Source organism: Anolis sagrei, chromosome 5 (genome assembly GCF_037176765.1).
Source record: "Anolis sagrei isolate rAnoSag1 chromosome 5, rAnoSag1.mat, whole genome shotgun sequence".
Taxonomy (NCBI): Eukaryota; Metazoa; Chordata; class Lepidosauria; order Squamata; family Dactyloidae; genus Anolis; species Anolis sagrei.
Window position 1 is genome coordinate 104,810,139 of NC_090025.1, and position 137,500 is coordinate 104,947,638.

Here is a 137,500-nt window from a genome sequence, read left to right on the forward strand (position 1 = left end):
TAGATGGGAGAGAATGCAATTCTAACAGAACAGCTCAAGTGTAGACGACAGGCATGTAGCGGGGGGGGGGGGGGGCTCGGGGGGCTTCACCCCCCCCCCCCGAAATTCTCATGGTTGTTCGCGAAAAGGCCTTACTGGTGCATTATTTAAACTGTTATGTTTATTCATATCATGATCTGATCACCATACTCAATATATCCCATATGCATGGGGGTATTCGGGTAATGATACAAAAGGTTTGCTAGGCTAGACCCTCTTTCACTCAGACTCAGCCCCCCCCCGAAACTCAGCCCCCCCGAAACCCCTCCTGAAAATTTTTTAGCCCCCCCCCCCCCCCCGAAACGAAATCCTGGCTACGGGCCTGGTAGACGATTCTCCCTGCCCCTTTATTGGGTGATGTCCTTAGGCAAGAAAGCTTCAAGGTCAAGGTTTGTTCTGGAGGCCTTTCCTTCCTCCCTCCCTCAGGGAAAGTGGTGATTCCTCTCCTTGCGCGGAATGTCCCTCAGGGCTCTCCGTAGCTCGGGACTTCCCGCACTGGGGGCTCCGCGCGGGCTGTGATTGGAGCATTTCCGCCTGGGAAACAAGGGGCGCGAGACGGAGCCGAGGGAGGGAGTGAGGGCAGGAAGACGCCGCTCCGGACAGCTCCTCCCCAAGGGCTGGGCCGCCCCTTCGTTTGCTCAGTCTTCAGGGACCGGCTCTCCTCAGCCCACTCGCGGCGGCGGACGGCGGAGCAGCCAGGTGAAGGGCTCGTCCGGGGCGGGGGGCGGGGCGGAGAGGAGCGGCCCCCTTTCAAGGCTTCCCTCACTACCTTAGGCCTCGCCCACAGGCCCCTCCCTCCTCTGGGCTTCCCCAGGAGCGCGAAGGAGGCGTGGCCAGGGCGGAGGAGCTGTTTTGACACCTCTCGCCCCCTCTCCTCGATGCTGTGGAGTCCGAGGAGCTGCGGTTCTGCGCCACACAGGGCCGGGGCCTCGCCCAACAACGCCCGGAATCCATGGCACTGAGCCACGTCCGAGTTGCCACCGCTTTGCAGCATTTCAACAGGGAGGAGCATCAGATCCTGCACTGAGGCAAGGGCAGAAGTGAGATAGAATCATAGAATCAAGGAGTTAGAAGAGACCTCATGGGCCATGCAGTCCAACCCCCTGCCAAGAAGCAGGAATATTGCATTCTAATCACCCCTGACAGATAGCCATCCAGCCTCTGTTTCAAAGCTTCCACCACACTCCGGGGCAGAGAGTTCCACTGCTGAACAGCTCTCACAGTCAGGAAGTTCTTCCTCATTTTTCCTCATTTTCCGATGGAATCTCCTTTCTTGTAGTTTGAAGCCATTGTTCCATTGCGTCCTAGTCTCCAGGGAAGCAGAAAACAAGCTCCCTCCCTCCCTGTGACTTCCTCTCACATATTTATATATGGCTATAATATCTCCTCTCAGATTGGAATGCCAACCTTTTGGTCAGCAAGTTTAGCAACTCAGTGGTTTAACCCACTGCACCATCAGGGGGCTTCTCGACAGGCCCTATATCCCAGTATCTGATCCAAGGTTTTCTGCATTCAACTGTATTATGAGTCCCCACTGCCAGATAATCTGGGATAAACAGCAAATCTGGGATCATATCCTAGGATATAGGGCCTGTCTGGAAGGGCCCTGGGACTCAAAGCCATGGCTTCAAATTACAGGAAAGGAGATTCCACCTGAATATTAGGAAAAACTTCCTAACTGTAATAGCTGTTCAGCAATGGAACTCTCTGCCTCGGAGTGTTTGGTGGAAACTTCTTCCTTGGAGCCTTTCAAAGCTGGATGGCCATCTGGCAGGGGTACTTTGATTCTGCTTTTCCTGCATGGCAGGGGGTTGTAATATTCTTATAGTGTATGCTTTATGTAATTGATTATGTTGTTGTTTATGTTTTGATTTTATTTTGTTGCTGTGTTTTTGGGCTTGGCCTCATGTAAGCTGCCCTGAGTCCCCATTGGGAAATGTGGCAGGGTACAAATAAAGATTATTATTATTAGTAGTAGTAGTAGTAGTAGTAGTAGATGACCCATGTAGTCTTATCCAACTCTATTATTCTAAGAGGAGTATAGCATCTAGCTTGAGAGAAGTCATAGTCTCACTCTATTCTGTTTTGATCAGACCTCACCTAGAATAACACTGTGTCTAGAGCATCACAATTCAAGAAGGGTATTGACTACTGGAACATGTCTTAGAGGAGGGTGACATAAATGATCCCTATGTGGATCAGCTTAAAGGACTGGGTATGTTTAACCCGCAGACGAGAAGGTTGAGAGGTGACATGAGAGCTATGCTGAAATATTTCGAAGAATGTCATACTGAGGAGGGGGGTAAACTTGTTTTCTTCTGCTCTGGAGACTAGGTATAATGGAACAATGGATTCAAATGACAGCCGAAGAGATTCCACTTCAACATTTGGAAGAACTTCTTCACAGTATGAGCTATTTAACAGTGGAGTATGCTGCCTTAGATTGTGGTGGAGTCTCCTTTATAGGTTTCTCAATAAAGACTAGTTGGCTGTTGGGAGTGCTTTGATTATGTGTTTCCTGCATGGCAGGGGGTTGGACTAAATGGCCCTTGTGGTCTCATCTAGCTCTATGATTCTATGATATACAGTGCAGATGCATCCTTGTGGAGCAGCTCTAGGCTAATTCAGCAAAGCAAGATTACCAGGACTGAAGATTAGGAAGAACTTCCTAACTGTTGTTCAGTTAAAAGGGGTCCTGTTGGATTCCAGAAATTGTACACTGGCTTTCAGAAGAATTCTGTGCTTGGTTTGTGCAAAAATAAGGCCCAATAAGTGTACAGGCATTCCCTCAAAATTTCTACACAGAGACCAGATGCCTCAGCAAACTATAGTATCTTTGCTTTTGGATGCCTGGAGTTCACAGTAACCTGTGCTTTCTAGCCTTTTCTCACCTGCACCACCATTTGTGTGATAAAGGCTTCTCAGGCCCCTTCTACACTGTTTTTAGTCCCAGGATGTGATTCCAGGGTATCTACTTTGAACTGAATTATATGAGTCTACTGCTAAATAATTTGGGATAAACAGATAATCTGGGATCAGATCCTGGGATATATGGCAGTATAGAAGGGGGCTCAGTTGTAGTTTGAATCTTCCCTTCTGTTAACTTTCTTGCTTTCAAACTTTTCTGCGCTCCAGCCTTGGACATGTAGTGTTACCTTGTGTTGATATCTGGCTGCACTTGAGTTTGGGATACTGTTACAGCAGCTGCACTTGCCCTCCAAGCAGGAGTCAAAAAGTTTCCAGCTAGAGTTAGTACAGGTCGTTGTGTAACTTTTCTGCCCTTAATACAGTGGCTACTTTATGTCCACTGGAGTTTGGTTTTGTTACCCTTCGATGCTCAGGACCCAAACTATACAGTGGTATCATAAAATGGTGTCCCTCATAAAAAAAAAAGCAAAAGCAAGGTTGTCCTTTTGGATTAACATAAATAAATAAATCTGTGGATAATTCCTTCTAATGTCAAATACAATGCAGCTCAGTGTTGTCAGGGATGGATGCTACAGAAAAATAATGAAGATCATATGATGCTTTCCCCTCCTGACAGTTGAGTGTACTCAGAGATATCCAGAATGCACAAAATACTGAATATCAGTTAAATAAACAAAGAAGCAAAAAAGGCTGGGGGGGGGGATTGGTATACATGTGCTTTTTACAGCCAGAAATATCCCCAGGAAGAACATGCCTGTCAGTGCTAACAGAGGTTGGGGATACACTGCACCATTTTCTTGCAAGTCCCACATGTTTTTCATGAAGATCTTCACAACATGGATAAAGTGTTTGACTAATCAGAAAAATATATTTGTCAAGTATTTTTTAAAACTTAGAGAATATATATATATGAACAGTACTTACTTGTATGTTCATTACTATTGATCAGCTATTACAAAACCAAATAACATTATTGCAGCTGTAGTAAAGTATTCTAATGGTTAACAGTGTTAGCTAAGGTCACAAATGAACCATCGATAGAAACCTTAGCTAACATTGGTATCTTTCTGGAATCACCCGAGGAGGTTGGGAATTGGAGGCACTATCCTATGCACTATGATTCTCATCCTGTCTCTCAGGTAGATTCCAGGTGGTGTTGCTGGACAATAGCTGCTTTTTAAAGTCCTATTCTGTCTCCAGTGCTGTTGAATATCCATATGCAACTACTGTGAGACATCATCAGGAGGCATGGAACATCAGGCTATCTGTTGACACCCAAATGTATTTCTCTTGCTGGGTTGCTGTTAAATTTTTGGGCTGTATGGCCATGTTCCAGTAGCATTCTCTCCTGATGTTTTGCTTGCATCTGGGGCAAGCATCCTCAGAAGTTTGTTCAGGAATTGCCTTCAAAGCTAAGGACAGTGTGTCTTATCAAAATGAATACCTGGAGGCAGGGCCGTAGCCAGAAAAAAATTTCGGGGAGGGTTGAACATTGGGGGGGGGGAGTTTTGAAAATTTCGGGGGGAGGGTTAAAAATTTGGGGGGGGGAGAGTTGAAACCTGCCTCTTAGGTCACGCTGAAACAAAGAGCACAGCGGGGGGGGGGGGGGGCAGAACAGCCTTCAATAGTCTGCAGCTCCGCCCCTGTCAACCACCTCCACCAAGTCTGGCCTCCTTAGTGAGAGCATTCAACACCACCCCCCCCCCCAACATGGTTGCTTTGCTACATCGGCTATTGCTGCAAGTAATGACAGTGTGAATAAATTGTCAATATTTGCTTGAGATAGTGCTTGCAGGGAGGGACTCTTAATTTTTTGCGTCTCATAGACTTAGCATGGGGATAAGCCAATGCCAGAAGGGACAGAAAGTTTCATCTATGCTGATGATCGTGCCATTACTGCTCAAGCAGGGAGCTTTGAGATGGTTGAACACAAGCTCTCCGAAGCTCTAGGTGCTCTAACTGCCTATTACAGGGAAAACCAACTGATCCCCAACCCATGTAAAACACAGACATGTGCCTTCCATGTCAAAAAACAGACAAGCATCCTGAGCTCTGAGGATCACCAGCCTGGGAAGGAATCCCACTGGAGCATTGCAGCACACCCAAGTACATGGGAGTCACTCTGGACCGTGCTCTTACCTACAAGAAGCACTGCCTGAACATCAAGCAAAAAGTGGGTGCTAGAAACAACATCATACGAAAGCTGACTGGCACAACCTGGGGATCACAACCAGATATAGTGAAGACATCTGCCCTTGCACTGTGCTACTCTGCTGCTGAGTACGCATGCCCAGTGTGGAACACATCTCACCACACTAAAACAGTGGATGTGGCTCTTAATGAGACATGCCGCATTATCACAGGGTGTCTGCACCCTAAACCACTGGAGAAATTACACTGCTTAGCCGGTATTGCACCACCTGACATCCGCCGGGAAGTAGCAGCCAATAGTGAAAGGACCAAAGCAGAGACATCTCCAGCTCATCCCTTGTTTGGGTGTCAGCCAGCACGTCAACGACTTAAATCTAGAAATAGTTTTCTAAGATCTACAGAGACACTCGCTGGAACATCTCAGCAAGTGAGAGTCCAAACCTGGCAAGCTCAAACCCAGAGCCTCAATCGATGGCTGATACCAAATGAGAGACTCTCCCCTGGGCACACAGAGGACTGGGTGACTTGGAAGGTGCTGAATAGACTGCGCTCTGGCACCACGAGATGCAGAGCCAACCTTCAGAAATGGAGCTACAAAGTGGAATCCACAACATGCGAGTGCGGAGAAGAGCAAACTACAAACCACCTGTTGCAATGCAACCTGAGCCCTGCCACATACACAATGGAGGACCTCCTTGTGGCAACACCAGAGGCACTCCAAGTGGCCAGCTACTGGTCAAAGGACATTTAATCAACTACCAAGCTTGCAAACTCTGTCTTTTGTATGTATGTTGTTTGTTCTGTAAAAAATGTAACACAACTGTTCGGTTCCCTGGCACGATAAATAAATAACGCTATGGAATTCTGGTAAGTTGTAGTGTGGTGCATGCTGAAGACCTTGCAAAACTACAACTCCCATAATGCTCAGTTTAAAGGGATGTCAAGCTGCAGCAATTCTACAAGTCTAGGGGCACCCTTAGAAAGGCATATATAAAGGGAATGCTCGTGATTCAATATATATATGCCCCTAGGCAATAAATATATTGAATCACGAGCGTTCCCTTTAAGAGACAGGCTCTCCTTGGCCGGCTCTGCCTTCTTCGCCTGCTCCTGTCAATCAGGCTGGGAAGGGGCGCAAGGCCGAAGGCGATTGGCTAGCTGGAGGAACGCCCCTCCCCGCGCTGCTTCAGAGAAGAGAGAGAGGGGAAAGGAGAGGCAGAGATGGCAGCAGCAGAGGCGCACCGGGTGCTGGTCTATGGAGGGCGAGGAAGTTAACCAGTTAACGAAATTCATTAGTAAACCTGTTAAAATTAATGAGTAAACCAGGTTTATTTTTTTTAACCTGAAAAATTTCGGGGGGGGGGGTTGAACCCCTAACCCCCCCCCCTCGCTACGGGCCTGCCTGGAGGAAGTAATGGGGGAAAAACAGCTGAGGTCGAATCAGACAAGACTCATGTACTTACTGTCAAGGGTTCTAACCTGGATTTAGAGGTGTGCCAGCCATTCCTGGATGGGGTTATACTGCCTCTGAAAGATTTTGTTTGTAGCCTGTGAGGTGCTTCTGTATCCACCAATGCAAATGTCAGCTTAGATAGATGGATGGCCAGGAGTGTCTTTTATCAGCTTTGGCTGTTATGTCAGCTGTGCCTCTTTCTAGAACTAGAGCATCTAAAACACATGCATTAGTAATAGAAAGGCTGGACTTTTGCATTGTGAGTTACATTAGGTTGTCACTGTACTAAGTCTGGAGACATCAAATAGTTGAAAACCTGGCAGCCAGACTGATTACTGTCATATTTGGGAATGATCATATCACACTAATATTAAAGCCACTTTACTGGCTTCCAGTTGGTTTATGGGCAAAGTTCAAAGTTTTAAAATGGTTTGGGTCCAGTTTACCTATTGGATCGCTTTCTCCCATATAATACACTTCGTACATTCAGGACCTTTGAGCAGTGTTTGCTTCAGTAAGCCTAATTTGGTCATGGTGACTCGGAGGACTTTTTCTTCAGTCCCCACTTCCTCACTCTCCCCCCCCCCCCCCCCCCCCACAATTGTGGAATGGCCTGGATATGCTTTCTGAATCTAAAACAACATTCAGAAACTATCTTTTTGAGCAGGCCTTCCCAAATTATTTTAAATTACTAATCTTAAAATATGAATTTTAAATTAAGGCCTGGTTAGGGTCTTGATTATATATATTATTTTGTATTTTAATATGTTGTATTTTAATATGTTGTTTTTCACTGCCTTGATCTGTAAAAAGTGGATAATAATTATCATCATTTATCTGGATGCACCAGAAACAGTTAAAAAGCAAAAGTATCCTGTGCAAACAAAAAAGGAGGAGGCAGTAATTTTTCAAAACACAGTTGTGCTAAGAGAGCAGCAAGCCAGTATTTGAGGCACAATTCGCATCCTGAGTTCATGACTGCAAAGAGAGTGACACCTGGACCTACCAGTTTTCTGGTATTCCTTCCCTATTCATAATATGAATTGGTGTGTGGGTGGAAGATACTGGCTCTTTTTTCATGTATGTAAAGATGTGATGGGAAAGAATCTGCATGTACTAGGAATGGGATTACTCTTCTTGCACTTCTTGATAGGACTGACAGTCATAGTTATACAAAAGAGCCTATTAATATGGGGTCCTGCATGAGGATGAACAGTCGTGGTGTAAATCTGGTTAAATTTTTGACTGATTTTTATATCCTCTTGCTGTGTGCCCATTGATAACATTATAACTTACCACTGTTGACATAATCTGGCTCATCTTTATTGAAGGAGAGCTCAAAGTACAGAGACTTTGTTTGGAGAAGCTGGGAGAAGCACCTTATCCTTTGTATATTTATTGCAGGTAAATCCCAATGTAAACTTAAAGGATTGCAGCATTGGATTCTTGAAATGCATTTTACACATTAAAATGCAAAGCTAAGAAGCAAAGAAATGGTTGAAATGACTGAACCACACATGACTTAAATGCAGTCAACTCGCTGGCAAGACAGGAAATATTAAACTGAGTGGAGTTTAACTATTCCAAAATACTACACCATTAATAGAATAAATAGTGATGAAACCAAGTACATAAAAATCACAGTATGTGGTTATGATGCTTTATCTTGAATCTGGAAAATAGATCCATAATTTTATCAGAGAAATCCTCACTTAAATAACAGGAATGAAAAAAGCATTCAAAAAGTTATGTGGGCATACTATTCATGTCCTTCTAAGAACTAAGAAAGTGACCTCTAAATGTTTGGGTTTGTTTTGAAATTTAGCCATTCCTTTTTCTGAGTCAGTATTCTTTAAAAGGCCTGGTTTCGAACTGAAAATAAACATGTCCTCCAAATATAGATTAACTGGGGAAGGTGGAAGAGAGAATGTAAAATCAAATAAATAATATCTTCATCTTCTTGGTAGTCTAGAAACACTGTGCTTCACTGCCTCTTTATTCTTACCATATTTTTACAAAATTTCTATTTTAGAGTAGAGCTAGAGATACTGTTACACATTATCACAATCCCAGTTTCATAAAGCTACATCAAATATACAGTATATAAAGACTCAAACATTTAATACAAATCAGCACACTTTACTTGCAATCCTGAAGGATATCAATAATTCTGATCAGCTATTATTGAGGACATGAGCCACTTGGTTGTACAACTGCCCAATTATCTGAAGGAGCAATCTTCACAAATGATTTAGCCCCTCGGGCCAGCAATCAAGGCAGGGGACTCAAATTACAGTTCATTTAAATCTGTTCAATCTCACCTCTCCTTAGTTTTAATTTTTCCTGCCATATCAGCCAGTTGACTATTTCCTTTTCCTCTCACATAAACTTCTTATATAAATTTACGTTTGTAAAAATGGTTGTAAAATTACTGAAGGAGGAGAGAAAAATGCAGGAGTATGAAGGTGACAGTGTCTCGGGTAGGAAGGAAAAATGAAAGGAAGCAGAAATAAATTTAAAAGTTTTCCCCCATGATCATAGGCACACTGTTCAAAGAAGGCAAGAGGAATGTTGACAATTCAGGAAAATTTGAGCTGGCCACCAGAAAGCGAACCACGGAATGAAAGAGAGAAAAGGCACTTTAGCTTTTTATATGGACAAGTGATAACAATTTGGAAATACGTGCTCTAAGTCAGTTCCAGGGACAGGTGAGACCCAAGAAAACAGATAAAATAAACAATTCCTTGGAAAAGAATAAAGAGAAAACAAAGTCAAAAGACTTTCCAGAGAAGTTGGGAAAGCAGTGAAGGGATGCAAGGAGCAAATTAGCCCAACCCAAGTGCCATCTTCTGAAAAACATTGGAAAGTGGGGCACAACACAATAAAATGCATAAATCCTTGAATGAGAGGATATAGTTTTTAGTTTTTAATATTGTTATTATGCACTGTCTTATGTCTAATTGCACTATAATAGTTATTTTTGCTTATCAGTGTATGTATTTTTATGGCATCGAATTGTGTACGCCACTCTGAGTCACCTTCGGGCTGATATGAGCAGGGTAGAAAGAATGCAAATAAATAAATAATTATAAGACATTACAAAATAGACAAGTTTAGGTGTAATCAGGCAGCTTTTTGTAGATATGTTCTACAAGCAGAAGTGCAAGAAGGTAGGAGCCATTCTCACTTTTGAGATAGAGCCATGGCATATTCTATTAGAATGATCATCACAGTAAGTGTCAACTTCCCATTTTATTTTTTCTGATTTTTTTAGAGGCCGTGATGGAGGGACAAGAGGTACCTTTTGAAGAACTGCTGGAAAAAGCAAAAGCTGGGGAAATTCAGGCACAGACAGAGGTAATTTTCATGTTTTAGTCATACTCTCTTATGATGGAGGCCCCAGCCCAGTTTACCTGTCCGAATGCACCTCCCTTTATGAACCACCGCGAAGACTAAGATCTTCTGGGGAGGCCCTTTTCTGAGTCCTGCCACCGTCATAGGTGCGTTTGGCAGGGACAAGAGACAGGGCTTTCTAAGTGATTGCCCCCTGGCTATGGAACTCCCTTCCTGGCAAGATTAGATCAGTCCCCTCCCTTCTGTCCTTCAGAAAGATGGTAAAGACCTGGCTGTGAGACCAGGCCTTTGGGGAATGAGGCAGTAATAAGGAACCCACTCCGTTAACCGGAGCCATCACGGTGTCTTAAGATGGTTTTAAACAGCTGATTTTAAAGTAGATATGACTGATTTAAATGTTTGTGTATATTCATAGTTATTTTATGTCCCGTCATGGAATGTTTGCTGTTTGTATGTTGCACTCCGCCCTGAGTCCCCTTTGGGTGAGAAGGGCAAAGTATAAATGTCTCAAATTAATTAATTAAATAATTAAATAAGGCATCCTTATCAGATATGTAGACAGTACAAAATTGGGAGTGGTAACTAACACATTGGAAAATGGGAACAGAATTCAAAAGGAACTTGATAAGCTAATAAAATAAAACTCAACAAAGAAAAATGCAAAATTCTACCTTGAGAATTGTACCAAATGTACACTTATAAGATGGTGAATGACTTCGCAGCAGTACACAGCATATGTAAAGGACCTTGGTATTATTGTTGATTGTAAATTAAAACATGATTCAGTAGTGTGATGCTGCTGCAAAGTTTCCAGATTGAGGGAGACTGTAGTTTCATTATATTCTGCACTAGTCAGGCCTCATTTGCAATACTACACTGAGTTCTGGAACTTCATTTTAAGAAGGATGTAGACATGTTGGAGCAGGTTCAGAAAAGGGCAACAAGGATGATAAGATGTACAGTTTGGGCAAAGACTGAAAGAGCTGGGCATGTTTTTCTTAGTAAAGAAAACATTCAAAGGCGACATGGCTGCATTCTTTAAATATCGCAAAAAAGAGGGTTTGTTCTTAGCTGATTCAGAGAGTAGGAGGGTTTGAAGTTACAGGAAAGTAGACTTTGATTGAACATGAGAAAAACTACTTGACAGTGAAAGAAATTTGGCAATGGAACCAATTGCCCAGAGAGGTGCTCCTTTTCTGGACGTCTTCACAAAAAGAAGATGGAAGGTTAGTACAATATAGTAGGAGCCCCCGGTGGTACAGTGGGTTAAACCCCTGTGCTGGCAGGACTGAACACTGACAGGTCGCAGGTTCAGATCCAGGAAGAGGCGGATGAGCTCCCTCTATCAGCTCCAGCTCCTCATGTGGGGACATGAGAGAAGCCTCCCACAAGGATGATAAAACATCAAATCATCTGGGCATCCCCTGGGCAACGTCCTTGCAGACGGCCAATTATCTCACACCAGAAGTGACTTGCAGTTTCTCAGGTTGCTCCTGACACGGCAAAAAAAGTACAATATAGTGATGTATAGCGTTGATATTGTACTGTTCTAATGGTATAATGTATCGTGTGTGTGTGTGTGTGTGTATGTGTGTGTGTGTGTGTGTGTGTGTGTGTGTATATATATATATATATATATATATATATATATATCTTGTAAGCCACTCCGAGTCCCCTTCGGGGTGAGAAGGGCGGCATATAAATTTTGCAAATAAATAAATAAATACTTCCTCGGTAGGCTCTAACTGAAGATTCTGCATTGAAGAAAAAGTTGAGTCTGGGATAATTTGAACTTCTTTAAGTTAAAAAAATCTGACTAGCTGTTAGTTTATGTTACATAGACATTATCATATAGAATAAGTCTAACCTGTCTATTTATAAGTAAAACACTTTTTTGTACAAAGGGACAAAATTACAAACTATCTAAAATATTTTTTTTGCATTTTTGTAGGTGGGCAAATGCTACTTGAGATTAGCAGAAGACCAAGATGAGGAGCTTAACAGTTGTACTGGAGTTGAATGGTTGATGCTTGCTGCCAAGCAAGGGGAAACAGAAGCTGTTAATCAGTTGCAGAAATGTTTAACAGAAAGAAAAGGTATAGGTCCTACCTGATCCAATATTGTTTTTGGCTGTTTATTTTGAGAGACTTAGACTTCATTCCACTCAGTCTTCGCTCCCTTTCTCTGCACTGCCAAGTGAGGCTCCCATAAGAAGGCATTCTATGGCCAAGACACCACCAACTATCATCGCCACCTCAACCTAACATGCCTTAGCTAGTGGTGTTCTCAGTATTGCCCAGACAAAATAGAGACACATGACTGATAACAGCAGGAGAAGGAAAATAAGCAGCACCCACACTCCATTGCCACCTCAGCTGCCCCACTGGTCCAAAGCCTGCAGGGTCCTTCTCCTATATACTGCATGTGTATGGTTTGCCAAGCAATGCTATCAATGCCACTATGCAAGACTGAGGTGGCAGTGGCAGTTTTGGGGAGCATGCTCTGTTCCCCATTACAGGAGCAGTTTCAGCTATCTGTCACCACCTTCATGGAGATGTCTCTACTCATGTACATGGAGGAGGGAAAGACAAGGTGGAAGTGATGGTAGAGGAGAACATAGGGGCCCAACTTTGGTTCAGGGTCCAGTGGTTTGGTCACCTTCCTGCAAAGTGGAGGCCCTGATGGGTCAGCTGTTTTGCTGCCCTCTATGCCTCTGTTTCCCTTCCTGCCCTCACTAACTGGAGTGACTTACAGGGAGCGGTCAACCCCTCTGTTTAAGGAGCTCCACTGACTGCCGTTCATTTTCCGGTCCCAATTCAACATGCAGGTTCTTACCTACAAAGCCCTGAACGGTTTGGGACCCGCCTACCTACATGACCACATTTTTGTGTACGAACCCACGCGATCTCTTCGATCATCTGGAGAGGCCCTGCTCTTGCTCCCGCCCCTTTTGCAGGCGCGATTGGTGGGGACGAGGGAGAGGGCCTTCTCTATGGTGGCCCCCCGGCTCTGAAACTCACTTCCTAAGGATATCAGGCAAGCCCCCACATTGGCAGTCTTTAGGAGGAGCCTGAAAACGTGGCTGTTCCAGTGTGCCTTCCCTGAATAAGAAAATAATCCCCCGCAAAATGTCCTCAGAAGCACTTTAACTACTCGTTGGGTTGCTCTCCCTTCATTTCTTTTAAAACCCTCCTATCAGATACATCCTTCCTCTGTTCACGCCCAGCGTTTATTTTTAAATTTTTAAATTATTACATTTGGCCCGGCCATAGGTTTTTAAATCCTTGTGTATTACTGTTTACATGTGAGTTATATTAGTTGTATTGTTTTTGCTTATTGTTTTTTGGTTTATTGATGTGTTGTTGGACTTGGCCTCATGTAAGCCGCTACGAGTCCCCTCGGGGAGATGATGGCGGGGTATAAATAAAGTTTTATTATTACTTGCCTTCCCATTCTGATGCCACTCCGTATTGCTTTATGGCATGTTTAATAGAGACTTTTAAGCCTTGCCACACATTTATAACCTCTCAATCTCACAAGGTTTATAGTTCCTATTAAAAAGCATAGGAAAGCAGCAGAAGTGACAACAAATCTGCCAATGTGAAGGACCGACTGTATTTTTATCCATATATTATGTCAAGCTGGAGGGAATGGTGCAATGCCCACAACGGGATGTAAAGAGGGTAACAGGGTAAAAAGTTTGAGAACCACTGTGCTGCCCAAAAGGTTGGACAATAATAGTTTATGCTTTCCCCCCGTTTTCTTGAGGCATCACTTTGGAGAATGAGGAGGAAGTGAAGAGAATATCATCAGAGACTGATTTGGAAAGAGCTGTAAGGAAAGCTGCCTTAGTCATGTATTGGAAATTAAATCCAAAAAAGAAAAAACAACTTGCTGTTTCGGAGCTATTAGAAAATGTTGGCCATGTTGATGACGAAGGTTTGTATCTCATATAAATATAAAAATCTGCTGTATGCAAAGAATTCTGTAAAAATTATAATACCACAATTAACAAGTAAAGAAAAACCATGTGTTGCTAACTTGCGGAAGAAGAAAAAACTGTTGCAGTAATAGTCATAAGCAATATTTTATTAACATATAGAAATATGAAATAACATCTGTGTATCCCCATGCATGCTTTTGGATGAAATGTCTGGGAATGGTAATATTTATTAGTCTGGTCATAAAGGACAAAATTATGTAAAGTAACATAAGTGGTCTATCTAGCCATAGCAGATTTTATTCCCATTGATATCTTTTGCCAAGTTAGAAATTTTTTAAAAAAAGATCAATTCTCAATAAAGATCTATGATTGTCTGAAAAAGTGTACTTTTTAGGATTGTCATATTTATTTATCCACAAATTTACCAACCACTAATTGTCAAATAATTTTTTCCCTCACTCTTCTTCTCTTCACTTACTAGTCCAACTCTTTCTTATACTTTCATATAAATTCCACTGTAGGGAAAAAGATTTTGGTAGTTTACCATGTTTAATCTAAATTATTTCTCAGAAACCCTACCCATCTGAAAATTTCAGAGCCTGGCCAGACATATAATTGCCAGCTTTTATTTATTTCCATGTCAAAAGCATTGCATAAATAAGTATAAAACTGATAAAATAGAGGGAGCACAAGTAGTTAATATTTATTTATTTATTTATATCATTTTTACCCCGCCTATATCAGCCCAAAGTCGACTCAGGGCGGTGAATAATTGCCAACTAATTGACACACATTAATATTTCTCATCTCAGCCCTAAGGAAGCCATCATGGTATGCCGTATTGATGAGTTTTTTGTCCTTCCATCAGAATATTTTCACTTGAACTAACAAGCACATGTTTATACAGACATCGAGAAGCCGCCTGGCCCAATTCCAAAATGTGTTCAGAAGCAACGAAGAATGCTGGAGCGACTGGTGAGCAGTGAATGTAAGGAAACCATTTTTTGTCATATATTGATGCTTCCATATGTCACTGTCTATTATTAGTTGTTACATGAAACTGTTAACTCTTTTTAGGATAAAAGATTTTCCCAGAAGATTAATCTGCGGAACAATGTGGATTTGCTGCTACTGTGCCATGAATTTCAATATACCTGCCTCCCAACTACAGCAGTTTTGTGTAGTTTGGAGGATGGGGGTGGGTCTACCCCTGGCTTGAAGTCCATTTTATGCCACTCTCACCATCAATCAGTTTCACTGCTGGTATTTGAAGAGAAGAAAGGAGTAGCACATGGCTAAAAAGATGTGTCATCTGTAATACTGTGAACTCCATTCAATTTATGGTCTTGCTCCATCCATTTCTGAACATACATCTGCCTACAATTAATTGCAACTTTCAACTGACTTTTCTTGAAAGCTAGCATATGACAGATAGATGAGATGTCATGTAATCCTTCCCACAATGATTGCTACTCATCTCAATTTTTCCAGGGTGCAATTACTTTTATTTTTTGGAAGTGTGTTTGTGCATATACAGTCAGCATTATTTTTTAAAGTTGCATTTCTGTAGATAATTTCACGTTGATATTAGTCTATCCCATCTGTCAGCATTTGCTTAGTAGGACGTCCAATGCCTTATCAAGGCATACATATAAAGTATGAGCATGAATGTATTTGCAAAATGGAGGTGTCGGAACCCAGATGCCTTAAAGAGCCAGACACAGGAGTATGTCCAAAACAATAGTTTATTAAAGCAAAGTAAACAGGACTCAGAGACACTTGCTTCAGTGCCTCTGGTCAAAACTCAAAGATTATAGCAATTTCTAGCTTGTAAAACAAACTCAGAAAATAATCCGGATTAAACTGGCAAAAAACCCGGATTAAACAAGAGTTCTTCTAAAGCGCACCAAAATCACACAGTTCAAGGAAAACAAACAAACAAAGAACTGTGAAGAGAAGCTGTCATCCAGTTGCAGTCAAAAGTCGAAGAAATCGCAGTTGAAGGTTCCAAAGTCCACAAGGCAGCGTAGTCGTCAAAAGCAGTCCGAAGTCAAGGAGAGGGGAAATCCACACTTACGAGAATCCAAGCTGGTTGGTACACGAAGCAAACAGCAACCTGCAGATCCAGGACCCAAGCCCAACAGGAAAGCGGCAGCGACAAGACCCAAGGCACGAAACCAACATTTTGCCTACTGCAAAGTTCTATCATTCCAGTGCCTACATTTATCTTACAGCTCATCATCCGATGATGAGCTGCCCTCCACCCCATCCTCATCACTCTCAGCTGGCTTAGCTTCTACAGCTGAACGCCAACGGCCATTCCTCCAACTCTTCCACCTCTTGTCAAGACTTAGGTCTCCCCATGATTCTGCCACCAGAAAACCCCGCAAAAGTGTCACTGGACATTGGTTGAGTACACACATTCGGAACCTCCTGTACCTTGGTCCAATCCATGGCTCCTCTTCATCCCCATCACTCCCAGACCCATCATTCCCAGAAAAACCCATGAAATCCTCTTCCTCTGTGGGAGCAATAAGTATGTCCCGGATCTTCTTTCTCTGACGCTCCTCGTCTGATTCCTGCTCTCGAGGAAGCCTCTTAGTTCCTCTATTCCCATCTGTACCTCCTTCCTCCTCCTCACTCATTTCACTCTTGGAGAAACCCTCAAAGAACTCTTCATCAGTGGGTGCCATAAGTATCTCCTGGATCCTCTTCCTTTGCTGTTCCTCGTCTAACACCTGGGCGCCTCGTTTCCCTCCTCTACCACTCCTACTACCAGTTGCAGCGTTGCCAACAGATTCTACTACAACAGGAAGGGAAAATGGAGTGGCTGGAAATAATGTGAAATATAGCACCCATAGCACTATGTAACATGATTTTTGTTCCTGGGTTATAAACGTCATTTCCTAATTGTTTCTACCATAAAAAATGAAAAAAGTTTATTAAGCTGCAAAATGTTTGTTTTTGCGAGACATCCTGCAGCATATTTTGCTATAGTTTTTCAGTGAATATCTCAATGGGTCTCAATCAATTCAACAGTTTGTTGTAGCCACAAAAACGAAGTTTCTGGAGTATAACAACTACTTTCAAAGTAAGTACCGCACAATTCAACAGGAAATAACACTTTCTAACCAGGAACTGATATGTTTTCAAAATTATGTGACATAGTGTATGTTATGTTACATGTACCACAGGAATATCCTTTAGCACACATGGTGGAAATTTGTGGCTGCCAATGTTGCTTTCACTATGTTATAACAGGTGTTGCTACCGCAGTCACTATGAACCAGAAAAATGCAAAATGAAGCAGAATTTTTCACTGTGTAGTAGATGCAAACTTAGTTAATATGTATAATTGAAATAATAATAATAATAATAATAATTATTATTATTATATTTCTTAGCCACCTCTCCTCATTGCTTGAGGTGGGTTACAAAACAATTAAACTATATAAACACAGCAAATACACTACAAATACACACACTAAAATGTACCTCCATAAAAGTTACATACCAAAATATAACTCTATGAAATACATATTGAAACACAGATTAAACAAAGGATATGCATTAAAATTCATGTTTATGATTAAAGTCTGTCAGGGTAGGTCTGCTGGAAGGGACAGGTCTTCATTTGTGTCTTAAATTCTGACAACTGATTTAGCTGCTGGAGCTCTATTGGTAGATCATTCCACAGCCTTGCGGCGGCCGATGTAAACTGTTAAAGGGGGGTTTCACTCTCTCACTCTTGCCTAACACATTGGTAGAGTGCTAAAAAAGTCTCTCTCATAACAATTATATTCTGTATTTAATATGTTAATCTGTACTGCATTTATAACTTCCAGCTAAGAAATTCATTGCCTTGGATGATTTTGTTGAAATTACCAAAAAGTATGCAAAGGGCATCATCCCAAGTAACTTCTTTGTACAAGATGACGACGATGATGAATTGGCAGGAAAGACTCCAGAGGAGCTCCCACTTCGACACCGGGTAAAAACGGGACATTTTCAAAATACCTACTGAATTGTTATCCGCCCAAATTATGTCTGAAAATCCATTTTGCAGCATTGTTGCCTAAGCAGTTGCAAGCGGTTTCTCAGCTCCAGGAACTTGTTACAATCAGAGATTTTTGAAACAACAACAGCACAAAAAAAAACCCTGAAAAGTCCAGCAAATCTTTTGCTTTTTGCCACTGCAATACGTTTTGCCCCTACTAAAATAGCACCTTAGAATAAAATGTGTGTGAGAGAAAGAAAGAAAGAAAGAAAGAAAGAAAGAAAGAAAGGGAGATAACGAGAGAGAAAGAATCCTGATGTAGTGAAGCAAAATTAATGGAACTTGGGAATTGAGAATTTGGATTGTGGTTAAGGTTTATTTTTGTAAACTTTTAAAAAAAATCCTGACCTCAATAAAATCTTAATGATAACCCAAATCCTCAATACTGGATTTCCCCCCCAAATTGAGTCAAAAATACTCATTCTGTGCAAGATAGTTTTCTAAAAGTCTGATATGACAGGGTTGTTTTTATATCCATTGGACTTTTGGGATGGGGAAAACCGGAATGACGAGAGGTAGAAAGAAAATTACACTTAAAAAATTAAGTAAAATTCCAATCTGTGTGTGCATTGTTAATGATATGATCCTTTAAAATAAGGGGGAAAAGCATCTGCAACCAAACTAGCATGTAGCATTTTGTATAATTGATGTAAACTGCAAAAAGATACAAGCTATTTCACAATTTTTTTAAGCAGTAACAGATTATGTGGACAATCTAAAGTGAGATCTACAATGCCATATAATCCAGTTTAATGCAGTTAATCTGCATTCTGAAACTGGATTATATGGCAATGTCAGTCCAGCCTAGGACAAGGTGAGATATGTTTTCTGATCTCAGGCAGCCCATCTTCCCCCTGTGAAGAGGGCAAATAGAACAATTTGTGACTTGGTGCAATGATTATTACTGATTTTGAGCATCCATCCTCCTCCAGCTTTAAACTCCTTTTCCACAACGGTGTAGATAGTTTGAACACTTTCCTGGTCCTCCATTTTCTTTCTCACAAGGTGGTTTATGTGTCTTCTACTGATAAGCATAGCAGCAAGTGGCTTAAGAACCCTTGTATTTAGAAAATCTTTAAAGTATATAGTATTGCTATTTGGTTGTTTTCTCTTCTTTTTAAGGCATTTTGTCAAATGAGTTTTCTATTAGAATAAATGATGGGATATAATGGCAGCCAACACCTCCACTTCACCAACATTATTGGCCTGCGAATTATTTAAAAACCAAGCAAATAGATCAAGATTTGTTTGGTTTGATTAGCTTGTTCAGCATATCTAGGGGCCTTTAGACACAGCCATATAACCCAGAATATCAAGGCAGAAAATCCGACAATATCTGCTTTGAACTCGGTTACCTGAGTGCACACTGCCATATATTCCAGTTCAAAGCAGAAAATGTGGCATTTTCTTCAGCTGTGTGGAAAGGGCCTAAGGGCAGATCTAGGCAGCCCCTTTAATGAGGAAATTTCCGCAATAAAAAGGGGGTTGTCCAGACGATGTTCCAGACAAATCAGAATTAATTTGCCACAAACCAGGAAAACCCTGGTTTGTGGTGAATTAATTTGATAACTGGTTTATTCCATGCTTTCTTTGAAGACGTGGAATAAACCCATTGCTTCCGGTGTCTGGATTGCAGTCCAGACAGTATTCCCACAGTTTTACAGGCTAAATTAGCTCGGACAACTGTGGGAATACCAACACCCTCCCCAGAAGCCCCCAAAACACGTAAAAAAAGAGAAAATAACTTACCTGGGCTAGTGGGCTTCATCAGACGGCTTGCCAGGAGATCTCTGGCAGCCGTCTGGTGGAGCCCAAGTGAGTTCTTTTCTTTTTTTACAGTGTCCTGGTGTTCTACTGGACACCCATCCCAGAAAGTGTGTGCTTTCTGGGGTGAGTGTAGATGGGCCCCCAGTAAGATCGGTGTTTTTTAAATATGGATTCTCCTGGGATAAAGGCCTGTCTGGAACCGCCCTCAGAGACATATGGTGATGTGTGGTGCTGCAAAAAGCATTGAATTAACTACATTTTTTATTTTTAGGTTATAAAATATCCACTCCATGCTATTATGGAGGTCAAAGAGCACCTAATAGATGCTGCATCTAAAGCAGGAATGCACTGGCTATCCACCATTGTTCCAACACATCACATCAACGCACTCATATTCTTCTTCATCATCAGCAACCTGACAATCGACTTCTTTGCCTTTTTTATCCCATTAGTGATCTTCTATCTCTCCTTCATTTCCATGGTGATTTGCACCCTCAAAATATTCCAAGATAGTAAAGCGTGGGAAAACTTCCGTACCCTCACCGACCTACTCCTCCGCTTCGAACCTGATCTGGACATCAAAGAAGCAGAAGTGAATTTTGGTTGGAACCATTTAGAGCCATACCTTCACTTCCTGATCTCTGTATTCTTTGTCATTTTTTCCTTCCCTATAACTTGCAAGCACTGGATACCATGCTCAGAATTGGCTACGGTCTCTGTTTTCTTTATGGTGACTAGTTATTTGAGTTTGGGTACAACTGCTGAACCATACACGCGAAGAGCTTTGTTGACAGAGGCTGCTGCAGGTTTCTTCTCCCTGTTGAAGGTTGTTCCTTTTAATCTAGGACAGCTGGATCTGTTATGGAAAACATTTTATAGTCTCCCGATTGGCCACTTCTTTGTGCTGAACCTGAGCGTCCCTTGCCTTTTGTTTTTGTATTTGTTCTATCTTTTCTTTAGGATGGCACAACTGCAGAATTTTAAAGGTACATACTGCTACCTGGTGCCTTACTTAGTATGTTTCATGTGGTGCGAACTCTCTGTGGTTATTTTACAAGAATCATCTGGCATTGGCCTAATTCGTGCCTCAGTTGGTTACTTCTTGTTCCTGTTTGCCCTTCCCGTTCTAATAGTAGGCATTACAGTCATCTGTCTCATTCACTTCGTAAAATGGTTCATAATGCAAGACCTCCTGAAGATTGTGGTCACTCTTATGCTAGTTGCTATTCCTTTGCTTTTCCATTGGTGGACAAGGGCCAGGGTTTCTGTCGTTGAACTTGTGAAATCCCTAACCAAGAGTTCAATAGTTAAACTTATTCTGGTATGGTTGACGGCCATAATGCTGTTCTGTTGGTTTTATGTGTACCGCTCAGAGGGGATGAAAGTGTACAACTCCACCTTGACATGGAATCAGTATGGGTTTGTGTGTGGGCCCCGAGCTTGGAAATCTACTAATATGGCACGCACCCAGATTTTATGTAGTCATCTGGAGGGCCATAGAGTGACATGGACTGGAAGGTTTAAATATGTGAGAGTAACTGACATTGATAATAGTGCCGAATCAGCGATAAACATGCTTCCGTTGTTTATTGGTGATTGGCTGAGGTGCTTGTATGGCGAAACCTATCCACCATGTGACCCCAAAAACATTACCTTAGAAGAGGAAGAACTCTGCCAGCTAAAGTATCTGACGAAATATGACTGCCACATGAAAAGGTTCGACCGCTATAAATTTGAAATAACAGTCGGTATGCCTTTTAATGGTGTGAATGGAAGTAAGCCTGTAGAGGAGGAGGATGTAAAGAAAGACATAGTGTTGAAAGCCAGCAATGAGTTTAAGAAAGTCTTGCTGAACCTGAGACAAGGAAGCCTGATTGAATTTAGTACAATTCTGGAAGGCCGCCTTGGCAGCAAATGGCCTGTATTTGAACTGAAAGCCATCTCATGCTTAAATTGCATGTCTAAACTTTCCCCTGCAGGGAGACATGTGAAAGTAGAGCATGACTGGCGAAGCACGGTTCAAACTGCTCTCAGGTTTGTGTTTAATTTTTTCTTTTCCCCTTTTTTGTCAGTTGCCTCCTGAGCTTGACTTGAACTTGCACTATCATAACCAAAGATATGGCTGAAACACAATCGCACAGCAGTGTTTCAAAAGAACATCTCTTGTTCTGAATATTGCACCTGGAGCACATGCACTCTTAGTAATTCTGCTGCAAAAATATGTTTTAAAAGTAGACCTCGTATGCATATTATAGGCACAGAGTTAAACGAAAGTTAATGAAACACTACTCCAGATAATTCACCCTTGTGCTCTTATAATCCTACACTAATTTGCATAATGTAAAGCTGACCTTGTGTGTGACAATTTGTTAATACCAGTTTCCCATCGTGATCAACTGTGAATCGCACATATGGTAATTCCTGCACAGGAATTACCATATGTGCGAATTCACAGGTGACTACTTGGGAAACTACAGTTACAAGTAAGCAACCTATATTTAGCAGTGATACACAGAATATGAGGCTGGAACTTCTGGCAAGCTGGACAGCACTTCTAAGGAAGACAGGCTTTAATTTAGCCACTCTTGTAATTATGATTGGAAATATTCAGTTTGATTCAATTATGATAATTTTTGTTAGAACAGAAACTGGTTCTACTCAAAAATATGAATGACTGGTCTGTAGGAGTTCACTTTGGAAGTCAATGTCTGCTGCATGATCTGTATGAATACAAACATACAAATTAAACAAGGATTCAAAACCTGTGGCATAAACCTTAGTAGTCTTTTTTGAATACCTCTCATCACATATGCATATACTCTTCAAGCTTCCTTGCGTGTTTATACTATTTGACAGTAAGGCCATATTGACATGTATCCATTTTAGTGGTAATTATTACAACTCAGTCAACAAATTGTGCAAAGCACGAAAGTTATAACAGTACCTATACTTAGAAAGCATCAGCACTTCACTTCAGTAGTGATTAATTCTCTCTTAAGTTTGAAATGGAGGCTGGTGCTTTGATAATGTGTTCCTTCTTGGTTTAAGGAGGTTGAACTAGATGCGCTTTGGGGGACTCTATAAACCTCCACTCTCCACCTCAGGGAGCAGGCCAGTGCAGAGAGCTGAGGAGGACGATGACAATGACGGGACCTTGGTCCTGCCTCAGTGACTGCTATCGGCACTGTTGTTCCTGTTGGGACTTCTCTTCTTCCTCCTTCTCCTTCGGGGTTGGCAAACACAGGGACAAGATGACTACTGTTGTTCTCAGTGACACCTCTTCTTTTTTTTCTTCCTTCAAGAGCAGCGAACATGGGGTTGCTGTTGCTTCTGCTGGTGGGCAGGAATGTGTGTCTGTGGAAGGGGCATTTTTAGCAACACACTGGTTGGCTACAGGCAACTTGCCAGTGTGTCGTGACACACACTTTGGAAAACTCTGCTTTAATTGATTATTTATCGTGTCAGGGGCAACCAGACAATTGTATTACATTTCTAACAGAACAAAACAAACAAACAGACACAAAACAAAATTTGCAAGCTTGGTAGTTGATTAAATGTCCTTTGACCAGTATTTGGCCACTTGGAGTGCCTCTGGTGTTGCCGCAAAAAGGTCCTCCATTGTGCATGTGGCAGGGCTCAGGTTGCATTGAAGCAGGTAGTCTGTAGTTTGCTCTTCTCCACACTCACATGTCGTGGATTCCACTTTGTAGCCTTTGGGCTACAAAGTGGCTTTAATGGATGAAACCTTAACTTTGAACCAAAACTTTACCCAACCAATAAAATTCTCCTTTGTCACCAATCCTTTTTATGTCAATTTGATAGCAATATTTGATATATGGTACATTTATAAAACCTGGGAGACATGGTAGCACATTGTAGCTGTCTTTGTAGCATTTGTTACCTTGTACTTGCAGCATTTTTAAAGATTAATCTGAAATTTGGTAAAATGGATCATCTCAAGTAGACTATCACTGCTGCGTGTCAGTTTTAGAGCTCATAACACTGCTCCTTTACTTCCCTAATTTTGTTTTCGTTGTTGTTGTTTATTCGTTCAGTCACCTCTGACCCTTTGTGACCTCATGGACCAGCCCATGCCAGAGCTCCCTGTCAGCCGTCACCACCACCAGCTCCTTCAAAGTCAAGCCAGTCATTTCAAGGATAACATCCATCCATCTTACCCATGGTCGGTCCCTCTTCCTTTTTCCTTTTTATTTTCCCCAGCATCATTGTCTTCTCTAAGCTTTCCTGTCTTCTCATTATATGGCCAAAGTACTTCATTTTTGCCTCTAATATCCTTCCCGCCAATGAGCAGTTGAGCTTTATTTCCTGAAGTATGGACTGGGAACTTTCCTCCAACACCATAGTTCAAAACTGTCTTATCTTCCTTCGCTCAGCCTTCCTTATGGTCCAGTTCTCACATCCATAGGTTACTATGGGGAATACCATTGCTCTAACTATGTGGATCTTCTTTGCCAGTGTGATGTCCCTACTCTTCAGTATTTTATTGAGATTGGTAATTGTTCCCTAATTTTAGAAGCATTATAAAACATTACTTACTGTATATACTTGAATATAAGCCGACCCAAATATAAGCCGAGGCACCTAATTTTACCACAAAAAAACTGGGAGAACGTATTGACTCGAGTATAAGCCGAGGGTGAGAAATGCAGTAGCTACTGGTAAGTTTCAAAATAGAAATAGATACCAATAAAATTACATTAATATTGAGGCATCAGTAGAGTAAATATTCAAAAATATTTACATAAAATTGTAATTTAAGATAAAGCTGTCCAACTCTGATTAAACCATTATTCTAACCTTCTTCAATGTAAATGTGCTTACACATCCTTCCAATAACAATAAAGGGAGTAAAATAATAAATGTAAAAAATAATAATAGAGTAAAACAATGGAAATGTAATAACAGTAATAAGAAAGTAAAATAATAAATGTTGTAATAACAATAAAGAGTAAAATAATAAATGTAATAATAATAATAAATAGAGTAAAATAATAAATGCAACAAAAATAATACTAATAACAGAGTAAAATAGTAAATAACATTGACTCGAGTATAAGCCGAGGGGAGATTTTTCAGCCTAAAAAAGGGGCTGAAAAACTAGGCTTATACTCGAGTATATACAGTATATTATGGCAGAAACTTTGGAAGTTGGAATAATATGTCTTAAATGAAGGGGCAGCGCTACGCTTTTTTTATTCCTGCAGTGGATGTGTGGAATAGAGGTCAGCTATAGTTGTCCATTTTTATTTCTGCAATTATTTTCTGCATAATGTTGGAATTTTTACCCTTATATTTTGCAATAGGAATTTTTAAAAAATAAAGTTTTAAGAACTGAATTCGAGCTTTAAATCTCCAATTTGAAGGAATGGTTATACAATCTGAGAACTATACTGGCCAGGGCTTAATACAGCAGGCTAAACCGCTGTGCTGCAGAAAAATCCTGCCAATTGAAAGGTCAGCAGTTTGATCCTGGGTCAGGGTTGAGCACCCGCCGTTAGCCCCAGCTCACCTGCCTATCTAGCAGGTTGAAAGCAGACACGCGAACAGATAAATATATACCGCTTTTAACAGGGAGGTAATAAAGGCGCCCTTAAGGACGTTGATCAATTGGAGGAAAGCGCCTAAGCATGGAAGATGGAGCGATAGCATCCCGTGGCCAGAGTCGAGCACAGCCTCCAAGATGCCGAAAATAAGATGGGAACAACTGCGTTTACCCCGTTTGTGTTTGTCCTTGTTAAGTGTATAATTCTGTATAATCAACATCGAATGTTTGTCATATGTGTGTATTCTGTAAGCTGCCTGGAGACCCCTTCGAGGTAAGAAGGGTTATAATTACTGCAAATAAATAAATAAACACAGTTAATTTTTTAAAAAGAAAGTTTTATTTAAAAAGCCGGTATCAACATATTTATAAATATGTTCAAGCAATAGTCAGCATAATTTTTAGCACAAAAATACAGCCACGAAGCCTTCTAAATAAACATATTTATCAAGTTTACCATTCTCTACCACTGAAAGCCCAGAACCAAAAGGGGGAAATAAATTGCTTTCTTGGATTCATGATGAGAAATAAATTTCTTTTTTACATTCACAGAACCAGGAAATGGGATTGTAATGGTGGTACCAGAGGCCTAAATATATCACTCTCCCATTTTAGTTCTTCCTTTTTTTTTAACTGAAGCTTTATCTGAATGAGGCCCATTCTGTATTTATGCAAGAATTTATTTCCTAAATGTCTGGGGCTTACACACTTTGCAGAGGAACTCTCTGTCTCTCTGTAAAAAAATTTCAAAGTCTCCATATAAACCAGTTCCATACTCAGGAGTTAAATATAACGGATGAGAGATGGAAGTCATTTTCAAAATAAAATCATTGTTACTGTCTGAAGTTACTACTAATCCCTCAGCACAGATACGTCTTTGCAGCTGCAAATGCTTGAATTCCCTCAGCATTTTTGAACTGCTTTGATTAATGAATTAAGACTTAAAATGTAATTTGGCTACACGGTATTTTGCATTCATAAGATTTTTGTACAAGAAGAACAGATTGCATTAGAATACAATATACATAAATACTACCCACCTTGAAGGGCATACCATAACTGGAAACATTCTTTCTTTCCACTTAAAATTATTATATGCATTTTCTACTTTGATGTAGATTATTGGAAGTGATGCACATGCGTTATGCTTCTACGCAAAAATATCCATTGTCAGTTAAGAAAAGGGTGGGGCAGGTGTCGTTAATTTCATATGGTGACACAGCTTCCGATGTCACCTTGCCTTGGAATCTCTTTAGACTTTCCTTCCCATTTCTCAACTCCAAATCAAGCCTATGCATTTCTTTATGAAGAATGCCAAACTCACAAAAAGTCAACATGGGTTTCTCAAAACCAAGTCCATGGCAAATGAATCTTATCTCTCTCTCTTTTTTAATAAAGTTACAAGCTTGGTAGATGAAGGGAATGCTGTGGATGTAGAATATCTTGATTTCAGTAACGCCTTTGACAACATCCCCCTCGAGATTCCCACAAAGAGGTTAGTGAAATGTGGACCAGATATTGCTATTGTCCGGTGGATTGGGAATTGTTTCACTGGCTGAACACGAAAGGTGCTTACCAATGGAGAAGTGACCAATGGGATGCCACAGGTTTCTGGACCCTGTGCTATTCAACATATTTGACTTGGATGATAGAATACGAGGCATCCTTATTGAATTTGCAGATGGCACCAAATTGGGAGGGATAGCTTTACTCCAGAGGACAGGATCAGAATCCAAAATGACCGTAACAGATTAGAGAACTGGGTCAAAATTTGTTTCAATAGGGAGAAATGTATGGTACTTCGTTTAGACAATACAAATGAAATGCACAGATATAGAATGGGTGACTACATGTGAAAGGACACTAGGAGTCTGAGTAGACATGCTGAATGTGTGTCAATAGTGTGATGCAGCAGCTTAAAAATCCAATGTGATTCTAGGTGTCATCAATAAGAGAATAATGCCTAGATTGAGGGAAGTAATACTCACTCTAGTTCTGCTTGGAACACTCTTTCCAGTTCAAAACAATTCAAGGATATTGGCAAGCTGGAGGGTGTCCAAAGAAGGGTGGCCAAAGGTCTGGAAGCCAAGCTCCACAAGAGAAGAGTGGCCAAAGGTCTGGAAGGAATTACTTCGGGACCTGCGTATGTTTAGCTTGGAGAAAAGAAGGCTGAGAAGGGATATGATACCCATCTTAAAATATTTGAAAGTATGTCAAATTGAGGAGAAGGCAAGCTTGTTTTCAGCTCTAGAGACTAGGATGTGGAGCAATGAATTCAAATGGCAAGGAAAGAGATTATCCCTAAACCATAAGAACTTCCTGGTGGTAAGAGCCGTTTATCAGTGGAACATGCTGCCACAGAGTGTGGTGGAGGCTCCTACTTGAGAGATTTTAAAGAAGCAGCTGGAGGCCATCTGTTGGGAATGCTTTGATTGTGCTTTTCCTGCATGGCAGGGATTGGACTGGATGGCCCTTGTGATCTCTTCAAATTCTATAATTCTAGGATTCTACAACTTTTCCCTGGAAAATCAGTTGAAAGTAATCCAAAATTAATGGCTGAGAAGCCAATGAAGAAGCTTGTGGTGGCAACTCAAGAGTGGTGGTAACTCAGCAGCAGGCTTTAGTCCAAATTTTAAAGCTGCTTTCCAAGTTGCTGAACCTTACCCCTGAAACAAATCCAATTCCTCAGCCACTCCTCTAAAGTCTGGACTAAAAGGGAGTGGATAGGAGCTACATGCAAACAGAGTCCATGAAAATCCAATTCAACCAACCATGGTCTTATGGCAAAGGCAAGAAATATATTTGGAGATCATTGACATACACGTTACTCCCGCCTCCCATGTTTCACTTCCTATGCTCATTTCAAGGGTAACATAGCCCATTTTAGTGTTTGGGTCCCTGTTAAATAAATAAATAAATAAATAAGCAAACTGTTTTGAGAAATGCGCAATCTTCCCACATGCTGTTGTTTTCAAATTGCATGATGCAGTAACCATACTATACAGAGGAGTGGTTTAATATCCCAAAATACTTGTACTGTGGCGATTTTGATGGCTAGGTGATGCAGTCTGCTACATTCAGTCAATTATGCAGATTCCAAGGTCTGTCCCCTTATATTTTCCTTTTATGGAACAAAATTAAGCAGTTTAGATCAAGGCTGTGTGTTAATTAATGTCTATATTATGAACTCATAAAATGAGTAATAGTCGTTCATCATCATCGCAAACAATCCCTAATGGCCGAGTATTGTTGTCTTCTAAGGGAAGAGTCTTGGTGGTGGGTTGATGACTGTGGAGACTATTCTGGATATGCCTGGTCTTCGACAATGAGGACATACATTTCCAGGTGGAAGGTGGTCATGACAAGAGTTAATTTGACGCAACTTCCTCTTGGTATGTTTCTCCTTTTCGCCCTCTCTAAGATGACACTGGCAGGAAAATGGCCACTGCTTCTCAAAACATGTACTGGTGTAGGAAGGACTGCAGGATATAGCTCCAGAAAGGCTGAATAAATGATGGGTTGCCACTAGTTTTTCATACTCTCTGACTCTCTTTATGGTGCTTCCCTTTGGCCTGGTTTATTTAAGCTAGGGTAGGAACCTTTGAATTGGACTGCTATAACTATTGCTGGGCCTCCACCGAGTCTGGAGTTCTTTCCATTCATCTTTGATAACTCCCTTTTCTTCTTGCATATGTACAGTTAGCTGTTCCGGCCTACAGCAAGAGCATTCTCCTTGTGCCCTAGGTTGATAATTGTGATATAAGGCATTTGTGGCATTCTGTGCTTCAAGAATTGCTTGCTCTTCCAAGGGAAATCAAACACACCATTATTTGTAGACTTGATGGACTTACTACCTTATGGAGCCATATCCATCTTTCTCCAAAACATCTTATTCCTTCTATTATCTCAGAATATTTACTGAACCAATCTCACCCATGCTCGGCGAGTTATGGTGAAGACCACACTTGCCACTAATTATACAAGCAGTGAAAATGGACTCGATGAGAGGTATCATCTGGCTATTCTTGCTAGTCTTTTCTTTAGGCCACCACCCATGATGATTCTTCTTGAAGCAACACTAAGGAGCAAAGAAATTACAGTAGCAACATGAATTCCTGACCCTTTTCCCCATAAGACAGCAAAGTGCAGCCTGTCAATCTGATATCCGAACTTGACTTTTGACTCCTCCACATTTCCACTGTGAGCATGATCACTCTTTACAAAACAAGCTAACATAAAATTACTGATGCATAGGTCAGAGGTAAACTCTTCTTAACAGAGAATTTATTTTTGAAACATTTGCGACTGTTGCAGTGATTTGAAATATCTGGGTGGTTCCCCAAAGGCATGAGTAGTGCATTACTTAAAAGGGCATCTCCATCTCTGTCATACCTTGATTTTACAGACCTCCGTTGAGAAGTAAGCGCCACTGAATCCAGCGGTGTTTACTTCTAAGAAAGGTTAAATTCTTAGCACCTCAGCTCAAGCACTGGTCGCACCTATCCCACCTTTCCAAATGTTTGTGGAGAAGAACAGTAGGAATCAATCCTAGTGCATTCCAGAGTTCATTTTGTCTTGAAATATATACAGATTGTTTGTGGCAGCTATCGCAATAATGTTCTCTGTTGGGTGCCATGCTGTATGCAGGATCTTCTTAGTAAAGTCCAGACTGTCAACGCTGATGTCGTCTTTTCTCCTCTTGCCTCCGACACACACTCGGCGAGGTTTCAGGATTGCCCGGGGTTTGCTACTCTCTCGGGAGGCCTCTAAAGTCACGTCGCGCTTGGTATTCCGATCAAACATTCTAAAGAAGTTGTTATAGGCCCCTGTCATAATGACACTGCAGAGGAGATAAACACCGTGAGTTGTTGATTTCATGCACTGCAAATTTTCCCTGCGTAAATCCCGCAAAAAAAGGTGTGTTCCTGAACAAATCTCATTCATTCCTACCAGGTTTGAAATAGAAACAAATTTAGGAAGACATATACCGTATATTCCGGCATATAAGATGACTGGGCGTATAAGACGACCCCAACTTTTCCAGCTAAAACATAGTTTGGGATATACTCGCCGTATAAGACTACGCTTCTTCCAAAACACACCAAATAAAAAATTTAAAAGCATCAGATTTGATTTCTATATGATATTTTTCCTATTACTGTACCTCCTTCTCTGCCTCTCGCACATGCGCACCTGCACCGCTCCACTGCAGTCTTCAGGAGCGAGATCTGAGAGGCAGAGGAGGAGGTATTTTATTTATTATTTATTTATTTAAAACTTTTATATCCCAATCTTCTCTACCTCTGTAGAGGGACTCAGACTGGCTACGGTAATAGGATAATAGGATACAAGGGTGGGCCAGACAGGTAAAAGAGTTGTGTTTTTCTGGGCCCAGAGCCACTCTATCTCTTTTTTCCATACCCCGGTCGCCCTGGATGCCTGCAGCTTGCTCTGCCCTTCACTTACACCTTCCCGGTGAGGTGCCCCTTCACCTCACCAACGGGACAGCATTAAGTCCACGAATCCTGATGAATGGATTTTCTTCTACCGTACTTGTACAGCATCGCCCTTAATGCTTTCATGCAGTCGCTGCATACGGCAGGGACATGGCCACTGCCATTTTTAGCCCCCCCCCCCTCCACAATATGCAGCAACCACAGATTCTCCAATCCGGATTGGAAGTTTCAGCACCCGGCCTATAAGACGACTCCCGGCGTATAAGACGACTCCCATGCATAAGGCTACTCCAGCGTATAAAACGGCTCCCGCGTATAAGGTGACCCCCCACATATAAGACGACCCCTGACTTTTGAGAAGATTTTCTTGGGTTAAAAAGTAGTCTTATACACCAGAATATACAGTATATACCTTTATCTGCAAATAGAAATTACTGTTCAACAGAAGTGGAACTGCAAGGCAACATTGCCATAGCAGGTTATACCCTGTCAAGTTGACCAATTTGCCTCCTTAAGAAAGTCATTGGACTTACTGAGGAAATTTTTTTCCCCTGATCCTGGAGCCAAGCAGAACTGGCTAAAGGAGGATTATAAAAACTCACCTTGCTCACAAAACCTTGCTCAAGGTTTGCTTTCCCTTTTTCATTAATGTTTTAATTTAAGATCATGCATTCTTCCTTGCATATTATTGGTGGTTGTTGCTTTTACATTTTGGTATCGCTGACAATATATATTTCAAAAGTGTGTGCGTAAAAAGGTAAAGGTTTCCCCTTGACATTAAGTCTAGTTGTGTCTGACTTGGGGGGGGGGGTGCTCATCTCCATTTCTAAGCCGGAGAGCCAGCGTTATCTGTAGACGCCTCCAAGGTCATGTGACTGGTTTAACTGCAAGGAGCACTGTTACATTCCCGCTGGAGTGGTACCAATGACAGTGGTACTCACATTTGCATGTTTTAGAACTGCTAGGTTGGCAGAAGCTGGGGCTAACAGCAGGAACTCATACAACTCCCTGGATTCGAACCACTGACCTTTTGGTCAGCAAGTTCAGCTGCTCAGCAGTTTACCCGCTGTGCCACCAGAGGCTCCCTTAGTGCAGGGGTCCTAAAGCTACAGCCCGGGAACTGGATATGGCCCTCCAAGGTTATTTATCTGGCCCTTGCTCAGGGTCAACCTAAGTCTGAAATGACTTGAAGGCACACAACAACAACAACAACAATCCTATATCATCAGCCAAAAGCGGGCCCACACTTCCCACTGAAATACGAATAAGCTTATATTTATTTAAATCATATTTCATTTTAATTATTGTATTATTTTAAAGTGTTTTTTGCACTACAAATAAGATATGTGCAGTGTGCATAGGAATTCATTCATGTTTTTTTCAAATTATAATCCGGCCCAACAGTTTGAGGGACTGTGACCTGTTCCTCTGTTTAAAAAGTTTGAGGACCCCTGCCTTTGTGTGTGTGTAACAATAGTTGATTTGGGACATGATTAGCTATTTGTGATTATTTCTGCACCCTAGGGCCTCTTCTCCACTGCCATATAAAATCCAGATTATCTGCTTTGAACTGGCTTATATGGCAGTGTAGACTCACATAATCTAACTCAAAGTTGGATTATCTGCTTTGATAATATGGAGTATATAGCGGTGTAGAAGGGGCCTGAGCCCCAACCCCCAATCTAAATTAAGTATAACATGATTTGGACTGAAAACATTACCTGTCCGAGCCATTCCACGCACATTCAAACTTGTCAAAGATGCAGTCATTTTCATAAAGGGAACACAACTTGCTTCTCAAATAGTCGTGGATCTGTTTGGTGAACAAAAGACACCGTTGGTCCTCCAAGGCTAGACCTTGCTTAGTGTTTCATCTTACAGGCTATCAGTACCAACTTTTAAAAGTCAAGAGACATTGAAAAGACAGGTTTCTTTCCATATGTAATCACCACCTAATCTCTTCATTCATCGTCTCCACCCCAGCAAAATGCACAATTGGGAACACATCAAATCTCAATTTTCTCTAACATTGCTTTAAGCCAAACACCCTCCCAATCTAACCCTCTTACATTTTTCTCCTTAGGATAAAATGTGGGTTAGGGGAAAGATACAACACATTTTTGTTCCAGGAGATTAAGAGAATGAAATTATTTTTTTTTTTAAAAAAAACATGGTTGAAAAAGATGATTGTTGTAATACATTGCAATAGCTTTGTAGAATATCCCACTGAGTTTACAATCCCTTGAAGACGGCTCGGAAATTTCAATTGGTACAGCGGGTGGCAGCCAGGCAGCCAGGAGACTTACAGGGAGCGGTCAATCCCTCTGTTTAAGGAACTCCATTGGCTGTCGTTCATTTTCCGGTCCCAATTCAAGGTGCAGGTTCTTACCTACAAAGCCCTGAATGGTTTGGGACCTGCCTACCTGTGTGACCCCATTCTGTGTATGAACCCACGCAGTCTCATCAATCATCTGGAGAGGCCCTGCTCTCACTCCCACCCCCTTCGCAGGCACAATTGATAGGGACGAGGGAGAGGGCCTTCTCTATGGTGGCCCCCCCAACTTTGGAACCCACTTCCCAAGGATATCAGGCAAGCCCCCACATTGGTAGTCTTTATGAGGAGCCTGAAAACGTGGCTATTCCAGTGTGCCTTCCCTGAATAAAGGAAACAATTCCCTGCAAAATGTCCTCAGAAGCACTTTAACTACCCGTTGGGTTGCTCTCCCTACATTTCTTTTAAACCCTCCTACTAGATACATCCTACCTCTGTTCATGCCCAGCGTTTATTTTTAAATTTTTAACTATTACATCTGGCCCAGCCATAGGTTTTAAAATTGTTGCGTGTTATTGTCTATATGTAAGTTATATTAATTGTATTGTTTTATTTGCTTATTGCTTTGTTGTTTTTACTGATGTATTGTTGGGCTTGGCCTCATGCAAATTGCTCCAAGTCCCTCTGGGGAAATGATGATGGGGTATGAATAAAGATTATTATTATTATTATTATTATTATTATTATTATTATTATTATTATTTCCTTTTGCTGGGAAGGACAAGACTCTGTCCTCTGCCAGAGCAGGAATTACCTTCTTGCTAGGATAATAATATGCAACGAAATCACAAAATGTGCCTTTATGGGGAAATCCCAGATTTCTGTAAAAAAAATTGGAACCCAGGAATGCTAAAAAGGGCTGTCCTAGCTGATTCTCCGCTACTGGAAAAATATCTCATAAGACATTATAGGTCAAAAATAGCATTCTGAATATATACAATTATACCAGTTTCATTGAGCAATTTGTAGAATTATATTTAAATTTTTGTAAAGGAATTTAAAAAAATCCTTTACAGTGCTATAAAATACCTGATATATTTCTATAGGCTTTGTTTCCATGTTCAGATCCCAAACCTTGACAGTGAGATAATCCCTTGCTAACATATATCTTCCGCTGTGGCTGAATTTGACATCCGACACAGAAGAAATGATTTCAGAGAAAAAGGAGCGGCTACCGGGGTCTTCTGGTTCTTCAAAAACTGGTAGAGTCAACAAGATAGAGAGAGAGAGAGAGAGAGAGAGAGAGAGACCGATTCGTCAACTGTAGGATTAATGAATTAGTAGAGTGCTATCAAAAGTAGAAGTGTGACACAATATCATTTAAACGGAGTAGACTAATCTTCTATATAAATAAAAATGTAATGTTAGTTTGTGGGATTAACAGAACTCAAAAACCACTGGATGAATTGACGCAAACTTGGCCACAAGACACCTACTAACCCAAGGAGTGACCATCACTCAAAAAATTGAGTTTGTCATTTGGAGTTATAGTTTCTGGGATTTATAGTTAACCTACAATCAAAGAGCATTCTGAACTCCACCAATGATGGAACTGAACCAAACGTGGCACACAGGACTCCCAAGACCAACATAAAATACTAGAAGTGTTTGGTGGGCATTGACGTTGAGTTTGGGAGTTGTAGTACACCTACATCCAGAGAGAACCATGGACTCAAACAATGATGGATCTGGACCGAACTTGGCATGACTATTCCATATGCCCAAATATGAACACAGATGGAGCTTGGGGGAAATAGACATTGACATTTGGGAGTTGTAGTTACTGGGATTTATAGTTCACCTACAATCAAAGAGCATGCTGAACCCCACAAATGAGAGAATTGGGGCAAACTTCCCACACAGAACCCCTATGACCAATGGAAAATACTTAAGGCCATCCTGTCCAACTCCCTTCACCACGGCAAGAAAACGTAATCAAATACTGTTTACGCACAAGCATAAAGAAATTACATATATCAGAAACCAACACTTTCTCATTACTTTATTTTCCAGATCATCAGACTGGGCCACAGCAACGCGTGGCAGGGAACAGCTAGAAAGGGATAAATGTTGAAGCTGTTTGCAATTTATAATGTAGATTTCAAAGTATCTATGTATGTTTAAAACGCAGTAGCTATGTGCCGAGTGTAATGTATTCCTGTGTGGAAAGAGTTAACTGAACCATGGAGGGAACGGCATTCCTAGAGAACAGCATTCCTAAATCAAGTGTATAGAACAAATGGATGCAGCATCATACGTCACTCTGGAATGCAAGAGGTGTGGACTAGTACTGATAACAGTTTGTTTTTTCTGCAATGTTACGATCCGACGGTAAAGAAGCAAGTTTACGATGTGCTGAGTGTTAAGTAGCTTCTAATGTATATAGCTGTAAAATAAAGTAGTTTATAGCCTAAGGTGGCTGTGATTGATCTGTTCCTGCCTTGCTGTGCTGCCGTTGCCACTGACAATAAAAATAGGCAATGAGAGTAAGGTTCATAGAAATTTTTGTTTGTTAGTAAAGTATTTGTGTATGTGTGCGTTTTGTTTTTTAGTTAATAAAAAACTATATAGATTTGCAGTATTTGGGAGCTAAACTGTTAAATGAAAATGTCACTCTTGAACTTACGTTTGAAATGTTTGTCACAGAGCGCAGATGCCCTCATGTCACAAAGTCTCAAAGAGCCTTTGCTGCTGCTGTAGACAAAAAGATTGCAGTGGTGTGGATGGAATTCAGATGCCGTTATAACTTCCGTCAAGTCTTCCATGTTAGCTGGCTTTATATCTACAATGTCTGAATAGCAATAGTGATTAAGGAACAAACAGTATTTTGGAGACAAAACTGTATTTACTGAAATCTAATGTGCCATCGCATCGAATGCGCCTCTCATTTTTCAAAACCCTGAAATCAAGAAAAGCATTTGCCAGTGAATGTAATACACAGAAGCAAAAAGTGCTTATTAATTTAGCTTAAAAAGTGAGCATTTTTTTTAAACCAATTTAGTTATTTACCTTAGTTGCTCTATACATTTCAAACATTTTGTGTGTGTGTCAGAAGCAGCTTGAGAAACTGCAAGTCACTTCTGGTGTGAGAGAATTGGATGCCTGCAGGGACATTGCCCAGGGGATGCCTGGATGTTTTACCATCCTGTGGGAGGCTTCTCTCATCTCCCTGCATGGGAAGCTGGAGCTGACAGATGGGAGCTCACCCCGCTCCCCAGATTCAAACTGCCAACCTTCAGGTCAGCAGTTCAGCCAGCACATCTTTCTGTTCTGTACAACAAGGACTCGGCCCACTTCATTGAAAAAATCAGCAATCTCAAGCTAAATACCAACGACAAATGGATCAGCTTCGATGTGGTGTCTCTATTTACCATGGTCCCGGTAGCAGACACCATGGCACTCATCAACCAGAGGTTCCCAGAAGACATCACAGCTCTGTTTCACCATTACCTCACCATCAGCTACTTTCAGTGGGATAATGAATTCTACAAACAGAAAGATGGAGTAGCTATGGGGAGCCCTCTCAGCCCGGTCATAGTTAATTTCATAGCAGAGCACCTGATGAACCAACCTGGACACAGCATATTATTTGAGAGCACAGAAATGCTGGACCACTCTAACAACCACCATGTCAGACTACACAGAGAAGCCATTGAAATCCACAAGCATGTGGACAATTTCAACAGAAAGGAACCATGAAAATGAACAAAATCTGGCTACCAGTATTAAAAAACTCTAAAATTACAACAGCAAAACAACAGAGAGTAAACAATCAGGCACATCAAATCACTCTCAACAAAAGATTCCCCCCAGGCACTTCCAAGCCATTCAATGTAATCAAGGTGGTCAGTTGAAACATTCACACCTAGCTGTAGCAGACAAAAGTCCTTTGTCCCACCCTGGTCATTCAACAGATATATAAATCCATTTCCTACTTCCAACAGACCTCACTACCTCTGAGGATGCTTGCCATAGATGCAGGCGAAATGTCAGGAGAAAATGCCTCTAGAACATGGCCATATAGCCCGGAAAAACCTACAACAACCCAGTGATTCCGGCCATGAAAGCCTTCGACAATACATGTGGACAATTTTCACAGAAAGGAGGAAACAATGAAAGTGAACAAAATCTGGCTAACAGTATTTTTAAAAAACTCTAAAATCGGGACAGTAAATAAAGAACAACACTCTGAAAACAGGGGAATTTCTGAAAGGAAACAACCAGGGCCAGCTAACACCTCCCAACAAAAGATTCCCCAGACAGGAAGCAGCCAGGCTTTGAAGCTGCAAGGCCATTCAAAGCTAATCAAGGTGACCAATTGCAACATTCACACTTGCCTCAAGCAGACAAGAGTTCTTTCTCCCACCTTGGACATTCGAAAGATAGATTAAACCCCCACTAGCCTAGTTTTCAATAGACCTCACAACTACTGAGTATGCCTGTCATAGATGTGGGAAAAACATCAGGAGAGAATGCTTCTGGAATATGGCCATACAGCCCAGAAAACTCACAGCAACCCATTCAGAAGTTTGTTTAAACATCCACCAACCCAGAAATAAAGAGTGGCAAAACAATGCTGGAGATCTAAGTATAGTAGACTAATTAAAATACTTTTAATATATGTGTGTTATGGCGACAATTTTTATGCTTATATTTTGTTTTTTTTAATCTTATGGTTATGTTGGTTTTTTTTACTTTGTATGTTTTGTGATGTTACCTGGTAACAACTCTGAGTTTCCTCGGGGAGATGGAACGGTATATATATATAAATTATTATTATTATTATTATTATTATTATTATTATTATTGTGTAAGAGCGGTCCATGCAAGCAGCCATGTCAAAGGATACTAAAACTTCGATCTGTAATTGCTAAATGCCAGAGGTTAATCCTCAAATCATCTGCTGACATATATGTTTCACAATCACTGTTGACGGAAATGGAGTTGACATGATAGGTGTGGCCATTGGCGAAAATGCGTCTAGGGCTGACTTCTACCATCAAGTCCGTAGGCTTCAGTACAGGTACCTATAGAAACAAATAATATCATGTAAATTTCTTTCCATTGTTTCCAAGTGAATTTTTCAAAAATATAGATTTGTATATATAAGGAACCTCTTATATTATACAATGACATTTTTTTTCTCCTTAGTAAAGATCCAGTGAGTTTGATGGTAGCTGATTCCCCATCTGATTTGGGATGGGAGGCAAAAGGCACACTTACAAAGGAGCAAAACTACCAAACTTCTGAAGCTCTTTACTTAAATAAAGAGGTTTGCTACCGTGTGTCTTAGGGAGGGAACACTGTAATCCACTTTAAAGCAGATACTCTGGGATGGGATCCTGGGATATAGGGCAGTGGAGAAAGTGCCTAAGAGAGCCGGAATAGTAAGATGTGATCAGAAGGAGAGTTGCCTTTGCCCTCTCCTGCGGCTGAGAAAGTGTGACTTGTCCAAAGTCACCCAGTGGATTTCCAGAGCCCAGAAGAGATTTGAATTCTGATTCAAACCACTATACCAGCTAACACCCTTCTAAAATGTTACTTTTGTTAACTAGAGAATATTATGCCTTTATGCAATAAAACTAAATAATATTTAATTATTTAATTTTATTCATCTTAGAAACAAATTTATAAGATGAACTTATAAAACTCTAAATTATTTAAGAATTTAGAGAGTACACATAAAAGGCAAATCAATATGGTATAAGGTAAAGGGTCTTGGACTTTGACCAGAGATCTGGGTTCAAACCTCATTCACATATGAACGGCTCCTGATGACTTAGGGTGCATCCACACTAGAATTAATACTGTTCGACAACACTTATGTCACAACTCAATGCTACGGAATCCTTGGATTTGTGGTTTGGTGAGGCACCAGCACTCTTTGCCGGGGAAGTCTAAAGACCTTGTAAAACTACAACTCCCATGATTCCATAGCACTGGGTCATGGTGGCTAAAGTGGTGTCAATCTGAATTAATTCAGATGCACCCTGTCAGGCAGAAAAATGTTGTATTAGATAGGAATGAATTTCTTGTACCTCCAGTGTGTGGAAAAATACAATTCTAATGCACATGTGTTCACAGCAAATTCCACTGAAGGGTTAAGAAAAATAGAGATGTGATCCTAGACAGATAGCTGAGTTATTTCCTCCCTGGAGGGAGAAACTGGAGTAGCATGTATGTGGACTTCCTCTTTGCTATGTACTTGCTCTCAGCTATCTCATATAGCTTGCCATGATCTCTCTGCATCTGTAATCTATCGCCATTCGTGTCATTCGAGTGTCTTGCTATGGCTGTGAGTATCTCTTTATACTGATAGCAGATCTGTAAATAGTTGTATGTAGCAATGACTGAAGAATAAACCTCCAAAGGAGTTTAGATGAAAGCCAGAGCTCAAGTGTGCTTATTTAAACGGCGTGCTATAAAAATCTCTGCTGTAACCAGGACTCTGCAGTGTTTTGGATTGGAACTAACTGCTTGCCTTTGAGACACTCCATCCTATTGCACAGCTGGAGGAGGCCAAGAGAGGAGGAATTCACATGCCTACAAATCACAGTTGTTGTGTGTGTTTTACTTTTCTCTTCTACCCCCGCAACACACCCCAGGATCATTCATTCACTCTCAGTGTAATTCAGTAACATAGAGTTATTGTGAGGAAATAATGGAATTAAATTCATATTTAAGACTATAATAAATATGTATAGAGAAATCATGTTCATATGCAATCATGCCTCTTTTTAAAACCATGTAATAATAGTAATGAAAATACCTGAACATGATAGTTAATAGAACTGATAATACATATTGCACGTTAATAGAACTGTAATTTGAATGGAGAAAACTCACCTGAAGTGAGGTCACAGTAGAAAGATCTTTTAGCTTTCCCTCTTCATCTTTTAAATTGTATCCCTCGGGTTTCTTATCTCGTTCAGTAACCTTCCAGAGTTTAATAGTTTTATCTTGAAACAAAAGAAACTAGCACGGTTACCAAAAAGGACACTGAAACCCATTTATTGTTTTTAATATAATTATTGTCTGAGAGGCAGAGACTGGAATCAGCCTGTCAATGAACTAGTTATTAACATTCTTTTTTTTCTAGTGCTTTCGCCTACTGGATCCCCAATTAATGCTGCAGTTTGAAGATGTTTTAGTTCATTAGCTTGGTTGAATATGCTTGAATTCATTATACTGAGTCCTCTCCCTTTCTCCCATTCAAGAAAACAAGAAGGCCATGGCAGCAGGAGAAGCAATTTGAGGATTGTGGGTCATATCTACTATCGTTAGTCAGGATAGAAAGAGAAATCTTTTAAAGTCAAAGCAACTGAAGGAAAAGCAACAAACAACACTGGAAAAAAATCCGAAAACTGTCCACATGGGTGCTTTCTGATGGTCTATTGCAGGGGTCCTCAAACTAAGGCTCGGGGGCCGGATGCGGCCCTCCAAGGTCATTTACCCAGCCCTTACTCAGGGTCAACCTAACTCTGAAACGACTTGAAAGCACACAATAACAACAACAATCCTATCTCATTTGCCAAAAGTAGACCCACACTTCTCATTGAAATACTAATAAGTTTATATTTGTTAAAATTGTTCTTCATTTTAATTATTGTATTGTTTTAAGTGTGTTTGCACTACAAATAAGATATATGCAGTGTGCATAGGAATTCATTCTTTTTTTTTTTTCCAAATTATAATCCGGCCTCCAGCAGTTTGAGGGACTGTGACCTAGCCCTCTATTTAAAAAGTTTGAGGACCCCTGGTCTATTGTATACAATCCTTGGTTCATGTACAACATTATTACAATATTGTATAAAATTACCTACACTGTCTGTGTATAAGGTGTATATGAAGCATCAGTTAATTTCATGTTCAGACTTGGGTCCCATCCACAAAATATCTAACTATGTATGTACAGGCAGTCCCCAAGTTACAGACAAGATAGGTTCTGTAGGTTTGGTGAATTTGTTTGTAAGTCGGAACAGGAACATTTTAAAGTGTAACTCCGGCAAAAATAAATATGTATATTGAGCTTTGGATACCATAGGGAAGGTTAAAACTCCAGTGGGGTTTGTTTTGTGTCTGTGCCCCTGTTCAGAAGAGTTCACCTCACTTTCTGTCCCTGTGAAATTGCATTTTAGGAAATTTGCCTGTTGTGGAAACAAAGATTGGTGGAGATGCCTCCTCCCCCTCCCTTGATAACTCTTTTAGGAGTGAATTTCCCTTCCAAGTGGTAGATTTTGTTACAGTAAGTTGTAGCAAGATCAAGTGTGGGTTAAAGAAAAACTTTATGATGTTAATTATTATGTGCAGCTGGTAATGTAGGTCAGCCAGCATGTTTGGGCCTCACCCAATGGGGTATACCTGTATGGATTTTAGAATACAGTTTGGAGAAGCAATACGTTACTCTGAGGAGGAGAAGCAATATGCTGCTCTGTAGGAGATGCTGTTATATTCTATCAGCAATGCTCTTTGCTATGGTGGAATAGCTATTTACTCAAGGTTTATGTTTTGCTCTCTCTCTCTCTCATTTGAATGAAGATGAAGAATCCTTATTCTGTGTTACTTACAAAGACTATCTAAGTTTATTGCACTGTTTGATTTTGTATGCAACACTGCAAGTTTATGTCTTTGCTAATAAGAGTAAAGTTTTTCTGCTCCTTTTTCCTTTTGCCTGTGTGTCTTTTGCATGGGACTTGGCTAAAACACGCTCTTGTAACAGATTTCTCTTACTTCCTGTTGTCTCACCCCTGTTCTTAACTATGAGACATTTGTAAGTCAGATATTTATAACTCGGGGACTGGCTGTATATGCAAATACAGGTATTCCAAAATCTGAAAATATTCAAAACATTTCTAGTCTCAAGCAATATTAGTGAACTCTGTATTAGTCTTACCATTTGTTGACAGGAGAGAATGGCCTGCATTCTGCTGAGGCAGCCACTTTATCTTGTTTATTTTTTCCTCTATTTCCAAACTCTTCAGATAGTCAAACTCCGGTTCGTGGCTCTGGAAGGTGCTGTAAACATTGTACTCACCCTGGCCATATGGATCATTTTTACTCTGCAAAGACCAGTAGGACAAGTAAAGGATGAATGCCCAGTGTCAATGTTTATCCCAACATGGAAAAAGCAGTATTGTCAGTATATTCAAGAGGAACCATATGCACTGCTGGGGAACTCTCCATGCAGTCCACAAAACTAAGCCGCTTGAGTTGACATGTATAATGAATCCCTTACCTTAGCAGGCTAGCTTAGGCCTAAAGAAGTGGGCCTGACGAAGCCACTGCATCCATTTTAGGAAAGGGAGACAGGGAGACGCCATCTTAGGTTAGGTTTGCCTTGAGGGGGCGTGGTCTAGTCTTGGAGGGAAAGTTAGAAGGCTAGGATTGGTTAGGAAGATGGGGGCGGAGCCTAAAGGTTCTAAAGGAAAAAAGTGGCTTTTAAACTGAGGTTTGAGTTCCCAGTTTGCCAGTTGGACTTTCGATCGGGTAGAGAGAAGAAGTGTGGGTGTTAGCAAGAGCAGTTTGGGTTTTTAAAGAAGAAGTTTGGTTCAGTCTTTTGTCTAGTATTCAGAATAGCTATTGTATATAGCTAGAATACAGTGTGGAGCAGAACCCCTTTAGTGGTCTGTTCATTTTCTAAGGAAGACTAGTTCAGGGTTTTTGGCTAGTTTCCTAAGGGGAATTTTTGGGGAGTTACTTTCAGAGATTCATTTCCTGAGGTAATTTTCTGTGTTGTAACTTTTAAGTCTTGTAACCCAGAAATTTTTAAGATCTTTACTCAAACGCAACCACAAGCTTTTTATGCCAGTATTTTACTGAAACCATTAAGCTTTTGTACCTGAATCATTCAAGCCTGTTCAATAAACGTTCTTGTTATTTTTACCAACTTATACCAGCCTCAGTGTGAATACCTTTGGGGTCAAAGCAAATTATTCAAGTCAGCTTTCAGCAGCCTTTAAGAAAACTATAGTGACACAGGGTGTGTTACTGAACAACCTTTCAATAATACCTTAGCCTATTTATTAATATGGTGGCAGCAGAAATCTTTTAAAGAATCATTTTAAGCCTCTCAGTTCCAGTGGTTCCCAGTTCCTAGCTTTTACATATACAGTTGGGTCAACAACCATACTCCCTCTATATTTTGGTGAGCTAGTCTGTAGTGGAGGTGTCATCGTTTCAATTTGGTTGAGCAGGGGAGGCATTATTTCTCTATATTTCCCAGTCTGATAAATCCAATTTTAAAATCTCACTTCTACCCTCGCTGCTATCTTTTATAACAGCAACCAGCACGGGACAGATATGATCGTTGGCTGCTATCACCAGATTTCTTCATGGTGATAGTTGCAGTGAAGCCAGGCTTAGAAGGGAAGATGCTAATATAGTAAATAGTATGTATCGTACCCTTAAGGGAGATATTAGTTTCTAATGCTTTTCCCAGCACTAGTCTATGCAATCAGGCCATCCAAAAAACCTTTCCTCTCCCACTCTTCCACTTCCACTCGCTTTCTGAATGCCCACTACATACTCCCACAGCGAAAGCATTGCTTTCAATTATATGTTTTTAATTTCAACACAATTGGATATTTAAAATAATATTTATAAAAATAAGTAGAACAATGGGGAAAGGCACAGAATACTATAGGAAACACAATGTTTGTACTGCAAGTAGTATTCTCAAGTTCAGCTGCTGGGGAAAAGGAACAAGATTCCTATCTACAGAAATACTTAAACATTGGCTGTAATGTCCTACATTAAGTATAGACTGGAAATAAATTACAAAATGACAAACAAAATAATGCAACACAATAAACTCTTATTGATGCCATTGTTTTTTCAAGGTACAAATAAACAAACAGTGATATAAACAAACAGTGAGCTCTGGTGTTTATATTCTTCAGTACAGCAAAAATTGAAATTGCAAAAGCTTTGGAGGATATTGGATCTTCTGGCAAACTACAGCCTTTTCCAGAAATGTTGTTTGCATCTACCTGAATAAAATGTATATGAGACAAAAAGTGAACTGCAATGGCCAATGGTTTTGTGGCCAAAGCAGATAATAATAGTGGTGAAAGATATTTTTCCCCACCTCCAAATTTGAGCAAAATGATCAGCTCCTAATAAGGAAATATTACAACATTTGGTACTGTTTATCTTAAATTAAAAATCACACTCCATGTAGTAAGTTAAAATAAGACACGTATAACAATACAGTAAATAAATATGATAAGACAGGATAAAACTGATAAACGGATCAAGCTTATCAGTGGCTTGTTCTCAGTCTTGCAGCTATTCTGATGTCTGAGGTGGAGTATCCATTGGCCTGTAGAGCACAGTTTAGGTGGTATAAAATGATGTATATCACGCGGAGAATGGTTGGGAAGAACAGTTTCTCCCTTGGCCACAATGCTAAAACCCAGGCAAAGTTCAGCGAAAACGAGGAACTTCACAGAATACAAACCATGGAATTTGTTCTCACAAGAAATAGTGATGACTTTTAAGAAGGAAATTTGATATATTCACAAATTTATTTAGTTATTTATTTTGTGTCAAAAGCATTGCATAAATAAATAAGCATAAAAGTGATAAAATAAAATGAGCACAAGCAGCTAAATAATTTGAGACCAAAAATGGGCAACAGCAAATGCATTGTCTGTAGCTTTAAAAAATTCTTGTGCATGAGGCAGGGCATTGTGGACAAGCATACAGATGCTGAGTTGTTTGTTCCGATTCAGAGTCACACAAGGTGGAGGGTTCTTCTAGGTAGTGCCATTTTGCCAGGTTGTCTTTTGATCTGCCCACTCCACTTCTGGGTATGTTAAGGGACTTCCAGTTGCCCATTCTTGGCTTGCCCCAGAGGAAGAAACCCTTGTGTGGGGGGGGGGGGGGCATCCAGTTGGAATTGCCTGGCTTTTCTGCCCACAGGGATATTCTAGCTGTTGCTCGAGGAACATTTAGAGGAGCGGTGGTTCTCATGAAGCTTTTCCTTAATTTGAGCCTACTGGGAGGAGGCTGATAGCCATACAGTGGATGGCTTTCACAAAGTTCAACCTTATTTCTCTCCCAGTTAGCAGCAACTTCCCTTCGCACATTTGGGGGGGGGGGGGGGCAATGCCAGATAGCTATAGAGCTTATCAACAGGTGTAGGTTTAAGACATCCTGTGATTATTCTACACGTCTCATTTAGTGCTATATTCACCTGCTTCACATGGGCAGATTTATGCCAGATGGGGCAGAAATACTCAGCAGTTGAATAAGTCAAGGCCAGGGCTGATGTTCTTATTAATTTTGAGTCTGTACCTCATGCTCTAGTAGTACGTTTCTGCGGGATGTTATTGTGTCCAGCTGCTTTTGTTTGGTGTTAGAACAGTGTTTCCTAAATGTTAGTGTTCAATCTAAGGTGACAGCGAGATATTTAGAGTGGGAACAGTGTTCAAGCTCTTGGCTTTCCCAGGTAACCTTCAGTTTCCTGTGGGCTTCACGATTACGTAGGTGGAAAGTGCACACTTCTGTCTTGGTAGAGTTAGGCTTCAGGTGGTTATCTTTGTAGTAGCTGAAGATATATCTTTTGCTTGTGTTGTTAGGCCACGGTCATCAGAGTATATCCATTTTTTGATCAGGGACCACTCTGACCAGGGACCACTCTCCAGTATTAGTACCAAAAGGATTACACATCATAAAGCATATCTAAAGCTCTTTGTGAGTTGTGGTTGTGGCTGATCATTAGTAAACAAGATTGGTGCAAGAACGCTACCTTGAGGTAGTCCATTCTTTTGCCTCCTCCATCTATTTTCTTGCCCTGAAACTCCACAGAGAAGCAGTGGTTTTCTAGGAGGGTCTGGATAGTTTTTGTATTTACAGATTACGTGCCATCAATAGCTATTTATAATGATGAAAATGTGCTCAAAATCAAGTCATGCTATACTAATCCTTTATCTTTTTTGATAGAGATAGACGCCCGGAATGCTGTAATTTCAGGAAGGTCTTTGCCAAGATAACCTATGATATTCTTGCAAATAAGCTACTAAAATGTGGTCTAGATAATGCTTGTCAAATTTGCAGATAACACCAAACTGGGAAGGATAAGATCAGAATCCAAAACGATCTGAACTGATTAGAGATCTGGGTGCAAACCAACAAAATGAATTTCAACGGGGAGAAATACATGCTACTAGCATATATACCTGGTGTTGCCTGGGTTAAGCATTTTGTAATGCTACTCTTTAGAAACACTCATTGTTTCCTCTGAAATGCTTAATAGAATGCTTAAGAAAAAGTATTCATATATCTGTTGTTGTGCGCCATCATTTCCAATTTAAAGTGACTCTTACGTTTTCTTGGCAAGATTTATTTAGAGAGAACTTGCCTTTGACTTTCTCTGAAGCTGAAAGAGAGATGCCCAAGGTCACTCCATGACCGAGTGAGAATTCAAACCAGGACCTCAAGAATTGTAGTCAAATGCTCAAACCACTAAACCATGCTCACTCACTTCATACATTTACTCCCCCAAGATTTTTTTTCTGAACTCGATGGAACAAAAACCCTTTCATATAAGACAATGCATGGTTTCAGATCATTGCACTTCCTCTACTCAGTTTCTTTTAGTCAATTGTTTTCATGAGATTGAGTTCTTTATGTCTGATGGAGACAATATAATTGTTTCTATTTCACTTCAGTTTTAAATGGGTTTTTTTTTTACTCTGCTCTTTGTAAACTAGCAAAACCAAAGAGGTTCCTTACATTTCGATACCATGGGTATGAATGTGTAGCACAAAGTAATAGTTTATATTATTGCATGAATAAATGCTCTTTCTATATGTTAGACATTATAATAATATGCATATCAAAATTAGATCCACTCCAGTATATTTTATATTCCCTAAGGAACAAAGTGATATAAAAAGAGCTGATATCCGTTATTTCTTTTGTTTTCCAGAATCTCCATCAAAAAACTGAAAACAAATCTATTTATTATTATTATTATTATTATTATTATTATTATTATTATTATTTACAGTATTTATATACCACCTTTTCCACCCCTGGGGGGACTCAAAACAGTTTCTTTTCAAAAGCTTCAAAAGTTTCTTGAAATATTTTATCCCTAAATAATGTTGTTTAATTCGGGATGCTAAGACTGAGTCTAAATTATAATATAGAGACAACATTAGGGTATATTGGTTTGGGGCTGAATACCAATATGAGAAGGATTTAATGGACTGGGTTGCTGTGAGTTTTCTGGGCTGTATGGCCATGTTCCAGAAGCATTCCCTCCTGACATTTCACTCACATCTATGGCAGGCATCCTCAGAGGTTGTGTCACGACCTCAAAACCCCTGAGGATGCCTGCCATAGATGTGGGGAAAATGTCAGAAGAGAATGCCTCTGGAACATGGCAATACAGCCCGGAAAACTCACAGCAGCCCAGTGATTCCTGCCATGAAAGCCTTCGACAACACATTTAATGGACTTCCTTTCAGAAGATGCTGTGACAGATGCTATTCTTATTCATTTGGACATTTCCTCCTAAATTAACCAAAACCCAATACAATGTTATACATTCTGGAAAAAGCTCCACTGTAACAGTTTTCCTGCCTACTCAATGTCCATGCAATTAATTTCCAGTCTTAAAAGCACCGCTCAGTTATATTTGTGTCATTTCAAATTTAAACACAGTTCCATTTTTCTATCACTGAGTGGAAATAATAAAACAGAGAACTTGCAGACTGGATGGGTGAATCCTGTGCACTGTATTCAAAGTAAGGAGAGAGCAAGCTTGTTTCCTGCCACTCTAAAGACTAGGAAACGGAACAATAGATTCAAATTGCAGTAAATGTTCCACCTAAATGTCAAGAAGAACTTCCTGACAGTAAGAGCTGTTCGTTAATGGAACATCTCTGGAGGTGTTGAAGCAGAGGCTGGGTGGTCATCTGTCAGGAATGCTTTGATTGAGTGTCCCCACACGGCAAGGGGTTGGCCTGGATGGTCCATGTTCTATGACTCTAAGATTCTATGATTTGACAAACGGGTTGTGAGATCCCATGTTTTAGGGCCAACACTAGCAATTTGCAGATGCATTGCAGCCCAAATCCCATCACCCTTGGCCCTCAATTTGAATGTAGGATTTGTAGCCTAATACATGTGGAAGTCCCACCAGAACAGCCCAGTTTACTATAAACTACATATTACAAGATGTAAGCATGTGATTGTGAAGTAGGAGGCAGAAAAACCTCAGCTTCACTCTATCTGAAATATGGCAATGATATCATGTCAACATTACTGAAACTTGGTTAAACCAGACTATCTGTCCGAACGTATCTCTTGCCACGAACCATCACGAAGTTTAAGATCTTCAAGAGAGGTCCTGCTCTCGATCCCACCACTATCGCAAACACGGTTGATGGGGACGAGGGGCAGGGCCTTCTCAGCAGTGGTCCCCTGCCTATGGAATGCCCTTCCTATAGATATCAGATTGGCCACCTCTCCCTTGTCTTTTAGACGGAAAATCAAGACCTGGTTATGGGACCAAGCGTTTGATCAGTGAGCAGCAAGTGGAAGAAGATGACACAACTTATGGTAATGAATTGACCCGGACTGGTTTTTGGATTTCAATTTTAATGGATGTGTCTTAATTAATTGTTTTAATTGTTGTTTAAATTTTTAATATTTTGATTGTACTGTGGTTGTTTTTATGATGCTAGCATCATATGATACTTTTGTTAGGTGGCCCTGAGTCTCCCCCTTTGGGGGGGGGAGAAGGGCGGGGTATAAATATAGGAAATAAATAATAAATAAATAAAATAAATAAACAGGGACAGATCATTTGACACTGAATGTGAGACTTACTCTGATAGTAAAAAGGAAATTTAAAAATGCGTACCTCTGGTTCCCTTTGAAAGATGACCACTCGGCCTCCTTTGTCCCCTGTTGCCAGCAACTCCCCTGTGTGGTTGAATTCAACAGTTGAAATAATGTCAGCTATGGAACAAGAAAAGACAAGAAAAGAAAAGAAATTAGTTGGCCAAGCAAGAAATAATGGATATTCTGAAAACAGAAAGTGAGGTAATAGCTGTTTCCTGACCCAATCTTCACCATGGGGAACAGTAGCAAAATAATACAGAACTATGTTTTTCTTTAACTCAGGAATGATGTTACGGGTTGAATATACCATATCCAAAATGTTTGGGACCAGAGGTTTTTTGGATTTAAAAATCTGGAATACCTTAATTTGCATATACATACATAACCAGGGATCATGTAGCTGCGACCCACATCTAAAAAAATGAAATTCAGTTATGTTTTGTATACATAGAGGTGGCCCTAGGTAATTTTCAACAGTAAGCAAACAGTATTTTGGTGCCCCCAACCAATCACTGATATATATTTTCTGTTTGTCGTGGGAGTTCTGTGTGCCACATTTGGTTCAATTCCTTCATTGGTGTTCAGAATGCTCTTTGATTGTAGGTGAACTATACATCCCAGTAACTACAACTTGCATATGTCAAGGTCTATTTTCCCCCCAAGAGCGCCTCAAGAGCGCCCCTGGGCAAAATCAACTATACTGCAAATGCTTACGTTGCGTAATGGGTTGAGCCACCCCTGTGTATACAGTACATCCTATACACATAGCCTGAAGGTAACTTCAAGCAAAATATTTTGTCATACTTTGAGCATTACAAAAGCAAAGGTATCACTATCTCAACCACCCTTGTGGACAATTTTGAAGGCTTTTAGATTTTGGAATTCCAGATATGGAATGCCCAGTCTGTGCCATCTCTTAAAGCACTGCTTCTTCAACTGGGGGTCTTGACCCCAAATGGGGTTCCCTTCACTCAATATTGCTGTTGTTCATTCGTTCAGTCGTTTCCAACTCTTCGTGACCTCATGGATCAGCCCATGTCAGAGCTCCCTGTTGGCCGTCACCACCCCCAGCTCCTTCAAGGTCAATCCAATCACTCAATATTAGGGTCACGAAAAATCTGGCATCAGTAACTGTTAACAACAACATGAAGTGTTCAATGAACTCTGCAGAAAATGCTTCATCTGTGCTTCATAAATAGGGGAAGTCAGCCTATTTGACAAGCCTTGCAAATGTTGAATTATTATCCATAAATGTTTGATGTTTCTTAATGCCCATTTTCTATATCTATATACTCAGGGTCATATAAAAATTAAGCAGAAAGAGGACGTGAGTTGAAAAGGTTTAAAAAGCCCTGTATTAGAACCTGAGAATTATTAACATACTCATTGTTCTAGCAAGTGAATGAAATTATGATGAGGCTCTCGTTTTACTATTCTTTCTTCTAATTAGCCTAGACAAAAAAAAATAAGAAATACAGCAGAATCCCATTTATTCAATGGCACTGATATTTCATGCTAGCAATTTAAGTGGTAGTCCTATTTTACAATATTATTTTGACCAGAAAGTTGACAGTTAAAATCCGGGGAGTGGGGTGAGCTCCAGCTGTTAACCCTAGCTTCTGCCAACCTAGCAGTTCAAAAACATGCAATGTGAATAGATCGATAGATACCGCCTCGGCGCAAAGGGAAAAGGCAGCCATGCCGGCAACACAACCAGGAGGGTCTACAGACAACAGGCTCCTCAGTGTGGAAAAATGGAAGAAGGGCACCTCCCAATGGCCAGAGTCGAGCATCGCCTCCAGACGCCGGAATGTCCAAAATGTTTGGGACCAAAGGTTTTTTGGATTTAAGAATCTGGAATACCTTAATTTGCATATATATACATAATGAGGGATCATGTAGCTGTGACCCACATCTAAAAACATGAAATTCAGTTATGTTTTGTATACAGTACATCCTACACACATAGCCTACACACATATTTTGTCATACTTTGAGCATGAAACCAAGTTTGCATTCATTAAACCATCAGAAAGCAATGGTATCACTATCTCAACCACCCTTGTGGACAATTTTGAAGGCTTTTGTATTTTGGAATTCCAGATATGGAATGCCCAGTCTATGCCATCTGTTAAAGCACTGCTTCTTCAACTGGGGGTCTTGACCCCAAATGGGGTTCACTTCATTCAATCCAATCACTCAATATTAGGGTCACGAAAAATCTGGCATGAAAACCATGAAAATGAACAAAATCTGGTTAACAATATAAAAAAAATACCAGAATCAAGACAGTAAACAAGAAACACCACTCAGAAACAGAGGAACTCCAAGACAGCAAACAATCAAGTGCCAGTTAACACCTCCTAAACAGAGGATGCCCTTCATGCAACAGAGGCAAGGCTGCTTTTATGCAGATACTTTCACTGATTGACTTTGCAGCTTCATGGCTAGTCAATAATATTCAAGCATGCCTATTGCAACATTCACACTTGCTTCAAACAGAAAAAGGTTCTTTCTCCCACCTTGGACATTCCAAAGATATATACTCCACCTGCTTCACTGCCCACAGAACCTCTGAGGATGCCTGCCACAGATGCAGGCAAAACGTCAGGAAACAATGCTACTAGAACATGGCCATACAGCCTGAAAACCCACTGCAACCCAGTGATTCCAGATATGAATGTCTTCGACAACACACAGAATTCTATTTCCGGTGAGCAAGTCCCTTAATTCTGTTAATTAAGAGAATCATAACTAGGTTTGTATAGGATACCAGCCTTCATTTGCAAGTTTACATTTTACTTTCCCTTATTATAGCTTCAAATATTCCAGTTCTAAACTCTCTGCATGGAGTATGGGAATTTAGTTCTGAAAGAATAAGGAAAAGTTTTGTGTGGCTAAATGGACAGACAGTTGTATATGAGCACAAATTGGTTCATTTCACAATATTCGAGAACATCATTCCTGTTCTCAAGGCATATCTGTTCGAAGTATTGGGCGTATCTTTCCATTTCTGAGCTTTACAAATGTTGGGCCAACATGAATTCTAATTATGGTCTGAAACTCAGGAATGTTTAATCACTGGATTTGCTTATTTTGAAGAGGTAAAGTATTGCTAGTTTATCCTCTCTGCATTGTACTTATGTCCATTTCTTGAAAACTGACCAAACTGATACCGTGATAAACATGAATTCATTCCAAGGTACACACTGTTTTCTGCTCTCTAATTTTACGTACAAAGTCTAATACATTTATTGTGCTAGCCAGAGACCACTACAAACAGATATAAAATCCCTCTCCAATGCCAGAAATATAGCTTAATGGTGTAACATTATAAAATGTTGACCATTTCTGCTACCTTGGCAGCCACCTCTCCACAAAAGTCAGCATTGACACTGAAATACAACACTGCCTGAGCTCTGCGAGTGTAGCATTTTTCCGAATGAAGCACAGAGTGTTTGAGGACTGGGATATCCGCAGGGAGACCAAGGTGCTTGTTTATAAAGCTATTGTCCTCCCAACCCGCGATATGCCTGCGAGACGTGGACTATATACAGACGTCACATGCAACTCCTAGATGATTCCATCAGCGTTGCCTCTGAAAAATCCTGCAAATCTCTTGGGAAGACAAGCGGACAAATGTTAGCGTGCTGGAAGAAGCAAAGACCACCAGCACTGAAGCGATGGTCCTCCATCATCAACTCCGCTGGACCGGCAACGTTGTCTGGATGCCCGACCACCGTCTCCCAAAGCAGTTGCTCTACTCTGAATTCAAGAACGGAAGATGATGCCCAACCACCGTCTCCCAAAGCAGTTGATCTACTCCGAGACCGGAAGACAGAATGTTGGTGGGCAGGAAAAGAGATTTAAAGATGGACTCAAAGCCAACCTTAAAAACTCTGGCATAGACACTGAGAACTGGGAAGCCCTGGCCCTTGAGCACTCCAGCTGGAAGTCAGCTGTGACCAGCAGTGCTGTAGAATTTGAAGAGGCACAAATGGAGGGCGAAAAAGAGAAACATGCCAAGAGGAAGGCATGTCAAGCCAACCCCGACTGGGACCGCCTTCCACCTGGAAACTAATGCCCTCACTGCAGCAGAAGATGCAGATCAAGAATAGGGCTCCAAAGTCACCTACGAACCCACAGTCGGTACACCAATCTTGGAAGACAATCCTACTTGGACAACAAGGGATCACCTAAGTAAGTAAGTAAGTAAGTAAGTAAGTAAATAAGTAAAATATATAAAATACTCAAAATAAAAAGTAGTAACCAAAGTTTTTACCAAGCTCATATAAAGAATAAAAACATTTCAAGTTATAGGTAGACTTAAAAATTGAATTCATACTTTCAATCTCCATGGCAATTTGTGCCAATTTTATCACTTTCTGATCTTTTTAAAATCAAGAGAGTTCCCATCAAGAGACAAATAGAGTTCCCACTTCTATTTGTCAGCAAGGGATTTACAAATCTTCCTCTGGGGTCAGAGAAAGACTTTGCTTCTACAGTACTACTAGAAATATAAACGGTGCAGTTGTATTTTAACATCAACATTATTTGTTCATAAGGATAACCACAATATCAAAAACTAGAAAAGACAATAAGCTAGTATTTGCACCTCAGACCAATGATCGTGTAAAATCACAGCATGAAATTTTGTAATGTTATAGACAGACAAAATATATCCGTGACCCCATATTATGTAATATAATTAAGAGAGTTTGAAGCCATATGGCAATCTATGATTACACCTTGAGGGAGAATGGGTTAGCTACCTGTAACTGGCTCTTTGAGGGGTCATCTATGCATTCACATGTGTGGTTCATTCTGTACCAAAACTAACATTGAAAACTTCTATTGGTAGTTTAGTGGTAACCCTGCTCCAGTAACTCATGTGGATATAAGTCATTCATTTCCACTGAAACACTGTGCACTTCCACACAGCCATATAACCCAAAATATAAAGGCAGAATATCCCACAGTATCTGTTTTGAACTGAGTTATCTGAGTTCACACTGCCATATATTCCAGTTCAAAGCAGATAATGTGGGATTTTATTCAGCTGTGTGGAAGGGACTCTAGTTCCAAGTTTGTCTGGAGGCCTGGAGTTGAGGGATAGCATGAAGAAGGGAGGAAAATGAATTGTGTGAATTGATAGATGGCTACTCAAAGAACTACAGTTAAAGCTTGGCCATGTTTTCTTCTTTATGGTCTCTGTGATTCACACCAATGAGAAAGCTTACTTACTTTAGTGATCTTCAACCTGTGAGTCCCCAGGTGTTTTGACCTACAACTCCCAGAAATCCCAGCCAGTTTACCAGCTGTTGGGATTTCTGGGAGTTGAAGGCCAAAACATCTGGGGACCCACAGTTTCAGAACCACTGGCTTACTTACTGAGAGTGGCGGGTCATTAGCCTGTACCAAAAGTCACACTGGATCAGGACTGAGTATCCAGTTTGCAGATGGCTGTGACCATGTAGCTATGCAGCAAATTTCTAGAAGAGAATTCAATACAAAGAATGGGGTGTTGTATGGTTTCCGGGCGGTATGGCCATGTTCTAACAGCATTTTCTCCGAAGATGCCAGCCACCAATGCCAGGATTTAAGTCACCAATGTAAACATGTTGATATACAATGCTATTTTCTGTTTAGTCTATTTTTCAAAACTAGGTTATAACCTTTTTTTTACAACATTCCAATCACAAGACTCGTCCAACCCATTACATCATATTTGCTTTGTTGTATTAAGAGTTCAAGTTCATCTTGTTTATTTCCCATGCTTTGAATATTAAGTGTAGAGCAGTGTTTCTCAAACCATGCCCCTCCACATGTTGGACTTCAGCTCCCAAAAATCCCAGCCAGCTTACCAGGTGTTAGGAATTGTGGGAGCTGAAGTCCAAAACATCTGGAGGAGCACAGTTTGAAAAACTCTGGTGTAGAGACATCAAAGACCATGGACACCTGCCAAGCTGCTTATTTAAGTTTATTATTTCTCTTTATTGAGTTATTGTCCTCTCTATAAGAGTTGTGGTATTCTCTCCTGTTAAACTTCTGCCTTCATGAGTACTCTCTCTCTCCCATAGAAAACCCAATTAAGAGCTGTCTTGATCAGATTTGTGAGACTCTTAGGTCAAACATTCCTGACAATCTCTGTGAGGTACAAGGCATCCCTTGACAAAAGCCCAACTTCATTAAATTTCTGACCATGGTCCAGGAAGATTTGGTTTGCCCAAAGCGGCACACACTCAAATCACCAGACAACACCATGTTTGTGGGTCAACTATGGGCAACTTTTATTATATGTTACCAATCAATCTCTGTGTAATCATCCAATCCAATTTATAAATCAACATAAACTTGAACATGAATTTGAACTTGAATTTGTTATTAATCTGATGAGGCGGTGGCCCCACATGACCACGTCATCCTCCAACAAGGGCGAGACACCATAATTCCCGGATGCAACCCACATGCTGCTCCTATGGGAACTCTTCAGGTAACAGGTAGAAACTGTAGCATATGCCCCCTTCCTGTGGTGCACACCAGTACCTGCATGTGCCTGCGATATGTTTGATGCCTATTTAAGACCCCCTCAACCCAATTTGCCCAAAATGTGCAGTGTAGGGTAGGCGAAAAATCTCCCCAGAACATGGGGGAGGGGGGAATTCCTATCCTGGCCCCTAACAACAACCCTTGACAAATACACTGCAGCAGTGGCGGGTGGGTGGGTCAACTTCTTTGGGCCAAATGAGGTGGGCTAGGCTCAACTCACCTAGGCCCCATCCACAACAAGTCCTTGCTGGGACTTTTAACTCTTCCTTTCGCCGGAAGGGAGCAAAGTGCTTCCCCGCCCTCATGCTGAGGGTGGGAAAGGTGTTGTGTACAACCACACAAACCCCTCTGTTTGTCTTGTCTGTTCATCTCACCTTTGTATGCCTCGCTCTAGAAACTAGTGCTGTAGCTATGAAGAGAGCTAGTGGCAGTTAGTCACGAGCTGATTGTTTGACATAAGATTTTGGGGTTTTTATGAGGTTTATTCTAATGGTTAGTTTTAGGTATGTACGTTTTAGGTATGTACATTTATGGTTAGTTTTAGGTATGTACATTTTATTCTCTCCCCTTCTTTGTAGCCTAGCAGCAATATGGCCACCTTAAAGAAATGTTGCTTCCTATTAGTTCAACACAAGTTGGACCTTCAACCAACTTAGTGATAGATGATCGCCCACAACATGCTAAGCACACTGGGAGCTTTGGTAGCCACTGGCGTACTGCACAGCTACTGGACAGACAGAAAGACTGACCTTCCCACTCACCTCCGGAAGTGATCTCTTCAGAAGAGGGTTCAGACACATTGGCATGGCAGTGTGGGGAAGCTTGCATGGCTGTTGCTGCCCATGCTATGCCAGGCCTGTGGAAAAATAGAGGACTTCAATTTCCAGTGCTGCCAGTTCAGCACCTGTCATGCTAAATGTGCAGAAACATGGACGAAAAACCTCTTATGCCACCTCCATTAGAAACAATGATGAAATTTTAATCTCATATGTATAGGTTATCATCATTGTGATTTTTTTCATACTCAAATAGTAGTTTTGTAATCTTTACATAAAATCAGCATGGTGCAGCAGTTCAGGGCATTGGAGACCAAGGTTTGAATCACTACTCAGGCATGGAAATCCACAGGATGATCTTGGACAAGTCAGTTACGGTCAGTCTCAGCAGAGGGCAAATGCAAACTCCATTTGAACAAATCTTGACAAGAAAACCCCAAGATAGAAACACCTTACGGTCACTATAAGCCAGAAACAACTTTACGGCACACAACAACAACAAATATATGAATACCTTTTCTTAAATGTTTTATTAAGAATTGAAGACACACAACAACAAATGTGGTAAGTAAAATTTTGTGCCTATTTTGAATTCCCTGATACACATATTGGTGACTTATACTGATCGAAATTGCAGAATATTATAATTGCAGGTTTCACAGGAGAAGGGGGCAAATAGGAAAGGCAAATTTCTATCTAAACATCAAGTGTACGAGGCTGGGATTGGAGGAGAAAGAATAATGGATGCATTACTTGGAGCAATGGTAGATGTTTGAGTGGCTTCCAGGATTGTTTTGTCCCAATTTCCTCTCCGTTCTTCTTCTCCATTCAAGGAAAGCCTTGACCTCTACTCAACAACCAGAAGCCTTTGAGGTGTTGCTTTTTAGAAGTTCAAACACTTAAAATAGTCATAAAAAATACATTATCAGTTTTGCAGTTTTCAGCCTTTTCCAATTTTAAGAAGAGAAATCTCTAATGAAGAAAGGAAATGTATTGTCGAAGGCTTTCATGGCTGGAATGACTGGGTTGTTCTAGGTTTTTAGGGAGGTTGTTTTTGGAGTTCCTTTCAACTGCTTCACTTCCTTGACCCTAAGCATCTTGCAATTCCAGAGGATCTCCGGCAGCAAAGCATTACTTCCCATTTTCACCCTACCAGATAACTCTAAGATTTGCAGGTTATTCCAGACCTTGATAGAGATTTCCCTTCTTACGTTGTTGTAGGTTTTTCAGGCTGTATGGCCATGATCTAGAAGCATTATCTCCTGATGTTTCACCTGCATCCTCAGAGGTAGTGAGGTCTGCTGGAAACTAGGAAAATTGGGTTTTCATACCTAACCCCAACAGACAAGAGTTCTTTTTCCCACCCTGGACTTTCCACAGATATATAAACCCAATTTTCCTAGTTTCAACAGACCTCACAACCTCTGAAGATGCCTGCCATAGATATAGGAGAAATGTCAGGAGAGAATGCTTCTAGAACATGGCCATACAGCCTGAAAAACCTACAACATAAGAAGGGAAATATCTATCAAGGCCTGGAATTACCTGCAAATCTTACAGTTATCAAGTAGGGTGAAAATGGGAAGTAATGCTTTGCTGCCAGAGATCCTCTGGAACTGCAAGAAGCTTGGGGACAAGGAAGTGAAGCAGTTGAAAGGAACACCAAATACAACCTCCCAAACTATATGTATGTCCTAAACTCTCTGCAGCAGCACACTGCATTTATCACACCATCGGAAAACATTTTGGAAGCACTTTCTGCAGCCTAAAAATGGGAGTTTCCCGTTGATTGAAACACACAGACTGCGAATGGCTTGAAGGCTGATTTGAGGTGGCGTTAAGGATGTTGTGCAATTATGAGTGCTTCAATTTGCGGTTAGGGAGCTCTTAATGGACACCACAAGCCTTGGGCAAGAATCTCCTGCGTACACTTTATGTTCTCACATTTCCCAACACATCTCTGGTATGAGCATATATACCTTTGCAGAACAATTAACATCCCACTGCAGGAGACAAAAATCCCAAACATGCTATAGTCTACATTAAAACTACATAAAACACAACATAAAAATACACAATTAAGAAAAAAGCAAGTCAAGTAAATACTAATAGAAACGAATACCCCAAAATATTCTCCACTGCAACTTCCCCACTACCCACATCCACAAAACAAAACAAAAAATAACAGTTTACTTCTCACCCACAAAACCAAAGACATACATATAAAAAGATCATTCAGTTTCTTATTTCTACTTAACAAATATTTAATTTTCTATCTCATGAGCACATTAGAAACAAATAACATTTAAACCCCACAAGTGTTGTAGGAAATCTGCAGACCGGAAGGTTAGTAGTTCGAAGCTGTAAGTCATGGTGAGTTTCTGGCTGACAGCCTAGCTTCTGTCTACCTAGCAGTTTGAAAGCATGTAATGGGAATAGATCAATAGGTAGGGAGGTAAAAGAGTACCATACAAACATGCAGACATGGCGGCAAGACAACTGGAGAAGTCTATGAAAAACAGGCTCCTCGACATGGAAAAATGGAACAAGAGCACCTCCCCATGGCTGGAGTTGAGAATCACCTCCAGATGCCAGAGATGGAAGGGAAGGCCTTTACCTCTGTCTCTGTATTGTATGCCATTGTTTACTGCAGGGGTCCCCAAACTAAGGCCCGGGGGCCAGATACAGCCCTCCGAGGTCATTTACCCGGCCCTCACTCAGGGTCAGCCTAAATCTGAAATGACTTGAAAGCACACAACACAACAATCCTATCTCATCAGCCAAAAGTGGGGGAGGGGGGCTTGAAATTCTCAGGGTGGTCCATGAGAAGGAAGGCCTTACTGGTACATTATTTAAACTGTTATTTAAACTATCATGATCTGATCACCATGCTCAATATATCCCATATGCATTGGAGTACTGGGATAATGATACAAAAGGTTTGCTAGAGTAGATCCCCCCCCCCCCCCGCCCTGAATCAAAATCCTACGGGCATGGAAGGAACCATCACCTCAGGTCTTGGTTTTCAATGAACAGTAGATCCCAGATCACATACAGACTAAACACAAACTCATTCAAACGTACGCCTGCTTCTTTATTCAGTTGTCAGATTACCTCTGTGCCGATCCTATCCTATAAACCAGAATTCCTTGAGGGAGAACAACCAGACAGCTGTACATTTTGCAGCCACTGTGCATAATTACGCACTCACAGAACACATTCGTTTCATGCACTCAGAAGAACATATTCATTTCCACCAGCAAAAAATTAAAATATGGCTTGGCATGAATCCATCTGTTCTCTAGCACACTGCTTCTTGAACTGTTGGTTCTGACCTCAAATTGGGCCCCCTTATCTCAATATTGGGGACACAAAAAAATTGGCAACAGAAAAAGATTTCTGAATGCCATTTTGTGTTTTAGACATTTACACCAATTTGCTAGCATCAACGTAAAGTGTAAACAGCACACTCTGTAGAAAATGCTTCAGATGTACTCCATAAAAAGGAAAATTAGCCTGTAATTTGATTTGCACGCCTGTTTTTATATATTATTTATTTAAAACATATATATTTTGCCCTTCTCACCCTGCAGGGGACTCAGGGCGGAGCACTACATATATACGGCAAACATTCAATGCCGAGACATAAAACTATAAATATATACAAACATTAAAATCACTTATATCCACTTTAAAATCAGTTACTAAAAACCATCTCAGGATACCATTCTATTATTGCCTCATTGCACTGCCCCAAAGGCTTGGTCCCACAGCCAGGTCTTCACTACCTTTTGAAGGACAGGAGGGAGGAGGCTGATCTAATATGGTCAGGAAGGGAGTTCCATAACCGGGAGGCAATCACTAAGAAGGCCCTGTCTCTCGTCCCTGCCAAACGCTCCTGTGATGGTGATGGGACCAAGAGCAGGGCCTCCCCAGAAGATCTTAGTTTTTGCAGAAGTTTGTAAAGGGAGATGCATTCAGACAGATAAACTGGGCCGGGGCCATTTAGGGCTTTATAGGCCAAAGCCAGCACTTTGAATTATGCCCAGTAGCAAACAGGCAGCCAGTGGAGCTGATGTAACATGGGTGTTGTGTGCTCCCTGTATGCCACTCCAGTTATTAACCTGGCTACCTCTTGTTGGACTATTTGAAGCTTCCAAACTGTCTTCAAAGGCAACCCCATGTAGAGTGCATTGCAATAGTCTATCCTGGATGTACCGAGAGCGTGGACCTCCACGGCCAAGTCTGACTTTCCAAGGTACGGGCACAGCTGGCGTACAAGTTTTAATTGTGCAAAAGCCCCCCTATCCACCGCTGCAATCTTATATTTATATGCTTGGGGTTGTGTAAAAAATTATCAGACAGAAAGGGGAAAATGTTTAAGAAGCCCTGCTGGAGTACACCAGCTACAATTATATAGAACCATGCCCAGTGTTTAAGGCAGTCAATTCTGTTTTTCTCTATCTTCAATCATATTAATACACACATTTGTTTCTTATGTTTTCAAAGGCTCCAGATAGATCCCGGCAGGCAGTAGCTACAAGATGAATTTCAATCTTAATACAACAAAGCAAATACAAATGACTTGATTGTATTTTCCTGCATGGCAGGGGGTTGGAGTGGATGGACCAGGCAGTCTCTTCCAACTCTATGATGCTACTCAAGGCTCCATAACTTTCCCCCATCAAAAATGAATACATTATTTAGCAGCTTATTTATATTTAATTCCAATTAGAATAAAACGTATGACTTATGGTATGTAGACTGCTTGAATTTTACGTCGTTTTAACTTGGGTAGAAAATGTGTGAGAGAGACTAGAGAGAGAGAGAGAGGATTGAGGAGTGAATGATCACAACTGAGAGTGATTTGCATTTTATCATACTCATAAAAGATAGCACATTCTATTTTCAGCTATAAAATATTCAGTGTTATTCTATAATATATCACAATGCAGACTGAATAAAGAATTCTTTCTTCCTCTAATCACTTTAGCCAAGGAACACATTTTTCAAAGAAACATGTTCCAGACTGGAAATGATGATAATATAAGGCATACAATTTCCCCTTTACAAGGATGGAAAATTGGGTAAGGGAGTATTGTGTGACTGAGAAATTCCAATTTGAGATGTCTTAGCGGTGCATTCCAGAAGTAAAAGGGTTTTTTTTTCCTGAAGGTGACAAAGATGCAATTCAGCACGCATTGAAAAATGCAATATAGTTTGCATGGGAAACAGAAATGTATCTCTTGAACTATGCCAGACCGTCTTTTGTCTGCTCAACCTTTGCTGATCCTTTTGACCTGCATTTCTACTCTTTAGGTTGCCATGATCACTTTATTCTCCATCTCTACTGATTCCATCATGAGGAGGTAACATACCGGCTTTGTTCTAAGAGCAGAAAAAAAAGGAAAGCTGCCTATCTTTTAGCTGACTTCAGTGCAGTCAGGGTTTTCCTTATCTTTTCAACTTCAACGTATTTTTCTGAAATAAACACAATCTTTCTTTTTAAAAAAATACAAGTGTGAGTATATTCCATGAGGAAGCAGCTCACTAACTTGTTCGTGTGTCTATAGCGATGAATCCCCAATACATGGCTGCCAAATTTGGTCTGCTGAAAGGCTAAGGCAATAGGGCAGAACCACAGGTAGAGAAAAAACAAGCCAGACTGGGCCAGCTGTAGTTCTCACTAGTCTTGTGTATTCGTATAAAATTGCTATCCGTTTCTGTTTGTTTCATTCGTAAGGCCCCCGTTTTTTGGTTTGTTTTTTTTTTTGCGTCTCTGGAAAATGGGAGCTGTTGGGGTTCAGCCTGAGTTTGAACTTGAACCTAATTCTCTGTTTGTTCCTCCTGATGCAAATGAAAGTATATTTACTGATGCTAGTGGAAATGTACCTTTTGATGCCAATGCTCCTGAAATTAGTGAGGAAGAAACTGCTGTAGGTTTGGAAAATGCCAATGTTCCTGAAATTAGTGAGGAAGGAACTTCTGTAGATTTGGAAAATGAAAGTACCAGTGTTAATGAGAATGTTTCAGAGGGAGACCTTGAACTTTCCCTCCCTTCTGCACCTGTTAACTGTAATGACAACAGAAGGGGCCAAATTTCGGAAGACAGAAGTAAAACACTTAGTTTGCGTCGATCCTCCCGAATTCAAGAACTAAAAACATTGGCTTCAAAACAGAAGGGCGGTTCATGGAACCGATTCTTGAGTTTTAATTGCAATATGCCAGGCTGATTGCCTCAGTTCAGGCATCGTTTCAGAATTGATGAAGACCTTGGCAGTTCTCCCAGTTCCCTGGTCATAGTTTGGGAAGATTTCTAGGATATCAAGTACGGTTAGTGGATTGCTAACAGATTCCAGTATTTTCCCAGTGAGGCTTTTGGTTTTGCTTTGTCCATTTAAATTCATGTTTGCTGATTTTGCTGTGGCTTTTGACTTGCATTTTTCCTTTATTTTGTAACCATTTTTCTTCAATAAAAAAGGATTGTTTTTCATAGCCAAGTGTGGTGGATAGTTATCTTAGGGTCTCGTTCCCTGCTCTGGATTGCAACAGGAGCCTTTCCGAATGAGCATTTTCATTCCACGGCCAATAATACCATAATTTTCGACCCATTGATGGCAATGGACCATTGCTCCTGCTTTCTTTCGTTTTGAGAAGTTCGTATCAGAGGGGGAGGGACTGTTTTGTGCCCCCTTGTAACGATTTCACCAATTTTGTAACAAGGCTACTAATTTGTAAAGGAGCCACCACTTTGTAAGGGTTTATTAATTTGATAGCATAGATAATGGCTAGTGATATTGACTTGGTCTTTCTTCAGTGTGCAGCGTGACTTAACTGGGAAAGGAATTGTAACAGAGACAGAGCTTTAGGAAAAACAGTAGCAAGTTTATTGAAATGTAGAAGGAGCGTGATGGTTTCAATGTAACTTAACTCTTAGAGGCACAAATCTTCAAAGGTTACATTTATAACATTCCTTAAACAACTCTGGAAAGGACTCTTCCTTCCACTAAACAGGTTTCAAAATTATTTTTCTTCAAACTGTGTTTTTTTCCTTTAATAGGTTACTTCAGTTATAAGCTTATTCTTTCTTTGTGATGTTTCTGTTGCAAAAGAAATTGTCACTGGGTTTCTCTCACCCTTTCTCTCATACACTAACTATTAATGTATATAAGTCAACTCGACTTATTTAAACTACTCAGGCTAAAAGCCAAAACCTTCCTAATTCTTACTACAATAGAATCAGCCTCTCCTTGTAGTTTTAAACTACAGATTACTTCCCTGGTTCTCACTACACAACAGAACCAGCCACTCCTGTAGTTCGTTGACTACAGGCTAACTGTTTTAAAATGGCTGCCCTGCTAAGTGGCAGTTGGCTCCACCCCTGTTTCCATGGTAACCCAGCTCAACATGAGCTGAGCTGGCTTCCATCCCCCCTAGTTATGCAACTTTAAATACTTACCCTTTAAAACATCTATCTATAATTATACATAACTGCAAGTTAGAAAATTACACTTCTCCACACCCCTAAATGAAACTAATGGAATGAAACAATGAATGAAATGGGACAAACTGATACCACAATGTCATGTATCATGCTCGGTAGTTGTTGGTGGTAGGCCTAGCAGTTGGTGATGGAAGGGTAAATGTCAGTGTTAGTTCTAAAGGGTTGAGTAATCTGTAAGTAAGAGTTCATGGATGAAAGCAATTAAGTGTGGGGGTTTGCAAGAGATGGGTTGCAGCTGGGTGTTTCTGGATATAAGGAGCTAGCCTTGAGACTGATTTTTGGAAGAAAAGTATTTGTCTTATTTTGGTGGTAGATGCTGCTGGTTTTCCCCAGGTTTATGGATTTTCGGAATCCTGTACTCTTGGCACTCTGGAACTTTGAATCTCTGGACTGGCTTTTGACTATGGTATAGACTCTTGATCCCTGGGCTTTGCTCACTGAACTCTCAGCTTTTGACCACTGGACTGTACCTTTTGACTATGGTGTAGCGTTTTCTATCAGTTTTTGTTTTATATTCTGTAGCTGAGTGCTATCTTTATGTTTTATATTTTGGAATAATAAAAGAGCCAGAAATAAGTGCTCATTTAATTAAATTGTTTAACACAAACCGGGAGTTTGGTTCACCTCTGCCTAAATATTGGCAGAGCCCTGGCAACATGACACATGCACACCTCTAGTTCTAACTTATCTGTATTTTCCTCTTCCAAGCACACAAGTACACAGCTCAACTCTACTATATTTCTCTCCCCAGAAGTTTGCCCAAATTCAATTAAAGCAAACATTACAAAAATGGGATATGATTTTCACCCTGAGAGTGCTGGGTACAAAAAATGTGCAGCCTGGGATAAATGGTGCCCAATAAATCTATTGGGTGTAGGTACTTAACTTTAATGGGTGCTGATACATTTGCTGGAAAGCAGCCTCCGAAACCTAGAGAGGAATTGCTCAGGAAGCAGTGAGAACAGACTGGTGGAAAAATAGCATGAATCCATTACCATCCATTAAAATGGTAATGCATAAATTATATTGTTTTAATTGGAAATTTCACGGTGCTTCCTGTATAGTATGTTTCTCAGTAAGGCTCTCAGAAAGTACCATTAAATAGAATTGGAGTGTTTATAGAGGCCCCATGTCTATAGCAAAGGGGTTGGGAACCCCTTCCTTTAAAGGTGTGCCAATAGGTGAAACGTAAATGTGTGGTTTTATATCTTACTCTTTATTCTAATTCACTTTCTGAGACAAAGTAGAATTTTTTTCTAGACACTATTTGTATATGCAACTGGATACTTCTTTGCAGTAGGAAATAAGCTTTTTGTGCAGTTTGTTGGAATCTCTTTCTTAAAACACTGAGAAAAGATAATCTATATAAATAAAAATGTAATGTTCGTTTGTGGGATTAACATAACTCAAAAACCACTGGACGAATTGACACCAAATTTGGACACAAAACACCTATCAGGCCAACAAATTGTTACAGTAAGTCGTAGAATGACCAAGTGTGTGTTAAAGAAAAACCTATGATGTCAATTATTATGTGCAGCTGGTAATGTAGATCAGCCAGCATGTTTGGGCCACACCCAGTGGAGTATAACTATATGGATTTTAGAATACAGTTTAGAGAAGCAATACGCTACTCTGAGGAAGAGAAGCAATATGCTGTAATGCTGTTATGCTATAACAGTGATGCTCTTTGCTATGGTGGAATAGCTATTTACTCAAGGTTTATGTTTTGCTCTCTCATTTGAATTAAGATGAAGAAGCCTTATTCTGAGTTACTTACAAGGACTATGTAAGTTTGTTGCACTGTTTGATTTTGTATGCAACACTGCAAGTTTATGCCTCTGCTGATAAGAGTAAAGTTTTTCTGTTCCTTTTTCCTCTTGCCTGTGTCTCTTTTGCATGGAACTCGGCTAAAATTTGCTTCTGTGCAACACAAGTGACCATCACTCATAAAACACTGGAAAACACAGTGAAAGAGACTTAAAAAGCCAAAATATAAAAAATACACTACAACGCATGCACATAACGACATATATACACATATACACAAAAATATACACTTATATGCATACACAAGACACATGTACACAGACTGGGCCACAACGCGTGGCAGGGGACAGCTAGTGAAATATAAATTTAAAAATTAAATGAATTTTGTTGCCTTAAATTCTTCATTATTTTATATTAATAGTACATTATTTGAACAAACTGACAGACTGTTTAATTTGTGATGAAGAACAGAATAGCAGGATAATAGAATCTTAAAGACAAACAAGGGTAATTTAATCAAACCATGCAGGAATACACAACTAAGTCACCCCTGAAATATGCCCATCCAATTTCTGCTCAAAAACCTGCAAAAATCCTCCAACTGATTCCCTTTTATGCTTACACTGCTCTCACAATAAAAAAAATCCTTATAATATTTTGCTGGCGTTTCTTTTTTTTGTAAATTGAATCAAGCAACAGAAACAAGGGGGCTCCGTCTTCTACATTATATCCAGATATTCAGATATTTAGAGATGGCTATTGTATCGCCTCTCAAACTTCTCTAAGCATATCCAACTCCAGAACAAGACTTAGTTTCAGATGTTTGATCATCCTCTGAACACATTCCACTTTATTCTGCTCTGGTCAGATTTCACCAGGAATAATGCTGAACACCACAGTTCAAGAAAGATATTGACAAGCTTGAAGGGGTCATCACAGCCATGTTTAAATCATATAATCATAAAGTTGGGAGAGATCTTGTGAGCCATCCAGTTCAACTCCCTGCCAAGAAGCAGGAAAATCGCATTCAAAGCACCCCTGACAGATGGCCATCCTGCTTCTGCTTAAAAGCCTCCAAAGAAGGAGTTTCCACCACACTCCCAGGCAGAGAGTTCCACTGCTGAACAGCTCTCACAGTAAGGAAGTTCTTCCTAATGTTCAGGTGGAATCTCCTTTCCTGTAGTTTGAAGCCATTGTTCCACATCCTAGTCTCCAGGGCAGCAGAAAACAAGCTTGCTGACTAGCAAGAAAACCAAAGTCTGCTGGTTCTCTGATGAACTGCTCATATCACACATTCTAACAAGAGTTGCTTCTGTAGAAAAATGAGTATTGATGAAACTATAATGTGAACAAGATACAATCCAGGGCAGGACCAAGCAGAGAAGAAACTAGAATTCGCCAGGCTTAAACCAGGATTTGTTTCATAAATCTGGGACAGATAGGGTCAGGAATCAGGTTAGGTACCTAAAGTTACCAGATCCCATCTGATCTTGGAAGCTAAGCAAGGTCAGCTCTAATTAGCACTTGAATGGGAGCTCTCCAAGGAATACTAGCTGCTGCAGACTATATTTCAGAGGAGGGAGCTGGCAAAAACTGCCTCTGAGGATTACTTGCCTAAGAAGATCCTTTGGAATGCCACAGGTCACCAGGCAACTTGGAGGCAAATACACACCCTCCTCATGTATCTTCAAATATTTATTTTCTGTTATCTGCTGCAAGTGAATGGTTATTATTATCACCTCTGGAAGACACTAGAATGTTGGGTTTGGTGACAATAATCCGGGATTAATTTAACACCACTCACAAGGATTGTATTATCTGCTTTGAACAGGATTATAATCCAGTTCAAAGCAAATAATGCAGATTATCTGCTTAGATAATCTGGATTATATGGCAGTGTAGAAGGGTTCGATATCCCTTAGTGTTGATCACATTTTCTCTTTTCGTTCCAGTTCCAGTACCAGCTTCTGGGAAAGATTTGAGGAAATGTGGGGGCTGGCTTGCAAAAATGCTTTGAGGACATTCAGTTTGTTGATAGGGAAAAAGGGGTTCTCCACCTTTTCACTTTTGCTCCCTCATCACATCACTTTCACCTTTTCTCACCCCACCAGGTCCATGAGTTGAGGTGAAAGGTCTTCTGATCCTCCCCATATTCCCTGCTTGGTTAGAGCCACCATCTTGGCTCAATCTACACTGCCATATAAAATCCAGATTCTCTGTTTTGAACTCAATTATATGGCAGTGTAGACTCATATAATCCAGTTCAAAGCAAATAATCTGGATTATCTGCTTTGATAATCTGTATTATATGGCAGCGTAATCCCAGCCTGGGGGTCCAATCTATGCTGCCATATAAAATCCAGACTATCTATTTTGAACAGGATTATATGGCAGTGTACTTGTATAATCCAGTTCAAAGTGGATAGCCTGGATTATAAATTATATGGCAGTCTAGATTCAGCCTGGGAGACAGGAGAAAGGCATCCTTGTTCTCTTCCCTTTCTCCCTTCTGAAATGTCTTGTGACATATATCCAGGAAGCAGCCCGCATTGAATGGTGTCCTGTCTGGGTCCATCACTTTGTAAACATTGGACCCACCATGGCCAGTATTTAATATTAACCAGGATTGGTGTTTAATACATCATCCACTAGGCTGCACAAGGTTTTCTATCTTTGCCTTAATGGTTTGCAGCAGAAATATCTCTTACACAGTCATTCATTCTACTCTTTTCCTTTTTATCATTCCTGGTTTATTCCTTATTGTGCTTTTTACCACTTGTAAACCTATGTGGTCTTTTAGATTGAAAGAGAGTCAACCAACCATTCTAAATAAATATAGTTTCGCCTAGGAAGTTTCATAAAGGTCGCAATTAAAACAAATCTGCAGGAATCCAATCTTCCCAGGAGGGCATGCATTTCAATCTCTCCTGGAACATTCTCCATGTTGGTGCCTCTGTAGGAATAATTTCCACAGCACCCCTATGGCATGGATGGTCCTAAGAGCCCAATTAAGTCAGTTGATCCATATTCATATCCCAGCCTACTTTTTCATCTACAATTCTGGACGTAATTAATCTTTAGATTACTTATAAAATGCAGTAAGTAAGGAGAAAAGAAGAAACTCAACACTAGTGTCTATGACCATTCTAAACCGCTGGATAATAAAAGCCCCTTCTACACAGATATGTAAAATCCACATCAAACTGGATTATATTGCAGTGTAGACACAGATAAACCAGTTCAAATCAGACATTGTGGATTATCTGCCTTGATATACTGGATTATATAGCTGTATGGAAGGGCCATTAGATTATCAAAACAGATAATCCACGTTATCTGCTTTGAATTGGATCATATGAGTCTACACTGCCATATAATCCAGTTCAAAGAAGATAATCTGGATTTTATATGGCAGTATATAAGGGGTATAAGGCCCTTTCTGCATGGCCCTATATCCCAGGATCTGATCCCAGATTATCTTTTTATCTAAGATTATCTGGCAGTTGAGATTCATATAATCCGATTCAAAGCAAATAACCTAGGGTTAGATCCTGAGATATAAGCAAAGTGTAAAAGAAGTCTTAAAGAGAGAAACCAATGGCAAGATGTCTTCTGGCATTTTGATTTGTTTTCCATATAGAACATTACTTATGTATGCCACAAATTTATTTTACACTAGCTGTACCTACAAAGCGTTGCTGTGACCAACCCTCCCTTTTTCTCTCCTTTCCTTCTCTCCTTCCTTCCTTCTCTTCCCTTCTTTCCCTCCCCAATTTCTTTCCCTTCCTCTTTCTCCCCGTTCTTCCTTCTATACCTATTCTTGGACTGCAACTCCTACCAGTCCTCCTAATTGATCTACCTATCTACCTATCTATCTCTATCTAATCTATCTAACTATCTATCTGGAGGATTGCTGGGAGTTGCAGGCCAGGAATAGGAAATTGGAAATATGCAGAAATTGAATGCTCTCAAAGAAATCCAAGGAGAAGAAAGCTTGCATCTTGGAAGCAGTGCATATGGATCATCCTCCTCTCCTAAAGGGCCTGGTCTAGGGGTTGCTGGAAGCTGTAGTCCTGAAGAGAGTGTGGATATGCTATTGTGTGCTTTTTTTTTTTTTGCTGGGGGAGTCGTTTTTGCACATGCACTATAGCAGCTTTTTTGGCTTTTTAAGTCCCTTCCACTAAGTTTTTCGGTGTTTTTATGAGTGATAATCATTCATTGGCCGGATAGGTGTATTGTGTCCAAATTTGGTGTCAATTCATCCAGTGGTTTTTGTGTTATGTTAATCCCACAAACTAACATTACATTTTTATTTATATAGACTAGATGTACCTGCCACGTGTTGCTGTGGCCAACCTTCTCTCCTTCTTTCTCTCCTCCTTTCTTTCTCTCCTTCCTTCCCTTTTTTCTTCCATTCTCTCTTTTCTTCCTTCTCTTCTTCTTCCCTCCCCCCCCCCCTTTTCTTTCCCTTCCTCTTTCTCCCCTTTCTTCCTTCTCTACCTATTCTTGGACTGCAATTCCCAGCAGTCCTCCTGATCAATCTATCTATCTACCTACCTACCTATCTCTGTCTAATCTATCTATCTTATCTATCTGGAGTTGAGGCAGTTGAGGTCCAGGAATAAGAATTTGGAAATATACAGGGATTGGGATGTCCTCAAAGAAATGCAAGGAGAAGAAAACTTACAGTTTGGAAGTATCCTCCTCTCCTAAAGGGCCTGGTCTAGGGAATACTGGGAGCTGTAGTCCAAAAGACAGTGTGGATATGCTATTGTGTATCCACAATTTTGTTTGCCAAGGGGAGTTGTTTTTGCGCATGGACTGTAGTGTCTTGTTGATTTTTTGGCTTTTAAGTCCCTTCCATTGTGTTTTTCAGTGTTTTTATAAGTGATAGTAATTCATTGGCCTGATAAGTGTATTGTGTCCAAATTTTGTGTCCATTCGACCAGTGGTTTTTGAGTTATGTTAATCCCACAAACGAACATTACATTTGTATTTATATAGATTTCGGTCAAAACGGCTAAGCAAAGTAAGCAAAGGCTAGCATCACTAATGGAGACACTATGTACTTCACATTAATGAGGGAACAATCTTGAGGCATTTCAATTATCTTGCATTAACTGACCTTGCACTATTCTATTTATGGGTGGCCCTGATAATGGCACGATGAGTTTAAGGAACAAGGAGAGTTGAGTCCCATCACCATGCCCATTGGCTTTATATCCTTGCTGTGTATACATACAAATGTACAAGTGAAGGAGCTAGGCAAGTATACAACAATTCATGTGCACAGCAGTTGTGCAGGACCCATACCTACACCCGCATTGTGTTGGGTGCGCAGCTTTTAATACATTGTCAAAATGTGTAGTCCTTGGTGGCTGGTGGCTGGAGCTGCTGGGCAGTGGAGACAACCCCTCACTTCACAGTTTGGGGAATGTGTATGAACACCTCATAAACTGAAATGAAGTAGGTCCTCAGATGTGGTGGAGTCTCCTTCCTTGGAGGTTTTATAACATAATAATACAATACTTTATTATAGCCCGCCCTGTCTCCCCAAGGGGACTCAGGGCAACTTACAACAGAATAAAACACAATGACAAACATTCAATGCTGAGGATAATATTGGTGAAATGTGGATGATAACACAGCTCATTAAGCTTTTTCCCTTTGATTTTTTGTTACAATTGACAGAAGGGCCTGTAACAGAGCCTGTGGTGGCAGCACTCTCCTGGGGTTACACCTAAATCTCCTGCAAAAGATAGGTGGGGGGGGGGGGGGGACTCAGATGAGAGGAGAGGAGATAGTGAGAATGCACCTCTATGAGAATGCACAGTCCAGCCAGGAAGACTGGCAAGTAGGCAAAGACCTTTCTTTGCCAGCAGGAATTTTGGGGAGGATGATGGGCACATGGTTGTAGAGGTTGTGGGTGGAATTCTGAGTTTTAAAAATAATTTTAATTGTATTTATTATATCTTAACTGTATTATAACTTGATATCCACACAATACTATTTTTTTTCTTTCAAATTTTGTATTTGCTTTGATTTCTCAACCTGGGGGTCGGGACCCCAAGGGGGTCACGAGGGGGTGTCAGAGGGATCACCAAACACAGAAAACACAGTATTTTCTTTTGGTCATAGGAGTTCTGTGTGCGAAGTTGGTGGGGTTGAGAACGCTCTTTGACTGTAGGTGAACTATAAATCTCAGCACCTACAACTCCCAAATGTCAAGGTCTATTTTCCCCAAACTCAACCAGTGTTCACATTTGGGCATATTGAGTATTCCTGCCAACTTTGGTCCAGATCTATCATTGTTTGAGTCCACAGTGCTCTCTGGATGTAGGTGAACTACAACTTCGAAACTCAAGGTCAATGCCCACCAAACCCTTCCAGTAGTTTCTGTTGGTCATGGGAGTTCTGTGTGCCAAGTTTAGTTCAATTCCATCATTGGTGGAGTTCAGAATGCTCTGTGATTGTAGGTGAACTATAAATCACAGCAACTACAACTCCCCCCCCCCCCCCCCCCGCAACCCCATCAGTATTCAAATTTGGGTGTATCGGGTATTTGTGCCAAATTTGGTCCAGTGAATGAAATACATCCTGCATATCAGATATTTGCATTATGATTCATAACAGTAGCAAAATTACAGATATGACGTAGAAATAATTTTATGATTGGGGGTCACCACAACATGAGGAACTGTACTAAGGGGTCATGGCTGAGTCGCCTTCGGGCTGAAATGGGCGAGACAGAAATAATGTAAATAAATAAATAAATAAATAAATAAAATAGCATTAAGAAGGTTAAGAACCACTGTTTTAAACTATGATCAGATTGTGTAGTTGTTAGCCACCTTGATTCCACAGGGCATAAATAAAGAAAATAAATTCAATCCCCCTTACACCGTGTCTTTTTCCACTAAGGTGGGCACGGGGAATAAAGGTGTATATGCCAGTGAAAAAATGCCACTTATTACCCATGTCTGTAAGGCATTTGGTGGTGGGTGTGTCATGGCGCTTTGCAATAGTAGAGAGAAAATTTGCTGTTGATAAACACACATGGAGATGTGTGTCCCATCAGTAGCACCAGTGCAGTGAAGGGAACCCATCTCATGGAAACCATTCATTCCCAATGTTTGAGTGCAGTGGTGGTCAGTCCAAGACATCATTGACCTTTGCCAGAAGATCAACAACTTCGGAGTTGGAATTAGCATGGCTGCCAAGGATCCATGACATTGCCATGAGAGTTCTCTTTTTCCTAAACCTTTGCTTCCTCTCCCTCTTCAAATGAGATAATAAGTACAACATTAGAGGCTGGATGGCCATCTGTCGGGGTTGATTGTGTGCTCCTACATGGCAGGAGGTTGGACTGGATGGCCCTGGAGGTCTCTTCCAACTCTATGATTTGAAGATTCTAAAATATCCAAAACATAATGTCTCATTTGTCATGAGAAAATAAGAGGCAATGTCAGGCGTTTATAAACAGTATAGGCAGTCCCTGGTTACAAACATCCGACTCACAAACAACTCACAGTTAAGAACAGGGCTGAGACAATAGCAAGTGAGAAAAATCTCCCCCTAGGAAGGCAAGTTCACTCCTGGAAGAGCTATCATGGGGAAAAGGTCTCTCCACTGAAGATTTTTCACCAGTTCTTGTTTCCACAACAAGCCAAAATTTCCAAAATCCAATTCTCACTGGGATAGAAAGTGAGGTGAAATCTTCTGAACACGAGCACAGGTAACAAAGCATATTCCACAGGGGTGTCAACCCTTCCCTATGCTGTCCAAAGCTAATACTGTGTGTGTGTGTGACTGGAGTTACACTTATAAATGTACCTGTTCCAACTCACAACAGATTCTACTGAAGAACAAAACTACACAATCTATCTTGTTCCCAACTTGGGGACTGGCTGCATAGGGCAATCCTATATTCTACCATAGTCTTTCAAGGGTATTCTTGCACAAAACTAACCAAAGTTTGAAAAATAAGTGCTCTATAGATGTGAGACTATAGAATCGACGATTCCATCAGAGCTGCCTCCAGAAAATCCTGCAAATCTCTTGGTAAGACAAGTAAACAAATGGTACCGAAGCAAAGACCACCAGCACTGAAGCGATGGTCCTCCGCCATCAACTTCGCTGGACCGGCCACATTGTCTGGATGCCCAACCACCATCTCCCAAAGCAGTTGCTCTACTCCAAACTCAAGAATGGAAAATGGAATGTTGGTGGGCAGGAAAAGAAATTTAAAGATGGGCTCAAAGCCAACCTTAAAAACTCTGGTATAGACACTGAGAACTGGGAAGCCCTGGCCTGTGAGCGCTCCAGCTGGAGGTCAGCTGTGACCAGCAGTGCTGCAGAATTTGAAGAGGCACGAATGGAGGGCGAAAGAGAGAAATGTGCCAAGAGGAAGGCGCGTCAAGCCAACCCCTACTGGGATCGCCTTCCACCTGGAAACCAATGCCCTCACTGTGGGAGATGATGAAGATCAAGAATAGGGCTCCATCGTCACCTACGGACCCACCCTGGAGGATTATCCTACTCTGACAACGAGGGATCGCCTAAGTAAGTAAGTAAGTAACAGACTATAGCACCGTGGTCAGCAAAAAAGGTGCCAACAATACCTTAAAAAAAATAAAAGCCTTTTTACTGTTTTAAAAGATGATCTAATTGGGCAAATCATATTTTCTTCGTCCGGGTGATAATGGCTGACACCACCAGTACTACCCTGAATTTTATGTCAAAGTCTCTGCCCAAATATGCCGGGCTGCATATGCAACACAGATACATTGCAGTTGACGTGAATATCGTCACCACTGTTTCATCCACAAAGTAAAAAAAGAAGTCGTCTTCAGCATTTGTTTTTTAATATATTGCACATTAAATGAAATACAACACAGAAGTTGTCATGAACTTGTCGTGAGCTCACAAAATGGAACACGTGAACAGAAGTGACGAAGGACACGGAACACACCACACCCGACTGTAACTCATTCCAGAAACGAAACAGGGCCAGGGCTCCTGGATGGGCATTTAGAGGAGCTGGCCATGCTGATTTCTCACCAGTCCTTGTTTCCAGTCCTTCTGCTGAGCTGGACCAATGGTTTGAGTCAGCATTGCAAGGCTGCTCCCGATGCGGCTAGCATCTCAGAAGCAATGTCACAAAGCACTATGTTTCTCTTACTGCTTTTTAAAATGCGAGCTCAAATTTCCTCTGCAGACGGCTATCTTACAGCATATATCCCAATTGTTTAGCTTTTCAAACATATTGTCTATAATATATGTGTGTGTGTGTGTGTACACACACACACATACATTATAATAAAATATATAATATAATGTGTTGTCGAAGGTTTTCATGGTTGGAATCACTGGGTCTCTGTGAGGTTTCCAGGCTGTGTGGCCATGCACCAGAAGAATTCACTCCTGACGTTTTGCCCACATCTATGGCAGGCATCTTCATAGGTTGTGAGGTCTGTTGGAAACTACACACACCCTGTGTGTATGTATATATTATATATGTGTGTGTATATATTATATATGTGTGTGTATATATATATATATATACACACATGTATGTGTGTATATCTATAATATAAGTGTGTGTGTGTGCGCGCGCATGCTTATTTATGTTTAATTTTCAGGTTTTTTTCGGTTATATTTCTAATCTTATATTGAGATTTTTTTATCCACTGTTTTGACTTGTTATTTGTTTGTTTTTGGCACTGAATGTTTGCCATTTTGTTACTTCGCTGGAAATTGCCCTGAGTCCCCATGGGGAGATAGGGTGGTTTATAAATCAAATTTACATATACATACACACACACACACACACCAGCTGTCCCCTGCCACGCGTTGCTGTGGCCCAGTCTGTGTATATGCGTTTTGTGTATGTATATGTGAGTGTATATATTTATGTATATGTGTGTTTGCAAATATATATGTGGTTTTGTGCATGTGTTGTAATGTAATTTTCTGTTTTTTGGCTTTTAAGTCCCTTCTGCTGTGTTTTCCAGTGTTTTTATAAGTGATGGTCACTTGTTGCCCTGATAGGTTGTTTGTGTCCGAATTTGGTGTCAATCCGTCCATTGGTTTTTGAGTTATGCTAATCCCACAAACTAACATTTTTATTTATATAGATACTAGCTGTCCCCTGCCACGCGTTGCTGTGGCCCACATGGGGGTTCTGTGTGGGAGGTTTGGCCCAATTCTTTCGTTGGAGGGGTTCAGAATGCTCTGTGATTGTAGGTGAACTATAAATCCCAGCAACTACAACTCCCAAATGACAAAATCAATTTTTTGAGTGAAGGACATACATTGGGTTGTTAGGTGTCTTGTGTCCAAATTTGGTGTCAGTTCGTCCAGTGGTTTTTGGGTTATGTTAATCCCACAAACTAACATTACATTTTTATTTATATAGATATATAATCAAACACAGACCAATGTAAGATATTTTGAAAATTTAGCGTGACAGTGTAAGAAAAAGCTGGCCAGCTCCACAGACCACCATATTCCAGATTCAACAGAACATATCTGGCAGAGAACTCCATACAACCCCGATCACGCAGGCAGGCTGGTGTGCATTTTAAAAATCATTTTCATAGCCCTACACTGGGAAGCTTTGCAGTACTGCAGACCAAAGGAAACGTCGTTTGCCTATACTGCATTTTTTTCAATTCTAAGGCATGTCTAAAAATTGGATATATCTGAGGGCCTTTCCACAGAGCTATATAGCTCAGAATATCCAGGCAGCATCTGCTTTGAACTGGATTATCTAAGTCTATACTGCCATATATTCCAGTTCAAAGCAGACAAAGTGGGATTTTATCCAGCTGTGTGGAAGGGGCCTGAAATCCCTTCGACAATGCCAGAAAAAAAATCCAGATTATCTATTTGAAGTAGATCATATGACAGTCTAAAAGGAGATTTAGAATTGGATTTTTTTAGTGAATTATTGTTGATTTCAGGTATAAGCAGAATTAATTGATGTACATTTTGATCTCACACAATTCCTCCATTCGGTAGAAAATATTTCATATGGTTGGTGTATTTTTGAAATAAAATAAAATATTATAAAAAAATTAAAAATAAATGTTGGATGACATCTTTTGCATTTTTTTGGTGGTGGCACCGAAATGTGGTTGCGCCATACATTCAGTGGCGTCTTACCATCGAAGAAAGACGGCTCAGCATCCGACACACACGCGGACAGCCTTTACATAACCTTGCAGGTAGGAAGTGCGAAGCCTCCTCATGCAAGGCCCCATCTACACTGCCATGTAATGCAGTTATACTCATATTATTGAGTGAGATGAGCTTATGTTGCAATATATAACCCAGTTTGCTCTGCATGATCATGACAGTGCTGATGAGGCCTAAGACTCATTTAGTTTGGTTCTAGATGCAAAAAAGAGGCATTTCTATGGAGGGATTCCCCCCAAAGGCACCTTCTCCAAGGAGGGGTGGCTGCAGCATCAGCAAGTGAAGAGAAGGGGAGAGGCCATAATGTGGCATCAACCCAAGAAGGGGCTTACCTTCGGTCACATAGTTGTGGTCGCGAAGGAAGCCATGGTTAATCTGCGGCGTCTCCGTGTCCTCGCCCATTGACGGCAGGATTACTCAGCATGCCCCTCCGCAGCGGACCCGGGGAATCGGCAGAGGTCGCCGCAAGAGCACCGTCCATGCTGCTGCTCCTCCTCCTGCGGCGGATCCGGCTGCTTCCCCCGCCAACAACGCCTAGCACGGGCAGCAAGGCTCGCGCCGCATGGTGAGCTTCAGCAAGGCCGGGGCGGCTCCCACGCGCTAAGCAGGGCGCGCGCGACGAAGAAGAAGAAGGCAGCAGACTGCAGCAGACGTCGCCTGGCAGAAGCGGGCTGCAGTGGCGGATGCTGCTCCTGCTGCTGCTGTCATCTGCCTCTGCTGCAATTCCCGCAGGCCCCGCCCCCCAGGACCCTGGCAGCCAATCAGGAGCGGCGTCCCTGGGAGGAAAAAAAAAACGGGTGGGTGGGGGGAGAGGGGATGCGCATCCCAAGGCCAGCTCGCCTGCCCGGAAGCAAAGGCTCCACATTTTGGAAGAGGGCCCAATCTCAGGCTTTGGGAAATGGGCTTCTTGGGTCCTATTGGTGCTTAGCAACACTCAAAAAGCAGGGCCAGCCAACACCTCCCAACAAAGGATTCCCCTGGGCAGGAAGCAGCCAGTCTTTGAAGCTGCAAGGTTATTTATTTATCATAGAATCATAGAGTTGGAAGAGACCTCATGGGCCATCCAGTCCAACCCCCTGCCAAGAAGCAGGAATATTGCATTCAAATCACCCCTGACAGATGGCCATCCAGCCTCTGCTTAAAAGCTTCCAAAGAAGGAGCCTCCACCACACTCCGGGGCAGAGAGTTCCAATGGAGGACCTTCTTGCAGCAACACCAGAAGCACTCTAATACTGGTCAAAGGACATTTAATCAACTACCAACTCACAAATTTTGTATTTTGTCTGTTTGTTTGTTTGTTTGTTTTGTTCTGTTAGAAATGTAATATAATTACCTGGTTGCCCTGACACGACAAATAAATATCCCTGACAGATTGCCATCCAGCCTCTGTTTAAAAGCTTCCAAAGAAGGAGCCTCCACCACACTCCGGGGCAGAGAGTTCCACTGCTGAACGGCTCTCACAGTCAGGAAATTCTTCCTCATGTTCAGATGGAATCTCCTTTCTTGTAATTTGAAGCCATTGTTCCGTGTCCTAGTCTCCAGGGAAGCAGAAAACAAGCTTGCTCCCTCCTCCTTGTGGCTTCCTCTCACATATTTATACATGGCTATCATATCTCCTCTCAGCCTTCTCTTCTTCAGGCTAAACATGCCCAGTTCCTTAAGCCGCTCCTCATAGGGCTTGTTCTCCAGACCCTTGATCATTTTAGTCGCCCTCCTCTGGACACATTCCAGCTTGTCAATATCTCTCTTGAATTGTGGTGCCCAGAATTGGACACAATATTCCAGATGTGGTCTAACCAAAGCAGAATAGAGGGGTAGCATTACTTCTCTAGATCTAGACACTATGCTCCTATTGTTGTTCATTCATTCAGTTGTCTCCGACTCTTCGTGACCTCATGGACCAGCCCACGCCAGAGCTCCCTGTCGGCCGTCACCACCCCCAGCTCCTTCAAAGTCAGTCCTGTCGCTTCAAGGATGCCATCCATCCATCTTGTCCTTGGTCGGCCCCTCTTCCTTTTGCCTTCCACTTTCCCCAGCATAATTGTCTTCTCTAGGCTTTCCTGTCTCCTCATGATGTGGCCAAAGTACTTCAACTTTGTCTCTAGTATCCTTCCCTCCGATGAGCAGTCGGGCTTTATTTCCTGGAGGATGGACTGGTTGGATCTTCTCGCAGTCCAAGGCAGTCTCAGAACTTTCCTCCAACACCACAGTTCAAAAGCATCTATCTTCCTTTGCTCAGCCTTCCCTAAGGTCCAGCTCTCACATCCGTAGGTTACTACAGGGAATACCATGGCTTTGACTAGGCGGATCTTTGTTGCCAGTCTGATGTCTCTACTCTTTATTATTTTATCGAGATTGGACATTGCTCTCCTCCCAAGAAGTAAGCGTATTCTGATTTCCTGGCCACAGTCTGCATCTGCACTAATCTTTGCGCCTAGAAATACAAAGTCTGTCACGGCCTCCACATTTTCTCCCTCTATTTTCCAGTTGTCAATCATTCTTGTTGCCATAATCTTGGTTTTTTTGATGTTTAGCTGCAACCCAGCTTTTGCGCTTTCTTCTTTCACCTTGATTAGAAGGCTCCTCAGCTCCTCCTCGCTTTCGGCCATCAGAGTGGTGTCATCTGCATATCTAAGGTTGTTAATGTTTCTTCCAGCAATTTTCACCCCAGCCTTGCATTCATCAAGCCCCGCACATCGCATGATGTGTTCTGCATACAAGTTAAAAAGGTTGGGTGAGAGTATGCAGCCTTGCCGTACGCCTTTCCCAATCTTGAACCAGTCTGTTGTTCCGTGGTCAGTTCTGACTGTTGCTACTTGGTCCTTGTACAGATTCCTCAGGAGAGAGATAAGGTGATTTGGTATGCCCATACCACCAAGAACTTGCCACAATTTATTATGATCCACACAGTCAAAGGCTTTAGAATAGTCAATGAAGCAGAAATAGATGTTTTTCTGAAACTCCCTGCCTTTCTCCATTATCCAGCGGATATTGGCAATTTGGTCTCTCGTTCCTCTGCCTTTTCTAAACCCAGCTTGAACATCTGGCAACTCTCGCTCCATGTATTGCTGGAGTCTTCCTTGCAGGATCTTGAGCATTACCTTACTGGCATGAGAAATAGGAGAAATGCTCCTATTAATGCAGGCCAAAATCCCATTGGCTTTTTTTGTCCCCACATCACATTGTTGGCTCATGTTTAACTTGTTGTCCACGAGGACTCCAAGATCTTTTTCACACGTACTGCTCTCGAGCCAGGTCATGCAATACTAATCAAGGTGACCATTATTGCAACATTCACATTTGCCTCAAGCAGACAAGGGATTCCGGTGGCGCAGTGGGTTAAAGTGCTGAGCTGCTGAACTTGCTGATTGAAAGGTCACAAGTTCAAATCTGAGGAGCTGTGTAAACTCCTGCTGTTAGTCCCGGCTTCTGCCAACCTAGCAGTTCGAAAACATGCAAATGTGAGTAGATCAAATGTGAGTAGATGTAACGCCCTCTACACTGGCCTTCCTTTGTCAGTGATCCGGAAACTGAAGCTGGTGCAAAATGCGGCGGCTCGTCTTCTTGCTGGGGTGCTGGCGAGGTGTTGTATCACCCCAATTCTACAACAGCTGCACTGGCTACCAATTGAGTACCGGATTACTTTCAAGGTGCCAGTATTAACCTTTAAGGCCTTATTTAGTCTGGGCCGGCATACCTGAGGGCCCGCTTATCCCCCTACCAACCCCAGAGATTACTTCTGTCCGAAGACTGAAAATTTGCTGAAAGTCCCCAACATCCGGAGTTATCATCTGTCCTCTACTAGGCAGAGAGTCTTCTCGATCGTAGCCCCTTATTTATGGAATGCCTTGCCTGTTGAAACCCGATCTATCCGAGACCTTGCTATTCGGAAAGCCTGTAAAACCTTTCTCTTCCAACAAGCTTTTGATGGGTGAATAGCTTGAGACTCTGTCTGTTCTTGTTTTTATTGTATTTTAAAGTTAATTGTATTGTTTTAATCTGCTGTAAACCACTCCGAGCCAAATCGGGAGTAGTGGTATACAAGTAAAATAAATAAATAAATAAATATCAATAGGTATCGCTCCGGCGGGAAGGTAACAGCACTCCATGCAGTAAGCGCTGTTTTAATTAAACTACTTGATACAAACTGGGTATTTGTTTGGTTCATCTCTACCTAAATAACAGTAGAGCCCTGGCAACGTGACACACAGTGGGTTAAACTGCTGAGCTGCTGAACTTGCTTAGCAAAAGGTTAGTGGTTCGAATCCGGGGAGCGGTGTGAACTCCCTCTGTTAGCCCCAGCTTCTGCCAACCTAGCAGTTCGAAAACACGCAGATGTGAGTAGATCAATAGGTACCGCTCTGGAGGGAAGGTACTGGCGCTCCATGCAGTCATGCCGGCCTTATGACCTTGGAGGTGTCTATGGACAACGCCAGCTCTTCGGCTTAGAAATGGAGATTAGCACCACACCCCAGAGTCGGACACGACTAGACTTAATGTCAGGGCGAAACCTTTACCTTTACTATACCCCAGCAAGGGTCAACTCTTGACTGGACACAAAGGCTCCATCTTCACTGCCATATAAAAACTAAATAGTAGTTTGCTGTGAGTTTTCCGGGCTGTATGGCCCTGATGTTTCGTCCTCATCCCCTGATGTTTTGTCCTCATCTATGGCAGGCATCCTCAGAGGTTGAGGGGTCAGTAGGAAACTAGACAAGTAGAGGTTATATATCTGTGGAATGTCTAGGGTGGGAGAAAGAACTCTTGTCTGTTGAAGGCAAGTGTGAATGTTGTAACTTACCACCTTGATTAGCATTTAATGACCTTGCAGCTTCAAAGCCTGGCTGCTTCCTGCCTGGAGAATCCTTTATTTATAGGTGTTAGCTGGCGCTGATTGATTCTTGTCTGGATTTCCCTTCTTTTTAGTGTTGTTATTTATTTTTTGTTCTGACTTTTGTCCTGATTTGTACTGGGAGGAGGGCAGGGGTGTTGAGCGATACATAACTAAGGAATGTATAAAATGTCATTTAAGGAATATTTACTTTTGGAATTATGTATATTGAAATAAGTCCTGTATGGCAAAATTTTGTTGATTGTTGGGATGTATCAAATAAAAAAAAATTGGGAGACTGAAAAAAAAAGAGAGAGAGATAGCCTTTCCGGCTACCGAAAGGTATTATCAGTGCTACCCAAAAGTCATTCAGTAGTATAGATTCAAATTTAATTTTTCAAGCAGAAGACCCAGAGCAGAAGACCCAGAGTTCTGCTTCAGTGCCTACTTTAAAGCTATTGAACATTGATAGTAAATACGTATGTATATATGTATGTATTTTTGCCTGCGGATGTGGGTAGCTACAACTGCTGCAAAATCAAATTGTTGGCCCTCTTGGAAGAGAAAGTCCATCAGCTTGAGATCTTTGTATCTATTCTTTAGCATATTAAGAACCATTAGATTTTCTTGGACAGAGAACTGAGGGAAAAACTAACAAAATTAATTTCAACGCAGAGAAATGTAATACAGAAAAAACAAAATTAATAGATACAGGATGAGTGACACTAACAACAGTAGATGAGAAAGATGAGAAAGAGATCTAGCAGTCTTATTAGGCCATAAGGTGAATATGATTACATAGTATGATGTGACAGCTAAAAAAGCCTATCAATTCAAGGCTGTAACAATAGAAATATGTATAGAGCAAGGGAAATAATAGTAGCACTCTATTCTGCTTTGGTCAGATATTAATAAGCTGGAAAATATCCAGTGGCAGATAACCATAATGGTAAAACTTATGGATGCCAAGCCCTATTAGGAGCAGCTTAGAGAGCAGGGTATATTTAGCCTGCAGAAGAGAAGGCCACAACGTATTAGCCATGTTAAATATTTCATGGAATCAGAGTTGAAAGAGGTCAGAAGGGCTATCCAGTTCAACTCCCCTGCCATTCAGAAAAAACACAATCAAAGCACTCTTGATAGATAGTTATCCAGCCTCTGCTTAAAAGTCTCCAGAGAAGGAGACTATACCATGCTCTGCAACAGCATATTCCACTGTAATGTTGAAGGTTTTCACAGCCGGAATCACTGGGACATTGTGCGGTTTCTGGGCTATATGGCTGTGTTCTAGCAGCAATTTCTCCAGATGTTTTGCCTGCATTTGTGGCTGGCATCTTCAGATAATGATAGTAGTAAAGCACTATCCTGTGGAATGTACTCTGAGGATACCAGCCACAGATGCAGGTGAAAATGTCAGGAGAAAATGCTGCTAGAACACGGCCATGCAGCCCAGAAAGCACACAACACCCCAATATATATGTGTGTGTGTTATGGCGACAATTTTTATTTTGTTCTGTTAACCTTATGGTTATGTTGTTTTTTTACTTTATATGTTTTGTAATGTTATCTGGGAACTGCTCTTAGTCCCCTAGGGGAGATGGAGCGGTATATAAATAAATTATTGTTATTATTATTATTGTTATTATTATTAAAAGAGCATTGCAGAAGTCCAACCTTGAAGTTACCAGTGTATGCACTACCATCTTCAGGTCCTTCAAATCTAGGAAGGGGCACAGCTGGCAGATCAGCAGAAACTGATAGTAAGCACTCCTGACAGTCGCATCTCCCTGGGCTGACATTTGGAGAGACGGATCCAGGAGCAGCCCCAAGCTGCAAACACAGTCTTTCAAAAGGAGCGTAACCCCATTTAGAATTGGTTGACACACTCCCAGAATGGGGCAAGTGGGGTGTATATATATCTGTGGCATGTCCAGAATGGAGGAAAGAACTCTTGTCAGTTTGAGGCAAGTGTGAATGTTACACTTAGCCAGCTTGATTATCAATTGAGTAGCTTTGCAACTCCAAAGTCTGGCTGTTGTGCCTGGAGGCATCCTTTGAGAGGTCTGAACTGGCACCTGTCCAGCCTCAGAGAGTTCAACATTGGAACTCTCTGCTTCGGAGTGTGGTGGAAGTTCCTTTCTTGGAAACATTTAAACAGAGGCTGGATGTTGGGAATCAGCCTGTGTTTGTGTTTCAGGATCCTGATGTAGGAAATGATGGTGCTGAGGCCGAGGTACAAGATGGAGATGGTTTGGTCTATGATTTTCAGGCAGACAATGACAGAGAGGCCCCAGTGCAAAGGGCAGTTTCTCATGAGAATATCCTTGGGCCTAGCAATGACAATTCACTCCTTCTCTCTGTGAGCTCTCAAGATTTGGGTTTGGAAAGCAATCTGACACCTGGGGATTTTAATGAGCAGCCAGATCAGGAGCTGAAGAATAGGTGGCTGGAGATTAGCCAGGATCAGCAACAATCTCAGTATTTACATCGCTCTGAAAGGCTATGTCTGATAGAGGGAAAATGTGGAGGGAAACGAAACCAATTTCTGAGTTTAGGGATATAAAGTTTGCTTCAAGGGAAAACCTGTCAGATCAGGCATCGTTTGGAAACCAAGTTCCTGTGCCATGGGAGTCTTGTTCAAGGGATCTTGTTTCTGTGGAGTTTTAAAAGCCTTTTGGATTGTCTTTGCATCCTGCTTGATTCCTGTCTGGATTATTTATTTATTTATTTACGGCATTTATATGCTGCCCTTCTCACCCCGAAGGGTACTCAGAGCGGCTTACAATATATATTTTCTTACAATATATTATATTATTAGCATAGTACAATATCAGTATTATATTGTAATATTATTAGTAACATTACATGCAATGTAAATATATAATTATAATTATAATATTGTATTATTATTACTAGTATTATACTATATTACATTATAATATTATAAATATTATATGTATATACAATATACTATATTGTGCCATCACACCCAGACGCCTTAAAAACAAAACTGCGATGTGCTGCTCTCTGTCTGGGCGGACTGCTGGAATCTTTCTTTAAAGGCTTGAACTTTCTGAGTAACTCAGTCCACTCCAGGTATGAAACAGCAAACAGGGTATTTATTAACAAAGTCTTTGTAGACTTGGCAAGGCTTATCAACGTTACAAACAGTCAATTGGTAAAGCGTAGAGATGAGCTTTGTTGCATTCAGAAATTGAGTTAGCTTTTCTCCAAAAGGTATAGTGAATTCTGAAATTCTTCTACCATAACCCTGAGTCCCTATGGTTGGAAAAAAGCAGATGTTTCTTCCCAATCTCTGGCTCAGAGTTATTTTGGAGGCAAATGCTCAATACTATCTATCTATCGATCTATCTATAATTTCTCTATAAACTCAACAAGCTTCTCTATAACTCAATTGTTCTCTTTTAAATTATCTATCTATGACTCAATTACTCAATATATTTGTATTTCTATCTATCTATCTATGGCCTAATTGATCTTTATATCCCAAATTATTTATATATCTTTCTATCTATGGCCTACTTGATCTATATTTCTATCTATCTTTATCTTTCTATCCCAGATTGTTTATAGTACTTGCAATGGTTTCTCAGGGCTTTCTTGCTGGCCTCTAGCACATCTGAATTCTTCTTCCCAACTGAAAGGGCAGGGAGGCCTCTAAAATGGAGGTCTTTCCCTGGGAGAAAGGGCGGGCTCAAAAGCTGCTCTCTGGGCCAATAACTGCAAAGAGGCCTGCAGGCAGGCCTTCCTGCCTCTGAGACTGTTAACCTTTAGGCTTTGCAAGGTTGCAGCAGCTCCTGAGAGAAATGCAAGGGGAAACATCTTTAAGGTAAGGCAAACCAGGCTCCTGGGAGACGGAACATATATTATATTATTAGTAAGGACAAGATGGAAATGTCTTCTGCTCCCCTCTGTCTTCAATCTGGCCAGAGCAGCTGTTGGTGCCACAGGGAGGAGGGGCCTCTCAATTGTCTTGGATTGTCTGTATTTCTTATGTGGACATTGCTTTGGGTTACTATTGTTTAAGGACTATTACTTTTTCAACCTTCTGATTTTCTTACAAACATTTATTTCTTCTGGCTATTTACTAAGCTTCAATAAAAGAAGATTTGATTCTTCACTCTTTGTGTGCTGTGTTTTGAGTCAGAGGGCTTCTTCTGGACCTGGAGTGCAACACTGGATGACCATCTGTCAGGGGTATTTATTTATTATTTATCGTGTCATCTGCAACCAGAACATTGTATTACATTTCTAACAGAACAAAACAAACAAACAGATTTAAAAAAACACAAATTTTGCAAACTTGGTAGCTGATTAAATGTCCTTTGACCAGTATCTGGTCACTTGGAGTGCCTCTGGTGTTGCCGCAAGAAGGACCTCCATTGTGCATGTGGCAGGGCTCAGGTTGCATTGCAGCAGGTGGTCAGTGGTTTGCTCTTCTCCACACTCGCATGTCGAGGATTCTACTTTGTAGCCCCATTTCTGAAGGTTGGCTCTGCATCTCGTGGTGCCAGAGCGCAGTCTGTTCAGCACCTTCCAAGTCGCCCAGTCTTCTGTGTGCCCAGGAGGGAGTCATTGGTTGAGGTTCTGGGTTTGAGCCTGCCACTTTTGGACTCTCGCTTGCTGAGGTGTTCCAGCGAGTGTCTCTGTACATCTTAGAAAACTATTTCTGGATTTAAGTCGTTGATGTGCTGGCTGATACCCAAACAGGGGATGAGCTGGAGATGTCTCTGCCTTGGTCCTTTCACTATTGGCTGCTACTTCCCGGCAGATGTCAGGTAGTGCAATACTGGCTAAGCAGTGTAATTTCTCCAGTGGTGTAGGGCGCAGACACCCCGTGATAATGCGGCATGTCTCATTAAGAGCCACATCCACTGTTTTAGTGTGGTGAGATGTGTTCCACACTGGGCATGCGTACTCAGCAGCAGAACAGCACAGCACAAGGGCAGATGTCTTCACTGTGTCTGGTTGTGATCCCCAGGTTGTGCCAGTCAGCTTTCGTATGATGTTGTTTCTAGCGCCGACTTTTTGCTTGATGTTCAGGCAGTGCTTCTTGTAGGTCAGAGCACGGTGCAAAGTGACTCCCAGGTATTTGGGTGTGTTGCAATGCTCCAGTGGGATTCAGGGTTGAAGTAGATGGCCCTTCAGGTCTTTTCCAACTCTGGGATTCCCCTTCTTGCCTGAAGCAATTGGCAGCTCTTGGGGTTTCCCTTCCCTCTTGTGCCATGATCCTTTGCCTGGGACAGGATGGGAAGGGGGGCCTCTACGGGCTTTCTGATTGGCTGCCTTTCCCTTGAGGAGGCGTTTCCCGCCACAGGAGAGGCGTGGCCAAAGCAGGCCTGGCCGAAGGAGGAGGAAGTGGTGGCGCGTGAGAGAAGGAAGAGAAGCGGCGGCTCGAGGAGGATGCGGGGGCCTCCCTGGCACGATGGCCGGACGCGCACTGAGGTGAGAGGCGATGACAGGCAGGGCAGGGCTTGCCTTGGCGCCTGGGAAGCTCCTCTTTTCCTTCCGAGGGCATTCAGTGCCGCAGCGCCATGCTTCCCCTTGAACTGCCTAGTAGGCAGGGGCAAACTTCGGCCCTCTAGGAGTTTTGGACTCCAACTCCCACAATTCCTAACACGTAGTTAACTGGTGGGGGTTTCTGGGAGTTGAAGTCCAAAACTCCTGAAGGGCCGAAGTGTGCGCATGCGTGGATGGAGTCCTGGGGTTTGCAGCTGGGATGTTTCGCCCGAGTTCTTGTGGCTCGCTCAAACTGCATGGGAGGCCCCGAGGGCAGGGGAAGTGATTTTCGGTTCCGTTTCCGTCTCTTCTCCGTTTCTCGCTCTGGGGGACATTCCCAGTCGAGCCCCGGAGCTCAGCAAGGACGGGGGTTTCGGGGACTTCCAAAGGAAGAGAGGCCTCCCCGGAAGTGACGCTCCTCGGCTGCTATTGGCCGCCGGTCTCTGCAGGTGGGCTCAGAACACAGATCTTGGAGCTCACCCACAGACCCAGGCCCCTCCCACGCAGCTGTATAATCTATCTATCTATCTACCTATCTATCTATCTACCTATATACCTATACATTTGGGAGTTGTCGTTAATGGGATTTATAGTTCACCTACAATTAAGGAGCATTCTGAACCCCACCAACGACATAATTGGGGCAAACTTCCAATACAGAACCCTCATGACCAACAGAAACTACTGTGTTTTCTGGTGGTCTTTGGCAACCCTTCTGACACCCCCTCGCAACCCCCCCCCCCCAGGTCCCAAACCGCAGGTTGACAAATGCTGCCTTAAGACCATCCAGTCCAACTCCCTTCACCAGGGCAAGAAAACATAAAGCCCTCCTGACAAAGAGCCATCCAGCCATTCTCACAGACACACACATATGTATATGATAGATGCAGTATCAAAGATTTGAAAGGAACCCCTAAAGAAGGACAATGATACGTTGCATGTTCCCGAGTAGGCAAACCAGACAATCTCCACATCAACATTGACAAAAAAAAGCAAGAAATACTGTTTACCCACAAGCAGAAAGAAATTACATATATTAGAAACCAACACTTTCACATTACTTTATTTTCCAGATCACCAGACTGGGCCACAGCAACGCGTGGCAGGGGACAGCTAGTCTATCTATATATAAATGCTCTGTGCATAATGAGTACCTTAAAAACAAAAGAACCAATGAACGAAATCACACCAAATTTGGCAACAAAACGTCTCACAACACAAGGAGTGACCATCACTCAAAAATTATGATTTTGTCACTTGGGAGTTGTAGTTGCTGGGATTTATAGTTCACCTATAATCAAAGAGCATTCTGAACTCCATCAACGATGGAATTGAATCATAGAATCATAGAGTTGGAGGGGAACTCATGGCCCATCCAGTCCAACCCCCTGCCTAGAAGCAGGAAAATCACATTCAAAGCATCCCTGACAGATGGCCATCTAGCCTCTGTTTAATAGCTTCCAAAGAAGGAGCCTCCACCACACGTAGAACTCCCATGACCAACAGAAAATACTGGAAGGGTTTGGTGGGCACTGACCTTGAGTTTGGGAGTTGTAGTTCACCTACATCCAGACAGCACTGTGAATTCAAACAATGATGGATCTGGACCAAACTTGGCACAAGCACTCAATACGCCCAAAGCATAAAGAAATAATCTAAGTCAGGAATATATTAGCATGGTAAGTTCCACTTGTCAGGTTGTCAGGTTCCACTGCTCAAGCCTCCTTCCTCTTTAAGCACACATTTCACTTGAGATGGTGGGAGCACTAACAGAAGGTTTTCTGAAGTCAAGCCAAAGCAAACACATTCATCCTGATATCGAAGAGCCACATGCACTTTGAATTTAGCAGCAGAGGACTTTAAACTGTAAAGATGTATTTGCAGTATCTGATTTTGCGAATTTCCAGGCAGTCTTTAGAGACAGTCCCTTGCACGGTGTGTTATAGGAGTGTGTAAAGCTGATAATTGATATTGTTAGCTGTATCTATATCAAGACTATTTCCTCTTCCTTATTAGACAAGACATTGCCAATAAGCAGATTTTACACATTAATGAAATTATCTCTCTGATATGAAATGTTTCTTTTAAATTTCAGAACAATGACATTAGAAGAAGAGACATTTTTGTCTGTCCCAATGAAGGCTATTGGGTCGCAGAACCTACTGACCATGCCTGGAGGTGTCACCAAGTCGGGATACCTGCACAAAAAAGGAGGAACACAGTTCCAGCTCTTAAAGTGTGAGTTGGGAAGAAGCATAATAATTTGCCACAGGTCATTCTGAGCTGTAGATAAACCATTATAATAATCACTCCAAATCCACTAGGGTTAGGAGCATAGGTCCCCCATAAAAGTGGAAAAAACACAAATTCTTAAAAAAAAATAATTTTTAAAAAACTTTTTGAGGAATTTCTAGTTTCTCTAGCTGGATATGGTCCCTTTGGCTCTTTGCTCAGGCCCTCCTCACTCTCACCATCCTATCCTTTCTCTCTTTCTGCCCTCCTCCCCTCCTTCCCTCCCCTGTCAGTCTCCTTCCATCCTCCCTTCCCTTCCACTCTTTTATCTTTCCTTCCTTCTCTCTTTCCTCTCTCCCTCTTTCTCTCCCTCCCTTTCTTACCTCCCCCTTTCTCCTTCCACCCTTCCTTCCCTTTCCCCCTTCCTTCCTTCCTTCCTTCCTTCCTTCCTTCCTTCCTTCCCTCCCTCCCTCCCTCCCTCCCTCCCTCCCTCCCTCCCTCCCTCTTTCCTCCCTCCTTCCCTCCCTTTCGTACCTTCCTATTTCTCTTTCCATACTTCCTTCCCTTCCACCCTTGGGTCCTTCCTTCCCTCTTCCCTTCCTCCTTCCCTTCTTTCCCTCTCTTTCTCCTTCCATCCTTCGTTCCCTTCCACCCTTTCGTCCTTCCTTCCCTCCCTTTCTTCTCTCCCTCTTTCTCCTCCCATTCTTTCTTCCCTTCCACCCTTTTGTCTTTCCTTCCTTCTCTATTTCCTCCATCTCCCTCCCTTTCTTACCTCCCTCTTTCACCTTCCATCCTTCCTTCCCTTCCCCCGTTCATCCTTCCTTCCTTCCTTCCTTTCCTCTTTCCTCCCTCCTTCCCTCCCTCCCTCTTTTTCACCTCCCTCTTTCTTCTTCCATCGTTCCTTCCCTTCCACCTTTTCGTCCTTCCTTCCCTCTTCCCCCCCTCCCTCCCTCCCTTTCTTCTCTTCCTCTTTCTCCTTCCATTCTTTCTTCCCTTCCACCCTTTTGTCCACCATCTCATTCTGACCAAGGCCAAACCTTTTGGGATCCAAACATTTCCTGTCTTTCCTTCACTTTCTGCCTTGAAAGAGAAGAGGAAGGGGAGGAAAGGGCAGGGAGGGGACTTGGGGAGAACCCCTTCCTTCTCGGCCCACCCACCCTCCTCCGGCCCGCCATGCAGCCCCCAAGTTAGAAAGTTTGCCCATTCCTGCTCTAGCACAACTCTGCACTCAGCCTCTGCTGGACATTGACCAGACTTGCATTGGAGTACGTAGAAATATGTTTTCTTTAGCAGTCTCTAGGTTCTCTAGTGTAATGTAAATATCTCATATGCAGGATGTATTTTCATTCACCTGACCAAATTTGGCACAAGTACCCGATACTGTGTTTTCTGGTGGTCTTTAGTGACCCCTCTGACACACCTTTGTGACCCCTCCAGGGGTCCCAACCCCCAGGTTGAGAACCACTGGTCTACATATTATGGCATATGTTTTAAAGTATTTGGAATGCCACGGACTGCTGTCATCTCTGATCATAGACATTTAGGAATGTTTTAGAGCTGTAGTTCTTGTCTTCATTGAGAGCTTTTTGTGTATGCGTGTCAACTTTTCTCATGTCCTTTTCCCTCCTCTTTTCTCCCCCTCCATTGCCCTTCAGGGCCACTTAGGTTTGTAATTATCCACAAGGGCTGTGTTTACTACTTTAAGAGTAGTACATCTTCATCTCCTCAGGGTGCTTTTTCGTTGAAGGGCTATAACAGGTGAGTGAAACTTGAGGTAATTCCATTATTTGTATGTTATTGGTTATATTTTCCCCATGGAGTACTAATGTATATAGGTGGTCCTCTTCAACGATATCCTATATCAGGGGTCCTCAAACTTTTTAAACAGAGGGCCAGGTCACAGTCCCTCAAAGTGTTGGAGGGCTGGATTATAATTAGAAAAAAAATTAATGAATTCCTATGCGTACTGCACATATCTTATTTGTGTTGCAAAACCACTTAGAAACAATGCAATAATTAAAATGAACAATTTTAACAAATATAAACTTACTAGCATTTCAATGGGAAGTGTGGGCATGCTTTTAGCTGATGAGATATGATTGTTGTTGTGTGCTTTCAAGTGTTTTCAGACTTAGGTTGCCCTTGAGCGAGGGCCGTGTAAATGACCCTGGAGGGCTGTATCCAACCCCCAGGCCTTAGTTTGAGGAACCCTGTCCTAGATAAATGCTGTTTAACAGCTGAGCCTAAGAAATAGTGACTGGGCCAAAGTCACCTAGTTAACTTCCTGACAGAATAAATATTTGAACTTTGGTCTTTTTTACCTTAGTCCAATATTCTCCACTGCTACCACAGGCAGATTATTGGGGTTGCGAAACTTTCCCTGAGGTCTCCACCTTATTTAAAGTTATTTATTTAAAGCATTTCTGCCTCACCTCCCAGCAAACAAGTTCTCTCAAGAAGATGAACAAGAAAGAAGCCAGTTAAAATAATACAAAGATTTAAAAAATTCTTTTTAACTAATTAAAACACTATTTAAGAACTCCAAAATAATTCTGGTGTCCACTTTTGAAACAGCACCAAATGCCAAACAGCTGAGAAAGCCCTATCAAATGTACCCAATATCCAAATTCATGAGGTGTTGGGAAATATTTGGGTATTTCAAATTTCTGACAGATATACGAAGAGGCAGTCTTTCAGATATCTTGGCCCCAAGTTGTTTAGGGCTTCTTGGGTCCGCATCAACAGCTTCAATTGAGCCCAGACACAATTGGAAGACAATGTAGTTTTTGGAAGGCTACTGTCCTATGGTCTCTGAAATGCAAACTTGCTTTCAGACATTTTGCATTTCCTATAACTTATGAATAGTTTTCAAAGGTAGCTCACATTTCAGTAGTCTAATTAAGAGGTAAGTCAGGGATAAACCACTCTGGTAAGATCTGCCCTCCTCCCCCAAATAGTGAGGCTGGACAAAGGGGCTTCTGGCCACTGCATCAACCTTACCTTCCAGTAGTAGCATTGGAATTAAGGCCTTTTCCACACAGTTGAATAAAATTCCACATTATCTGCTTTGAACTGGAATATATGGCAGTGTGGACTCAGATAACCCAGTTCAAAGCAAATATTGTGGAATTTTCTGCCTTGATATTCTGGGTTTTACAACTGTGTGGAAGGGTCCTAAGAGCTACAAACTCGATCTTTTGTAAAGAGGGAGAGAGCAACCCCATCCATAACAGGCTGTGATACTAATCTTAGGTTGGTTTTCTTACTGACCAGCAACATTTCTGTCTTCTCCGGATCTGTCTATTCATTTGCACACAGTTCTTTAATGAATCCACACAATGATTCAGTACTACCATTGGCATCAGTTGTAAAAGAGAGATAGTGATGACACCCAGCTCCTAAGATGACTTCTCCCAGCTGCTTGGGTGTTAAAAAGCATAGCAGACAGTATCTGAAATCTATAATTTACCAGGATGGACATGAATCTAACAGTCAGGTGCTTGACCTGAAACTTAACAATCAAACTGTCTTTTGCTATCTTTATAAATAACACAATTTAAGTTTTAAAAAATGTCATTACTTTGCAGGGTTATGCGGGCAGCAGAAGAGACAACATCAAATAATGTTTTCCCTTTCAAGTTGGTGCACATTAGCAAGAAGCATAGGACCTGGTTTTTTTCTGCCTCCTCTGAAGATGAAAGAAAGGTAAAAGCATATTTATTATTCTAATAACATATTTAAATGGACATGGCATTTGAAAACAGTTTGGAGCTTAAGCCATATCAGTTGCGATGAAATCATAGCTTGCATTTTGAAGAGCTGATTAATTCTTCCTTGGAGGATGTGTAGAATCAATCTGTGGCTATGTTAGCAGACTTAATCTCTTTTGATGTATTTGCTGTATTTATCTCATCTCCATCAGCCATCTGACAATGCAATACAATAACAAAATATTTGTAATTTAGCAAACATAGTAAAATCTGAACAAATTAGTAGCAAAGAATGAAAGGAAAGGAAAAAGAAAAAGCATGATCAGCCTTTATAATAATAATAAAATAATAATAATATAATTATCCAGCATATAGATCTCGTTTGCTGTGACATACTGTGCTTTTGTGTCAGTAAAATAACAACAACAACAACAATAATAATACTTTATTTGTAACCCTCCCTGTCTACCCGAGGAGACTCAGGGTGGTTTCCAACAAAAAAATGGCAAACATTCAATGCCAAATATGAACAATGACCAATAAACAACCAAACTAAAACCAATAAACAAAACAATATAAGAACTTTTGTTTTGTTATTATAAGTTCTTATATTGTTTTGTTTATTGGTTTTAGTTTGAAGTTCCTTTCTGGAGCCCCCTGTGGCACAGTGGGTTAAACCCCTGTGCTGGCAGGACTGAAGACCGACAGGTCGCAGGTTCGAATCCGGGAAGGCGGATGAGCTCCCTCTATCAGCTCCAGCTCCTCATGTGGGGACATGAGAGAAGCCTTCCACAAGGATGATAAATGATCAATTCATCCAGGCGTCCCCTGGGCAACGTCCTTGCAGGGGAAGGTGCTCTTCTCTATTTCCAAGCTGAGTAGCCTGCATTGTCCGTAGACACCTCTTGGTCGTGTGGCCGGCATGACTGCCTTTTTGCCTTTTCCCTGCTGAAACGGTACCTGTTGATCTCACATTTGCATGTTTTTGAAGTGCTAGGTTGGCAGGAGCTAGGTCTAACAGTAAGCGCTCATCCTGTCCTGCGGACTTAAACTGCTAACCTTCAGGTCAGCAGTTCAACAGCGCAAGGGTTTAACCCATTGCACCTTCAGAAGATGTAACGTACATCCTCTGAAGATGCCAGCCACAGATGCAGGTGAAATGTCAGAAAAAAAGGCTGCTAGAACAGGGCCATACACCTCGGAAACCACACAATACCCCAGTGATTCCAGCTGTGAAAGCCTTCAACAATACATGTTGCTTTTTTGACAAATAAATCCTGGTTATTTCCTTTCAGGACTGGATGGCCTCACTTAGAAGAGAAATAGATCTCTATCATGAAAAGAAAGAAGCAGTTCCTGATTTAAGGTCTGCAGAAGCTGATGAAGGCTTGTCCCTTCTCATTCTTGTGACTAACATGAAGCAGTTCCTTGTAAAGACATTTCCAGCTGTGTGAAACTCATGGGGTTTTAAGTTGCATGGCTCCTCAATTGCAAGAGGACAATCAACAACAATGTCTCTTTCTGTTGATAGCATAATTATACTGTGAGTTAACTTCAGGACAATTGTTGTGTCCTTCAGTTGAAGAGCTGCTTTTCCTTTCACCTGTGTGTCTGCATTGTTTTATCGGATGTGAGGGCGATCTGGCTGTGACATCTGTCACCCCATTGATCGCATAATTTTATGCATAGCACCCAGATTAACAAAATGCTATTATGTTGATCATTGTGAAAACTTGTGATGAATACACACGGGGCTAATGGTTAACCTCCAAATAAGTGAGTCATTGAAGTACAGCTGCACACAACACATATTGTCTTGCTTTTGAAGCCTTGCTATTCAGCAAGAGAAGGCAAGTGCTACTCGGTCAGGGTCCACCTTCCAGACTGGCAAAGTACTCAAGTGTATCACTTACTGTTTTCCTCTTCTTAAAATATATGCAAATAAGCTTCATGTATGTAAAACAGATTTATTATTAACCAGTGAAACCATGTATTTATATTAAACTAATTATTATTAAGTTTATGTATAAAAGAAATTTAAATGTGTTCGAATTGATCTTAAATAATATTCTATTATTTATCATAATGACTACTCATATTGAATTAAAATCACCTACAATGTCTTACTGGTGTAATGCAGGTAGTTCCTTTTACTGCTGTCTATGTCACATTAGGGGCCCCTGGTGGTGCAGTGGTTTAAACCGCTGAGCTGTTGAACTTGCTGACCAAAAGGTCAGCGGTTCAAATCTGGGGAGTAGAGTGAGCTCCCGCTGTTAGCCCCAGCTTCTGCTAACCTAGCAGTGTGAAAACATGCAAATGTGAATAGATCAATAGGTACCACCCTCCTCAAAGACATCAGAACCCTCCCCAAAGACATCAGACTAGCACCCACGTTGGCAGTCTTTAGGAAGAACTTGAAGACCTGGCTATTCTGATGTGCCTTTCCGGAATAGGAAAACTCCAGCAGTATGTCCCAGAAGCACTTTATTAGAATTTTAAGATTCTCTGCACATTGCACTTGCCCTGAAATCCAACATACCACCTGTCACACCCAGCACTTTTTAATTCTGTACCCATTACTTAGTCTGGCCCTATTTTTTACTGTGTCATGGTGCAATGTTTTGTTGTTACTGCTTTATGTTTTTAATTTTGCTTTGAGTTGTTTTGTTATGCTGTTGTTGTGTTGAGGCCTTGGCCTTTGTAAGCCGCATCGAGTCCTTCAGGAGATGCTAGCGGGGTACAAATAAAGTTTAATAATAGTAATAATAATAATAATACCACTTCTGTGGGCAGGTAATGGTGCTCCATTCAGTCAAGCTGGCCTCATGACCTTGGAGGCGTCTACGGACAACACCAGCTCTTTGTTTTAGAAATTGAGATGAGTACCACCCTCCCAGAGTTGGACAGGACTAGATTTAATGTCAAGGGGAAACCTTTACCTTATATCACATTGAGCAATTTCCCATCAAATTTAGGGCAATTGGGGTGTACACTTAGCTCAGCCTGGCAGTTGAGTTTGAAACAAGCATTTACCTATTTAAAACTATTCCATTTTTTTCCATCTCATCAGAGGTAACTTGTTTTATGCATGCTTCATGTATCTATAATTATTGGATTAAATTCTGTGGTTAGTTCAAATAGAAGTGAATCAGTGTGATTTACATAAATGTTGACGGACCATTTCTCTAGTTGGGACTGACTAATAAGTTTCAGTGCTGTATACAGGCCCGTAGCCAGGATTTCGTTTCGGGGGGGGGCTAAAAAATTTTCAGGGGGGGTTTCGGGGGGGGGCTGAGTTTCGGGGGGGGGGCTGAGTCTGAGTGAAAGAGGGTCTAGCCTAGCAAACCTTTTGTATCATTACCCCAATACCCCCATACATATGGGATATATTGAGTATGGTGATCAGATCATGATATGAATAAACATAACAGTTTAAATAATGCACCAGTAAGGCCTTTTCGCGAACCACCATGAAAATTTCGGGGGGGGGCTGAAGCCCCCCGAGCCCCCCCCCCTGGCTACATGCCTGGCTGTATATAGGCTATTCTTACAAGTTCCATAACTAGTGATCAAAGTCCTAACTGAAACCTTTCTCTGTGTTCCTAGTGACTCTGGTTCAGATGCTGACAGTTTCTATGGCTCAGTAGAACGACCTGTTAATATACATTACTCGCAACATTCAATAGAGAGTTCAGGTAAGAACATAATTTTGAAAGACCCTGTTGTATAAATTACAACAACAACAAATTTTGTGGCATTTTTAACTACCAACAATGTGGCATATGTTCTCACAGCCATTTTCCATTGTTAGAGATGCATGGAGTATTACCTTAGTTGTTAGTTTCATCACATACCACATATACTTTATTATAAACTGACCCGAATATAAGCCAAGGCACCTAATTTTACCACAAAAACCTGGGAAGACATATTGACTCGAGTATAAGCTGAGGGTGGGAAATGTAGCAGCTACTGGTAAATTTCAAAATAAAAATAGATACCAATAAAATTACATTAATTGAGGCAACAGTAGGTTAACTGTTTCTGAATATTTACATAAAACTGTAATTTAAGATAACTGTCCAGCTCTGATTAGATCATTATTCTAACCTCCTTCAATGTAAATGTGCTTACGTATCCTTCCAATAATAATAAAGTAAAATAATGGAAATGTAATAATTTATTATTATTTATTTATTTACAATATTTCTATCCTGCCTTTCTCAAACCCGAAAGTGACTCAAGTTGGCTTACAACCATGCAGCCATTTGATGCCTTAACAATATACACTTAAAACCACATTTAAAACAGAAGTAAAAAATACATACAGCAAGACCTTTAAAAAACATATCAAACCATAACCAATACCTTCACTATTAGCATTGCTTTCCAAAATCATAATCTGATCCATTCCAGTATTCAATTTCACATAATTTCGTGTTTGTCTATTGCACCATACAAGTAATAATAAAGGAATAAATGTAATATAAATACTAGAGAAAAGTAATAAATATAATAACAATAATAGAGTAAAATAATAAATGTAATAAAAATAATAATAGAGGAAAATAATGTAAATATAATAATAACAACAATAATAGAGGAAAATAATAAATGTAATAATAAATAGAGAAAAATAATAAGTGAAATAACAATAACTAGAATATAAACCCGGAGATTCCACAGATATATAAACCCCACTTGCCTAGTTTCCAACAGACCTCACAACCTCTGAGGATGCCTGCCATAGATGTGGGCGAAATATCAGGAGAGAATTCTTCTGGAACATGGTCATATAGCTCAGAAAACTCACAGCAACCTTGCAACAATTATTCCGTAAGAATATAGATCTATAATTTGTTGGGTTCTTCATGTCTCCGTTTTCCTTAGGAATTAAGATTATGCTGGTCTGTTTCCAGGAATTTGGTATTTTATTCCTTAATGCATCATTCATTGTTTGCAGAAAAGGCACACTTGACAGATCCTGTAAAGCCTTATAAGATTGTGCTGTCAATCTGTCAGGACTCAGAGCCTTTCCTATTTTCATCTATTGGCATGTCTGATTTATTTGGGTGGGATTTAGACCATATTGTACTTCATGAATCTCCTGTCCTTTTCTGCCTACTTCTTTTGACATCACTCAATGAATTATGCCTTCAGATATTTTGGAAGAAATTCTTCTGTTGATCCAGTAATTTGAGTAATCAAAATCTCAAGGGGTGTTTGTGACTTCACTTTAAGGCCCTCGTATAGTGACAAAGCAGAACACTTTCAGGTTAAAATAAGGCATGTGCTGCTGGCAGCACCTTGTCTTAAACTAAAAGTGCTAATTTTAAACTATATCTTGTCATTAATCCATAACCATTAAGGTGAAATCATAGTTCTATAATTGTGTGTTGTGAAAGGCCTCATGTTTACAAATGTGCATTAAGTTTCCTGCTCTCTTAAGAGTCATTGGCACATGGCAAGTAATCTAGAAATGCATTTCATGCTATATTCATTTTCAGATTACGACCAGGATGAAGATGATGATTACTTACAGCCAGATGATTTAGACAGTGCAAAATGTGAAGGTAGGAAAAATTACATCTTCCTGAAAACCAAATTGTTTGCAGAAATGTGATTTGAGAAGGATATTTGCATGGTGCAAAGTTCTAAATGAATCAAGAAGTTTTGTGAAAATAAGTTACTGGATGATGTATCCTGATGGGTTAATGAGAAAAATATTTATAGCGGGGTTTATTCTGGTTTGAAAAAAAAGAATATTTTTACAATGTAAAGCAGTATATGGGAGCTCCGTTACCCATTTAAAAGGTGGATTGTCATACACTGAGACTTCCAGGAGTGCCAAATTATCCCTTTCTGCCAAAACAAAGGTGGTCAGGGACCAGGATTGCATAAGCCTGGGAAAAACACCTGGGTTGCAGTTTGCCTTTAAAAAAAGAAAACTAATTGGCCTGAATCCTGTTGTTGGTCCCAAACAGAGTAGATCAGACTTTATTCTCCAACTCACCATTCAACAGTTGGTTCAATGTGTTTTTTCTCATATGAGCCCAACCAAGAAGCAGGGCATCATGTGATTTCATTATTTGGATGGATAGTGTCTTCCATTTGCGAATTAAGTGGTATTCATAGTTTTCCCTGAAAATCTCAAGCTCTGTCTATCTGTCCTTCTTTTTAATTACAGTCAGTCCTTCATATTTGCTGGATTATGGGTGCAGGACCCCCACAAAAAGTGGGGATACTATGAATAACCCCCTCAATTATTTTGTCCTAAGAGAATACTTCACTAGGAACCTGGGGTCCCCAGATGTTTCTGGCCTTCAACTCCCAGAAATCCTAACAGCTGGTAAACTAGCCGTGATTTCTGGGAATTGTAGGCCAAAACCATCTGGGGATCCCAGGTTCCAAGTTGAGAACCACTACTCTAGGTCCTCCAGTGCAATAGATTCACATTGGAAGATCAACAACCTGGAGAAATGCTCTTTTTAGGAATCTTTCTATTCTCCAGTGTGGCTCTATGGCAAAAGCTGACCATAGAGTCACACGGGATTACCTAGAACAGTGGTTCTCAATGTGTGGGTCCCCAGGTGTTTTGGCCTACAACTCCCAGAAATCCCTGCCAGTATACCAGCTGTTAGGATTTCTGAGAGTTGAAGGCCAAAACATCTGGGGACCCACACGTTGAGAACCACTGACCTAGAGATAACATAATAATCAAATCCGCAAAAGTGAAACCTATGACTGTGGAAGACCAACTGTATATCATTTCCTGCATTCTGAAGGCTATAGTCCTCTGCCAAATCAGTCTTGGCTGTCAAGTGAAAAGGTCTCTATTGAAAGAAAGTCTTCGATGGTTTTTTTGAATGTCCAAAAGGTATGAAGATGGAGGTGGGAGGAGTGAGAGAGAAGGAGAGAGATACAGAAATATAGAGATAAACTGATTGATTAGTCGGCCTCTGAATAGATTTTAAATATTAATGTAACAGCCAATCATCACATTTGCTCTGATAATCAGAATTACATATGGTACAGCTATTATTCAGGGATGCAGCCTCAGCTGTCCTTTCATGAATACTAAATAGCTACTACCAAAAATGGGCATTTGCCTCCTCTTTCAGATACCATCTCTTTCTATTTATTCTACTCTTCCCTTTTATGTTGTCATATCTTCTACAGGAGATACTTTTTAAAAAATTGTTTGCGTTTTTTTTAACAGATCAAAAAGTCTTCCCACCAAAATACCCGCCCCCTCCAGTTCCTCAGATGGAAAAAACTTCCTATTCACAAACAAAGCCATGCTCACTTTCTGGCAAATCCAGAGTGGCTGTGTTTCCACCACCAGCTCTGAAAAACAGCTCACCTGGTGTTAGGTCCAGCATTCTTCTTGCTGTGAAAGGAGAATTTCCTTTTAATTACCAAGCCGAGCATAAAAAGGGAGCCAACTCAACATGCCAGCAAGCAAGTGGCCAGGGACCACCAGTGCCTCCAATCCATTTGCCCCCAAAACCCATCTCCTTTACAGAAATCCGCTCTGCGCCTGCTGTGTGTCAACCACAAGCCAATGTCTTACCTGCTACCAAAGAGTGTGAGAAGCTTAAAGACCTAAAACTTTCTACAAAATCCCCCCCTCCGTTGCCAAGCAGCAAGCCAAAATTATCACTAAATACAGTGCACATACAAGAACCAAGGAAGCCAGATCACTCTGGACTATTGATATCCAAAGTTCTTTCTAACGCACAAGTGCCTCGGGACAAATCATCTGTGCCTGTGTCGAAACCAGATAAGCCTTCTCCTCCACAGTAAGTTGGAAAACAGAATTAATAAATAGGATGTTGATATTATTTCTGTTAAGGGATGGTAAAGAATTTACCCTCCCTACAGACCCTTGGCCTTGAAATTGCCTGTTGCCTGTAGCACTCTTACAAATAACTTGCACTGTTACTTGCGTACAATGTTTCAAATCAAATCATTTATTTCAGTCATTGACCAGCACAGGAAATAGAAGTCACATTTTCATACAAACTTGGTATGTTTGATACATTTGGTACAATGTGGGTGAGGTAGCAGAGGGGGAAACAGGGTAAAAACATACAATGCACAGATCCATCACCAAATTGTAGATTCAGGGAAAAAGATTACTGGACACACAGTTAACTTTTGGGACTAGTCATTCCCTGACAGATTTTGTATGCTGCTGCACAGAACTTTGCAACATTGTAGGTTGTAGCTGAATTAGTATCTGCAAGTAGCATGGAGGTATAAAATTGTCCTGAATGGCCTGGGTGCTTGTATATCAGAGGTAAGATAAGCCTGGCACGGATATCCCTGTAGAACGGGCACTGAAGGAGCACATGTTCTATTGTTTCTACATGACCCGAGTCACAGGGGCAAAGTCTCTCTGGGAAAGGGATCTTCTGGTAGCGGCCTTCGAGTACAGCTGATGGGAGAGCGTGGCATCAAGCCAGGGTGAAAGCCCTTCGATGAATAGGAACCTCTAAGTTTGTTAAATATGCCATAGGGGAGGCAAGATATCTGCTGCCTTCATTGATAAGGAAGGTTGGAACCGAGGCCAGATCTAGTTGGCGCTCTGAGTCTGTGATACGTTGTTTAATAAGTGCTTTGGCCTGATTGTAATCCATAGCAAATAGCAGACCTGGAGAAAATCCCAATGAGGTGATTTTGGATGCTACCACCTGCTTCCATGTGGATTGGAAGTCATCCTCCATCGTTAGTGGGGCAAGACCAAGGGGTGCACAGGATAGTCTGAGCCAGAGATTGAGTATGGCCACCCACACCCTGGCCTCCACCCTCATAAAGTCCGTCTCTAGTTGCAGGGTGGCATTAGAAACACATTTAGGTACCTGCAAGGCCGATCTCAGAAACTTTGACTGAACCAGCTCTAATGGGGCAAAACTGGGGAAGGGGCCCAGTTGAGCCCCATACAAGAGTTGGGCTAATGACTTAGCTTCAAACAGTTGGAGCGCTGCCGGTGTAAAGTGGCCCCCTCTTGACTTAAGATATTTAAGAATGGCAATTGAGCTCCTCTCTGCGGTGTTGGCTACTTGATCTCTCTGAGCTCTTCTGCTACCATTAGATTGGAGAACTACACCTACACCTAGATATTTGAAGCATGTGACTTGTTCAATTTTATGACCATCTATGCTCCAAGAGTAAGTTCTGGGCCTATTAGCGAAAGCCATGATTTTAGTTTTATTGTAATTAAGTTGGAGCTGATCTGTGTTGCAATGTTGTATTAATGCTCTCAAAGCTCTTTTGAGCCCAACGGGTGTTCTAGAGAGTACAGCAGCAGCATCTGCATAAAGCAGGATGGAGATGTGTCTTCCCACCAGCTTTGGGGGGTGGAAGTCCATGTTTTGAAGCTGGTCCACTATGGAGTTTATATAAAAGTTGAACAGCAAAGGGACCAGAATGCAGCCTTGCTTGACACCCTTGCCTATTTCAACAGCCTCAGTGAGGTGGCCCTGTGGGTTGCATCTTACTTTGTGTGTGGTCTTTTCATGAAGTTGGCGTATTAGATATAATAGACGGCGATCAATTGTAGAACTCTCCAGTTTAAATCTATAAAAGCAGCATATAGTGAGGTTATGTTTTGGGAGGAATATTTTTCCACAAGATGTTGTAGCACTAGGCACTGATCTATGGTGGATTGACCTTTCCTGAATCCAGCTTGCTCCTCAGCTAATATGCTTTCTTGTTCCAACCAATTTTGGAGTTTCCATTAGAGATGTCTAGCATATAGCTTACTGATAGTGTTAAGGAGGCTGATTGGTCGATAGTTCGCAGGATCATCCTTTTTCCCTTTCTTTTTATAGATGGGAACAATGATTGCAAGCCCCCAATCCTTGGGAATTTGGCCATGGTTGTCAATACATGTAAAAAGTGAGGCTAGGATGGGGGTCCAGAAATCCAGGTTGTTCTTGATGGCCTCTGCTGGGATAAGATCTTCTCCTGGGGCCTTGCCTGATCGTAGTTGGGCAACCAGGTTCTTAATTTCTGTAGCTGATACAGGTGGCCATGGTGGAAGGTTCTCTGTGTCAAGGTTGGGACAGTCCCTTCCAGTAGAGATGTCCATGTAGAGATCCTGACTCAACCTTTTGTCAGTTGATTGGTATGATTAATAGACATTTATCAGAAGGAGGTTGTCATTGTTAATTGTTTAATTTAGCAAAGTGCATTTGAGGGGATTTTAACAAAATTTGTGAAAAATATCCAGTTGCCCTCTGCTGTGTCCAATCATCTACATGAAACAGTTTGCTAATCTCTTCATCTTCTGGTTCATCCACTGCAGAGTATTTGTGTGGTATTGCTTTTATCAGGGGTTAACAACCTAGTGTCCTCAGGCCCAATAAATTTTAGGCAGCATGGTTAATGGTGAGAAATTCCTTAAGTTGAATTTGTAAGTAAGTCAGAAAAAGTACATTTTTGAGTGTAACTCCAGCTATAGATAGATAGATAGATAGATAGATAGATAGATAGATAGAGATACACACACACACACTTTGGATAGCATATGGAAGGCTGAACACTCCTGTGGTATTTGTTTTGTCTGTGCCTCTGTTCAGATTTCACCTCACTGTCCCTGTGCTAATTGGATTTTGAAAAAAATGGCTTGTTGTAGAAACAAGGATTGGTGAGAAAGCTTCAATTGAGACACCTTTTCCCCATGATAACTCTTCTAGGAGTTAATTTCCCTTCCGAGGGGTAGATTTTTCATATTTCCTATTGTCTCACCTCCATTAGTAATTATGAGTTGTTTGTAAATTGGATGTTTGTAACTTGGGGACTGCCTGGATATTAAAATACACAGGACAAAGATTAAAATATAGGGAACACAAGACATGAGTTTAAAATTCACGATTAAAACATGCACATTCACCTGCTGCAAGAGAGAAGTCTTCAGATGTGTTTTAATTTTCAAAAGCTGCTTTAGCTGTTGGAGCTCTTTCAGCAAGTTATTCTACGTATGGACTAAGAGTACAATACACTCAACATACACATGACACATCTGTTGCACATTGCAGGTGAAGACTGATAAAAAAGGGCAAAGTGTTTTCCAGCTATTGAAAGTGCCCAGAACCCTTGTATTACTGGTAATAAATATAAAAACTATTTTTAAAGACATGGATTGGCAACTTTGTGCTCTCCAAATGTTTTACAGCAGAGCTTCAAAAACATATTTTCTAATGTTAGTTTATGTTCTGTGTCTGCTAGGAGATCATCTCCAGATGGACAAAGTTTCCGAAACTCTTCATTTGAGAAACCAGCCTCACCTTCACAATTAAAATTATCTGGAGAAGATTCAGATGGTGACTATGAGAAAGTAAGGCAGCTCATTCCTCTTCTGATAGTGCCAGATAGTGTAGGTCTTAGAGTTTATGGGTTAAATGTTAGGTGGTCTTCTATGGCAATTAATATAATTGTTTTTGTTATTTAAGGGTGAGAGGTTAGACCCATTGAGAAAGTATACTTCAGATTAGATGCTTTTTGATAGTGATGGTAGAGATATGCAGCTGTGTGGTCAATAGATTGCCTATTTGTACGCAAATTCAGAGCTGTGTCTTCTGCTGTCTTTCCTGTGTTCTGCACAGCTGAGATGGGTATGCATTCTCATGCCCATAGTGAGGAATTGAGTTGGTCAGGAAAGGGAACCAAATTGTACAGTAGCTTACAGTTTTATTGGCCACAACCTTACCTGCCAGAGTTTTCCAGTGCAAGTTTAGAGTAGTTCACATCATAGCCAAGAACAACCTGGAGACATGGGTAATTTAATATAGTTCCCAGTTTTAGGCAGGATCCATAACACAGGGTATTGAGGAATTCTTCTTCGAATTTGCCGTAGGAAAATTGTTTCAGCCTGGCAGCTGATGGAACCAGATGACTTACAAGGCTCTTTCCAAGTCTGTAATGTAGTTTCCATTTTGAAACATGCTTCCTTATGTGTGTTGATGTGGCTTCTTCAGATGAATGTGGCCACTCATATTTATTAAATCAGTTTTGCTACAAATGGGACTATTACACTTATGTTATCATTTTATTTGACAAACTCTTTTTTCATGCAGGTAGAGTTACCGAGTTCTGTATTTGTGAATACCTGTGAATCCCTTGAAGTTGAAAGGTAAATGTATTTGTATATAGGCATTAGCTGGAATATGGGTAGTCCCTATCGTTTCCTGGAAAAGTGGGTCATAAAAATGTTTGAGGAATGCCAGGGACAGTGACAAAGGGCGAAGTCTTGGCGCTCAGCAGACGTTGAAGGGTAACTAAATAATTACAATGAAAAGGTGCTGAAAGCATGAAAGTAAAACCTTTGTGTAATTTTTGTGACCTTAGGCCCAATGAGAATTAATATTGGCTTCATTGTTGTACCTGTACATTGCCTTCCTTCTTCAAAATAAATCATTTCTTGTCTTTATTTATTCAGTCAATCATGTATTTTTATCCTACCATTGAAATAAATGGCATTTCTGCAGGGGGGAATTTTTTTTTTGTCATGTCAGGAGCGACTTGAGAAGCTTCAAGTCGCTTCTGGTGTGAGAGAATTGGCTGTCTGCAAGGATGTTGCCCAGGGGATGCCTGGATGATTTTTTAATGTTTTTACCATCCTTGTGGGAGGCTTCTCTCATGTCCCTGCATGAGGAGCCGGAGCTGATAGAGGGAGCTCATCTGCCTCTCCCCGGATTCGAACCTGCGACCTGTCGGCCTTCAGTCCTGCCGGCACAGGAGTTTAACCCACTGCACCACCGGGGACTCCACAGGAGGAAAATCAGTTGCCATGTATAGTAGTAATGTTAAGATTTCAAAGGTGGGTTTTGATGTTTGCTACTTCACAAAGTTGACCATTTAGTGTTTTTATACCATTTTAGGTTGTTCAGATCTGAAAATCCCACAGGACATGTGAAAAATGGATTATTCTGCATTAGGAATTCCTCTACAAAAACTGGAAAGGTAATCATATAGAAATGTCAGATTCTACATATTTGTAAAAGGCTATTGGGGGGGGGGGGGGATTAATACAGTGTGTCTAAATATAAATAATCATCTGTAGGTATTTCCCCAAATATCTTATATCGAGATACTTGAAATAATGATAAAATTAATTGTTCAACCAACAGCTTTCGGGTTTCACAAGGTATAGAATTTTATAACAAATTGCTTTCTCTATTACTGCCCTCCCTCCACTGAACACTTATAGTACAAGATGTTGAAAAAGATTGTTTGTTCAAGTGCACTGGACACCTCATTAAAAATTAAATGCTGAGCACAATATTTTGAGGTTTGTCTTCTTTTATCTTCATTTTACTTGGCCAGTGGCACACACTAACTTACAGTGGAGTTTCTTATAAAGACGATGTGGGTTGCTGACATGAAAATAAAATGGAAATTCTTCAAGCATGTTCATTTCACTTTTAATAATGTTGTACTATCAGTCATGATGAAATCACAGGAAGCAAAAGAGATACACAGTAGGGGCTCATGCCTCTCGAGAGGCCTTATGCTTGAATTTATCTACATATGCTTTGGCTACTGAGCTGACTAGATAGAACTAGTCTGGTAATAGCCAAGGTATTTGCAACTTGGTTACAAGTATGCAGCTGCCATTTCTTTTAAATGGCACTTTAATGTTTTATTACATTCACACTATACTGACTGGGAAGATATGTGGGTAAAAACTTGTATTTGATTTTCCTCTTTCAAGGTATTAGTTGTATGGGATGGATCTATTGAAAAAGTGAGAAACTACAGAATCTTTCAACAGGTGGGTAAAAGTGCAGGATATAAATATTTACAGTAGTTGAATAAAACAATATGCAATCTACTTTTAAGTCAGTTTTCCTTACTGGATTATAACTTGGTCTGCTAGTTCAAATTTAAATTGTTTGTAAAATAGGGAGAAGAAATTATTTTATCTGAGCAGCAACAAAATAATGGGGTTGTTAACAATCTAGGGCAGGGGTCCTCAAACTAAGGCCCAAAGGCTGGATATGGCCTTCGAAGTCATTTACCCGGCCCTCGCTTAGGGTCAACCTAAGTCTGAAATGACTTGAAAACACACAACAACAACAACAACAACAACAACAACCCTATCTCATCAGCCAAAAGCAGGCCCACACTTCCCATTGAAATACTAATAAGTTTATATTTATTAAAATTGTTCTTCATTTAAATTATTGTATTGTTTTAAGAGTTTTTTGTACTACAAATAAGATATGGCAAGTGTGCATAGGAATTCATTCATATATTTTTTTTCAAATTATAATCTGGCCCTTCAACAGTTTGAGGGACTGTGACCTAGCCCTCTGTTTAAAAACTTTAAGGACCCCTGATCTAGAGTGTAGCTGGAGGCAACTGTTGTCACCATTCATTCACAGGGTTTTGTGGTGTAGAAACCCCTCAACAGTGGAAAAACAACATCTCTGAGTGCAGGGAAAGGCTTTTTTGAGGAACCAACAGGTGAAGGTGGAGTGCTGCTGTGTCTCCCCCAAAGCCATGGTGATTGCAGAGAAGCAGTCACCTCAGGGGCCTTCCAGACGGGCCCTATATCCTAGGATCCTTTAAACTGGATTATATGAGTCCGCACTGCCAGATAATCTGGGATAAACAAAATCCTGAGATCAGATCCTGGGATATAGGGCCTGTCTGGTAGGGCCCTCGGTCACCAACCACCCCTCCTGATAATCTTTTGACCAGCAGACTTGGGGGAGGGGCGTTGGAAACTGAGATTGCCGTGGTCCCACTCTTTGAAGCTGCAAAGAGCTGAACAGCAGCAATGGCTGTTGCCAATCTTAGATCTACATGTTGGTTGGCTTCCATATTTGGTTGTTGAGAGTGATTGCTATTGCTGTGCCTCTCCCAAAGCCATGGTCTTAGGGGGGAGGGAGACAAATCAGCAGCGATGACTGGTCAGCCACCTCCCAAAATCCCCTGAACAGCAAGATTTGGGAAGTTGTTGGCAAGGGAGATCATTTTTGCTGTGTCTCCCAAAGACCCGGGAAGCACAAAGAGGAAACTGCCGGCCCCCTCCTGTGACACACGTAGCAATCTGCTTCTGGAGGTGGCCGGTGAGGGAGAGTTCTAGGGCTCAGCAGCACCCCCAGGCTTTAGGAGTGGTTGATATCAACTGTGTGCCAAACTCACAAATGTGGAGGGCCCGTTTTATCACAGTTGATATCCTATGCGTTGTGTGTCTGAACAGCCTTCGTTTCTAGTTTCATTATCCCAGGATGTTCCTGAGTTGGTTAATAACTTCAGGTGTTTGTTTTCATCTTGCTATAGGGCTGTAAGTTTTACCTGGAGGCAGATGCCCTGTTTGTGAGCCTTGGAAATCTGGTTGAATACTACTCCGGTCATGTCTTGCCAGGCCATAACAATTTGATGCTACGGTTTCCTTATGGTTATTCAGGACCAAGGTGACAGACCTTCATAATCCACTGTGACACTAACCACAATGAGCAAGTATGGGTTTACAAGATGCAAGTGTTTTATTTCCCATGTAAGTCAGTTATGAGGAATGTATAGATAACCTGATGATGTTGGAGTGCAGCTCCCATCATCCTTCACCAGTGGCTCTTACGTTAGGGTGATAGACTTACAATCTGCCAACCTCCTATCTCTCATTTTAAACTAAAAAGGAATAATTATACTCTTTTCACGGAGTTGAGGCCTGGACTGGATTTCTGAGTTACATAGAATAAGGAGGAGGGCACATTGTCAGGAGGAAGCTGACATGTTTTTGGCATAGTTAACTCCACACAATATGAGCAGACACCTTGTTTGAGGCTCTAGTTTCTCTCAGCCTATGGATATGAAGTTACTGTGACTAACAGAACTACTATGCAAGAAATTTCTAAAGCAAAGTACTAATGTTCACTTTACTGTAGTTTTCCTGACTTTTTATTTGAGTCAGCATTGATGTTTGTACTAATTTAGTATTTAAAATTAGTACAAACTGTGTAGCACAAAACCATGTACTGTATAACAAATTTGTTTCCAGAATGTAAAAATCAGTGGGGCTTTGTCTTGTAACCTTAGTTACAGTCTTAGTTTACTTACAAAATACTGTCCTAACATACTATGTATGGAATGTGGATGTGATCTGTCATTTTATGGTATTTTGAAAGTATTTGTTTCTCCGAGGCATTTTCATTGTAATGCAGAGCTGTTATTTTAAGTACACACACGCACATGCACATGCTTCTTTCTCTGTGTAATGGGCTACAAAACTGTGCCAAGCTGATTGTGTAAACGTCCATTTAGCTGAGACAACGCTCAAAAAATCTGCTGTTAGGTGATAGGTATATGTGCACTTACACACTTTATACTACTGCAGCCAAATCCATAGGTTAATTTTAAAACTGGATAAAAAATATGAACCAAAATATTTAATATGATAGCAATTTGTTTTTAAACATGTCAATTAATGTTATACAAGTTTTGATATGATGTATTTGGTGATTTTATAATGCACTGTAATGATAAATTGTGACTTTTGTAAAATAAGAATCTGAATTATCTGAATGTATAAAAATGGCTTTTGAATTTCAGACTGCATTGATAAACATTTCATGTGTCATTTTCTATTTCAGTACTCAAGAACTAGTAAATAGTTCATTAAGGTACTGTTGTCTTTAAATGAATATATGTCACAAATGTAGGTTTTGATAACATAACACTTCCATGGATATTAAGCTTATAAAATTCAGCATTTCAGTTAGGTTTTTTTTGCTGGGCTTAAGCCTTCTACATCACATTGTAGTCTATAATGAATACTGCTTACATCATACAGTGCAGTACTATCAGAGGTGGAAGAGATTTCAACTGCTATCAAATACAATTCCTGTGTAGGAAATACATACAAAGTGCTCTGAAAGTCAACCATATTTATTACTCTCTGTGTGTGTGTGTGTGAATGAGTGATATATATATAGAGAGAGGGAGGGATAAAGGAGAGGTTAGGTTCTAGCCCCCCCCCCTTGGGTACTAAAATCTATGAATACTTAACATCCCCTTATATACAGTAACATAGCAAAATGGCAAAATCAAGATTTGCTTTTGGGATTTTTTCTTTTCTGAATTAATTTCAAGCTGTGGATAAAGCAATCTGTTCTAGATGTGATTGTCAGTCCTTTATAACCAAAATGATGTTCTTGATTACAGAAATGAACCAAAGCACAAATCCATAATCTAATATAAACATTGGAAATCTGTTATGTGCAAGGTTCAAACCACAGCAGACTCAAGGTTGACCTATAACAACTATTTTCTAACAATGCAAATGTTGTGATTGTTGTATGTCTTGAAGTTGCTTCAAAGTTATGGTGGCCCTAAGGAAAGCATAGGACTTCAACTCCCAGAATCCCCAGCCAGCTTACTGACTGTTAGGCATTGTGGGAATTGAAGTCCAAAACACTTGGAGGGCCATAGTTTGCCCATGCCTGTCCAAAGGCCACCCTAGCAGAGTTTTCTTGGAAAGATTTTTTGGAGGGAGGGGTTGCCTGTGCTTCCTCTGAGGCTGAGTGAGTGTAATTTGCCTCATCTTAGTGCAATGCCCAAACCACTACATCAAGTTGGCTCTCTAGTACAAACTTACTACATATTTATCTCAGTGTTTCTTGTTTTCAGTCAGGCTTATTTTCAGGTAAGTGTGTGTATACTGTGGTTTCAGTGTTGAATTGGGACTCCCAAGAAGCCAGGAGTCAACATGGAAGCACACAACAGCAACAAATTCTGCCTAAGACTGCAGTCCGTATACCCACATAAACATGGTCTAAATTCAATTGTTTATTCCGACTCAACTAGATCCATTAAATAGGTTTTACATAATAGTTGACATGCCATTTCACAGTTGATTCAATAGGTCCATTATAGTTGGAACTAGAAATTGGATTTAGGCCTGCTGTTTGATTCTGTAGTAAAATATAAAAAATAACTATTCTGTAGTTTTTTTGAAATGCTCAACCCAGCTGGGCAAAGCTAGCTGAACACTGAATAATGGTCATTCTTCAGGGGGCTGGCTGACTTTATTCTAAATCTACAGAGGTACATAATTTCAACACAAAATTGTTAATTTCTATTAAAATATAATTAGCTTTTTCAACTCTCAAAAATATTTTGTAGAGCTAGGAAACAAGAACTATAATAATGATAAATAGTCACCGTGTTCTTAGTGATGTTTTGTTTAGATGTTTATTGTGATCGGACAGACATGACTAAGGCATTTAGGTGAAACTACACAATACAACCAAAATCTGTTTGGAACAGATCAGAAACTGCCCAACATTAGTTTTTTTTTGGTTGTGTCTTCGTTTCACTCAAATGATGAATTGCAAAAGTTAAAAACTATTTTAATGTTTTAGCATACAAGTAAGCGAAGAGAAAAAACAAAAACAAATGAAAACAAATCTATCATACAGTGCCATTCACAAGGATCAAACACTTCCAAAATTAATCCTCAGTTAAGCAGGAAGTGTAACTATCTGTAATAGTTAAACTAGTTCATGTATGTCATTTGCATGAAACAGTTTAACTGGTAATACCAAACACCCTTAATCTGTTGCACAAGTTCCATACCAAATGAAACAAAACTAACAATTTTCTGAATAACACAAAAAATAACCTTAGTATAAATATGCCTGAACAGAATTAGTTCATAACTGTGCATTCTTGAGAAAGAAATACGGAAGTTCTAAGTATTTGTTTTGCATGAATAAGAAATTGATTTATCAGTTCCAAAATAGTTTCTGTCGGTCATAAAAACAAAGTTTCTGGAGTATAACAAATACTTTCAAAGTAAGTGCCACACAGTTTAACAGGAAATAACACTTTCAAACCAGGAACAGACTTTTTTTTTTTGCACAAAGAGCTCATGTGGGGACTATTATTATTATTATTATTATTATTATTATTATTATTATTATACCCTGCTTTATTGCTCCTGCAGGAGACTCAACATAAAAGCAAACATTAATTTGGTACTAGTAATTGCCAGAAAATTGTCCAGGACAAGCCACAAATACCACAACCTATTGACACAATTGCCCTCTGGAGAATCCCCAAGGATTTTTCTTCACATCCAATTGTTTAGCAATAGCAAAGGTTTCCCAAGCCTTTAAATTATGCAGCTAAAATGAACAAAGATTAGCAGGGAATCAAGAATGGAAGTTTTATATGTGACAACAATGAATGTTATATGAGACAACATTCCAAATTTCTGCTCTATTCAGACCTTCAACTCAGTAGTACTATCCTCCACATTTTCTGGTATTAGGGGCTGGTGAGAGTTGAAAAATTTTAAAAGCTATTGTTTAACTTAAGTGAGCAATGGGTTAAACTGGGTTGTTGCAGGTTCTTTCTGGCTATATGGCCATGGTGTAGAGGCATTTCTCGTGATGTTTCGCCTGCATCTATGGCAAGCATCCTCAGAGGTAGTGAGGTCTGTTGGAACTAGGAAAAAGGGTTTGTATATCTGTGGAATGACCAGGGTGAGACAAAGAACTCTTGTCTGCTGGAGCTAGGTGTGAATGTTTCAACTGACCACCTTGATTAGCATTTGATTGCCTGGCAGTGCTTGGAGCAATCCTTTGTTGAGAGGTGATTAGATGTCCTTGTTTGTTTCCTCTCTGTTGTTGTGCTGTTCTAATTTTAGAGTTTTTTTAATACTGGTAGCCAGATTTTGTTCATTTTCATGGTTTCCTACTTTCTGTTGAAATTGTCCACATGCTTGTGGATTTCAGTGGCTTTTCTGTGTAGTCTGACATGGTGGTTGTTGGAGTGATCCAGCATTTCTGTGTTCTCGAATAATATGCTATGTCCAGGCTGGTTCATCAGGTGCTCTGCTATGGCTGACTTCTCTGGTTGAAGTAGTCTGCAGCGCCTTTCATGTTCCTTGATTCGTGTTTGGGCGCTGCGTTTGGTGGTCCCTATGTAGACTTGTCCACAGCTGCATGGTATACGGTAGACTCCTGCAGAAGCGAGAGGATCCCTCTTGTCCTTTGCTGAACATAGCATTTGTTGGTGGGTCTGTAGATAGTTTGTATGTTGTGTTTCCTCATCAGCTTCCCTATGCGGTCAGTGGTTCCCTTGATGTATGGCACAGATATATAAATCCTTTTCCCTAGTTCCAACAGACCTCACTACCTCTGAGGATGCTTGCCATAGATGCAGATGAAACGTCAGGAGAAATGCCTCTAGACCATGGCCATATATCCCGAAAAAACTACAACAACCCAGTGATTCCGGCCATATTATTATTTATTTATCGTGTCATCAGCAACCATACCATTGTATTACATTTCTTACAGAACAAAACAAACAAACAGATAAAAAAAACACACACAGATTTTGCAAACTTGGTAGTTGATTAAATGTCCTTTGACCAGTATCTGGCCACTTGGAGTGCCTCTGGTGTTGCCGCAAGAAGGTCCTCCATTGTGCATGTAGCAGGGCTCAGGTTGCATTGCAGCAGGTGGTCAGTGGTTTCCTCTTTGTGGCCCCATTTCCTTGCATGTCGTGGATTCCACTTTGTGGCCCCATTTCTGAAGGTTGGCTCTGCATTTCGTGGTGCCAGATCGCAGTCTGTTCAGCGCCTTCCAAGTCACCCAGTCTTCTGTGTGCCCAGGGGGGAGTCTCTCATCTGGTATCACCCACGGATTGAGGTGCTGGGTTTGAGCCTGCCACTTTTGGACTCTCGCTTGCTGAGGTGTTCCAGTGAGTGTCTCTGTAGATCTAAGAAAACTATTGATTGATTTAAGTCGTTGACGTGCTGGCTGATACCCAAACAGGGGATGAGCTGGAGATGTCTCTGCCTTGGTCCTTTCACTATTGGCTACTACTTCCCGGTGGATGTCAGGTGGTGCAATACCGGCTAAGCAGTGTAATTTCTCCAGTGGTGTAGGGCGCAGGCACCCTGTGATAATGCGGCATGTCTCATTAAGAGCCACATCCACTGTTTTAGTGTGGTGAGATGTATTCCACACTGGGCATGCATACTCAGCAGCAGAGTAGCACAGCGCAAGGGCAGATGTCTTCACTGTATCTGGTTGTGATCCCCAGGTTGTGCCAGCCAGCTTTCATATGATATTGTTTCTGGCACCCACTTTTTGCATGACGTTCTGGCAGTGTTTCTTGTAGGTCAGAGCACGGTCCAGAGTGACTCCCAGGTATTTGGGTGCACTGCAATGCTCCAGTGGGATTCTTTCCCAGGTGGTCTTCAGAACTCGGGATGCTTCTCTGTTCTTGAGATGAAAGGCACATGTCTGTGTTTTAGATAGATTAGGGATCAGCTGGTTTTCCCTGTAATAGGCAGTAAGAGCACCTAGAGATTCGAAAAGCTTCTGTTCTACCATCTCAAAGCTCCCTGCTTGAGCAGTAATGGTACGATCATCAGCATAGATGAAGCTCTCTGTCCCTTTTAGCAGTGGCTGGTCATTTGTGTAGATGTTGAACATGGATGGAGCAAGCACGCTCCCCTGAGGCAGGCCGTTCTTCTGTTTCCGCCATCTGCTTCTCTGGCCCTGGAACTCAAATAAAGCTATACTATGACTTCTTTCTATTTTAATATTCATGATATCTTCTATTTCTCTAAATACTTTCCCCCAAAAATTATTTACCTATTTCCTAGTTCCAACAGACCTCACTACCTCTGAGGATGCTTGCCATAGAAGCAGGTGAAATGTCAGGAGAGAATGCCTCTAGACCAGGGGTCCACAAACTTTTTAAACGGAGGGCCAGGTCACAGTCCCTCAAACTGTTGGAGGGCCGGATTATAATTTGAAAAAACATGAATGAATTCCTATGCATGCGACACATCTTATTTGTAGTGCAAAAAACACTTAAATGCAATACAATAATTCAAATGAAAAACAATTTTAACAAATATAAATTTATTAGTATTTCAATGGGAAGTGTGGGCCTGCTTTTGGCTGATGAGATAGGGTTGTTGTTATTGTTGTGTGCTTTCAAGTCGTTTCAGACTTAGGTTGACCCTGAGTGAGGGCCGGGTAAATGACCTTGGAGGGCCATATCCGGCCCCCGGGCCTTAGTTTGAGGACCCCTGCTCTAGGTTGTTAACAACCCCATTATTTTGTTGCTGCTCAGATAAAATAATTTCTTCTCCCCATTTTACAAACAATTTAAATTTGAACTAGCAGACCAAGTTATAATCCAGTAAGGAAAACTGATTTAAAAGTAGATTGCATATTGCATGGCCATATAGCCCGAAAAAACCTACAACAACCCAGCCATGAAAGCCTTCGACAATACAATGGGTTAAACCCTTGTGCTGGCAGGACTCGGTTTGAATCTGGGGAACGGGCTGAGCTCCCATCTGCCAGCTCTAGCTTCATGAGAGAACCTTCCCACAGGATGGCAAAACATCTGTGCAGGAGCAGCGAGGAGGAGCGCGAGGAGGATGAGTCCCAGGGGGCGGGGCGAGGGTGACACCTCCATTCGAGGGAGGGGGAGGGGGAGGGGGAGAGCAGCCCCAGAGCGGTGAAGTGCGCGCGCGACAAGCTACCTGAGCCTTGTTGACGAAAGGCCGCCCCAGCAGAAGCGGCAGCGAATGGGCGGCGCGTTTGGTGACGACGTGAGCGCCCGCCAATGAGCGGCCCGCTTATTGGCTTGCGGAGCTCTGGAAGCCGCACCCTGGCGCGGCGGCGTAGACGGGGCTCGCGCAGCAGAAGAGGCGCCTGACAGGGACCCTCCGGAGGCCCGCCGCCCGTTCCCTCCCCGAGGGCCTTCCTGCCTGCTTGGGTGAGCAGCGCTTGGGGCTTCTCGGGTGGGGGGACCGGGGAAGGGCGGCCGCCGTCCGACGTGTTGCTTTCCCTCAGGCGGAATGAGGGAGGGAGCGGGGAGAGAGGGAGGGAGAGATATCCCCCGAGCCCCCCCCCCCCGCATTTCCCTCCTGCCTGCCTCTGCAGCGGGGGGAGCCTCCTCAAGGGTGTTCACATCTTGAGCGTTCGGCCTGTTTGCCCCCTTGACGGCCCGCCATGGCGCAGAACATCTCTTTTGTTGCTCAGGACTCCGCTCAATATTCACAGCCTGCAGGGCGTCCAGTATTTATTTCAAGTTGCTCACCAAGGGCCTTCACATTGGCACACACTCCTTTTGCACTGTTTTTTATCAGAATGGATCCATAGGGTTTTCAAATCATTATGATGCGAATTGTCTCCTTTGTGGAGAGGAAAAACCGGGTATGAATTAACATCCTCATCATCCTACTTGGGTATTGAGCCAGAGTCTAACGTTGTTTACTGTTTTCATTAATGAATGAGACGGCTGGTGTTTCATTTCACTTACTCACGTTGTTCTGTTCAGCTTGTTTTCGTCGCCTGACTACGTTTTTCAAATGGATTCTCAACGCATTTTTTCAGATAAGCAAGAGTGTAGAGTCATTTTTCGCAGGAGTATATGTCATTACGATCTCTTCGATGGTTCTGGGAATTCTCATTGAGAGTGAGCCCAGAAACATGGAAGCGATTAGGTTCTTGTGGGTTTTTTCGGGCTATAGAGCCATGTTCTAGAGGCATTTCTCCTGACGTTTCACCTGCATCTATGGCAAGCATCCTCAGAGGTAGTGAGGGATTGTAGTGAGGGAATGGAAGGGATTGTTCTTTTGACAGTTTTAGAGCCCCGTCTATGGATATTTCTGTGAGTTTGGTCTTGTTCTGCTGCCGCAGCCCCTCTAGTTCATAGACATTTATTGCTGTTATAGCCTGTTGCAGCAAATGCTAAGTGGATTGTGACACTTCCAAAAATTGGATGGATTTTACTGTGTCATGCGTCCGTCTGTCCCCTAGTTCCCCAAGACAAGAATCCCCTTCTTTCATTAGGGGCCTCCCCTTACTGCAGACATCTACCACCCTGGAGCTCCCGGTGGCGCAGTGGGTTAAACCCCTGAGCCAGCAGGACTGAAGACCGACAGGTCGCAGGTTCAAATCCAGGGAGAAGCGGATGAGCTCCCTCTATCAGCTCCAGCTCCTCACGTGGGGACATGAGAGAAGCCTCCCACAAGGATGATGAAAACATCAAAATCATCCGGGCGTCCCCTGGGCAACGTCCCTGCAGACGGCCACTTCTCTCACACCAGAAGCAACTTGCAGTTTCTCAAGTCGCTCCTGACACGACAAAAAAATAATAATTAGGGGCCTCCCCTTACTCCGGACATCTACCACCCTGGAGCCCCCAGTGACGCAGTGGGTTAAACCCCTGTGCTGGCAGGACTGAAGACCGACAGGTCGCAGGTTTGAATCCAGAGAGAGGCAAATGAGCTCCCTCTATTAACTCGAGCTCCTCATGTGGGGACATGAGAGAAGCCTCCCACAAGGATGATAAAAACATCAAATCATCCGGGCATCCCCTGGGCAACATCCCTGCAGACAGCCAATTCTCTCACACCAGAAGCAACTTGCAGTTTCTCAAGTCGCTCCTAATATGACAAATATATATATATATCTACCACCCTGTTATTGATTGCATGCCACCCCTGAGATTGAGGTTGGAGTTCCGGGTTCAATCAAAGGCAGGCTTTCAACATCTACATCAATTGGTTTGCATCCCAGCACTTGGGGTCCCTGGTGTCATACAGAGTCAAGAGCATGCTCAGCTGCTCACTGTTCACTCTGCACTTCCCTAGACTGTAGGGTACATATGTCAAAGGAAAGGCCCATAAGCTGAATCCGATCCACCGTATCCACTGTATCATTTCATGTGGCCTGTGAGGTTATCAGTGCCAGGGAAACATTTAGATAGTCTTACAATTACAAACGGGCCTTTGAAAGCAACCATAAGACTGGTGTGGCCCTTGGTAAAATGAGATTGACACACTTGTTTTAAGGATTCGTTCTTTGTTTTACCATTGTGGGATTCATTGAGGACACTGAAGCCTTTTGAGGGTCTGCGGACCACAGATTAAGTAAACATTTCTGGCATAGAAGAAAGAATGGAATGTGTTGCAAACCAAAAATATCTTTCTGATGTTGACTATCTTTTGAAGCCAAAGTCCATTTTTAATAACATTGATAGACCATGCGGGGTCTGTGGCAGAGTAGTGCTCTTATTTGTGTTAAGAAGGGAGACTGTCAGGACTGACTAATATAGAGGCCAGTGTTTTATATGTGCATTGTGGAGGACAACAGTAAAGTATTAGCAAGGGGCAGAGTAATCAGCATTCCTTGGGACTGGGTAGATTCCAATTTTATTTTTTGTTTTTAATCATGTATATATTCCTAAAAACAGGAGTGGCATAAATACTTTAAAGGCACCAGGTCCCATCTAATCTTGGAAGCTAAACAGGATCAGCCTTGGTTAAGACTTCTAGCCAGTCAATACTAGGTATTGTAGGCTCTATTTCAGAGGAAGGAAGTAGCAAACGATCTCTTGAGTACATTTTGCCTAATAAAACCATGGAAAATTTATGGTGTTGCTACAATTTAGCAGGTGACAGATACACATGCATACACATAAATATAAGTTGTCCAGACTGTCACGCCACCTAATATTTTTGTTGCTTCTCTCCACCTGTTCTTGCTTTCTTCTGCTACACCTCTACCTCCTTCCACACCCACCACTGCTTGGCACAACCAGGATAATTGGTGGCTGCTCATTCTTCCCTTCTCAGGCTAAACAATCTCTGACTTGTTTTTTTACAGGGGTTGGCTTCAGTCTTTTGAGATATTAAACACCCCTAGTTTGGGGTCATATACAAATTTAATGAGCATGCCCACTAATGTGACCAAGATATTTCTAAAGATGTTTATAAATTGTTACACTGCCCCCAGGAGTGTCCCATTTCTCACTTTTCCCCCATGATAATTAGAAAGCATTTGGATCTGCTTTATAAGCCAGTTACAGATCTACCTATTAGAAAAGTTGTCTAGCTTAAATTTCTCCAGCTTGCATGGAAGACTTACTACATGGGTGTTACTGAAATCAAGATATATAACATTCACATCATTCCCCTGCTCTACCAAGTTGTGACTCTTTCAAAAACACAGATGAAAACAAATCATACTAGACTAATCTTGGCAAGCTACTTCTTAGTAATTACAACATTCTTTCCAAGTGTTCACAGGGCAGTGTAATGATCAGTTCTAGTCAAGCTGACAGATTGGTGGTTTCCTTACTCCCTCCTTCGGGAAGATGGGATGTGACCTTTCTGCAGTCTGCAGGGGTCTCACCTGTTTTTCAAGTATTCTAAATGCATACAACAGGGGTCCTCAAACTCAAGTCCACGAGCCAGATGTTTCCCCCCAGGGGCATTTTCCTGCCCTCTCCCCACCTTAAGCCTAGGGTTGCCCTAAGTCTGCAACGACTTGAAGGCAGCCACCAACAATAATCTTAATTGGCTATCTCATCAGCCAAAACTGGGCCCATTAAACTAGTGGTAAGTTTATGTTTGTTAAAATTGTTCTTCACTTTAAATATTGTATTATTTCATTTTTTCACCACTACAAATGATGTATGTGCAGTGTGCATAGGAATTTGTTCATTCTTTTTTCAAACTATGGTCTGCTCCCCATATGGATTGTGAACCGACCCTCTGCTTAAAAGGTCTGAGAATCCCTGATATACACAGAGGCTTTAAGATTACAGTTGCGAGTTCATTTTGTACCCATGGATGCAGTTCATTTTGTCCTGGAGACTTGAATTCATTCGAAGTGTCAGTGTGTTCCTGTGCCATCTCTTCAGCTATTTGTGTTGCAGCCTCCCTCACTGCATCTGCTATTCTCTTTTCATCAGTTTAAGCACCTTCTTTTTCTCAGAAAACGATTGCAAGACAGATTTAGAGCTGCTTGTTGTCACCAAATAGTGCTTGAACTGTTCCTTGGTAATTTGCCACTTTTTTGGTATCTTGCTTTTATATGTCATTTCATCTGAATACTGCTTCTCTAGAGTATATGTCCAACTTGGCTTTCTTTTTCATCTGTATAATGGATCCCAGGAGGGTGTGGTCACTTCCAATACATCCCTTGTGTTGATCAGCATTTTTCTGTTGTGAATAACAGGTCCAAGTTAGTCAACATACAATAAAACCCAGTAAACCCCAAGTCTGGGATATGTGAAGACTATATCTTCCCATGTGGGCATTTGTAACCTTGGAAGAATCATTTGTCGCAGTCCCATCACCATTACAGATATGTTTAAATTGTAAGTGGGGAGGGCTTTCTCGGAGCCTTTCCACACATCCATATAACCCAGAACATAAAGTCAGAAAATCTCACAATATCTGCTTTGAACTGGGTTTTCCGAGTCCACACTACCATATATTCCAGTTCAGAGCAGATAATGTGGGATTTTATTCAGCTGTGTGGAAGGGGTCCCAGTGGCTGTTCTCGGGTTTTGGAAGTCTCCCTCTTGAGAAACTAGAATTGATCCTTTCTTGATGTCCTCTACTGCCAAGTGAAAATCTTCCGTACCAACAGGCTTTTAGGAACTTACCACAAAGGCTCCTAGAAGTGTACTGGTTTGCTAATTATTGCCTTTTAGTAGATTTAATATGTTTCTATATACATTTTAAATGCATTTAAATAATAACACATATGTTTTAATTGTGTTTCCTTTGTGTTTCTTATTTATTTTGGTAAACTGCCTTTTGTCTCAGTTTTGGGGAAAAGGCAGAACATAATGAGTAAAAAACAAAAACTATGATAGGCTGCCTTTCATGATCCAACAAGTTATGGATGGAATAACCCTGTACAATGTAAATGTTATGGAATAAGGCAGAAATAGTTTAACAAATATTTATTAATGTAACTGTTTTAATGAATTTCTTTTAAATGTATTTTATGACTGTGGAGGGCACTGAATAGTGTTTGTTGTGAAGCCGCCCTGTGTCCCCCCTCGGTGGTGAGAAGGATGGTGTTCAAATGTATTTAATTAATTAATTAATTAATAAGTAGTGTATAGTGGAAACCAAAACAAATTGATTAAGTGAAAAATGTAGGCATTACATCATGAAATAACTTTGGACACCTTGACCAGTGGAAAATGAGGTTGTGTTCCTATATTCCTGTTCACTTGTGAATAAATCTAAACGATGGAGCTTTCTGGGTTGACGTTCAGAGAATTGTACGCTCTTACTTAAATAATTTTCTATAATGTAATGTAACAATATCTTCAGTCTTTGAGTTTTTACAATACCACTTTTCAAAAAGTTTTCTGCATGATTGCATTCATGGTTTATTTGGGAGGTATAATAGAGATACAGTAGACCCGATTGTTTATGCTAGATACACAATGTGAATAAGATAGAATATTTCATATTGTGCTTAGAAAGAGGTTGCTGTTGTATGTAGTTGTATGTATTTAATCAAGCCTGGTAATATTTGTTACTGGTTTAGTAAGTTAGATAAATGTCTAATTAATGAAAGACCGTAGTTTACAATTGAAAATTAGATGCATTGTCTATTGTACTATTTCTCATAGTGGTTCATTTTTTTCTATTTTCTTTTCATAGGTTTTAGTTTTTACAGTTATTCTGTTTTTATTACTGACATTTATATCTACATTCCAGCCCTCAGTTGTTTGATGCATTATAATATTTAATGATAATGTAACTTGGCTTTAAAGAAGCCGATAGCTGCATTTACTGAACTGGGTGGTGTGGAAATTTCCTGACATTTTTAATTTATGAAGGTTTTTCTTTGGACTGTTCATGTTGTGTATATCCCAGGATATTAGCCGTAATATTTTCTTTCCAATATTCAGATGTCTGAACTTAGAGATGTTTTCTCTCTGTGAGAGGCTCCCTTGTTGCAAGCTAATCTGCAAACTTGCATTTGTGGATCGCTTGGCAGCAGGATAATTTTTTTTTGTAATCCTTTATTTAAAAGATTAAGTCATTTTCAGCATTAGATTTTTTTTAAAAAAGCTTCAATCCTTTTTCCTTGCTTTGTGAAGTTCTTAAATATGTCATATACCCTGGCAGTCATCCAGGGTAGAGTGTTTGGCAGAAAGTTTCAAAGACAAAAATCAAATAAAACAAAATCTAACAGATTGACTAATTTGGAAGCAGACTCATCTAGTGTAACTGAAACTCTAGCATATACCATAAGTGTAAGGGAATGTTTGTGTTAATCTCCAAGATGTATTATACTCTTGGGAAACCGCTTCATAGAGGTTTTTGACTATCTCTGTGCACAGGAATTTGACCCACAAATTCTGTCCAGCTTTGGAAGCCAAGGATTATACATCTAATCGGCTTCTTTTACATTTGCCATGAAGCTGTTAATCCATTTTATAAGTGCTTTTAGAATGCATCCTAGCTTCAGTATGTTGAATGGATTTCTCAGATTTAAAACATTTGGTTTAATGTGTTTTAGGGGCTTTCCATATTCACCTAGTTTCTTGAATGCCAGCAAATGGCAGCTTTTTTGGGGGGGGAGGGAGGGTAACACAGGTGGCAGCTCTTCAGCTCATACCCTTAATCCCAACCATGGGCAAACTATCAAATTTGTATGATAAATGTCCTCCCTGGTATTGGGCTGCTCTTTCCAGTTTGGATAGGAACATTGCAGCCATGAGGTTGTTATGAATCTTTCAGTTCTCTTCTTCCTTTTTCTAATTTTTTTTTTGAAGTTGAGGAAATCCTCCAACTTAAAGATACTGTACTCCTCTGTAGCAAGAGTATTGTTTAATACATTTCTGTGTAAAGCATTAGTCCATTTACACATTTTTGTCCCCAGTATCCAGTCATATTCCTCTCCTTGTGCTCCCTACCATATAAGATTTACTACATGAGGAACACAAATTACTACTGAAGATGCTCAGCAGGATATTACATGTTTTCAGAGGAAAATAGTTTTTAAAAATACATTTGTGCAACAGTCTCAATCTAACTTAACAAGCCGTTTCTCAGATACCTAGTACAAAGTAATGAATGGAGAACATTTAACTGTATCAAAGTCAAGTATTGGTGAAAAGTATCCTTGCCTTCATCACAGCAAGTCAGCATCCTCAACCATCACTTAATATAAGGTCCTGGATTATTCAGAATTATGAGAATGATTTGGGTAACTGTGGTGAGTTACCTAAATAACATTACATTGTGGCATATCATAGAGCAGTGGCTCCCAACCTGTGGGCCATGGTCCACTAGTGGGCCGCGAGACCTAAAATAAGGTCAGTGGCTTTAGATTACTAAATATGGTTGTCTGTGGGAGAGCAGATGGCGAATACTGGATGGCATATATTCTGTATCAGAAACTAGAGCTGATGTGGTCTATCCAATGCAATTTTCTGAATCAACACCCTAAATAACCAAACTGAATCTGAAGTTGACCAAAAACAGATTCATAACCCTTTTGGTACTAATCTTGGAGAGTGATCCCTGGTCAAAGTGATCCTTGGTCAAGTGGTCCCTGATCAAGTAATTCCCTTGGTCAAAAAAAGTTTGGGAACCACTGCCATAGAGGGAATCACAAAAGACGAGTGTTCCATATCTGGGATGCTTGGGCATAAACACTTTTCAGATTTTGGATTTTTTCACATTTTGAAATACCCATATTTGCATATTCATAGTGAATGAGAGTTGAAGTGGGGGATAGTCAGATATCCAGGATGTGTTGAGTTTTTCCCCTCAGGAAGCCCTGGCCAGAGGAAAGGGATGAGGAATAAACTATGAAGGATGCCATTTACACAAGACTCCTGTAAAAACCAGGCATCTCAGTTGTTTCTCGACTGTTAGCATGCTTTCTGCCCTTTTAACCAAGTAGACAGGAAAGAAGGGTAAATACTGCTCTCTCTCAACATGCACACAAGCTTTTTTCATTCTCTCTAGGCTGGATACAGGCAGTAGTGAATGCATTCACTCTGCGCTTGCCCATCAAGGCCATTTTCAGAGTGCTCCTCCTCTGCCATGCACGGCCATTGACCGGGTGGAAGGTGAACACAGAAACAACTGGGACATCTACTTTTTACAGGGGCCTTGTGGAAGTGGAACCCTCCCCACTGTTTTCTTTTCCTTGTCAGGGGTCCTTGAGGAAAAACTGGTCAGTGGGCACTGGACATGTGATTAACCTCTATTTCCCAAAGGCAAGAGTGATACCAAAACAATTTGAGTTTTTTGAATATTTTGAATTTCCAGATAAGGAGAAATCAATCTGTATATATGGGTAAAATTCTTATTTACAGTTTGAGTTTTTATATGTTCTTCACTCCTAGGAAAGATGTTATGGTGAGGAAGAGTGTCATGACTGAGAAAGATAAAATAGATTTTGTTTAAGGTGCAGGCAATGTTTTTTTACTTATGGCCTATATCCCACTCTAAGAAAACTTCAAGGTTGAATTCATACTATATTTACTCAGATCTAATGGCTACCTTTTTTGGCTAAATTACATTGCCAGAAGTGAGTTGCACAGCAGATTCGATGGCATGCTAGAATCTCACCTATAAGGTCATCAGCGTCCTACTGTCAGGACAGAGCTGGCAAACTTATTGGTCTCAACCTGACACAAGGCCTTCACAACCTCTCTTAGTTAGGAACCCGCTGCCTGACCATCAGGCCATGTTCGCCAGCTTCAGCTTTATAGAGGGACATGTCTTTTCCTTGCCGGTCAGCCATTGCAAGGCAGGCAGCAGAACGGCCAAGAGGCAAGGGGATACCATGTATTACATTTGACAGTAGATGCCTTAACAATTACTGGCACATTATACTTGAATAAATACAGAGAGTTCTCAAATTCTATCAGTGCAGCCCCACCGAGGGGCAGGGGGGAGGTTATGCTGATGGAATCGCTAGACCAAAGCCACCCGTGCACTTTAGGTGTGTTTGACTGGCAGTTTGCGTGAAGGTCTCCCAGATCCAAGCCCCAGCATTGTAATCATATTCCCTAAATTATGGCTTAGGAAATGGTCTAGAAACTAGATCATGAACCAAAAAAAGCATAGGGAGAAGACATGGTTTTGGAGAGAATGACAGGGAACAAAGGTAATTAGAGTTTGAGCTAGATGACAGAAACTATGGTGTAATTTAACTGAGATTCTTTTACCGAATTGTTAGCATGCTTTGTTAATTGATGTCCTTTATGTGTTACAGTATAATTATGAAACTTGTTATGCATATTATTCCATTGGTTTCAAGCCTTGAGAAGTGAGCATGGTGCATTTACTTCTTTTTAAGCAGTATATCAAATGGCCAATTTAGAATTCACATATATTTTGCTTCCTCTGTGGTGATAATGTCCTGAATCTCAAACTGGGGAGAAAGCACAGTATAAATTTCTACTTTTTTCACTACAAGAGAAGAACCCTATATACTTTTTTATAAAACTGTAGACATTTTTCTAATGCAAATAAATGTTTGTGCTGTTTTGAATTGGGTCTCAATGAGAGAAAAGGGCTGAAGTCCCTCTTTGCCTCCCACTGCAGAACCCTTTTCAGAGTTAAGTCATTTTCAGTTTACTTTTAGAAAATTAATGCATGGTATCTTGTTTAGTTAGATGACCGAAAGGAGAGAAAAAATGAGACAGCAAGGGGTTGAAATGAGTACAAATCTCAAGATTTAGGATGCGAATTCTACAGTCCGTTAAATAGATAGATTATTTGGCAAGTCTGCTTGTAGATAAAGTGAATAAAAGAAAATAAAAGTTAGGCAATCCTTTTACTCTGAGGGCTTGATTAATATATGGTTCATATATGAGAAAGTATTTGCTCCACCTCCATCACTCCTCTGTCCATTGTTAGAAAAACACAAGTTTTTAAACATGAAGATAAATATAGTCAGTTTAAGGTGTGGGAAGAGAAAGTATTAATACAATGCACAACTTATTTTCATCAGGAAAACCTATTCAAATGGAACAATTGAAAAATAAGATAAAGCCGGTTAATGCATCTTGGTGGGAATTGGTACATATAAACACATTTCAGATAAATATAATCAGAAAAGACCCCCCCCCCCCCCCCCGAATCTTAATGCCATTTGAATAATTTTGCAATGATAAATTAAATCAAGCCAATGGCAAGTTTCAAAAATATATCAGATAATTCAGGGAGTAATATTTGGAACATTTAATGGATTGAGATTAGTATGAAAATCGAATCTGGGGTTTGAAATAGAAGACAAACAATGGAACACAGTTTGGAAAACATTATTATTATTATTATTATTATTATTAAACTTTATTTGTACCCCACTAGCATCTCCCGAAGGACTCGATGCGGCTTACAAAGGCCAAGGCCTCAACACACAATATAACAATACAAAACCTAAAGCAAATTAAAAACAATTAAAGCAATATAAACAACAAGCAATAAACAATACACCAAGACACAATAAAACTGGGCCGGGCCAGAGTAATGGGTACAAGATTAAAAGTGCTGATGTGACAGGTGGTATATAAGGCTTATAGGGCAAGTGCAGTATGCAGTATGTGGCAATCATAATTTTAATAAAGTGCTTATGGGACTTGGTATTGGAGGTTTCCTATTCTGGAAAAGCACATCGGAACAGCCAGGTCTTCAGTTCTTTCTGAAGACTGCCAATGTAGGGGCCTGTCTAAGATCTTTGGGGAGGGTGTTCCAGAGTCGGGGGGCCACCACAGAAAAGGCCCTGTCTCATGTCCCCACCAAACATAAGCATATAAATCAATTTCAGCACAACTGAGAGAAAATACTGTACTTTGAAAATTATGTATAGTTGGTACTATTATCCATTCAAACTGCATAGGATCAATAATGGATTCTGTGAACTATGTTAGAGAAAGTGTGGAGAAATAGGGGATTAGAGCAACATGTGGCTAACATGTCCAGTGGTACGAAAATTCTGGGATGAAGTTCTATAATGGATAAGCCAAATAGTGGGGAAAGTGTTACATTTCAGGGTGCTGTACTAATAATTTGTGTATTTGAAAGTAAGAATTAGAATTTGGCAAATAAAAATCTTACATTGCAAATGTTATGCACCACTAGACTTGAAATAGTCAGATCTTGGGAAAAAACTAGTGAATTTATTGGAAAAAAACTAGTGAATTGGCTAAGCAGAATATGGGTGATTACCCTATCGGGAATGTTACACTTGAAATTAAGATTAGCAATAGGAGAAAAAGATAACACATGGAAGTAATTTATGAGTTTCATGTGTAAAAGCAATGGTGCATTTGGACCACCAAACATCCAAGAAAGATTGTGGATGAACAATTAGAAAACATATTATAAAAAGTATATGTAATGGTTGAAATTAGGATAAGTAGAAGTAATAAATTTTGCAGAGCTGTATTTTTTTATAATGCTATGTGAATGATGGGAGAGCTGAGGGAATATAGGTTTGGGAATACATTTATGTTTTAAATGTTTTAAAATACAAATTTGCAAAAATTTAATAGTAAGATATTTTTACTTTGTATTTCTGGCTTTAAAAAAAGAATAATCTCTTTAAAACACCATTCATTGCAGAAGATTCTTTTAGTATCCAATTTGTAAACGTTTTTATCTGATAAAGTAGGTGGTATGAGTAGACAATTAAACTGTAGAACGTGAAGGAATAGATTCTTGATTTGTTTTTTGTTTCTTGTTTCCATAGAACTACAGAAATACAGCTATGAACGGTGAATCTAGAGCAGAAGTGGTTACGTCACCACTTTCATCAGCACCTCACAAAGAGAAGTATTTTGACAGAGTTGATGAAAATGATCCAGAATATTTGCGAGAGAGAAACATGGCACCTGATCTTCGCCAGGATTTCAATATGATGGAACAGAAGAAGAGAGTTTCCATGATTCTTCAAAGCCCAGTAAGACTAAGTTATATCTTTCCTTATTTATTTCTTTCATGTCAAAAGCATTGCAAAAAATAATTGATCTAAAACTGATGAAATAAAGGGATCACAAGCTGCTAGATAGTTTTAAACCAAAAATGGGCATCAGCAACTGCAGTTTCTGTAGCTTTAAATAGTTCTTAGTCTGTGCATGAAACAGGGCATTGTGGGCAAGCATACAGATGCTGCGTTGTATATTCTGCTCCACAGTTGCACAAGGTGGAGGATTCTTCTAGGTAGTGCAATTTTGCTAGGTTGTTGTTTGATCTGCCAGCTCTGCTTCTGAGTCTGTTCAGGGACTTCCAAGTTGCCCATTCTTAGTTTGCCCCTGGAGGAAGACCCTCATGGGGGGCCATCCAGTTGGAAGTGCCTGATTTTGCTGCCCAGAAGGATATTCTTGCTGTTGCTGGAGGGACATTTAGAGGAGTGGTGGTTCTCATGGAACTTCTCATTGATTTAAGTTTACTGGGAGGAGGCTGATAGCCATATGCTGGATGGATGGCTTTCACAATGTTCAACCTTATTTCTCTCGCAGTTGGCAGCAACTTCCTGTCGCACATCTTGGGGGGGGGGGGCAATGCCAGCTAGCTTATAGAGTCTATCAACAGGTGTAGGTTTAAGACATCCTGTGATTATTCTACATGTCTCATTAGTGCTATATTCACCTACTTCACATGTGCAGATTTATGCCATTCAGGGCCGGCATACTCAGCAGTTGAGTAAGACAAGGCCAGGGCTGATGTTTGGGTCTGCATCCCATGCGCTTTTAGTAAGTTTCCACAGGATGTTGCTTGCAGCTACTTTCTCATTATGATAGCAAAGCAGAGTTTCATGTCTCAAAAGCTGGAAAACAAAAGGTGTGCCACAAGAAATGAGCAATAATAAGTGGCAATAATTTTTGTTACTTTATTAAACAGTTTTACATAAATGTTGTTTTGATGTACATGACAGAACCCATAGGGACGCATGTAAGCATATATTTGGCAACTATTACACATCTTGATTTATTATAAGTTTAGACTGCTTTTGGATAGGGATTCGGTGCAGGTAAAAAAAAATCTTACCCTCCCTTAGTTGTTGTGGAAATAATGATCGGGGGGAAACACTGAAGAAGCTGGCTATCATAGGGTCTGTTTTAGCCAAGATTATTTTCCTTAAAATATTTGGGAAGTTCTAGGTTATATAGTAGTATGTGACAGAATTGTGTTTTTATGCAACATGAAGCTACAAGTGAATACAAAGAGGCAAAAAGTTTTTCTTTCATGTCAGGAGCGACTTGAGAAACTGCAAGTTGCTTCTGGCATGAGAGAATTGGCTGTCTGCAAGGATGTTGCCCAGGGGATGCCCGGATGTTTTGATGTTTTACCATCCTTGTTGGAGGCTTCTCTCATGTCCCTGCACGGGGAGCTAGAGCTGACAGAGGGAGCTCTCCCTGGATTCAAACCTTTGAGCTATCGGTCTTCTGTCCTGCTGGCACAAGGGTTTAACTGTAAAGGGTTTTGTGCTATAAAATCACTTCATATGCCCTAAATCATGTTATTCTATCAACTCTTATAGAATGTTGAAAATCTGTTGATGAATACATTTGCATGTTGATGAAAGTGTAACGAATGAACTGCAGTTAACTAGATTTTATATGTAGTATAATAATGAGATCATCAGCACTTATGCAGCACATCTAAAAAGCTCTAATAAACTTAATTTCCCCCCCTAATAGAATAGTGTAGGAAGAAAACCTTAAGTGAGATAGGAGGAAGAATTAAATCAACATTAAAAGTTCTGCAATTTTTTTCTGTAACATAATATTCTGTTGCTAGGCATTCTGTGAAGAACTGGAATCTATGATCCAGGAACAATTTAAGAAAGGAAAAAATCCAACAGGCTTATTGGCGTTACAACAGATTGCAGATTTCATGACAGCAAATGTTCCAAATGTCTACCCAGCAGCTCCTCAAGGTGGAATGGCAGCCTTAAACATGAGTAAGTTCAGTAGATCTTGTGAAGAAGATCCGGATTGCAACTGGTGTATTAAAATGCAATGATTTCATAATACAAAATATCGTATCAACTTGTGAAATAATTTATGAAAAATTGTTTCTTTACATTTCCTAGGTATGTTTTTAGTTTAGACTTTTATGGTTCATTGCTCCAAATACATGGGTTTACATGACTTTGGTCAAGAAACTTTTTCACCCTGCTGAACTTTTACTTCATTATTATGGTATCTCAAGGTATCATACAATTGAAATGAAAACAATTCAAAATTGAAAATAATAAAATATTCGAAACAAGATTAAATAAGACAATGCTAAAATGGCTTAAAAGGCTAAGACATTTAAATATACATTCATATTTGAAACATGGTGCTCTAGTCAGCAATCTTGCTCTTGTATTTTACACTCAGATTGTGTTCATCTTCAAAAACTGAGACATATCGAGAACTTTTGTTGCTTTTAACTTGTCAGGTTGAATTCCAATTATTGGGACCTTATGAATGAGAGACCTCCAAGATGCTTTTAATCAGTGGCTCTGCTCAGCTCCTTGTAGACTCAGGACCATGACTTCTTTGATTAGAGTTAATCTACCTGTAACATGGTCTTCCTCTTTTCTTGTATCTTATGAAGCAGTTTTGTCTTTTCTAGAAAGTCATACCTTTGCTTTAGGACCCACTTCCAGTCAGCCCTCCACATTCGTAAGGGTGAGGGACAGAGAACCCACCCACAAAGGTCATCTTTATATAGGCAGCAGGTCTGTGTATGGCAGGGAGGGGTCTTGCTGTGCTTTCCCTGAAGCTGCAGGGAGCAGTGTAATGACAATTTCAAATGCTATGGTAGACCTTTTTCGGGGATATTTGAGCTGCTGATTCAACCAGGTTTCCTGTATTCGTTCTAGCTTTTGAAATATAGAATTTCAGGCATCAACCACCTCCCACTGAAATCTGCTTCATAGACTTTGGTGCAGGGTGGTCTGCAGATTTGTACACTTTGGTGGTGGGTGGATAGCAACTAAAATAATAGCTATAAAATAATTGCGCTTTCCTTGTCTTCAGGGAGCAGAGTAGTGGCAATTTAAGTTTCCAAATGCCATATAATACGCTTCACCCTGCTCACCCATAAAAAAGTCAGGGTATTTTAATGTAATGTTTAAATTAATATCTTTTAGTGTCCTTATAACATCAATTATTTAAACTTGACTATCATGTCCGGTGGCGCAGTGGGTCAAACTGCTAAGCTGCTGAACTTGCTGACCGAAATGTTGGTGGTTTGAATCTGGGGTGAGCTCTTGCTGTTAGCCCCAGCTTCTAACCTAGCAGTTTGAAAACATGTGAGTAGATCAATAGGTACTGCTCCGGTGGGAAGGTAATGGCACTCCTTGCAGTCATGCCGGCCACATGACCATGGAAGCGTCTATGGGCAACGCTGGCTCTTCAGCTTAGAAATAGAGATGTGTACCGTCCCTCAGAGATCAACATGACTAGACTTTACATCAAGGCCTTTACTATCATATCTCCTTTTGCGTGCTAAACATCCCCACCTCTTTAAGTGGCTTTCATAGGGCATGGTTCCCAGACGTTTGATCATTTTTAGTTGCCCTCCTCTGGACATATTCCAGCTTGCCAGTATCCCTCTTGAATTGTGGATAGAATTGGATTAGTTATCCCTCCCACTTTGGTGTCATCTACAAGTTCTGTTTTGTTATGTTCCAGAGTAAACAGATAAAGTGCTCAGGAAAGATACTATATTAACAGAGTGTGATGTTTTGCATACTATGTTTTGGATTTTATAGTGTAATTTGGTTTGATGTATGTCTTTTATTGGTTTGAGAGATATTCAGGGGACACTTTTGAGAGCTGTGATTGTCTAGCTGCAATATTAGACATGTACCTTTTCTCTCTTCAGGTCTTGGTATGGTGACACCTGTAAATGATCTCAGGGGATCTGATTCTATTGCTTATGAAAAGGGAGAGAAATTACTGAGATGTAAACTGGCAGCTTTCCACAGGCTAGCTGATCTCTTTGGCTGGTCACAGCTTATTTACAATCATATAACGGTGAGTATTTACATAATTGTATTTGTAATCCAGGTTTTATCTTATTTGAGTTTTACCCAGAACAGGGTTAATTTTGGGGGTACTCAGATTTCCGAAGCATTTTTTATCTGGCAGCTGGTGCCCTGCCAAACTTGAAAATGTATCTGATAAAATATTTCACCATTTCACTTTCAAGGAAAGAAAAGAACGGAATGGTTCTGTGTGCTTTAATATAAGTGTATGTGTGTCACTTGAGGAAGAATGGGCTTTCCATCACTGAACTCCTTCAAGCAGAGGCTGAACTGTCATCTTGGAAATGTTTCAGTCCTAGATTTCTTGTGCTTGGAATGTTTGGCTTGTGTGAACTACAGGGCTCCCATAGAGCTCAAATTCTCTTTCTTTCTTAATGCAGCCAGGCTCTTTTTATATCCCTTTTAAAATCTTGTGTACCATTTGAACCACAAGACCAAAGTAACACTCTACCCTTTTCCCCATTTTTATTCTTATAAAACAGTTATACATAACCATAATTACCATGCATTTTGTACCTTTTCATTCCCTTAATAAATCCTAATTATGAAATAGTTTGCATTTCTTTGATTTTTTAAAATTAGTTTTTCCAAATCCGTTTGATACTTTAGTTTCTTAATGTTCCTATCGATATATTTGACTGGATTCAAAGCTGCTGTGTATAATTTCTCACATATTGAAAGATAAATGCTTTTATGTAATTTCCTTTCCCCGTGCAATATTTTGTGCCCTCCAGAAATTTTAATGCTTTTCTTTGGTATGACAAAATAAAAGCAGGTTAAAGTATTAGCAACCACTTTATAAGGAGATCACTACTGTGAGTTTAAAATAAATATAAAAAATAGATTTTATTCAAAGATTCCATTATGATGTTCTCTGATTGAAGTTGTGTTTAGAAGAGAAATCTCTTTAGAAGAAAAATAGTTGACTTCTAAAGACTTGCTATCACTATTTAATGATCAATATAGGTTAAAGACAAAATATGAGTTAATGATGGAAGGTTATTCAATATAATGGTTTGCTCATAGACAAATCACTGAGCAATTTAAGATGGATAAAAATACTTGGATCTGAAACAGTTAACCCAGTGTTTGTTGTTAAAATATGAAATGGAGGAAGAACAAGCAAACAGTTATTGGGTTAAATAGACTCAATATATAGTTAACTCAAATGCAGTTGGAACAATTGGAGAAGGTGTCAACAAAGAGTTTGAAGTTTATGTATTGATCTGAAAGATAACTTTTGAAAGATGGTAGTATTTGACACCAGAGAGACTCTCTAAAGATGCATAAAGGTAGCACTAGTAAAAGTTGCTAAAGTGAGCATAACAATCATGAACATAGTCACTTTGTGTCTCAATCACAGAAATAAAAGCAGAGTACAAATGATGATGATGATGATGGGACATTTAATCATATGTGGTGGTCTTGTAGAAAGATCCAGAAATATTGGAATCAAATATACATGATGCTGGAAGAAAACGTTTAGGTTAACATTTAGGCAGTCACCTATCTAGAAAAAAATGGAATATCATTACTCAGAGATGAATGGATCCGGTTATCCCAATGCAAGAAGAATGGCTGGCAAAGATCTGCAAAGTAGTTGAGATGGATAAACTGACCATGCTGCTTCAGGATAAATCTTTGATCAGCTTTAAGAAAGACTGGAATTTGTTTACCACTTTTTCACAACGTTGAGGTCAAATGTCAAGTGTAGAATTTATGAATTAGAAGTGTGTTGCCAAAAATAGAAGTGTAGTTGCACAGTATTATCTAAAAGGAGTAGGATAATAAGGGATGAAAACCACCAGATAGAGTGTGAGGATTGTAGAATTTTCTCCATGGCTGTTTGTTAGCATAATTTGTGTGTGTATGTCTATGTATGTGTGTGTTTTGTTTGTGTGTTTGTGATTTTGTAGTGTGTTAGTAGTTAGTTGGCTGTGTCGTTTTAGCATAATATGTAACAAAAAATCTACTTTTGTATTATTGCTTTTTATACTATATTTGTTATGAATAGAAAATTCATACTTAGTTTATGTTTTCTGAACTTTCAAGATGTTTATATGCATATCAAGGAGTTACAGATTTCAAGCCAAGATTCTTCCTTTCATGTCTGTAAAATAAGAATATTTTAAAATAACTATGTATGTTTATATTTAGTTTTTATCCTCATATTTTAGGTCAGAGTAAATTCGGAGCAAGAACACTTTCTCATTGTGCCTTTTGGGCTTCTCTATAGTGAAGTTACTGCTTCTAGTCTGGTAAGTGAAATGGCATTTTTGTACTTAATGGTTTAATTGTATCAAAAATTGAGAGCCAAATTGTTTTGTTAATGTGATAGTGAATAATACAATGATTCATTTTCAGTTAGGAATAATATGTGTTTTTAGCAATATTAGGTTTTCCCAGAACACAGTAATAAATTTGGGAGTTTGTCCATTTTTAACTATTAATTCTTAATACCTTATATATGCATGTAGACATCTAAAAAATTTAATAAAAAATCAAGCTGAAAAACCTTGGTTGACTTATCAGTGGGTCAATGTTAATACTTTACCTTAACTCTACTCAAAAAAAGAGTTTAACATTAGACCTAATTCTTTTGTTTTGTTTTGTTTGAGCATTTAATTTCTGTTTGTTTGTATGTGTTTTTTAAAGCACCAAGTTGACAGAAAAAAGTCTAATTTTTATATCTGAATATTGCATTAAATATCAATAAAGCCTTTGGGAGCAAAATCGCTGCTGCAAAATGGCAGGAACTGCTTCCAACCAAAAGGGATAAGTCTTTTTTAGGTTTTCTTTTTTTAAAAGGGTGGAGGGGCACTCCTGCTTCTGCACAAAGCAGGCCTTCAATTGGGAGATATTATAAAGGGGGATTGGCTTAGATGTATAATAGAGCCCTTTTGTTGAGATTGGGGAAAGGCAGAAATGAAGGTCTTCCCTGGAAAGCCTGTAAGAAGTACTGACCCCCCCTCTACACCACCGTGTTACCATTTCTGGCCTTTATGAATGGGCGTGAAAATGGTGGTTGCAGGCAGTTACTTAAGACTTGAGAAACTAAGTGGGGTGTCTGTGGTCTTTGATATAATTGATGTTCAGTTTTTCTTTGACTTATACAAGTAAGTGAAAATAAAATCATATCAGCATATAAAAGAATTGACATCTTTATTTGATTTCATCTGTATTTCAGTTACATTGAATTTGAATAGGCAAAATCTGTATGCCAATTGTCTGCTATACTGTTGCACTTTTATATTTTATTTATTTGTTTGTATGCAAATCCCTATGGTCTAGGCATTAAGAAACAACTAGAAAGGAACCCTATCACTTCTCTTGGTAATAGATTTCATTACTAAACAGCTTTTACAAGAAGTTCCCTCTATATTACTGTAAAATCCCATGAATAATCATTTTAAGGACAGGTGATCTTCTGAATCTACATATACATTCCACATTAGCAGCAGTAATATTTAAGGCTGGACAGTTCTTTTGAAACAATGAAATTACATTTGCTAATAACATACTAATTTTCCTCCTGGAAAACCCAAAGTTCAGACTTCTGCCCCTGTCTTATTTACAATATTTTTGTTTGAATTTCTTCCTGTTAAGATACCAAATATTATTATTTGTTTCACCCCTAATTTCAGAGCTTTATTTGCTGTGTACACAGTTGAATTAATTTGTTTTGTTACATTTGTGAGTTTTCTTTCTAAAACTGCCCAGTCAATTCCTAGTTCTAGTTTTATGTCTTCATCTTTACCTTTCTTCTTACTTACACTCAGACCTTTGGTGCTGGCAGCTGGTGCCCTGCCAAACCTGAAGCCAGGTACCATAATTCCCTGTCTTTTGTTCTCTTCAGAGGTTTAATATTTATCTTTGTTATAAATTAAGCATTGGAATCATGTTTTCTATTAAATGTTGCAAGCTGCTGCGTCATAGCTTCCCTGTGCAAGCATCTATAATTAGTTTTCCTCCTGTTACATTGTGTATTGTAAAATTTATGATGAGTTTCAGAGAGCACCAGTTTGATTAAGCTACCATATTAGAAAGCAGCATATCTTGAATAATTTGTTCCCTTCCAATAGGATCTGATTTTTAGATCTACATGGGTTTCCAGAAGGAAAAGAAAAAATGTTATTTTCTCCTGAGCAGGAATTTTGTTGTCAGTGCAGGGAGCTTGCAGGTAGGGCGAGAGTGAGAGGATAGAATAATGACACATACTGTTTTTATTCCTATCCTTACTTGGTGGTATAGATATAATGTGAATTTTTTGTATACATTAAGATGCCTTAAAATGATTAAACTTTTTAAAAAACCATGCCAAATGCAGTTTGGCTGGGGGGGGGGGGGGGAAATCAGTTTTAGGATTAACAGTATTTTATTTTCCCAGGTGAAAATAAATGTTCAAGGTGACGTGATTGATCGTGGAAGCACCAATCTGGGAGTCAATCAAGCTGGCTTCACCTTGCATTCTGCCATTTATGCTGCTCGACCTGATATCAAGTGCATTGTTCACATCCACACAGCAGCAGGAGCAGCGGTGAGAAATTCCTTCGTACTGTAGGTGTGAAGTAGCAAACCATTTCATGGAAAAGCATGTGGCAATACCAGCAGAAAAAGAACAAGGATTTCAGTTATTTTTCAGCTTCAGAAAAGACAACATTTCCCAAATAGTACTAGCCAGTAGAACTTGTTGTTGGGAAATAAGCATCATAATTTAAAAATAGAGAGGAAATCTTAATTTTAAATTTAATTCAGAAATAAGTGATTGTATTAAAAATTGTTTACATTTCCCTTGAAAATTAGCTTGAAATAAAGGAAGGAAGCAAATTTATGGATGGTGATTGGAACTTAGTTCAAATCAATGGAGCATATTGAGAATTTGGTCGAACAGTATTCTACATGTCAGAGATAGCTAGGACAACATAGAAACTGGTGGATAAGACTTGTCTTTAAAATATTCAGTATTCAAATACCACTGTTGCATTTCCCAGTGGAAACTCCTACTTTGTGAATGAATAAGGGACTAGCCACTTACCATTCAGCTGGAACAGTGCCTCTGTAGCAGTGGTTTTTAACCTATGGGTCCCCAGATGTTTTGGCCTTCAAGAAATGCTAACAGCTGGTAAAACTGGCTGGGATTTCTGGAAGTTGTAGGCCTGGGGAGCCATGGGTTGAGGACCACTGCTCTGTAGAGTGCTGAGCGTCATGAGTGAATGAAAGGAATATAGTTTTTAAAATTAGGGGTCTCTACCCCCAGAATTGCTGTGATTTTTAATACTGGGAACTATTCATTTGATATTTATAGAAGTATTTTACCTCCACATATGTCAGTTTATTACTATTCTGTTCATAGTAATAACATAGCTTGTGCATGTCAATCATATGTTAGTGATTGTCTTCTAAAGGCAAGCAGGGTACCTAATATGGAGAAAAGGTCAGGAAGACAATGTTCAGATTGCGTTTCTCCGATCCTGGATGACTTCCTATATTCTCCAGTGCAGCCAAGACTCCAGCAGGGCTGTTGCCTTGTACAAGGCTGGTTTATTGTAAAAAAGGCAAAGACAAATTCATGGAAAGTAGAATGATGAAAAACTTCTTCATTTGCCCCAGTCTGGTACCATGACAGAGAGGAGAACTGTATTGTTTCCTCATGATGAATTATCTTTGCTGTGCGCTG

General features: G+C 40.7%; 4 protein-coding genes across 15 annotated transcripts in view; 3 read left to right on the forward strand and 1 right to left on the reverse strand.

Moving 5' to 3' along the window:
* The first annotated feature begins 532 nt into the window (after window positions 1-532).
* Window positions 533-22,466, forward strand: WFS1 (wolframin ER transmembrane glycoprotein). Of its 2 annotated transcripts, none has more exons than XM_060778042.2 (7): window positions 533-738; window positions 9,846-9,928; window positions 11,877-12,021; window positions 13,694-13,864; window positions 14,776-14,856; window positions 17,714-17,859; window positions 19,964-22,466. In XM_060778042.2, the coding sequence occupies exons 2-7, from the start codon at window positions 9,854-9,856 to the stop codon at window positions 21,773-21,775; spliced, it is 2,430 nt and encodes an 809-aa protein (XP_060634025.2). In that variant the 5' UTR covers window positions 533-738; window positions 9,846-9,853; the 3' UTR covers window positions 21,776-22,466. The 2 variants fall into 2 exon arrangements, with proteins under 2 accessions (XP_060634025.2, XP_060634026.2); XM_060778043.2 differs by lacking the exon at window positions 533-738 and adding an exon at window positions 776-1,067.
* Window positions 22,467-25,999: 3,533 nt separating this feature from the next.
* Window positions 26,000-77,431, reverse strand: PPP2R2C (protein phosphatase 2 regulatory subunit Bgamma). 3 transcript variants are annotated; one of them, XM_060778041.2, is made up of 10 exons: window positions 77,032-77,431; window positions 56,212-56,306; window positions 48,921-49,018; window positions 41,937-42,102; window positions 39,890-40,002; window positions 37,893-38,070; window positions 35,670-35,834; window positions 34,073-34,242; window positions 32,433-32,524; window positions 26,000-30,095 (listed from the first exon to the last, which is right to left on the reverse strand). In XM_060778041.2, exons 2-10 carry the CDS (start codon window positions 56,276-56,278, stop codon window positions 29,804-29,806), a joined length of 1,341 nt encoding a protein of 446 aa, XP_060634024.1. In that variant the 5' UTR covers window positions 56,279-56,306; window positions 77,032-77,431; the 3' UTR covers window positions 26,000-29,803. The 3 variants fall into 3 exon arrangements, with proteins under 3 accessions (XP_060634024.1, XP_060634022.1, XP_060634023.1); XM_060778039.2 differs by having other exon boundaries at window positions 56,200-56,306; XM_060778040.2 differs by lacking the exon at window positions 56,212-56,306 and having other exon boundaries at window positions 77,032-77,430.
* A 9,437-nt stretch (window positions 77,432-86,868) lies between these two features.
* Window positions 86,869-109,557, forward strand: SH3BP2 (SH3 domain binding protein 2). Its single transcript, XM_060778037.2, has 13 exons — window positions 86,869-86,996; window positions 89,146-89,288; window positions 90,938-91,040; window positions 92,870-92,987; window positions 94,288-94,358; window positions 96,599-96,687; window positions 98,500-98,565; window positions 100,212-100,794; window positions 104,228-104,336; window positions 105,076-105,131; window positions 105,880-105,961; window positions 106,713-106,772; window positions 108,290-109,557. The coding sequence occupies exons 1-13, from the start codon at window positions 86,977-86,979 to the stop codon at window positions 108,425-108,427; spliced, it is 1,638 nt and encodes a 545-aa protein (XP_060634020.2). The 5' UTR covers window positions 86,869-86,976; the 3' UTR covers window positions 108,428-109,557.
* A 6,069-nt stretch (window positions 109,558-115,626) lies between these two features.
* The window catches only part of ADD1 (adducin 1), a 48,627-nt gene continuing 26,753 nt past the window's right edge, over window positions 115,627-137,500 (forward strand). For 6 of the 9 annotated variants that reach the window (XM_060778027.2, XM_060778029.2, XM_060778030.2 and 3 more), the window contains exons 1-6: window positions 115,627-115,762; window positions 127,528-127,737; window positions 129,579-129,741; window positions 131,661-131,812; window positions 134,001-134,081; window positions 136,211-136,360. In XM_060778027.2, coding sequence (XP_060634010.2) covers window positions 127,546-127,737; window positions 129,579-129,741; window positions 131,661-131,812; window positions 134,001-134,081; window positions 136,211-136,360 — 738 coding nt within the window. In that variant the 5' untranslated portion in view covers window positions 115,627-115,762; window positions 127,528-127,545. The remainder of the gene's footprint in view (window positions 115,763-127,527; window positions 127,738-129,578; window positions 129,742-131,660; window positions 131,813-134,000; window positions 134,082-136,210; window positions 136,361-137,500) is intronic. The other 3 variants (XM_060778031.2, XM_060778034.2, XM_060778036.2) reach the window with 1 other exon arrangement.

Excerpts from the sequence above, each read along its gene's own strand:
- WFS1 (XM_060778042.2), top strand. The coding sequence starts at position 9,854 with ATGGAGGGACAAGAGGTACCTTTTGAAGAACTGCTGGAAAAAGCAAAA. Across the intron at positions 12,022-13,693 it reads ATGTTTAACAGAAAGAAAAG|GCATCACTTTGGAGAATGAG; the intron begins GTATAGGTCCTA and ends CGTTTTCTTGAG. Across the intron at positions 17,860-19,963 it reads AGCTCCCACTTCGACACCGG|GTTATAAAATATCCACTCCA; the intron begins GTAAAAACGGGA and ends TTTTATTTTTAG.
- PPP2R2C (XM_060778039.2), bottom strand. The coding sequence starts at position 56,278 with ATGCAAGCTTCCCCACACTGCCATGCCAATGTGTCTGAACCCTCTTCT. Across the intron at positions 42,103-48,920 it reads TCTTTCAAAGGGAACCAGAG|AGTAAAAATGATCCATATGG; the intron begins GTACGCATTTTT and ends TGGTCTTTGCAG. Across the intron at positions 30,096-32,432 it reads GCGTGGAATGGCTCGGACAG|TGTCATTATGACAGGGGCCT; the intron begins GTAATGTTTTCA and ends TCTCCTCTGCAG.
- SH3BP2 (XM_060778037.2), top strand. The coding sequence starts at position 86,977 with ATGGCCGGACGCGCACTGAG. Across the intron at positions 89,289-90,937 it reads ACAGTTCCAGCTCTTAAAGT|GGCCACTTAGGTTTGTAATT; the intron begins GTGAGTTGGGAA and ends ATTGCCCTTCAG. Across the intron at positions 105,132-105,879 it reads GAATCCCTTGAAGTTGAAAG|GTTGTTCAGATCTGAAAATC; the intron begins GTAAATGTATTT and ends ATACCATTTTAG.